The 144,179-nt window shown below is 41.0% G+C and overlaps 2 protein-coding genes across 2 annotated transcripts in view; both read left to right on the top strand.

The window, feature by feature from the left end:
- The window catches only part of LOC112436287 (inactive tyrosine-protein kinase transmembrane receptor ROR1-like), a 10,754-nt gene extending 8,125 nt beyond the window's left edge, over positions 1-2,629 (top strand). The window contains exons 2-3 of the mRNA XM_076876112.1: positions 1-21; positions 219-2,629. The exon at positions 1-21 is cut by the window's left edge and continues 65 nt beyond it. Of these exons, the coding sequence (XP_076732227.1) occupies positions 1-21; positions 219-921 (724 nt within the window). The 3' untranslated portion in view covers positions 922-2,629. The remainder of the gene's footprint in view (positions 22-218) is intronic.
- Positions 2,630-27,443: 24,814 nt separating this feature from the next.
- Positions 27,444-141,857, top strand: cachd1 (cache domain containing 1). The gene is made up of 27 exons (XM_014412529.4): positions 27,444-28,030; positions 62,886-62,948; positions 72,274-72,422; positions 96,157-96,263; positions 107,418-107,544; positions 110,016-110,160; positions 110,254-110,467; positions 110,556-110,705; positions 113,439-113,708; positions 114,591-114,740; positions 117,747-117,870; positions 117,962-118,079; positions 120,027-120,195; positions 120,288-120,430; positions 121,203-121,384; positions 122,171-122,281; positions 123,258-123,380; positions 123,994-124,093; positions 124,200-124,316; positions 124,768-124,928; positions 125,214-125,300; positions 127,527-127,643; positions 130,823-130,974; positions 131,501-131,662; positions 132,343-132,420; positions 133,580-133,681; positions 138,519-141,857. Exons 1-27 carry the CDS (start codon positions 27,782-27,784, stop codon positions 138,767-138,769), a joined length of 3,921 nt encoding a protein of 1,306 aa, XP_014268015.3. The 5' UTR covers positions 27,444-27,781; the 3' UTR covers positions 138,770-141,857.
- Positions 141,858-144,179: the final 2,322 nt, after the last annotated feature.

The raw sequence follows: 144,179 nt of genomic DNA, 5'->3' as shown, positions 1-144,179 counted from the left end.
CCCCGAAGACTGCCCACCAAGGTATGTTGCAATTACCGGTGCAATATGAGAAGTATACAAGAAGATAGTGCATCCAGCTAATGGTGAAACCCAAGTGTGCAAGTGTCTTTATTGGACTCTGGTATTAGGGTTAGTTTAGTGTATTCAATTCAAATAGAGTTTTAGAAGCAGTCTGATTGTTGCTGTTGTGGTAATGAAATAACTCTGTTGGCTTTTAGGTTTTATGGTCTGATGACAGAGTGCTGGCAGGAAGGACCAGCACGTCGGCCGCGCTTCAAGGATATTCACGCCCGCCTGCGAGCTTGGGAGGGGTTGTCGTCCCACGCCAGCTCCAGCACGCCCTCTGGAGGAGGAGGCAACGCCACCACTCAGACCACCTCGCTCAGCGCCAGCCCCGTCAGCAACCTTAGCAACCCACGCTATGCTGCCGCTGCTGCCGCCGCCGCGGGGTACCTCTACCCAGCCCAGGCTATTCCCGCGCCGGGACAGATGGGTGCAGTTCCAGCATGGACGCCCATGGCCATGACCCAAACCCACCAGCGCTTTATCCCAGTCAACGGATACCCAATCTCGCCAGGATACGCAGCATTCCCAGCTCACTTTGCACCCCCAGCTCCGCCTACTAGGGTAATCCAGCACCACCTGCCCCCTCCCAAAAGCCGCTCCCCCAGCAGCGCTAGCGGCTCCACCAGCACGGGTCACGTCAGCGGTGTGCCCTCCACTACGGGCTCCAACCATGACGCCAACACGCCACTGCTGTCCCACTGCATCATGCCGGGGAGCGGCGGAGGGTCGGCTCAGGTGTACGGACAAATCTCCCAGAAGGGGATGGTGGACCACGTGTCTCAGACGTCAGCACTGCTTACCCCTGACTCTGATGTGCTGATGTACAACGACTCAGTCATCACTGCAGACCTGTAAATATTCAACCTCTTTGAGCTTAGATCCCAGATATGAGACGTTTATGTTTTTTCCGAAAGTTTTTACGGATTTCATTTTGGAGATGGGAAAAAAAAAGTTCAAATTTAATTTGGATACCTCGTCCTGGTCTGTTCCCTTCTTTGTATTTATACGTCTGTATTGTGCAAAAAGAAAAAAAAAAAAGCAAAAGAAGCAAAACATGGAAGAATAATAAAAGTAAAAGGGTTCAAATGCATAATGCTTATAGTAGTTAGGTGCTTATGAGATCTCAGCCATGTACATAGACAGAAGAATGTTGCATCTAAATAAGGATACTGCAAATTAGGTGTGCTGCGATATTATTGCAACTTGTTTTTAACACACCAAGTGGCGACTGTATTAACATGTACAGGATTCTGACAAGGAGCTCAGCACGTGCAGCTTTTAACAGAAAAAGTACAACCTGAAAAAAAAGTCTGACCGTTTTGTCTGTTTCCCAGTGAAGGATGACGAAGTGTGTGTTTGGTGAGTCTCAGTTTCGTAGCCGCACAAACTATGCCTCAGCCATCCACGATGGTTTATGAGAGGCCAAATATGAAGCTTCTTTCATTCCCTCAAAACAAAAGTCAGAAAACCAGCAGTAATGTGTCAAGTCAACAATCTATGGGTGCGAATGTTCCTGAGTGCATGTTTTAACTACAGCAATAACACATCCGGGTTGTTTTTACTGAGGACATGCAGAGAATAAAGTGCATTTCTGAGTTGTAAAGTAAGTGGACACATGTGAAATGTAGCAACAAGAAAAAAGTAGCTGCAAAAATGGCATCACAATCAAATTCAGTTGTCTTTATAAATCCTACTGCTCTTTAGTTTTCCTCAGCATTCAAGTGAGTAGAGGTCAGTAGTGAAGCTGGTTGGCTGTTATTAGCAGCATGAAGGGTGTGCTCTTGTTTCCATGCTATTTGAAATCATTTGAGAGTGTATTTTTCAAATGCCTTTCCTCTCTGTGTGTTTTTGTGATTCTATTTTTCTAAAGCAGAGTGAGCTACCTAAGCATCTTTACCCATGAGCTCCAGCAATGTAAATGATGTACGAATACTAACATAGACTGTATATATAAGCTGGACTTTGCTTCCAGATTTAAAAAAGCAAGGCCAACGCAGTCTGCACTGATGGCCAACAGGGGGCGACTCCCCCAGTCCAGTCCACTTCTCACTTGATTTTTGACATCAGTGAAGCCTTATTTAATACAGGACGTTTCTCATTTTGTTAAGGATGCTGTCACTGACAATTGCTAATAAGGCAGAGAATAGTATAAGGCATGGCTACCGTATGAGTGTACAGAGTCTAATAGAATAAAATAATAAAAGTGAAAATGCTCAAGTGAAGGTTTCAACCATTGGGTGCCGTCATTGTGGCTACAGTCATCTTTTTTTATGTAGTCTATGTACTAATATAGCAGTGCACAAACCACTTGTACACAAGACTGTGAATCTTAATCAAGTTTAGGTATTTTTGTATTTGGCAAAAATTCATTATAGTGCCTTTTTTTGTCTTTTATTGGTAAGAAGAAACAAAAGTATATGTATATTTCAATGCCAGTGTACCCATAACAGGTTTACATGCATATTGATCAAGAGAGGCCTTGGCTTTGTATTTTGTCTGAATATTTTTGCACAGATGTTTTGTATTGCAAAATCATTTATTAAATGTTTGGTAAATCCCGCTGCTTCTGTTGTATGATCGATCCGTTTTAAGAATACAGACTTGTAATAGCAATGTGAATCCACTGGGGGCCACCAAATCACCATTTCTGAGAACAGTTTTGAATATCTTTGCCTTGTAATTGCAGTGACCACTGTTGGCCAAGTGGTGGGGCCCTTTAGCTGTTTGATTACTGTAGTCACAACTGGAAACAGTTGGAAATAATAGTCAAAGATGAAAAAATGGCTCCTGTGTAGCCTTTCCGGGTGTGTGTTTGTCTGCTTCACTTCATTTCTTTCAGGCTCAAATTCAGATCTTTCACCTTGAATTGGGAAAAAAAAAAAAAAAGTGAACCAGAGTGACTGTCATCCAGCATATGAATGTCATAACAGATGTAATGTTCTACATATACAGACATACAGACTGTGTCTGCCAGTAAAGTCATACGAGCATGGAGGACATTCCAGGAGAAAGGAGGCTACTCTATGTCGACTGCACAAGATTGTTATTCCATCAGCAGGATGGTCTGTGGAGGCATATTCATGACCTCAACAGGCTCAACCTAGACAACAGGACTCTGAATGCCATTAGGTACCAGGATCAATTGATATCATTGACACTTCACACTTACCTAACCTAAATGTTCTAGAACACCTCTGGGACTTTATGTTTCGGTCCATTCAACGCTGCCAGGTTGAACCTCAGACTGTCCAGGAGCTCAGCTCTGATCTAGGTGTTTTGCTTCATTGCCTTTAAAGGCCTGAAAGGGTTAATGAACTCATGGACCAGAAAATGCTATCAGAATATTTAGTAATGTTTTTCTTCCCTTTTGCAGAGATAAGATATAATTACCAACAAACTAAATAAGTATTCTGTCATTTGAATGAACTAGTCATGCAAAAAAACAAACAAAACTGAAGCTCCATTTTGCAGTGCAGGTGTCCTTTCTTCCCCCTGTCAAGCATGAGCCTGCGAGTGTTCGCAGGAAAAGAGAAGACAGTCGGTCATTAGCAGCAATGCAGACTTTCAGACTGCTCAAAACATTTTCTGCTGCCGGTCTGGAACAGTTTGTTTTGTGATTGTGTTCTGTGAGCAGCGGTAGCACAGCAGTAAACCCTCACGACTCCTACATCAGACACTCCGCGCTCTGACACCATTTAATGTAATTTCTCCCAAGGCATCAACCAAAACCATTTGCTACGCATGCAAGTGCAACCAAAGAGAGGAGTGCACAGGAAACAGAAGAGAAGAAAGGAGGCATCTGTATTTGATAGAAACCAACATCTGCGCTGATGGGAGATGCCAGCATCGTGTCATCCAGAAAACCAATTTGTACATCCAGTACTGGTACACCATGTGCTTGCTGACTGAGCAACTGATGTTGCTATCAAATGCACCCTTTTTAATTCCTAGTCCTTTAATAAAGTCCTGTTTACTAGCTTCTGGGTGACTATATTATAGGTGCAAGCAATGGTTATTTTCCATCCATTAGTTTTTTGGGGAAGTTTGCAGCTAATTGTCAGGAAGTTCAATCAACATTTGCCGTAGGGCAGAGTACCATGTGGACATGTGACCGTTCTTGCTAACATTCATGGGTGATTTAGAATCATGGTTCAGAAACATAAAATATCAAAATGAAAATAATGTTCTATTGGGCAGACTTTTCCTACCTAATACTCAAATGTAATCTTCTTATGGAGTGTTGAATTTTATCTCACAAGCTGATTAGGAAAAAAAAAACCTAATCAGTCAACCTTCAATTTGAATCTTTTCACCGTCTTTTCTTTCCTTAAATTCTAAAAAGCTGTTTAATATTGTGTCTGAATGAACTTTATTTTGGCCATTTGTGGGAAGGGAAAACAATATCAAAATATGAGAAATCTGCAGCCAGATTTCTGGCCATCTGTTGAATTCAGTCTATTATTCACTATTTTTTAAGCTTCTTTGTGATTCTTGAGGAAAACATCTGGATATTTAGGTGCTAAATATTCCACATCTTCATTAGCTTTTCTAGAAAGAAGCTGCTGTTTGGTGAACGTAAGAAGCATTTTAATTGCAAACAGCAGCGTGCTTTGGCAAAAACACTGCTATAAGATGAACTGAGCCGCAGAGTCATATGAGAGATCTGACACTAGGGGGCGGACCTCTTGCATATTAACACATAGTAATAGCACATAATTAGTAAGATCAGTTATACTCTCCACCCAGCTGACAATCTCGGGACATGCTGTCTTATTTTAACCGTCTGGTCCCAGTGCAGGGCTCTAATCTATTGTATGAACTGGGACTGACACCTATTTGGTGCGAAACTGCTGTAATGGCACCGACTGTAGGGAAACTGCCATTTTTGGCCCTTCTGTACTGGCTTAAGTTTTCAGCTCTGGAGGTTCCTTTGGAATCTCTGGGAAGTGAGATTGGAGCCAGCCTCAAGTGGCTTTTCTAGGAACTATGGTTTCTGTTGAAGTGAAGACAATGGATGGAAAATATTTTGAATGGTTTAGGGAAATAGTTTTAAACTTTTATTTTATTTTATTTCAACATCTTTTTTTCCCATAGTTTAATGTAATCAGAATCTTAAAAGCGACAAGTAAATCCAGTATGGCGATAGATCTAAAAGACAATATAAAGAGTATAATATTTTTATCTGACATGTAGCAGAGTAGAAGTGCAACCTCAAAATTCAGTTAAAAAAAACAGTACTTATAGCTATTATCTGCCACAGCTATGCAGACAAGAACATGTCTAAATAAACACAAACAAGTCTAGCTGATGCGTGCGACTCGCCCTGATGCTTGAATCTCTTTGGTTCAAAGCCAGAGAAGCAGCTTCCTGCATAACTAAGGATGACCACTCCCTTCGTTACCAAAGAAAGGTGAGCCCTGAGGGTGTTTTCTGCTAAAGAAGCCTCATTTAGCCCCTTTATTTCAGAATGAAATGGGCTGCAATGGGCTTTGAAGATAAAGAAGAGCAGAGGTGTGTATAAGAAAAGCAAGATGAATAGAAGGGGTAGGGAAGCAAGGGATACAGGCAAAGTGCAGTGAATGGCTCTTGAGGTAATGTCTGGCTTAACAGCATTGCAGCAGAGAGATCAAGGTGTATCTGCTTTACCATAAGATTCCTATGGAGACAGCATGTAAACAGTGAGTCAAGAGGGCCTTTTATTTTTCTTTTGGTTTTCCAGGATGGAATCTAGCATCATCTCATCGCACTGGGAGGGTCAAGATGAGAGAGTAAAGGGATAGGTGTGTTCAAACTATTCATTTAACCACCACTGCAATTGTATGTCCATGAAGCTATCTACCTTGCTGTTAGTAACATCATCTGAAGCACTCACTGTTCAGGTTAAAATGATTCAGTCATTTTAAAAATAAACAGTCCTTATTGTGATACAGATACTCATATACAGTCCCGATCAAAAGTTTAAGACCACTTGAAAAATGGTAAAAAAAAAAAATAAAAATAAAAAAATCATATTTTGCATTGTTGGATCTTAACAAGGTTCCAAGTAGAGCTTCAACATGCCACAAGAAGAAATGGGAGTGAGACAAAACATTTTAAACTTTTGATCAGGACTGTATCTTGAGATTGAAGGTGCAGGCATTAATTAAAATTTGCCTCTGCTGCACATGAATGCCAAAGACTTTTTATATCCTCCGCCTTGGGCGTGCTATGTCTGTGTTTGATCTTTAGCCACATACATAAAGTGTGATTAGGCAGAATGGAGAAGTCCATCTTTGTCAGTTGGGACAAAGATGGGAGCAATGTGGGAGCTTACAGAAACCTCCCGCTATGTATTTTTATTGGTTTAACTCTAAGTTTATGAGAATATATAATTAATATTTTGTTATATAATATAATTACACACTAATCAATCTGTAGGATGAAGTATATCTGTAGGTACAACACCCTTTCATCTATCATATAATCTCAAGAAACAACTAACTGTATCTTGAGTTATAAACATAATAGTCTGGTCATTGATGCAGTCTGGGTGACTGGGCACTTAAATGAATCAGCCAGTCTCCAGATACTGTTTTCTGCTTTAAAGTGTGTTTTCCTTTTTTAAATGTTGGTTCCTCTTCTGATGATGCTTCTGGTGTTTCTGCTCTCCTCGTTATTCCCTGTCTTGAGTTCCTCTGTGCATAAGTAGATTTGTCAATCCATGTTCCCCTGTCCGGTTTAGTACTAGTCTTGGCGTACTAGTCCCGCTTTACTTTTTCCTCCTGTGCCTTGTTTTAGTTTCACTTCTGGTTTTTACCCCTCCTTTTTATTCAATCTTTGTTGTCTCGTCACCTTTGCCCTGCTCCAAGCTGTTTTTTTGTTTGTGCTCCCTGTGTGTTGTTCCTCATGCTTGGTTTCTGGATTCCTGTTTAAACTTTAAATTTTATTACCTCGCCTGCCTCAGCATTTTAGGGCTTGGGTCCTCCCCATCGTGTGCACTTATATCATTGATTGTTCACAGTCCAAATGTAATGTTATTTAGTTTTAATCACACAATCTTGCTATGTCCCTCCTTGCTAATCAAGACAATGATTGAGGCAGGACTTACGGCACAGGACTTTGAGAGCATGCAATTAGCTTTCCCAGGTTTTATTTATTTATTTATTTATTTATTTATTGTAGCAAAAATCATTTCATGCTGTTTTTTCACTTATTTGTTCTAGTAATGACATGATAATCATCTCTACACCTTTAGTTTACACTTAAAATGTTTTGAGTAAGTATGATTGTTTGGTCAAACCAAAAATAAAAAATAAAAATAAATAAATAATGAGATTTAAATGACTAAGGTAGACCAAGTGGATAATTAAACTAGGTGTGTATTAAATGCTACGCTTAGATTTAGTGAAGAAACATCTGTTAGAGGTTAAGAGATAGGTATCTTCACACACACAGCATGTAAAAGTAAAGAGAACGCCTATGTTTATGTGCAGAGACAGAGTGCATAAATAGCTCTGGGATTAAGGTCACAGCCTTTAGCGAGTGACTCACTTATAATGTATACAAATGCACACAAAGACAGATTTATGCATGCATGTTTCTGTGAAAGATCTTTTTTAAGCCACATGGCTGTAAGTCCTCAGTGATGAAAGTGATGGTAAAGACTTCAATCAACAAAGAATTTATAACTAAGAGATATTTTAGAAAGTTATGTTCATTTAAAAAAATTATTTGTGGCGTCTCAGTCTTGAATATCTCGTAGCTGGCCGTAGCTTTAATAAAAAGTTGGAAAAGGGTGATACAGATTCCAGATTGTAGGTGACACTGCAAGAAAGGCTGGAATAAAACTGATCCACTTTGGTGGGGAAAGACGCCTCACCTATAAAAATTCAGTATCAGTGGAAAAGCACTCCATCACCTGTGTTACATATGTGGACTTTGATTACTGAATAAATATCCTGGACAAATGTATATGTATATGTATATGTTGACTTGATCAAAGCATGTCTAAACTGAATCAGCACAAACCGTTTCTACTAAGATCCGGTCTCTATATGGTCTTCCTCCTTCCTCCTCATATGTGTTGGGTTTTTTTTAATTATCATGTACTGTTTACATGTCAGAGTTCTTCGACATTTTTACATGTGAATGCACGTCTCATCTCCTCTCAGTCTCTTGGCCTACACTCACACCCCTTTCCCTCCTTCTTCTCCTTCTCTCCTCTCCAACTCCACTCAGACTTTCTATCTAATAATCCATCCATCTTTGTGCTCGAATGGAGGGCTAATGCTTTCCATCTGTGTGTATCAGTTGTGGGGCTCCAAGGGCAAGGCCTGCCACTCTTTGCCTATTCACCCCGCCCACCCCTCCCATCTCCACTTCAACTCCTTTCTGACAAAACCCTGTCTGGTTCCACTCAGCCCTGAAGTCTAAGATCCCACTCCACGCTGGGGCCCCTCCGCCTGAGGCAGCAGGGGGAGGCTGGTCGGGCCCCTGGATCCTGCAGATTCTGAGTCACTGTGAAACGATTCATTTCTTTCCAAACATGCATAAACATACACGACTATTAATATGCTGATGAGAAGCAAAATAAGAGCTTTTTTAAAAAAAAAAAAAACTATCTGTAGAGCACAAGCTACATATTCAACTTAATGCTGCACCTTTTCTGCTTTTGCAGACTGAAAAAAAAAAACAAAATAACATTTACATATTTAAATATTTACATATTTACATATTTACATAAGGCAAAGGCATAGAGGTTAATTTGGTAAAGAGATTTTCCAACTTGTTTTAAATCACCCTAATAGGAAAAGAAAAAATGCATTTTGTTGGGCATAAAATTCTATATATAAAACGGATTTTATACATATATGTAAAATGTGTAAAACAGATGATCCAAAAACAGTACTGTCCACAGGTGCTGTATGTCTACAGGAAGAAATGACAGCGTTTTTTGTCTAAATCACACTTTTTCTGTCTTCTTCTGGGGCTTCGTGTCTCTGTGATTGTGAATGTGCCAGATGTTATTTTGACTGTGCTCTTATTGAGGGAACAGAATGTTGTGTTCTCAGAATATTTTTACAAACGTGCATGAACAAAATAATTAATCAGTTGTTGTACTGCCACCCACTGGACAGCCAGTGACTGATGTTAAACTATAACATCAGTGTGTGATAGTTTATATAGTCAGAGACTATTATATTGTCATATTTAAATATATATATATTTTTGTTATTTTATAGTTTTTACACTGCGTATATTATTTATTTGTGTGTCAAATTCATAAGTTAAAATGTCTGTTGTAACAAACTCTTTGAAAAGCACATGTTTAAAAAAATGAAGTTCAGAAATCTTTTTTTCATGCCTAAAGATGAGTAAGAATACTTGAGTATGAGTACGAGAAAATCTTGATTGAGGTTGTCATAATTCATGCATGAAAGGGTTTACTGTAAAAAGTACAAATTTTAAACAAACTCTATTTCCAGCACTTCAAAAGGTACTGATCTGCTGCCATTTTGTATCATAGTCATGAGTTTTCACTATAGGACCTCTGACATTTTGGTTAGACAATTTGAAGATGTCAGCATAGACTTTGAGAGATGTGATGAGATTTCTTTCTTCTATTATATGACGTTTTACTGATTAAATAGTCCCTCAGTTAGCCATAATGTTAGAATAAAAAAATGAATGATTTATAATACAATGAACAGCATCTGAAAACCCATTCCACCATTGTTTCCTCATCGACTCATCCCGCTGTCATTCAAAGAAAAAAAGCAGGTTAAGCCCTGCATGGGTGAGCCATCTATCACAGGGACCATCTGAAAACCACTTTTTAATGTTCATTTATATCTGGAATAAATTGACACATACCAGGGATGTAAAACCCGTTTGACATCGTAGGTCCAGACACCGCGCACTTTGATCTCTAGTGGGCTGGACCAGTGAAATTTCCAATTTTTGTCGGCACAAAGAAGTTTAACTACGCATGTTATCTCGGCGATAAAGGAGCACAATTTCTGCAGTACATTTCAGTTTGTCAACATGATAAAGAAATCCTACACAACACAAAGTTTTGATTATATTCACAGAAAATATACTACTTTGTAAAAAAACTAAACAAAACAGAAATTTCTATAGTATACAATTAATAGCCATGAACAGTTCTGTCGTTAATTGTGTATCTATTACTTTAATTACTTTGGTGTAGTAAAGATGGCTATAGAGGAGGTCTTTATCAGTAAGAAAAACTGTAAAACCTGTTTTGAAAATACAGTTAAATGTCCAAAATTCATGTCTTCCTTCCTATTTTCCAAAGCCAACCACTGAGCCGGATTAGAGTCTTTGCCAGGCTGATTCCGATTCTTATGTGTGATACCCCTGACATGTGCAATGAATCATTTGACCATGGGATAGACCACCCAGTATTTTTCTTAAAGTCTGATTGCACAGAAATCAACCCACTCTCTGTGGGGATAGTTAATGCTTCAGCAGCATGTAATCATGGTGGAGCAATGCAAGTGCCATAAAAGGGAACACTCACCATAATACTCAAAGCAGTTTTAGCTGTTCCTCAGATTTCTAGCTGTGTAGCAAAACTTCAGTCAGAGACTGTAAATGTGTTATTTGCAACACCATTGTCTGGGCTGCAACATTAGCCTTCATTTCAAAAGACAAACAGTGGGCAGCAGGTAGGGATGGGTATCGAAAACCGGTTCTTGTTGAGAACCGGTTCCCACTGTTTCAATTCCTTGGAATCATTTGCCACTTTTAAAAACGATTCCCTTATCGATTCCAGTCGCCCCGAATGACGTCATCACGTTGAGTAGCGTCTTTTACCCAGTAGGAAACACGGCGCCTGAGCGGCACAAACGCTCAAAAGTTTGGTTACACTTTATGAGAAAGGATGACAACAGGGCAACGTGCAATACTTGCAAAGTAGAGATTTCATCAAAGGGAGGAAACACTACGAATATGCAAAAGCATTTGCTCAAAAAACACGCGATTGCGTTCAACGAATGTCGTGTTTTTGATCCGCTCCGGACTAGCGAAGCTCAACCCAGCAGCAGCGGTAGCGTTTCCACGTCCTCTCCCGTTAATACTGCAGGTAACTAATCAATTAGCATTGCATATTATGTTAGCGCGATTTACCTTATTACAAAACCTGCTATTACTGTGCGTTGCATTTAGATAACCATGATGAGAGAGACAGAGTCTGGCTGGCTCAGATGCTGGCAGTTCTCGCTGCAGTCTACCGGTAGCGTCTCCTTTCAGGCCAGGATAGACTAATGTCACCGAGCAGTGTCTAAGTTTGTGGTCAAAGGCTTGCACCCATTTGCCGCAGCAGATGCCCCCGATTTCACTTTGGTAAGTGAATGTGTTTAATTGTAGGCAGGACATTACTGGATATTCTTGTGTAATTGCTACAGAATAATTTATGTTAAACTTTGTTATTGCTACAGGAGAATATTTATTTTATTATTTTACATATACATTTTTTTTCCTGGGGACCCTGTGACACCCCATTGAAGAGCCGTAGGCTGTGAATCTCTTAAGATCTCACTGTTGGGTTTGTAAGGCCATGTTACTCCTAAATTTCTATCTTGTTCAAAGAGAAGATATAAAACACAGTTCTAAGCTAATCGACTTTAGTGTTCTCCTTTTTAAAAAAAATAATCGATAAGAGAATCGATAAGGAATCGAATCGTTAAACAGAATCGAAAATGGAATCGGAATCGTTAAAATCTTATCAATACCCATCCCTAGCAGCAGGTGTTTTTATGTCAGGTGAAAATGTGTGGCAACAAAAAATATGCATGTTTGTATGGTTAGCATGTCTGGGTGTGATACAACTGTACAGCTCAGTGTTCTGGAAAACGCTCCTTTTTTTATCTGTTCTTGCATCAGTGACAAACGCATTACTGCAGTCCCAACAAAACCGCTTTTGTGGAAAAGCCTTGGTTTGGATTAAAAGCAACGAGTGCGTTTTGGGTACATGGACTTGAAAGGGACCTTGAGCCGAATGTGCAGGATCACCATGGAGATCAGATGTGTGATTATGATAGGTCTCCCTTTTCCTGGAGATAAAGGCTTGAATGGATGTCTGTCCTCTTTTTTTCTTGATTCTAAAAGAAACAGTTTGACATTTTGGGAAATTGTGTCTGCACAGTAGGGGCCTGTTAGCGATGAATAGGGGAATAGGCTCCCCCGCAACCCGAGTTATGTAAGTGATGGGATGGCTGTACCGCATACTGTATATAAATGATGGAAGTTTAAAGCCTCTAGTTTGGCATTTTGGTCAAAATGCTAAACAATTTTGGGGGGGATTTGTCTTTTAAACTGGATATGATCATATTTGGCAGCGACCATAAAGTCATAGTGTAATTCTGTAAGTAAATATATGCAGTTTACTTAGACCTACAGTTCATGAAGCCTGAAAAAGCTATGATAAACTTAACATTAAAAGGTCAAAATTAAAATCTAGCATAGGATAAGAGGCAGGTTTCATCCTGAATCACCAGTTAATCGAACATACAAGTGTTTGAATCCAGTGAGAGGCTGTGCAGACACAGGGAGAACATGCACGCTTCACACAGAGGGACCACAGGCGGCCACTAGATTCAAACCCAGGATTTTCTTGCTGTGGTGTGACAGTTCTAACCACTGCATCACAGTGAAATATATATTTATCATTAACATCGTTAATGCATTTTGTAAGCTGGCCACCAATCTGTAAATTTATCATGTAGATGCAGGCAGCAGTGAAAACAGCAATTGTTTCCATGTTTTTGTTTCATACAATGTCATTTAAAAAAGATTCCTGTCCCCTCAAAAAATAAAGAAATTATTTTGAGTAAAATGCAACTAATATATATAAAATCAAAGGCTGATTAATTCAAGTAATTCATTTTTACTTACAATGTGCTTGCTATGAACTGAATGTACAAAAGAAAAAACAAGTAAATGTGATTTGAGCAGACTTAATCTTGTATATGTACTTGTGTAACAAAATTACAAGGAAATTTTACATGTATTTTTTTTTATTAATTTTAATTAATTTTTGAATGTTTAAATAAATATATGAAAACCACAGAGCCTAACAAATTTAAAGACTTCTACCCAATCCCATCCATTCATGTTTAAATCATTTTTTCTTTAATAGTTAATCTACTAGTAGATAGATAGATAGATTTCTGTTATTCTGTTTGCTATTTTAAAAAAACACTAAAACTAAATAATAACACAAATTATTATTTTTCCATGAATATGCCAAATTAGCTATTTACATGCATTCATTAACAGATAAATTAATTTCATTGGTTGAATGATATTTTATTATCAATGGCATTTGATGTTATTTCAAATGTTAATTTGAATATTAATTTCTAACAGACAGGTCGAGTGTGCCAGCTCAAGTATAGGTATGAAAACAAGACTGCAGTTTATTTGCTGAATTTATTTGGGACTTGCTTTTTTGCGGGAGATACCCTGCACCCCAGCTGTTTGCCCAAATTTTATGTCCTTAAAATACTTTTTGCTTGTGCTAAATGTATTATTATGTATTCCCTCACAACATATTTTTGTAATTTTAAACAAGCTTTTGACATATTTCAAAAATATTTGTTTTCCTGTTCTTGTAACAGGTGGTCTAATAAGTTTGTTATACACTGTATAACTCTGCACTGATATCCACTGATGTCAGCGTTTATATTTAACAAAAATTCTTGTGTAATAATCTACATAAGAGCATGTTTTGAAAAAAAAAATGGAACAAAGTCTGTTAAATCAAAGCCATATGGGCTTTTTTTCTCACTGGCCACTCAAGCCTCAAAACCCACAAAAAGCTGTTTTTAGCATAAAACTGATCCAGGAGTGAATACTGACTTGCATGCATGGAGTTTGGTATAAGTAGAAAGTTATAATTAATATTTTATCCTTACCTATGTACGACACAGATCTGAAATAATGATGAGGCAACATGCCATGTTTTTACTGCCTCCTCCTGTCTTCCTCTTCCTGTCTCTCGCCTCTTCCTGTCCTCCTTTCATCTCTTCTCCTCTCCCTCTGCTCCCACCGTCTTCTTTCCATTCCCTGCTCTCTCTCTCCCCTCCTTTTCTTTTGATATCTTTTTTTTTAAAGGTCTGTGTCTGTACTCGCATGCAGCACGCACACTCACAGTCATGCATTCAGTGAAACAACATGTCTCATTATCGGTCCCGACCAGCTGGCAGCTTTGTAATTAAACTATTTGTTTTTGTTTGTTGTTCTGCACACATTCATACGTCTCTCTCTTCAGGATTTTCTCTCTTACACCAGCACACCGAGTCATGTTTGTCTTTCTTTTCTTTTTTTTCCTTTTCCTTTTTTTTGCCATCTTTCGCGCACTCACATGTCAAAAACTGCACTGCACAAAGCCACAGCCTCAGTCTTGAATAGAGCCAGAAATAGCATTGGGTTTGACTTGGAATCGGCTTAAGTCTTCAAAGAGAAAAAATTTTGATGCTGCAATAGGAGTGACGGTGGGAGAGGGGTGAGCGAGGGGATAGAAGCTGAGAGGAGAACAGAGCAGATCTGGTTGTTATATCCAGCTGTAAAAAAAAAAGAAAAAAAAAAGAAAAAAAGAGGGGGGGCAAAAACTTCAAAGACTCATGTTGCCATGGTAACAGCATGGTGCCTGCTTTAAAGCCCCACCCCACCCACCCAGCGCCCCCATCCTCAAACACATACACACATACATACACACAGAGAAATGTAATAAATGTATTCATAAAAATTGATGTCAGCCGAGGAGGAGTGGGTGCAGACTCACATCCTAATCATTCCTCTTTCTGCTCCATCCCTCACTTTTCTTCCGTGGACGCTGCTGCTGTCCGGCCGAGATCACATTGACGTGTTCAGTGACGGGCACCACTGCAGCTAATTAAAACCCGATAGGGTTAGCAGCCAACGCTTCAGTTTCCCTGTGTGATATGATTGGTTTAGTCTTATCTGATGGTAGTGGAGTTGGCCTCTTCATGTCTCTCTGGATTGATGTTTGGGGCTTGTTCCCTATAATTTGACGTGCCATCACTTCATAGCCGCTGGATCTTAAATTCCATTCGTAATCAGATCCATCTCCCAGTCGGGCTGTTTTCCTTTTTCGTGTTTGTCAGATGAAGTTTTGTGGTCTTGCTGGTTTTCCATCGACTGTCAGGCAGTTTTTAGGCACAGGCTACATCTTCATCCTTTCACGGATAAAGCGCTACGAGACCTTCCATTTTAATTTCTGTTTATGTGATCTGCTTTGATGATGTTATTTTCACATACTAGTGTTTTATAAATTTGTACTATCTGGATTTTTATTTGTTGCTCTGTGAAATAGTTGGTCCGACTTATTGATTCAGATAGCAATATTTGAACGGATTAAACTGCCATGAATTTTCTTGCAAAGCAGTCACAAGCACTTGATTTCTCCAGTAATTTAGCTTTTAATCAAATACACCTTTTATCAAAGCAACTGCAGTAATATACAACTAACCCCCCACCCAACTAATATACAGCTTTGCAACAGTAAGTAACATATTACAATAATGGTAATATTATTGCTATCTTGGGATTTCGTCATGATATTGTTGGTATGAAGTGAAAACTTGCTCACCTCTAAATGTCCCATTTAAATGGGTGTTTTTGTTGTCTTCCAACTTTTCCCTGCTTTTCTGACTCAAGCACAAAGAATATCTACATTTACTTTTTATTTTCACAAGTCACAGCAGGCTGTTTTCACCCGCACATACCTAATATTGTAGTTATTGTCCAGTATTTCCTTTATCAATAGTATTTGTGGTACCTAAAAACAAGTACTATGGCAACAACTTTTCATATCTTTGTGCAAATCTAACCATCTAACCACCTCTGGCCAGCTCTGGTGCAGTCGATCAAAGATGTAAGGCTCAAGGTAAAAGCAGACTTGGCCATCTGTCAGTTTGCTTCCACTTATCCAACTGAGGATCACATGGTGGCTGGAGCCCATCCCAGCTTTCATGGGGCGAGAGGCGGTCCACCAGTCTAACTCAGAGGGACAGGCAACCAGTCATGCTCACCTTCACACAAAAAAAGCCCCTGGAAGCCAGTGGATTCAAACCCACAACCTTCATTCAGGTCTTCAGTAGTTCCACTTTTGTTTTTAAATTTTGGAATGTTTAGAAATATTGATTGTTGATCACTTTAAACTGCAGTTTTATTGCAGTTTAATCAAAGTTATGACCCTAGATTGTGCAAACCAAAACTTGTTTGAATCCATCTGTCAAGAGCTATAAACTACAATCAAATAAAGATTTCCTGAGCTAGACATTTACATTGGGTCTTTTTTTTGAGGAAAAAAAAAAGGTGCGCCAGGCATTGTTCATATGAGCTTTTAATCATGTTTCACTTGCTGTTTATATTCTCAGTTCAATATGAAAATTATCCAACAGTAGCGATTTCTGTCACGGACCCAGCTCTGGAGGACTCGGGGTCCGTGAGCAGTTTTGACTCACCTCCCGTTGATATTGTTGTTATTATTATTTTGGTGATGTGTGTGTTTTTCTGCACTGTGCTGTGTTAGTCTGTGTCCCACTCATATGTATAGGTAGGGTATGGGTGTGTATGTCTGCGGGTGTGGCTGGAGGATGGAGCTCAGCCACCTGCAGGCCTGAGGGGTGTGGCCCTGCGGAAGGACTGGCCACACCTGAAGTTCATGCCACACCTGTTGGTGATCAGGGCTCGTCGGGGGAGCTACTTAGGAGAGAGTTGGAGCTCCCACCGGCGCGGGATCATTAAGCTAAGACTCCAAGTCAGTGTGTAGCATTAGGAAGTGCGGATCGTGTGTGTGTGTGTGTGTGTGTGTGTGTGTGTGTGTGTGTGCGTGTGCGCGCGCGGGTTCAGTGTTTAACGGCTGCTTCTGTATTGTCCTGCAGGTGAAACGAGGGACCAGAAGTGCAGCACGCACAGGGTGTGCAGTAACACAACAGCGGGGAGCACGAGCACGAGCACAGACGTCGGAGGGAAGCACGCACATGGGGTTCGAGGGAGCAACGGGGAGTTATTGTGTTTACAGCTTTCCACTGTAAATAAAGAGCACTGTTTGCATCACAGAGTCTGCGTTTTGGGTCCTCCTTTCCCCACATCCCCACGGTCTGCCCTCCAGACCGTGACAATTTCTCTTTTTTTCTTTTCTTTTTTTGTTCTGTGGTTCTTGTTGTCTTGTCAGAGGGTTTTTCTAAATAGATATCTTAAAGGTGAGGGGGGGATCAGCGTTTCTATCATAAAGGTCGATGGTTATAATACACCCAGGTTTCGAGGTCATACAAACATAATGTCTTTCTGAGACCCCCCAGAACAATGTGATCCTTTCTGCTTGTTTGACTCGTTTCTCTCTGCTCCGGCCTCCTTTCGTGGCCTCGCGAAGTGCAGGGGTCTGTCATGCATTAAAAAAGAACTGGGTCCAGCTAGTTTGTCCCTGGAGCGTTTCCTGTCTGCTGATGGATGGCTGCCCAGAGACTCCGAGGCTCAAGCTCAGAAGCTGCCAATGAGTTCATGTCAGCTGGAACTCAGAGGTTATTTATGTCTAAAATTCCTTCTGTTTTTACAATTGAGTAATCACCTCGGCGCCATGGTCATCGAGACAGAAAATCAGGTTAGTCGTGGAGGATCTCTCCTCTGCACTTCCATGTTATCAAATGTAATTGGTGCTTAGAGTTCTTGAGAAAGTGGTATCAAGTGTCACATTTTGTCTTACAATGGTCCTGTTGTGCTAATTACTGACTGTTTCCACAGTTAAATTATGAGCCTAAATATGAGCCACAGTGTGTCATAAGTTGAACTGGAAGTTAGCACCAACCCTGAAACATTGCTGCTCCCTTCATCTTTCTGATGAGACCTAAACATCAGATAAATGATGATTTCTTTTTTCCTTAACACGATGATGCTGTTGTCTGAGGCAAAGAGGAGTATGAGGAGCAGCTGTACCCAAAACATTCCCTCCAAGTGGTTTGAGGCGACCCAGGGCCAGCTGGGAAGAGTGCTGTGGTAAGGACACTCATGCAATGTAACACAACCACTGACATGCAGCCTCATACCTCCCATAAGTCACCTTACCATGACTAGTAAACTAAGGTTGATGCTGCATCAGTGTTAATTTACATATTTCATGATTACATTTTTTTTTATATCTTACAGCAGTGACTGATTGTTATTACAGCCAAATTACTGTCAAAATTAAATTAGACTTTCTTCATCAAAGAGATCTTTGTGGAGGCGTCTCCTGCTGCTCCATCCGGAGCAAAAATGGAAAATCGTGATGCAAATTCATTTTATTCAATTTATTACCTAATGACCTAATGTCTTCTGCGTTTCAGTCATCTGGTTAGTTTAATGGGACTCCGCCTTCAGATGAACAAAAACTGCAACTCTGGCAAAAATATTGGAGTATATTAGGAAATACATATTAGCTTTCCTATGGAGAATAAGATGAAAAGATTAACACCACTTAACCCACAGATAGAAGCGGGTTGGCTTTACTAAGCAGATGTACTGCAAGCAGAAGAGACATATTTGCCTCTTTTAAAGTAAAAATCTTCAAAAACAGGAACGCTAAAGTAGATTATACAAAAAAAACAAAGTACAAAATGCAGTTTGTGGATTTCTAGAGTTGTCTGTGATTTGCCAGGAAACTCACAGATTACAGGAGACCAGCATCGATGTGTAATCTTCTTGCCTGCTGATCCTTTTGCTTTGCCCTTGCACCAACTGACATGTCAGCCCAGCATCTGATATGTATCTCTGGTTGAGCTGTGTTTTCAAATGGGTTCAGATCTGGTGACTTTAAAGAGCATTTTATTCAGATCATTTTTTTAATACTCATCAAATCATCCAGCAACACCCTGCGTCCTGTATTTGGGGTCAGTCCCATCCTGAAAGAGAATACTCCGGCCAGGATTACAATGTTAGATAGAAAGGATAAAAGTTATCAACATTCCTACTCTCAACTATGGTCACGAGCTCTAGTTAGTGTCACGTCACAGATCCAAGCAGCTGAAATCAGTCTCCTTCGAAGGGTGAGGCGCTCGGTGTTGTTTTTCAGTGGGAAAAAGGAGCAACCTTAACTCTTTGCCATGCTGTCAAAGCTTTTCCCCTTTCATCTGTCACCCAGCAAACAAGTCCTTTCTACTTGTATCCACATCCTACACTTAAAGAATGAACTACAATCATTCTGCATCATACATGAGCAGATTTCCTTATAACCTTATGGAAGCCTGAGTATCGCTTGAGGAAGGATCTGTTTATATGTCCAGCTGTCGTCCTGTACTGGTGGACCACGACTCCAGTGTTATATGAAGCTTTTATTGTTTTCAGTCTTTCACTGTAAATATCTTTGTGTTACCAACACCCATGCTTAGTGATTGCAGTGTATGCTCCATTAACTGAATCTGGCTTTGGCTTTATTTACACAGCATGACAAAATCCATTTGTTGTATTTTCTAGTTCCCACGCACCGAGGCACCTACTCTACCAGAACACCATTCTGTATATATGTAGCTGTGTAAGCTCACAGAAGAAGGATTCAAAGATGGTTTTGGTTTAACCCTTCCACGGGTAATAGCCATGTTTCCTTCTGTTTATATGCCAACAGAAATTTCAGTCAAAGTCTTTGAAGCCAGATGTGGAACCCTACAGTCTTCCTGTTGTGATTAGGACTTTGCTGGATCTCACCCCAAATGTAATTTAATATATTCACAAATCCTGAATCCTGGTCTAATCAGCCTCAGTTTCTCCTCTTCGCCTCCTTTATCATCCCAAACCAGGTGGTTCTGTGGGCCTGTGCTGTAATTAAAAAAAATGCAAATGGGGTAATCCTGTAAAACAAATCCTTCTGTCTCTGTTAATGAAGACCCCCTAACTGCTTTTTTGTGTAATGAAATATTTGTCTGTGAGTAAACCAGCATTGCTCTCTCCAAAGAGACATGCCAGTCAGACAGCCAGTCGGGATTAGCAGTTTCACGGACAGACTGGGCCACTTTTGGCTGAGCTGCAGTCTGAAAACGATCCAAGAGATAAATGTTTAAAAAAGAAAAAGAAAAACAATGTAAGTATGTCAAGCTGGAGTTGTGGTTGCAATTTGTTGTAATAGCTCCAAAATGCTGCCATATTTAAAGGCAGAAAACTATCTGTAACATATATTAAATTTTACCTGTTGAAAAATCAAACACTGACCATCAGAGACACAAAAGATCCAAACCCCAGCGACCAGAATTGAGTGAAAACAAATATTTGTTAAGTGTCCCATCCCATCAAAATGGACACAGCTACAATTACATACAAACTTTCTTTCCTTGCTTTAATTGAAAAATGTTGTGGTTGGTGAAAGGGCTTGGGATAGGCTTGACAAAACCCAGATTAAATAGATTCAGAGTGATCCATCCCCTTAGGCTTCTTCTTTTGACAATGCATTGCCGATTCATTCCACACCTGTAACTACAGCTCGTGCAATCCAGTGCAACTGCTCCACAGTAGACACTGCATTTGTGGCCCTTTTGATATTTAGTCTTTATTGAACTCAAGCCAAGGAGAGCATTGGTGCCTCCTCTGGATTCAAAAAGAAGTTTGATTGTCTCGCAGGAAAATGACCATACTTCTCACTTGACCTACACTGTGACCTCAGTACATGCTTTTTTAATGAGTTCATGCTATCTCATTGGCAACATCATTATTGTTCATGTTGGCCATTAAACCAACATTAAAGGAAAGGATGCCTGAGTCAGAGTCAGGCCATGTCCACAATAATACAGTTTTGTTTGAAAACACATCGTTTTCTCTCCGTTTTGGCCTCCCGTCCACGCTGAGACGGTGTTTTCGGTCAAGGAAAACGCAGCGTTTTGAAAACGCTCTCCAAAGCGGATAGATTTGAAAACACAGTTTTTGTGTCACATTGTGGCCATCGAACCGGAGCCTTGAAAACGATGACACATTTTAGTCATGTGATGCAGTCATGTGACCAATTAAACTAAGGTAGCGGAGGGCATTAAACAGCAGTGGTTTTCTTTGCTCTCAAATTTTCGTGGTGGGGGGCGGCATCACGGGCCTCGCCAAAAATAAATAAATAAATAAAAATAGCTCGTATTCATGCTGCCCCGACGTCATGCCAGCGCATATTGGGAATGGCATAGGCACTGATTGGTTTTCTATCGCCCATTTGCTGGGAGTAAGGGCGCCCTCCATTTGCGAGGTGCGCCTGCCGCTTGCAGCACAGGGAGGAGAGGGCGGGGCGGCGGGGGATTCTCTGGCTGGCTGGAGCAGCATCCAATAACCAACTCACAAAATAAAAACAAACCAACAAACACGAAAACACCAGACATTATGATACAGACTTATAATTTGCACCGATGTTTTTCGAAATTCTGTACGCGAAAAGTGAGCGCGAGAGCCCTCGGTGCGCCTGCTCGCTGCTGAAGTCAAAGTAAAACTTTATTGTCAACTCCGCTACAGTACAGAATATAGAGACGAGACGACGAGGCTCCAGTTACAGCAGTGCAAGTAAACAAACAATATATATAAGAAGAGTAAGAAAATAAATATGCACTTTAGGACTCGGGATAAAGGGATCAATAACAATTTAAAATTTATATTTTACAGTTTGATGATTTAAAGTCTCACACACAGCCCGTCGAAAGGGGAGGGGCCCTGCTGCTTCCAAATAGAGCACATTTCATTCATAATGATGTAAATCCAAGCCCATTATGTATTCATGATCTGAATCCTGGGTTGTGTGAAATCCCAGAAATAAACCTTAGACAAAGTGAATCTGTGAACTAAGGTGTAGGTGTGCTAGGTTATGTTGTGATGATCCTCGATGTGGGGGATGGGTGTTCATACTGGAGTGCAAAATTAAAACCAATGGAAGATGGACAAGAAAAGTTCAAATCCATCAGGTGCTCAGTTTAGAAAAAATAGAAAAGAAGAGGAGGAGAAGATGCAGGTAAGCAAATGTGTCATTGGATAATGGCAGGTCATCCTGAAACAATCAGAATCAGAATACTTTATTAATGCCTAAAGAAATTATGTGGGTTACAGTTGCTCCAAGAAGAAATGGTAAAAATAGCAACAGTAACAGACTAAACTCCAAACAATACATTATGTTACAGATTTTAATATTAATTAGTCATTGTCAATTGTTGATTTGTTCTGTTCTCATTGTATGACGAATTATGATGGCTGTTTGGTAGCTATTTGCATACTATGCCTCTCTCTCTCTCTTCATATGTGTGTGTGTGTGTGTGTGTGTGTGTGTGTGTGTGTGTGTGTGTGTGTGTGTGTGTGTGTGTGTGTGAGTGTGTGGTGGTGGGTGCCAGAGGGTGTGTTCGCCCAGGGCGCCAAACAGGTTAGGACCGCCACTGCGTACAACTCTGTAAAAATGACTGAAAACAATAGTGTGGACGCAGAGCGTTTTCAGATGAAAACACCGTTTTCAAATTTATCCGGGCTAGTGTGGACGTAGCATCAGTCAGATCCACCTTTCACTGATCATGGCCAGCTTCAAAGCACCAAAATGATGATGGCCAAAATGGTCCACTTAAGGCTTCAAGATGGAACTTTGTTATCTGGCAGGTGACGAGATGTTCACTGTCTATGTTGTATTAAAGATTAACTACTAAAATGTGGTCATATTGCTCTTTCCTCCTATGAATGTTTGCTAAACTTGTCTGCTACTGAATCCTGTGCAGCAGACCAAAATTGTTTGATAATATAAAATATTGCTGTTTGAGTGACCTCTGCACACAGCTAGTGCATTACCACACTACCAAACTACAAACTGCAGCATTCTTCCTAGACAATGTGTACAATCTGTGACAGGACTGATCAGTACAACTGAATAACTGCTGGCTCAGACACCTGACATCACTTCCTTTTTTTTAAGAAAAAATAAAAGTCAAGTTGTCAAACAAACTTCATTTCTACATCACTGCAGTAAATGCGCCTGCCACAGCAGTGCACTTATGTACATACATGAAAACATGCGCGCACACGCACGCACACACATGCACACACATGGTATTCAAACACTTCTCTCACCACCGCTAGAGCTTTGATGAGGTTAGCCCTGCTGGTGGCTTTAAAAAAGAAGAAGAAGAAGAAGAAGCACAGAACTGACTGTCACGGCGGGGTGCGCCGGTGTGTTTTTGAAACAGGACCCAAAAGCAGATGTGGACGAGGTGTTGCAGGTTTAAACAGAAAACGATCCTTTATTTGGATGATTGCAGGAGTAAACCAGGAAACCAAAGTAAACTGACAAGACACTAAGAAACAAAATACTAAACGGTACTGAGACCAAAACCTAAACTATAACTGAGGTGGAAATAAACAGGCTAAGACTATGACTAACGTGGAAATAACAGACGAAAACTAGACCTATGACTGAGGTGAGGTAAACAGACGAACCGACAATGGCATGCAGAAAACAAAGGGCTTAAATACATACAAGAGGTGATCAGGGGAAGTAGAGACACATGAGGGGAACAGCTGACTAACATAAACCTAATGACAGGACCAGGAGAGGAAAGCTAAATACAATAAACAAAGAACACATGACACTGTCAGAATAAAACAGGAAACACTAAAACTAGACATGACAACACAAACTAACAGACCTAATACATAATGAATAAATACAAGAACCCAAAACATAGAAAACCAGAGGAACAATAAACAAAAGCTGCCCAAACTAAAGACAGAGAGGAAATGACACAAAACGAATCACATAACAAAATGAGACAAATACAAACATGAACTCAGAGCGCTGGGTCAGAGACCCAGCCTGTGACACTGACCAAATAATTTTAAATAGTTTGGGCATTTTTTTTATTTTACCCTGAGCCACTGAGTTCTGCTTCAAATTATGTTAATTTTGACATTCTTTCCAGTATTTGTGCAAGGATCTTTAAATATTTTCTCCCTAGCAAAGAACAACTAAAACTCTTGCCTGATGAAGGTGAAAAAACACAGAGCCTGGAACACTGGGATTTTCTGGGGAAGTGATAATGTATGCGATGCACACACTACAACCTCTCAACAAACTTCCTTGTGTTTGTAAGTATCCAAAAGCATCCGACAGCCACACAAACATCTGACGGAGTCCTCAGCCAAAGATACAGACAGACGACCTATTCAGGAGCACTGCAACCGAGTCCGGAGTCGAGGACCTTTCTAACGCAGACTACAGCCTGCAAAGCTGTGTGTTCAGCCAATGAATCAATCACACTTGCATCTGATGCAGTGCAACCCATTTGACTTAAGTCATCAAACAGAAGCATCATCAGTAACCACAGTGTCAACATTTTGCCTTTAACCCCCTAAATAATTTTACTTTTTCATTCGCTTCATTTGGTGTAAGAATGTGTCTTGATTTTGCTTCTTCAAATAAGCCCAAACTAAAAATACTTCTTAGCTTGACAGATGCGGACAGGCGCTGAAGTTATTTTGGCTTCCCTGTGAAATCATCTGGCAGCGCGTCTATTCTACACTGTGATCAAAACCATGACTAAACATGTTTGAGTGAGTGACTGAAACCTAAAATGCATGCACACACCTAAAGATGCCAGCTGTCTAGAAAGTGACGCATCTAAAAAAAACACTAAAGAAAGAACTAAACTCTCGCCAGTGATGAAAACAGGACCAGTATTGGCCACACCAATATCGATACTTTTAACCTATAAAAGCAAGCTTACATTGGGAAGAGCAGCTGAATCATCATTAATTTGCAAATTCTGAACACACTTTAAGGACTACTAAATCACTATGATTTTCTCTTTTTAAAATATTTAGTTAATACAGCAAAACAAGCCTTTCAGCTTCTAATATATTTTGAAACTGGGTTTTTTGGAGTGCTGGAATGTAAAAGTGTCCTTGTATACTAAACTTAGAAGATAGAAACAAAGTAACGATCCTATTGTGCTAGTATCAGTCCCATAGCAATCTGCACACCTCTATTCAATACTCTTGGGTAACAGAACTGATGTCATTGCTTATTCTTGTAACCCCTTTTTCTTGTTAGGTCATAACACACAGTAATGAAAAATGGAGTCTGTATAGGAAAAAAGGCAGAAGAGATGATTTTTTAAAAATCTTTTTGTGAATGAGTTATAAAGTGGTACACTGCCACTGAGGACCTTATTACGTGACCACGAGAGCTGGATGTAATGTTTTTATGCTGTCCGAGCTTACTCTGCACCCAATCTAAAAATTATGGACTGATTTGACAGAAAGTGCCTAATTGTTCCTGGAGGAAATATAAAAATGAACATGTTGTATCTACACACGCAATCTTCCTTCATCAAATAATCCCATCAAACACCAATGAACATCTCACCCACCCAAAACCTCAGTCAGTTGTCTAACTGAAAATGACACACAGCAATTGCTAATATTACAGGGCTAGTGATCACTTTGAAGTGATTCCTGGACTTTATTGTCTTACAGCAGGCCTGTTCAGTAAGAGGCTGCCAAGCCAGTGTTACCAGAGCGACATTACACTTAAACTGATGTAAAAAGCATGCATTTTCTTAACCGCTTATCCAATTTAGGGTTGCAGTGAGGCTTGAGCCTATCCCAGCTCTCATAGGGTGAGAGGCAGAGTACACCCTGGACATGTTGCATGAGCCAAGACAGAGAGGGGCATAGAGAAACCATACAGGCACAGGGAGAACATGCAAACACCTCACAGAAAGGCATGCTTAAGTGAAATGTCACACTGAGGCCATTTTTTTTAAAATATCACTAACACCCCTGAATTCAAATTTACATGGGAAAATATATAAACTGACCTTTGGAATAAGCCCATAAATGAGATTAAGGCAATGTAAGCCGAAGTTGTTTTTCATCAAAAAGACATGTAGCAGGCATTTTGTGCCTGAGTGCAATGCTGGTTAACCAGAAAATCTCTGAAAAGTTACAAGCAGCCATGAGATGGCTGGGAAAAGGCCAGTTGTGCAGCTGCAAATCAAATAGGCTCTGCAGTCCAAGGAAGCTGAGCGGCAGGCAGACAGACAGAGAAAGAGGGAGAGAGCAATGATTAGAGGTCAGCTGTTGAACGAGTCGGAGCGCTGTTATACTTCAAAAGCCTCAAATTATCAGACCCGACCACAACATTCTTTAACGAATGATCTATCTGTCACACTTTATTTTGCAGTCAGCAATCAAAATATGAATTGCCCAAATACACCAGGCTTCTGCTTTTTCTCAATTCAACTCAGCTCCAAGTACAGTTGAAGCTGTGCTGAAAACAGGAACTGGATTCTTGTAGGAGTGGAGGCTCCCGGGGTTATAGTACCCAGTTCATTCACAGAGATGTAAAAGCACAATCCATTATATGGAACCAATTTACTATGTTTGCTTGCTCAAGAGGTTAACACTCATTTGGAAGCAGGTCTCAGCCTCCCTATGATAGTATATATATTGCATTAATGGTACCTTTGTTTCAAAATTATCACAAGACCCTGTTTCACAAAGGAGCAAATCTGAGCAAGACAAACAGTCCATGAGTTTTATTAATTCATCCCAATTATCGTGTTTTAAATGCAAGATAATAAGAATATTAACCTTTTAAAAAAACTATTGTGGTGGATATTAGACTGAAGATAAAAGTAAATACATAATACCTACAATTTGAGGGATTATTGGTCAGACAGTATCTTATTAACTCAAACCTGCATTGCAGATTTTGACAGTTTAAACTCTCAATAACACACACACACACACACACACACACACACACACACACACACACACACACACACACACACACACACACACACACACACACGAGAGAGAGAGAGAGAGAGAGAGAGAAACGCACGTTATCCAAACTGCTTCATCCCTATGGATACAAGGTCGCTGTCTCACACTGCACTGCAGGGCCTTTCAACCTAAATCAGTGATTTGGGTTATTTCGATAAAATTCGCTTTTAGCTGAAATTAAACCATTAAAAGATTAATTATTTTTTCAAGTCTATAAATAAAATACAGAGTTAAAAATAATAAATCATTGTGAAACTCCCCAGAGGCGCTTCCCTTTTTGGTGACTGGTAAGAAATCTTTGAAGGCGTGATGGTGCTTTCGATGAACCTCGAATTAAAGAGATTTCTCTGTTTTTGAGCAGTAATTTATATGCACCACTCATATATGAATATAAACCTGTTTTGTCACACGTTGAAGAATTGGGACTGAGAAATAAAAACTCTTCCCATCGTATTTATCTATAAAACAGGGTTATTTCATATCGGCGGTGTTCTTTTTCACGGAGCTACTGAAGGCATCGCGAAAGCCTGATCCATTGATCGTCAGATCCAGGCGCCGGCAGGACTCCTCGGTGTTTCCACGCCTACTACTTTCACCCCCTTTGTGGTGACTCTCCGGCTCACACACACTTTGCCAGACTTCCAGGAGTTGGAGCCACTGATCGAAGAGGGAACACCGACAACGTAAGGGGGAAGAAAAGAAAGAATAAACATATTCCCTGCCCCGCATGGATTTGCTTTCTTCTCTGGAGGGATTTCAAGGAGGTGCAATGATTTGTGTCGCTGGGAATTCTGGAGAATTGTACCGGAGAGAAAGGGCACACGTACTCTACGCTGCAAAGTTGTAAAAGTAGTTTCCCTTGAAGTTCCCCCCCTCAAAACCACCCGTTCTGACTCCGTGCTTCTCCAGTTTGTAAACCCCCTCAACCATCATGGCGAGGCGGTCAGCGGAGAAACCTCTGTTTTTGAGACTGAACGCGCGCGCTGCTTTTCGGGATAAACACATTGGCTCGCGCGGAGGCTTCATGGCTTTTTCGCGGAGCTTCGTGTTAATCTGCTTGGCTCTTTCTAGTGGATATTGCGGAGCCGAGACGGAGTTTTCCATCCTGGAAGAAGCGCAAGTCTTGGCCGAACAGATGAAAAAGCTGTCCTCTCAGGAGCTGGGAGTCTTCACTATGCAGGTAATTAAATAAAACAAATAAAAGACACCAAGTTGTTTGAAGAACCGCTGAATGTGTTTGGGTGCAAAGCAGATAACCTCCGCTCGTGTCACGTCGAGCGAGTTGGAGCGGGTTTTAATGGGTTTTTTTCTGGCGCAAACAGGAGCTCTAAAACAGGCCTGCACAGCGCAAAACTAAAATAATAACAACAATACTCTCATAACCGCAGAAAAGATAGTTTGTCGACAGAGATGTTAAAAGTGTTGCGAAACAATAAGCTTCTATGTTGCAGTGTAACAACAGGCTCTTTGAAGTTGGGACGCGTTTATCTGGGACATGAACACGCCGGAGGTTTGAGGTTCTGAAAGGCTGGCGTTTTACCCTTTTATTCTTTTTTTAAGCTCTTAAGTAGTCCCAGTAATAATGAAATTTATTTAAATTCCAATACCTTCAATTATTACTACACTCTCTGTGTGTGTTTGTTTTTTGTGCGCGCTACCTGAAAATGCCAACAAAAAGCGGGACAAAGTGTCCTTCATAATGCACGTCATAATTTCTTAAAAATGAGTGCCCTCTGTCCCGCTGTGTGCTCCTGAGCACATGTCATTGTGCACATACTCGAGTTTATCTTTTACCTGGTTGATAAATAATCTTCCGCAAGTCAATCTGCTGCAGCATATGGGCTCATCCAGAAAATCATATTTCCCCCAGAAAGAGCTGGTGATGGTTTATGATTAAACGCAAACAGCCTGGATTTCACGTGGATAGAAACACACTCTCTCAGCATCAGTTCTAGCACAAATGATTGCACCTAAAGCTGCCACTGATACATGTTTTCTTCATGAGCAATGTTTTTAGCAATTTTAGAATTTGTTTTTGTAGATTTGTCTAATAATTTAATTAATAAAACTCCACAAAATTGAAATTTCTGTGGTCACATCTTCTTAGTCCTTCTGTCTATTTAAAAGCCCCAAAACACCAAAAATATTCAGGTCCAAAAGGAGGAAATCTGCAATTGTCACAATTTTGTGCTTCTAGCTGTGTGCTTCATTGCCTTCTAAAGACACCCCGCCGACTGCTTTCAAGATAAGGGATTAGTTTGGTCGTGATCAGTGTTTGTTGTCCGCCAAGCAAGCGTCACAGTCAAAATAAAGATGCAGATGTTTTGGAGTTTTGATCTCATGAGATACCAGCTGAAATGAACCCATTCAACAGCGAGTCGGTGGACATGAGAGACAGATCTTTCTTTGGAGAGTGGAAGTCATTTCATTCAAAAATTCCAAACTCAATCACTCCATCTTGCAAGCAGATTTGTGTTCATCTTGTGTGATACTGAAGTGAGCATTTTTGGGGACTCATTCTTAGTATTGTAGTGACCAAACAAAAAATGCTTCGACTCTAAAAAGAAGCCAGAGTCATCAGTGAGAATGACTGCATTGTTGCAGCCCCAGTAGACGAGTAAATGCACTATATGATAATCATCCATCCGTGCAGTGCTGCATTAAATCACCAAATGGCAGGAGGGTGCAGTGCCAGGGGTGTGAAGGAGGTGTTTAGCACTTCAGAGGCAGAGGAGCTCGCAGGCCCCGAACACAGAGGCGCAGCAGCGGGGGGGCCTCGGCCCCAAATGGTGTTTCATCTTCTCTGCTTCCACACTGAGCCGCCTTCATCCCAGCTTTGGGAGTCGGCTTTGAGGGCTTCCTCTGATCCCACCGGATCTGCTGTTGTCACCGCTCATCCCCTCCCTGAGCTCCAGTTTGTGCTCTCGCCGCCCCGTTTCTGGTTCTTTCCATCATTATCGCTCTCCCTTTCTCTGACTTTTTTCCCTCTCCCTGTGCAATTCTTGTTTTCAGCTCCTGTTGGTGTGAATACTTTGAATTAATAGCTGTTTTCCCCTCAAACGAGAGTAAAACGCCTCCATCAGTGACAAAGATGTAATTAATACGAAATGATCTCAGCTTATTGTCGGCCTCACTTAGATTCTCGTGACTAATTTCGCATTCATACAGCAGCGTACAAAATGAAGTGTTCAGCAGTCGGCATCCTTCCCCCGTGTCAGGGGAAAACTGTTTTGAGCTATGAAGATGTTGCAGAGCTCTGAAAATCCGACTTGGCGTGAAGCTTTTTTTTGTTTTTTTACTTACTTCAATTGAAGTGGCACATTTCACAGATTTGCCAGAGTGGTTTTCCAGTGAAAACACAACTGCAAGGGTCTGTTTCAGGCCACGAAAGGACATCGGCTGTGGTGCTCATATCGTGCCTGATTGAAATTCAGAGATGTGCCAGTTCAGCTAATTTTTTTTGTCCCTTTCTCTCTTTAAAAGAAAAACAATCTTTTCCACATATGTTTGTATCCAAACAGAATCACTGATTTTCATTAAAAGTCTTTAATTTCTTGAGTCACAGCTGGCCCTCATTATCTCTTAAAGGAGTTCTTCAGGTTTCTTTGTCCACTGAGCTATGTGCCGAGTTCACGCGCTGCCTTTTCAGATGAGATCTGAGGATTTTGCCATCAAGTGAGCATCCCAGCATGCCCATTTAAAATGTAATTGTACCCCTCTGCACCCCACCCCTCATTCTCTGGCAGATGTGTAATTTGAGGCTCGCCTCTCATCGGTGTTTCTGAGTCACTGGGTTAGCCTTGTTCACTCTGTCATTGACTTAGTCATCAGGGGACTTGAGGGCTTACAGCTGATGCTTTTACGCTGACAGGTCTGCTCTTAATATAAATATAAATATATATGTATTTGATTTAGTGGTGAAACCCTACTGTAGGTAGGGTCAGACTTTGCAGGTTTGCGACGTATCAATCAGAAACTTGATGACAGTTTTCCCTTTTGAGACGTTTCATATCTTCCTGAATAATTTATGATGAAGATTTCTACATTACGACTGCTTATTGTGAAAGGAGAAGGTCTTAGATACCCATAGAGCTTTTCATGTTCGATTTCCTGCAGGCTTAAGCAGAAGGCTGAAGATGGCAAGTTTAGTTTTGGATCTCGATAGGAAATTCAATCTCTTTTCTTACAAAACACACGACTGCAGCTACTTTTCAGAATCAGAATCAGAAAGGGGTTTATTGCCAAATGTTGAGCAGGTTTACAACATTAGGAAATTGCTGCGGTGCTTCAGTGCAAACATACTGTCATAAAAAAATATAAGAATAAGAATTAAAAGTGCTAAGTAGATAGATATATACATGATATATACATGAGTGCAGGTGGTGATCAGTGCCAAACATGGGGTGATGCAGTGAACACAGCGTAGGGTCATGTGTTAGTGGTGGGAACAGTCATACGGTTATTGTTCATGTGTCCAACAGCAGAGGGGAAGAAACTGACCAGTAAGTGGAGCAACAGGCTTGATCACTTGTAAACATGCAGTAAAGAGAGATGTTAAACGTACATAGCCTGATTGCTTTTAACGTTGAGAAGCATGTATGCACTATTGGCTGCTTATTTATAAAGAAAGTTTCACTGTGTTAGTTTCAAGGGCCTCAATCCTCATACAACAGTATGGTTTGAGGCTGAACCCCTGAGGCTGGCTCGTCCATTTATCCCTGGCCCCCTAATTGAATATTGATAGCGTAGTGAAGGTTTGTGTTGGGGTAGCTCTGACAATGTCTTCACTCTGCTATTTTCTGGTTTGGGATCAGTCCAATGGTAACAGAGCTGAGATTGACACTTTGTTGGTTTCTTTAACCTAGACTTGGCTTGATTTGATTTAACATGCACTCCTCTGTCTCTCTCGGTCTCCATCTACCTTTATTCTAATCTTCTTGCTCCCATTTCTCTTCTTTCTCTTTTATTGGCCTGTGTTCCCGTTCCCTCACTTTATATTGAATCAGTTGCAGAGACAGGGTGGGGGAGGAGGAAGGTTTGAGGATATACAGCAGGACATCAGAATTCCTGCTAGGCTCTCTGCAGTACAGCTTCAAAGCCTTCTTGCCTCTTACTGCGTTGCCTGCATGGCTCTGTGCTCAGTCAAGGTTACTATGAGCCTCACAGGCCCACCGCTTCATCTGGGACTGTTACTATTCCCCATCCACACTCTCTCTCTTTTGACTTTGAGCCTTCTCTAAGTGTGCATGTTGAAGCAGATCATTCAATTAACAACATGATTACGATTTATTTGTGAGCCACTGTGCAGCCTGTCTGCTCAGATTGGAACCTGGTAGTCTGAGAGCATTTTCAGCTGATTATAACCCAGATTATATGAAAGAAGAGGTGTCTTATAGAACTTTTTATTTTCAATAGTCCTCATCTAATGGGAATATGAGCTTTTCAGTGTCTTTTCAGCACGTCTCTGCTCTTGCCTTGTTCCAGCTATAATGGGGCTGTTTTTAGTTCCCTTTCTTCGGGGCACAGAGGTTATGTAATGCGACCAAGTTTTCTCTTTCAGTAAGTATACTTCTGCAAATGACAAAATATGAGACTGTTTCACTGATGGAAACAGTCTCATTCATTCCTCCATCTTTACTATGTTTATTATGCAAGTATTCAAACAGAAGCTCTGCATGATGTTGCAGTAAAATTTTATTCTGATGAACTCTTGAGCATTCTTGTTGTTCTTTCTATCTGGCATTTAAATGAGTGAGTCTGAGCAGGGTTAGATCGTAAAGTCGTCACAGCAAATGTGAACTAACCCAGTTGTCTCACTTAATTAAAATGCAGTTCACATATTTAAACCGATATTCTGTAATTAATATTTTATTTTGTGCCAGCAGAGGTGAACCAATGTATAAACGAATTAATTTTACTAGGAACAACTAGGAAAATCTTTCGTTGGCTCAGCTCTAACCTTGTATGTAGACTGGCTCGTGAGTTGGTACGTACATTCTTGGTTCCTAAACAGTGAATACTAATTTGGATTGAGTCTTGCCTTGTTGCTACCCTAGTAGGCCAAGGTCTAAATACGAATGACAGAATTTCAAGTAGTGGAAGCAGAGTAAATTTGAATGGTTGTCATTTTGTGTTAGCCTAGTGATGGGCTTTGCCTTTTGCCCCATGACAACTGGGATAAGTTGCAGTCCCCCTGTGGCCGTGGAACTGGAAAAGTGCTCAGAAGAATTGATGGACTGTCGCAGCCTAATCTTCAGATTGTTCTATATCCTTATTATCTAAAGACCACAACTTTAAGCTTTCCCACACTTTACAGAAAGAAAGTATCCACATTGAAACAACAAGCACAAGATCAAATGTTAAAAGCAAAGTAAAATTCTTGGGTGTTTGCGGCTCAACCATAGAATTTATGGGGGAATGGGTTAAAAGTCTTCCTGTCTGGTTTTTAACGATCTCTGTTAATGTGACATGTGGTTACTTTGTTTAACCTTGATTGGATTCTAACCTCATCCCATTAATGGTATGCACTGTTTGCCTTTCCCTCCGATCTCTTTTTATGTGTTTGGTTAATAGAACCAGGAGTGCTGTGAATTAGTCGACCTTGAATTGAATAGCAAGGCCAGAAGTTTTTCTTCTTTTTTCATTCTGACCATAAATTGTGATGCATCTCATTGGTATATGAGCCCCCTGAGGCTGTGCTAGACTGTCTGTTCTTTTTCCATTTTAACAGTGTCTTTTTTTCCCCCAAGCTTTTATTGCACAGAAAAGTTTCTGTTGCTTTAAAACTACCTGCTTTTAAAACATAGTTGTTAGATTCTTGCTCCCAAGTTGCTGAAGATGCATGAATACTTCATAACTTCAAGCTGCAATGTTTTGCAGTGTGTGCAGCTTTAATGTTTTCTTTTTTTGTTCTTTATTGTTTTTATCCTTGCTGAACTGCAAATGAGCATCGTGCACATTCGAGGCTATACGCTGTCTACATTTATTGGCAAGAGTTTTTTTTTTTCTTCTATAATTTGAAAGTTGCACTGTTCAGTCGAAACTGAGAATTTGTTTTCCTTTGTTCATTTTGCTGGAAAAAAACAGGGCTCTCTGCCAACAGCTGCAAGGTCCCACAGCAACGTCTGTAGTGTTTTAAACTTGGGATGACTTTCACATTGGTCTTCAAAATTCTTGGGCTGTCCAAAATCCTGGGAAGCAGCCCAGCTCTGTCGATTGTTACTTCTGTTACAATGCAGGAGAGAATAGAGTAAAGAGTTTTTATTAAATCAATGGCTGCTTGTGTGTTTGGGCCTAATTCCAGCCACTGAGGGGTTCAGGCACCCTTTATAACCAAACTGCCTTTGAGAACAGTGTGTCTGGCTTTTAAACCGAGCACACACCAAACGCTGCGAGGTCCCTAGAATTCTTGGATCAAACTAGGAGTTGGGTATTACTGTCAGATAGAAGCTGTCTGGATTTAAGGTCGTCATTTTTAATAATTTTGTCTCTTTTTTTTTTTTTTTTTTCTTATTGTTTCTTAGCTTGGGTAGGGCATCTATTGGTCTTATTAGAGTCTACTGTTTAATATGATTATGACCAAGGAGGCCATCTTCTTTTATTTTTATTTTTTGACGTGGCTCCGGAGGTGGGAATGTTGACTTTACTTTATTAGTTCAGACTTTTAAATTAATGCCTATTGTCTAGCTATTGTTGGGTGGACTGTTGTTACATTTGTGCAGATATGCATGGTGCTCAAATATGAAAGCCTGTGGTTTTGGATCAGTGCTAATTTGACTGTGTGGTAGTTTTAAGAAAATGTCTTCATAACAGCACCAGGCTGAAAGATCACTGATGAAACTTGAGATTCATACAAACTCCCATTCACACTTTTTTTTTTTCTCAAAAGAAAAAAAGGTGTCCACAGTCTGATTTGCACATTTCTTGGTTTCAAAAGTTTATCTTCTGTCTGTTCTCAGTGTGTATGCACTAAAGGCTTTAGTACATCACATTTCCACATCACACTTGCGTAAGTTGCATACTAGACAATGATGGGCTACCGGAGTACTTGGCGTATCAAAAAGTTGAGCATAGAAAACTTTCTTCCTTCAGCCGATAAAAGAGAAATTTTCCACATGTTTTAAGTGACATTTTCTAAGTTATCCATGTCAGGTTGTAAAATTTGACTTGTAAATACAAATTGTAGATTGTTTTGTGTTTGAGTCGTTTTGGACTGCAAGGCTGTTGGAAGAGCTTTATGGAAAGAAATATATTTTTTTCCAGAGCGTTTACATGATACAGCTTTCCATCATTTCGGTCAGATCCCTTTACATTTTCAGCCAGTTTAAGTACAGCCTGCTGCACTGCCTCTTGGCTCCCGTTGGACAGCGGTCAGGACAAAGCATGAAACTGATGTTCTTCTCCTTCTGCACCAGCTGTTGTGGTTTAAATCTGTCTGTACTGTCGTGGCCAGATCATTTAACTCACCGCTTTTTGATCCGTTTTCCACATTTCTTAGTTAAAGGAGGGCCTCTCAGTTTGGCTTTGACTGAAATTGGTTTTGCTGTGTTTTTTTTGTTTTGTTCTGTTTTTTCCCCCCACAGCCTCTTAAGCCTGTACATTTTTGTAACTGTTTTGGTTGCACAGTCTTTTTTTTTTTTTTTTTTTCCTTTTTCCTCCTGACCTGCTCCTAAAATGCCAAGCTCCTGTTAAGAATCTCGATGGAATGTTTCCTTGGCTGCTGTCGCAGTGCTTTGAAGTTAAGCAGTTAGATTAGGAAGCTGTAAACATACTGTCCTTATCGGTTTAACCTGATATAAAGCTAAGTGGGCCACTTGCAGGTAGAGCTAGCATCTGGCATTATTCACAGAACAATGAACTAAATGTTCTTAAATAAAGAAGTATAGCCCTGAAATATGAATGTCAACTAGTTTCACTATTTATCTATTAGCAATTGCCCAATAGTCACATTGGACACAATAGCCATCTGTTACCATTAATATAGCAGCTGAGCTCAGTGTAGATGGATAAAACATGAATAACAGGTGGAATATTGAGCTGTGACGGAGCAGATTATGGACATGGGGACAACTGGACATGTTACTGGCTGTGCAGAGCAGCGAAGGAACGTTGCTGAACCGAGAAGATGGTCCTGAGTTTTGAAAACTTGTCCGGAGCAGAGCAGCCAAATCAGATGGGGTTTTCACACCTAAAGAGCTGCAGACTGAGGCAGAGCAGTGTGACCAGTGGATGAGAGAGAGGCTGCCGGCAGATGTGGACAAGATGATGAACTTTAACTTTTCTACGTTTACAATAATTTCTTAAAATCTGTTTCTTCTTTTGCTGTGAGGTCTGTTTTAAAGTGCAGGGAGTGACCAGTTCAATCTTTCACAGTGATGTTAGGTATGGTCTTGTTTGTTGTACTCTGTTTATTAATAAGTTCTATCATTTGACCTACATTTGACCTTCATGATCTAAAGTGAATTTATCAAAAAAAATTATAGAAATGAATAAAACCTTTAAACTTGATCTTAAGTGCGTATTTTGTTAAATCTATCTTATAATTTGGGAAAATTTGTTAAAAATGAACAACTTGGCTTTTTCAAGAAACAACTTCTTTGCCGTTCCTTCTGTTGTTGGAGGATGGGTTCAAACTCTATCCCGTGGTATCAGATGGTATGGACTGCTTTACTGGGTATTAGCACGGAGTTTGCAATTCTAGTGTCATGACAACCCTAGGGTATACGTGAACTTAGTGCTACAATGTCACGTGGCAACAGTTAACACACTTTGTTGATTTGTGCAAACTACAAACAAAGAACTCTTTTCAAATCCATCGCACTCGCAATTTTTACCTCGTAGGTCTAAAGCTACAGACTTTTGTGTTTTTCAAATGTAAGTTGGGATCCTAGCTAACCCACTAAACATCTGAGGCACACAATAACACAAATGTACCACTCAGTCGAGGCAGCGGTAGACCAGAAACTCATGTGTTGTGCAAGATAAAACTACTATTTTCGTCAGCGAAGCTTTCTAGCGTACACAAGTTTGCAACGGCTTTGGGCCCATGTTAGAAAGAAGGATCTCTAAGCAGAGAACGCACTCAATCTGTATTTCTTTTGGTTGGCTAAGATTCAATTGTTGGAGCTGATCCTGTCTGTAGTGCTTGGCTTCTGTGCCAGTCAGCGCTTTTTTCTGTTAGGAGGGATTGCAGACTGACATCTACTGTAGGAAACGCATCGACTGGGCTTATATTTTTTTTAAAGCAACACTTAAAAAAGCTGAGCTTTCCCAAACTGAGTGAAAATAGTAACAATATTGCGTAACCTTTTATTCTGATTTAACCACAGTACGTGTGACAAAACACTGAGATATACATAAGATATTGAGACCACAATAATCCAGCAGTAACTTTTGGTCCAAATGTATATAATATTTGTATAGTTTCATCATCAACTTTCCTGACAACTGAAATTATCCACGCAGTTATCTCCTGTGTGTTGAGCTAAATCCTGTCGTTGCGCAGCGCTCCAGGTTTTTAGCAAAAGTAGCTAACTCGGCCCTCTGCTTATTAGTGATAAGAACTAATTAACAGGCTGTGCTTAATCGGCTCATTCTCACTTTTTCTTAATGATTCTCTCTTTCTCTGTTACCCCTCTCACTCTTCATGTCCCATTCGCCGTCACCCTCCCTCTGCCCTCTCTTTTCTACACACTAATTCTCTCACACACACATAAGCCACAATGAATGTGTGTGCATGTGTGAAAGAGAGAGAGGATCTTTATTGGTGATCCAAGCTTTGTGTTTTCTTTTTCTAGATTCCAGCCAGTGTTACTTAGTTAGCTCCAACAGGAGATGACCTGGCAGTGTGAGCCAGGGGACCCCAGGCCACCCTTTAGCAAGTCAGTCCCTTCATTCGCCACAATGGGCGAGACTCAAAATGAACTCCGCCTGAATAAGAGAGAGAGAGGGGAAAGGAAAGGGGCGGGGGTTGTGGTGAAGGCAAAGGGGGGCAGTGAACAAAATGCCCATTTGGGAGGGCAAAGAGAATACGGGGACCAGCTCCCACTCCCCCTGCCCCCCAGACAGCATGGTCCCCATCCCCCTCAAAATGCGCGCGCGCACACACACACACACACACACACACTCACGGATGCATGCGCACACTCCTGCAGAAGAGGCTTTACATTCTTGATGAGGAGAGTTGGAGCTCCAACTGTGGAGAAGCAGATCAGACTGTTTTGCATGCCTTTTTTCCCTCGTTTCTCTTTCTCTGCTTACGCCTCTTTCTCGGTGCTCTGAGTCGCATATATAATCGCCCAACTTTTACTTTTGTTAAGGAGCGCTTATTCCGAGGGTGTCTCAAATTTTCACCCATGTTTTTATGCCTAGTTGCAGTTTTTTGTTTTTGTTGGGGTTTTTTGTATATGGTAAGTGCATTTTCTTTGGGAGGGGGGGGTGGAGATCTGACTGCGCATAAGTAACAGCAGGCTTTGGGGCTTCCTCTTTAAGGCAGCGTGCAGTTCAGAGCATAGACAGAAAATGCTAAAGTAGGTGCTGGGGGTTGGAATGAAAACTAGAGTAGAAAAGATCGTGTGAATCGGTCGCAGCCAAGAAATGGCAGGCTTTCATATTGTGGAGTCTCACACACACTCACAAACACACAAAAGCACAGTGGCAGCAGTCTTCTCTCAGTTTCTGAGGATTTGTAAGACGCCTCCCAAACTCTAGGGTCGCAGGGTCATGGAGGTGGTCTAACTTCTTTATTCACATACTGCGAGACAGTAAAACATGGAAACCTTGTGTAAATTTACAGGCCCAAGGCCCATCAGTGCACCGATGTAAAGCTGTGGTAGCGTGTATAGTGTGTGCATGTGTGAATTCACAGGTAAGCAACCTTAAATTTGACTAAAACACAATATGAAGAAGGTGTACTGTAGCCGAGTAAACCTTTGATTTTATTTTGTGAAAAGCAGCAGTGATTACATCTTTGGGCAATTGGAGGCAACAAGCCTCCAGCTCCATTTAAAGATGTCCAGGTAGTAACCACACAGTTTTGTCCACTTAAGCCATTGCACTACAATGCCTCAACGTGAACTAAAATGTGGTACATATCTAGTAATATGTAGTACGATCATAGAACACAAATATTTGTCATTGGAGTCTGTCTGCAATCCATCCCCATACATCAAACACAGAGCAATATTAGCAACGTTGGGCCTCTGGCTCTGTTTTGGTCTCAACACCCTTTTGTTTCAATGACTGACCTTTAAACATGAAAACAATTGGTCTTTAAAGCAAAAATAATGAGCTAAAAGACAGTAAAGTCCATGGTTATAATGCTGTAAATGCTAGAGATACTTTGACATTTGGGTTTTTGTGGCACTGGTTTCAGCATTGCTGGAATACCTCAGGAAAAAAAAGAAAAGTATGATCTTTATGCTTTCAGGTTTCAGTGGATTAAAAATGCTTTCACTGTTTCTACTTTCTTCTTTGCCTATCTTCTCGAACATCTTCATCTTCTCTTGATTCATGGTGTAATTGTGTCTGTGGGTGGTGGCATGTGAAACCATGTCCTTTGCCTTTTGTACGCTGCTGGCTTGCTGGCTTTGAAGATGAATCAGGAAGTGACCTGGACTAATGAGTTGAACTCTGGACTCTCTGCCTCCGTCTGTCTCTGTAAGACAAGGCTGGTTGGAAGATGAAAAGAAATGCGTTGTTGTTTTTCTTGCACAGAAAATGGCAAAGGGGGGAAATGTGCTACAGCTCGCTAATTAGGAGGCAAGGAGGAGTGTCACAGCTTTGAGCATGAGATGAAATGCTGGTAGACTCCGAAACACCACTTTAACTGTTCCAAATGCGTGTGAATCCCTACTGTCGCGCTCTGGTGCTATCCATATCTTTATGTCTGCCTATACACACACATACACAAGTCTTATAAACATGGAGACTCATAAAAAGCTACATGCACAACTGTGTTTAGCTATCAGTGTCTCTGAGCTCAGATATGTGTCTACTAAACGAGTGGTTTATTTGGTTTAGGCTGACTCAAAAGTAATGGAACATGAGCATTAGGCCAAACAGGCCTCAGTGTTTGACACGGAGATGGCCAGCTTTACTCAAGATCGCCAAACAGTGCAGCTCTCTGAAATAAAGACTGCAAAATGATATTTGTTCCCTGGATAAACAATGAAAAATCCAGGCGTACTGTGTACACTTCGCATAGATTGCGCCAGTACAATATAATGGTTTTTTTTAGTCAAGTCGGGATTTGATGACCAATAATGTCTCACGTGAGGTCTGACTCATAAAGTCATATTGCTCTTGTTGCACGGGGACCATCTTAAGATGTTCTTGCAGCACATTTCACTTGTAGGCGTTGAGTTTAAGAAACTTACCAGTTATCCTATGCTTGTTTACACTGTCTTAAGTGCGTCTGTCCAGGTTCTCTATGTGATCTCCTCCTGTTTGACTTGGTTGTAACAAACAGTTGGCATGTCCTGCTTTCTGAGTGTGTCAACTTGTGGTCAGGCTCAACAAACCTGTTACTGTTGATGTGTATTGGTGTAGTATGAATAGACTGTTTTTAGGTTTCTGACATGTTTTTCTGTACAATTTACAGCCTGAATCTCTTCTGACTATACCGTCACTTATATGTACTCACCCAAAACCTGCAAGCCAGTCCTTAATGTCATGATCCTTTCTGTGACGTAACCTGTGGAGAATCCCTTTAAATGATTTTACTGCTTTTCAGTATAGATCGTGTCCCCCGTTACTTCCTGGATTTAGAAAATCTGTGGTTCACAAAGAAAACCTCTCTCATCCAACAGACAGACGGCGTGTTTTTGAAATCAGTCCTGGCATTCTAGCTGAGAGGTCTTAATGTTGAGTCAATAGCCTAGCAAGCTGGTCTGTCTCCTTTATTTCTTTCTTTTTAAAGTTTTTGTTTTTTTCTGGCAGAAGCCCAGTTATAACGCTTTCTACAAGAACACTACAGTCTCATTTTATCCGGTCTCATCCACTCCTCCTCATCCTCTCTTGACTTCCACACTTCTGTTTCCCAGATCTTTACTTTTCAGTAGACCAGGTTTGTTTTAGGCTTGGTTGGCTGGTGTCATGCCAATTATTCTCAAATACTCCAGCCCAGGCATCAGTACGTCAGCTGGCCAGGTTTTCTGCTGGTATCTTGCTGGCAAGCGAACAGGGTGACAATGTGCAGCTTTTCTTCACTTGTTATGGACTTAGTTTTTTTTTTTAAACAATTGTGATATAATAATGCATGTTTTCAGAAAATGTGCTCAGGCTGTGTAGCCTGGGAATTGGACAAAGCTGAGAGCTCATGTTTCATTTGCTCTGGCAGAATGTGTCTGAGGTTCATCCCTTTCAGATTTACAAATAGCCTTGCCCGTGCTACCCCAATCAAAAACGTGAGATTTTTCACAGGTTTTGCTGCTTTCGAATGCTTGCAAGTCTATGCAAATGTGCCCGCGTGCTCCCATTGATGATTTCAGTGAAGCTGAATTGAGAGCGTCATGACTAATTTGCATACAGGCGTCTGTCTTTGGCTTGCATTTTCACGGCTCTCTGCCAAATGCGAGTTCCTTTAGCCATTTTCCCACATGGAACTTCCTGTTTTAGAGTCAAAACATAGGCTGTATATAAAAGATGGAAATAGTCCGTTGCAAAGCTCGAGTTTAGCAAAATTGAAGAATAATTGTAACACTAACCACACACACAAATGCAAAATAAAGAAAGTCTTTGATGGTGTTTTGTCCTTGATCTGAAGCAAGTAGGAGTTTTAATCCTGCTCTGTTTTCATGGCTCCCAGTCACAGGAGTGCAGCCAACACCTCTTACCTTTCCCGGAAACGTTAGTCTGTCTGCGTTACCTGGTCTATGTGTGAAAGCACTGTTAGGCTGATACTGAGCTCTGTGGGAACAGGTATCTGTGTTCACTGGTGGTGTAGTCTGCGTCTGCGTGCGTTTGTGCCCACATTTGTAGTGGTGTGCTGATTTACACTCCTCTGCACTGGGTTAGTTTTAGTGATGTGACTGTATATTGTAAAGTATGAGATAATGAAGGAACAAATAAAATGATTAACTTACTCAGTGGATCTAATTTTGACTTAAAAAAAAAAAGTAAGGCACTCAAATAAAAAATGAGACCGACTTTTATAGTAAGTGTAAAATCATGGACTCATATAATCTACCTACCCATTCTTAGAATGTGAATATTATTTCGGTGTTTAATGAGGTGCCAAACCGAGCACGTTGACCGCCGCAGCAGGAATGCCAAATGGGTGAATCTTCTTCGAGAGGAGTCGTCATATGTCTCCTGCATACATCATCAAAGAAGCACGTCTCTCCCCCTCCTGGCTTTTACAGCAGCAAAGCCATTTTCCATTTACATACTAGAAACTTGTGAATGTCCTTGGGGAACTCTCTCCCTCTCTCTCCCTTTTGAAAGCACTCATGCTCAAGCTTCTGCACACACCAGCGATCGACTCATGAATCTGAATAGGAGAGGTTTTCGATGTTTAGACAGCTCAGGGAAAAAAACAAAACAAAAAAAACCCTGACACCCCCCCAACAGTTGACATGTTGATGAAAGTGTGTGTGTGTGTGTGTGTGTGTGTGTGTGTGTGTGTGCGCGCGCGCGCCTTGGATTTACTATATATCTATATCCTTTGCATATAGGAGAGTTCATATTGGTTTTTAACTCAAATTCTGTATTTGCACAAATTTCAGGTGAACTAGGTTGGACCCTTACTTAATAGTACTTTAAGTTGCTGCAGGCTTGTAGGTCCTGTGATGTTGAAACTGACATTGATGCATTGGTTTAATTCCTTTTCCTCAATTTAATGTGAGTAATCTGTATCTGCAGGTATTTAAAAAATACAAATAAACACCTTGGCAGTCATGTTTCTTTAAATTACCATACAGGAAATAGGCCTGTACTTGCTGGGGTGAGAACACTTTGCTTCACAGACTTGACAAAAGACAGGAGAATCTGCCAGAGGCTAAATTTTCTCTTTATTCAGCCAGTTCCAGATGATTCATTCATTCATTCATTTATGGCTAATAAGGGAGATGGCTTGCTTTGTTTTCCTTTTTTTTTTTTTTTTTTTTTTTTTTTGTATTAGCCCTTTCCGACATCTGTGCTCACTCATTCTGCCTATCCTCCGGGAATTTAGTTGTTTCAATTCTGAGCTAAAGAGAATCTCATATGTGTGTCTATTCAAAACAAAACACATAGTTGGCTGCTGGTAAGAAGTGCTATAGGGAGAAAAATAAATAGTACATATCACTGCCCTTTCTTCTCATGAAGCTGCATCTCAAATCTTATTACCTAGATAATCGGCCCTGTAAAGTCCCACATTTGAGCCCACACTAAAAAAACAAAAACAAAAAAACCTGACCTGGCAAAAACTAGTACCGACAATTTCTGAATAAAATATGTTGAGTATTTTTGTAGACAAAAAATTAAGAATGTTCTATTTTTATTCAGCTTGCATGTTGGATTGAAACAACATGACAAGTACAACAAAAACAAAAATATCAGTAGGTAATCTAATCCAAATTTCCAACCGAGAAAACAGTTTAGTTAAACAGATGCATATTTTTCATTTCAAAGATTTTCACCACCTAGCATTTTTGAGACCTACTGCCCTTAAGCAGTCTTTCAAACCATCCATCCATCCAGGTTTTCAGGCAAATAAGAGATTGTGAAATAGATTATGATTGTAGATGAAATGACTCATATAATAGTGTTTTTTCTACTGTAATTTATGGCTGTTATTCCCACCAGTGTGTACAGACTTATAGAGGCGGCGTTTGTAATGGAAATTTCATAAAGGAAAAAGTTCTTTCAGAACTTAAACATAAACCTGAATGTACTTTAATATTACTCAGCACATTTTAACGTAACCATGTAGCACTAGTTATCTTGTAAGCATAATTCCACTTGTGCTAGTTAAATAAATGTATGCTCAAATGCCAAATAATGCATTTATTCACCACAGATGAATAAGTGGAATGGACCGTCATCAGTTTCTTTTATTTATTTTATTAGTTAGCCTGCCATCTAGCTAAGCTACCTTTAGATTGAGCTACGTGACATAAATGGGAGCTGCATACACTCTAATCAGAAGAGTCAGACATGTTTGAGAGAGGATTGTTAAAGTCTGACTACTACTATTTGTTTTCACTAATAAATATATTTTATTGTGTTTTAGAAAAACAAAACGGTTTGGCTCTCATTTGTTCCCCTTGTCTGTTTTAATTCTGCCGTCAGCAGCTCCTCATGTTGCATTTGAAGCCTTTCTTCCACCTGCCTTGATTTAGCTAAGGTTGGTGCAAGTGTTCAGTTAAGGAGCTTGCATCTCAAAGGCGTGATTATGAAGGTAGAATCATTTCGACACAGTGACTCTACAAACATAACTTTGGTTAAAAGCAGACAAACTTGAAGAAACAAGGGTGAGTAACATTGCTAATTACTCATGAGTAATGGATGTGAAAACATATGACATACAAGTATTTGCAGCATGTTTGGGTTTGATTTGAAGCCAATGTGCCAACCACTTGATCACATCTTAAGTCCAAGGTCTATGTTAGGTCCAAGATAATCACTGGGCTCGCTGTAAGTCGTATTTCTTTCCCTAACCAAAGGTCTACATAAGAGTTTCTGGGCCTATCGACTGCACTCCACGCGTGCCAAAACCAACAGGTGCACATGTCTAATCTCTCTTTGTTTGCATTTCTTTTTCTGCCTCTGTCTTTTTCCTTCTCGGCCTTTGATCTCTTCAGACTCTCAACCTCAAACACCAGCTCTCCCTGCTTTTATCATGGGTCACTTTTGTGTCGTCATCTGCTTGATCACTGTTCATTTCTTCCTCTTCCTACTTTAATCCTCTCTTCCTTTCCATTTTTTTCTTTCTCTATGTCTCTCTTCCTCCTCTGCCTAGACCAGGGGTCAGCAACCTTTAGCACCCAAAGAGCCATTTGGAAGCAATTTCCACGCAAAAGAAAACACTGGGAGCCGCAAATACTTTTTGACATCTAAAATGAAGATAACACTGTATATATTGTTTTTTTTGGGTTTTTTTTACCTTTATGCTTTGTGTGAACAACTAAGGTGTGTTGCTTATGAAATTCATGAACTGCTATAGAGAAAATTAAATTTTCTCTATATTTCTCTATCATGACATAAATAAAATTTTATTTATGTAATTAACACATTTTGAACTCTTAAAGAAGAGGCGCTGCAGTGGAGGCGGACGCACCTGAGTGGCACCCGCAATCACGCCTCGCCGCTTTAACGTCTGTGCGGCTGTGAGCTGAAAAGCTACAGCCGGCTGTACAGCAACCGTGTGTGAAAAGTGGTCAATAAAGAGATGCTGAAAAGCCTGTTCATGCAAACATCGTCGGGTCTGCCGTGATAGGTTTACAATGGGACTTCTGCTCCTGAACCTCTGCGCACAGCGTCTGGAAATCGGGGCTGTACGAAGTCACTTTCATCTTTATGCAGGACTGTAAGCTGTCATCTGTGAGGCGTGAGCGGTGTTTGTTTTTAACATAGTTCACGGTGGAGAACAGCTGCCGACATAATGTGGATCCGAAGATCCATAATTGGCCTACCTGGGGTTGAAAGTCTCGATAAAGGCACGGCGTTTCGGCGGGTATACCGGCTTCCGCAAGTGCGACGCTTATTTTGAGCGATCAAAAAATAATAGAATATCATTTTATGTTTGTGTTTCAATATCACAATAATCTTCCAATTTAGAAGTACAAGTTAAAAAAAAGAATTAACATAAATAAAATACACTTCAGCTAATTACTTAAAAAAACAGACAAATTTATTTTCCCAAACCACACGGAGCCGCACTATAACGACTAAAGAGCCGCAGGTTGCCAACCCCTGGCCTAGACTAATCTTCACCGTTTTCTGTCAGGCAGGGTCGCTATCCTGTGAGATAGTTTTCCTACAAATTGAACAGGTAAAAGAGGAAATTTGTGTGTTTGTGCATTTTATGTGTGTACTTTGGCAGTGAGGTTTCCTGCCGCAAATGAGGGTCACAACTCAAAAACTGTCCTCCTTTTTATATAATCCGCTCATGTACAGACACAGAGCGTTTGCCAATTTAAACCGTTCAGGTGTCAAACAAGAATGAACAAACTTCTCAACGTGTGATGTCTCAAGCTGTGTTATTTGTTCCATCCTCATGTGTACGTCTATATGACTGTGCATAAATGTCCTTATATATTTCTGTAATTTGGCCAAGCATGGGTTCGCTGTTTTTCTTCCTCACCACAGCTCCCAGGTTACCTCCCTTGGCACGCAAAAGTAGCCAACACAAATCCTGCATCCAGTTAATCATCTCATGCCATAAAGACGAATGTTGTGTTACACTGCAGCACTCATTATTCAGGCTGTAATGACCTCCAGTCTTAATAACAGTGCATTTATGAAAAATCCATTCGCCGCGTTGTCATTTGTATGTCATGGTTGATACCTGTTGCTTTATCAGGAAAATGTGTTTTGTACATTTAGTTTAACATGCACTGAATCTTTAGGAAGGTGTGTGTGGTGATTTATTTTGTCCAAGTCTGCTTAACACAGACGACATTCAATTTAAGATCAATGCATTGACAGAACAGAGACCTCTTACATGTTATGAAGCTTTATGTAGGCAAAGATTGAAAACATTTTGTGGTTCAAAATGTGCGGAAAGTGGTAGCTAGTGGCGGCTTTCTGGATCTATATTTGAAATGACACATTTTTACTGTTCAGGCTCAGCTCCCTGCATGCACAGCTGGGGCCCGCATTGCAAATTGGGTGAGTCGTGATATGTTTAAATTTACAGTACAGTCATATTGTAACATTATGTTTACTTTTTTTAAAAACAAACAAACTTCTAGTTAGGGCTAGATCAGGTGACCCTGAAACCTCCCTTAGTTATGCTACTGTTTCGTCCTGTTTAAAGGGATTTCTTTTTTCCTCCCTTGCTCATAGTGGTTTGTGTGATTTCTCGGGTTTCTAATATTGTAGGAATTTTGCCATAGAATATAAAGCACCCTGATGCAATTGTCGTTGCGATTTGGTGTATTCTCTTTTAACATCAGGTATGACATAGATCCACTTTAAAACACTGCTGTTACCAGGAAAATCCATATTAACACAATATCAAGCTTTGCATCTACAATTTCATGAATACCTTTTGCAAAAAGTTGTGCATTTGACATCTTGTTTGCTTTTTGTCAAACGGGTTGGGGTTAATCAGTACTTTCAGTCATGCCAGCAAGTGTCAGCAGTAGGGCTGCCACAAACGATTATTTTGATAGTCGACTAGTCACCGATTATTTTTGCGATTAGTCGACTAATCAGATCATCATCCATTAGACATAAAACTACAGCTTATTGCACCAGCAGCATCTGCTCTTATATAACTATCATTAGCTTACAGCTTTAAGTGTTTAAGGTCTGTGCTAACTAAAAATAAAGACAAGATGATAGTTTATTGAATTTTAATGAAATTTGCAGATTGTTTCGGTGAAGTTTAATAAACTCCTTGCTATCTAAAATATAACAGGACACTGGAGTATATTCTGGAGCATCTCACACTTCTGATAATCAGCTGTCTGCTTGACGTTTATTCAGCTGTGTAAAAACTATAACTTTAATCTCAGACAAACTGATTTACTCAGGAACAAATAAAATACTAAAAAAAAAAGCCAAACAATAACATTTTAAGTTATCTAAGTGACTCATATATATTTAACCTGAGTAGCGAAAGACGGTGGTGGGTTTGAAAACGATTTGCGGGGAGTCTGGTGTTCTCATGGCGCTAGTGAGCCTAGCCCCCGGCTCGCTAACGAGCTAGTGGGTAACAGATGTCTCCGAAAACGTCGGAGCGCTTTTGAAAATATGTGGTGTCCTGATAAACTGAGCAGATATTTGAGGTTTACACAGCTACATTCTCGCCTGAAAATATGTTAAACGTTTATTTTGTGACCCAGAAAGAATAATAAGAGTAACATTAAAACTAACTAGCTGCCGCCATTGTTGGAAACTGCGCTGGGCCGCGCTATGAATTCTGGGACACAGCTGCTTCTTCTTCTTCTTCTTCTTCTTCTTCTTCTTCGGGGTTTAACGGTAGCTGACATCCTTGTACATGCAATGCTGCCATCTTCTGTTTCAGTCCGTTATTACACTCTTAAATCCTGCCACTTATTCCTGCGTCTTTTGTGATCTTACAAAGCTTCAAACGACGCGTCGACTATTAAATCAGTCGTCGACGATTTTGATAGTCGACGTAATCGTGACTAGTCGACAAATCGTGGCAGCCCTAGTCAGCAGCAGTGAGCTGTGCTAGTTTTGCTTTGCAAAGTCAAATCCAGTGTCGTGTTGTTTAACCTTCCCTTTAGAGCGATCCTCGCTTTGGTTAATCAGTCCATGTAACTGCCTTTAGAGTACATGATTTAGAACAAAGCCCCATGACCCTCTAACAGTGTCCAGACATGATCTCACATCAGGCTCAGAAACCTGAGAAGGAGACCACCCCAGGAGAAGGAGTCGTCCCTTATTATTCTTTATCTCTTTACCATCTCTCCTACCCACTCACATTTACCTGCCTACGGTACGCATGATGATCTAGAAATGTATCTTTATTCGTATGAATCTCTGTATCACTCTCATAAGTGAGGGCTGTTGCATAATTTGATTTCCTCTCTATAGTTTATTCATGTTTTTTTTTTAGTTTTTTTTTTTTATATTGTACAGTGACTAGGGAGTCAGTTAGCACTGGTTCAAATGATGTTGACAATTTCAGTCGACGTTTGTGGCTCGTTTGTGCCTTAATAATGCATTCATCAATGCCTGAAAAACTGCAAGTGAAAGCGCCTGCAGATGAGTGAACAGCATAGGAATGTGAAGATGATCCAAGATAGTTTGTGCAGACAGCGCAGGCGCCCCATCTGATTGTCCCTTCACTTTTTTGTAAGGGAGGTGGATGGGGGGGATGGTTCTTAGTGGGAAACCCAAGTTTTAAATTTTATTAGTGCTGCGTGATGAGGCCTTTGAGCCATGCGGGTCAGCGGCTTACATTTTGTCAATCTCAGCATTTTCACACACTCTTTTGAGATCTCCAAGTTCAGCTCAAGAGTCGGTATGAAGTTTTCGCCCTGCCAGGGTTACCACTAGGGTGTGACTGGGACTTGTGGTGCCAGACTGGCAAGCTGAGGTGGTTGAAGCCCGGTCCACAGGTGAAGTGTTTTGGAGACGCTGCTTGGTTTCTGTGCCGCCTCTTGGCTCCAGGTGGGTCATTTGTCATTTCGCTGGGAGCTGTAGTTTCTGAAAGGGATAATCTACAAGACCTTATTTTTGACTTATGATGAACTTCTTAAAAAAAAAAAAAAAAAAAATACTTGACATGTAGTACAATGTAAGTGTGGCTGATGCTTAACAGGAAAGGACTCGCCCTTTCCCTCACTTTTCAGCTCCGTTACTTAGGGCTGCTCGATTATGGCAAAAATGATGATCACGATTATTTGACGATATTTATTTAACCCTTTAAGACCTACCATAGAACCAAGTCCACCAGAGCTTATATTATTTTTTTACATGCTGTAGTGCCATTTGTGGGAGCATTTCAAGTTGCTATACATCAATACAACTGTTATAGCCCATATTTTAATAATATATATGCATTAAGTCCATAGTAATTACATAAATTGCAAAAAAGTGCAATAAACTACAAAAAAAATTGAAAATCGCTTTTGTTTTGTTTACATATATTTCTACTTGGAGAAATTTAAGAGGTTTATCCCTCAAAACTTTAAATACAATAAAGTTGCAAAAAATAGTTTACAACAACAGGAAATTTATTTTGAGTGTCTTCATAGTTTTATTTTGGAGATACAGCAATTTTTATATACTGCAGGAAAAACAAAAAACAATCCTATGATGCAAATTTGCAAAGAAAACAGCATGTGCATCATTTCACTGTGGGAAGTGTTACGAACAGCTGATAGGAACGGCAAAGCGTGTTTCTGGAATATTATGTTTTTGTTCCTGCAAGCGCTTTTTATGCAATTTTTGCAATTTTTGCAAAGCTTTATGTGGAAGGAAACTGTGACCGAGGACAAGCTGATGGCATAAGATGTAAGTACAACTCCTCCGGTTTCATATGCAAAACAAATTATTGCGCTAGCTTACACGGTTCAGGTTCTACAGGGATTTAACAATAGTTACGCAAAACGGAGCTTACTGCTCTGACCGGCTTTAAAGGGTTAACAATGACTTTAAAAAAATAATATAAAATAGTGTGCAACACCACTGAAGTTTTTTTTACCTCTCTTTTCAACCAACGGCAGTCACTCTCCAAATAACTTCTGCTTAGCTTTCCGAGCTTCCCTCGGGTCCTCTTAATCAGCGGTCTCCAACCTTTTTTGCGCCACGGACCGGTTTATGCCCGACAATATTTTCACGGACCGGCCTTTAAGGTGTCGCGGATAAATGAGGGAGGGGCTAATAATCGGCTCAGTCATTTTTAATGATCGTTGAAAGCCCAGATCGTAATCGTGATTAAAATTCGATTAATTGAGCAGCCCTACCGTTACTATTATTTGAAGGTATTGATCAGATAACCCTTTAATAACCTGATTAATACAGTAACTGACAAGTGTTTTTGTCATGAAGTATACTTCTTAACGTGGTGCCTGTTCATTCAAACAAACAAACAAGCACTGTGCAGCCCTGCAGTGGTGTTTTAACAAAAAACAAAAGTCATTTCTGAATGTCTTGATATAAAGAAAAAAAATCAAAGCACTTCTAAAAACAGTATTTTCTCATTATCACGTGTTCCTTTGTTCAAACTAATTTGACCACAGTGTGTGTGTGGTTTTGTCTTCGCCCTCTTTTAGTCCATAGATTTTATCAGCTTAATGGGGGTGCTCAGGTATGCAGCTCTGATCAGCCTTTGGAACATTTTCACATTGGCTCCATTTTAGCAGCAAGATGTTATTCCCATAACCCGCTGCAGGCCCGATGCCACTGCAGACACGTAATATATTTATATAAAATAAAATATAGTTTGTGTGGGGGGTGCAAAATGTACAATCTCTAAGATTGTACATTTTGCACCATCCTTAAAACTATGTAATCTTTTATTAACAGTTAGCAACGTCCTTATTAAGAATTAGTTTTTCACAAGGTTTCAGTATATCCAATTAGTCAGCTGTTAGTGTGTGGTTGCTGTGGCCTGAGGCCTTGTTTTAATGACTCGATTGCCTTGACTTCAAAGACCTCGTGTGGTGAAAACCATAAGGTAATGACTTGTGACCAAAGCCTCATACCACATGTACTTTGACAGGCACACCCCACAGTTTGTGCTACGAGGAAGAAGCCGGATAATGGGACAAAACTGCAACCTTTGAGTGATGTGTGCTAGGATGTAGTTGCATCAGTTTCTTAAACTGTTTCTTTCTTTTTTTTAAAAAAAAAAGTATTATTATTATTTATTTTTGTATCTGAGACCTTCTCATTTCTGCCAGCGGTTAGTGCACAATACACTTGACAACTGAGTCCTAATTTTTTAACACTGTTTGCCAGACCTAAGATAAGTGTTTCCAATATCCCTGTGTTGGTGTTGTTTCTGGGCAATCATAATTAATGTTGGTCCCAGATATTCAAAGCTGAAAGTGACCAATCACATTGTTATATGTGACTGGTTATTGTGATATTGTCATAATGTTGGAAAATTTGTAGGGGGGAAAAAAACCTGCCAGTGTCCACCAACATTAATGATCCTGGAATACCACAAACATGGATACAGCCGATCTTGCCTTTAAGATAATGTAGATTATAATTGTCTTTGTCCTGTCTTCTTTCCCTCACCCTCAACCGGTCGGGGCAGATGGCTGCCCCTCCCTGAGCCTGGATCTGCTGGAGGTTTCTTCCTGTTAAAAGGGAATTTTTCCTTCCCACTGTTGCCAAAGCGCTTGCTCAAAGGGGGTCATATGATTGTTGGGGTTTTCTCTCTATTATTGTAGGTTCTCACCTTACAATATAAAGAGTCTTGAGGCGACTGCTGTTGTGATTTGGCGCTGTATAAATAAAAATGAGTCACATTGAATTGAATGTAGCTAGGTTATGTCAGTGTTCTTGAGTGTGGACTAGTGCTAGGCCACATTTCCACCTTTTACCGTGCCATGTTTTGTCTACTGTACTTACAAGCATTTTGTGAAATAGCAAAGACAATGTCCACCACATGGCTGCACCGCAGTTGTGTTTTCTGTTTATTTAACTCTCCCAGTTTGTTCTGTTGAAATAGCAACCTCTAGATTTTGTGGGGAAGCACAACATTAAGTTGATGAAAGAGAGGATAAAATAATGAAACTGAAATGCAGCTTAGCTATTGTTTTTAAATGAGGGCAAAACTATTTCGTTCCACAAACAAGTCCTCATGCCAGTCTTCTGTTACTCATTACTGCCACTTCATTATTATCTGCCAAAGTTAAAGGAAACAAAGTTGATCAAATGTTAATATCTGACAGCTTTTTTTTTTTTTTGCGACCTTAGTTTTATTTAAATGTCCTCTAGCTTTCGAAGCTTATTTCAATCTGCATTTCTTTCCCTTCTATCTTTCTCCTCTCTTTACTGCTCTAGTCTGACCCAGCCCCACTTTTTCCTAGCTTTTCTTGTTCCCCCTCCTCTACTCCTCCGCCCTCCGTTCCCTCCCTTGTTTTCTCTCACATGTGGAAAGCATTATATCCTGTCTGGTGGAGAGAGGGAGAGAGCGCAAACTTCCCAGTCTGAGACTGAGAGCTTCTTGGGGAGGCCCAGGGGTGGTGGGTAGTGTTAGGGTTTATACGGTGGTGACTCTCGCTCTCTTTCTCTCAGGCCTCATGCTGTTTGGATAAAAAAAAAGGGGGGTTTGTTTTTTCAATGCACCACAGCACCCTATAGCTGACAGGCTTCACCCTCCCAGTGCATTAGACTGGAGGACACACTGGAGAAAGTCCAGTCAGAATTTATCAGTACAGGCACCGGCTCCCCTCACACACCCCAGCATATGTCAGGTGAATTATATGTAAAGATTCAAGCTGAAAATATGTCTCCTTTGTTTCCTTTCTTGGAATAGATCAGAGCAGATTTATTACACTTTTGTTTCCCAAGTAGTTTTTATTTTCATTTTTGTGGATTTGCTCATTTCGTCTTAGATTTTATAGATGGAAAATGTTTAGTTTTGCCTTTTTTATGAGTTGAGTGTCAGTTTCAGTTTTTCTTTGAATGTTATCAATAACGGGGCAAAAGCGGGTGACTCACATGTCAGATGCTTAGCATTAAAATTGTCATGTAGACACTCCAAGTCTAAATAAACACTGAAAATGAGAAAATGATCTTATTTCTTATTTTTGTGAGTGCATAATGTTTTTATTTATTTTTTTATTTTATTTTAGACAAATTTGTTTTTTTATATACCTCTGGTTTTACTTTTTGGTTTCAGTTTTCACTAATGCAAAAAAGTGGCATTTTTCTCAGTTTCTCAGAAATCCTACATATAATTTACCAAAATATCAACAATAATTACCCCCCCCCCCCCCCCCCCCCCCCCCCAAAAAAAAAAAATAAAAATAAAATAAATTAAAAGTTAAAAATTTGGCCATTTCCAAAGAACTTTCATCAGTACAGAACTAGATCACAGTTAATCTCTACTGCAATCCAGATTTATGGATTTCTGCAGGTAAAGCCACATTAACTTTGTTTCTGCACTCTCCTTTGCTCTTCGTCATAGTTTTGTTTCGTTTTAGTTTTTGTAGAACAGGAACAGTGGGCTAATAAGGATAACTTAACTTCTGAAGCTTTGGTCTTGAGATAAACCTTCAGTGCTTGGGCCTGGAGAGCTGCCGGGCTGAATAAATGTGAAGAATTTAGAATGGACATCAGGACTGTTCCAAGTGCATCCTGGGAATGAAAGCTTTCCTTAAAAAAAGCTGTTTTATGGAGATATAAAATCTAGGTGTATGCAGTCCTCCCAGCACACACACACACTTTTCTAACATAAACATTCAGAGGACATAACTACATGTTGAGAAAATTGAAAATGCTACCCCAGTCAATCGGAAAATGCTGAACTGCAAAGAAGCCTTTGAAAAGCAGCTAAAGTGCACGCTTGCACTCCCCACACTAACACAGTGTGTGGGCTTGGGCTTTGGGGCTATCGCCTCAGGTTGTCTGTTAGTTAGATTCACACAAATTAATTTGGCCCTAACCCCACCCCAATGCAGCAACAAGCAGTTGGCAGACACTGACGGACGGTCATTTAATTAACCGACCTGCTCCACTGGGTTGAAATGGAGACGCACTTAATTAGTGAGGGTTTGGTTTCTCTATGGCCATTATACTGGCATTTAGAGATCCATCTTTGACATGCCTTTTCTTACTGTACTCCCTCCCTCTTCTCCTCCTCTTTCATGGTTGAAGGCATTTTTTTTTTTTTTACATTGATGCATAGAAATGAATCAAAAAAGTAAGACTGGATCTTTGACAGGCTTAACATACTTTTAAACAAAAAACAAACAAACAAAAAAAAACCCCAAGCCTTGTAAACAGCTTGTAAAAGTTTAACCTGAGAAGATTGGATAGCCATAGCTGTGACATTATCAGTCAGGAGCTACTTATAGGACTTGGATTGGTCTGATCTGGCTGTGAATTAACAGACCGGTGTGGTGAGATGGTGATTGTGTAAATGGTGTGAATTCCTTGCAGCATGGTTCGATCATTTTTGGTGTAATTTTATTTTTAATTCCCATCTAATCACATTTATTTTACTGATTTGAATAAAAATAAAAGTGCTTTTATTTCGTTAATATGCGGCATTTGGCTCTGACTAGAGAAGTGCTTTTAATATTTGGCTTCTCACTGAGCTGCAGATAGTTAGAATTAAAAGGAGCTTCGTCATATTTTGTAAAACATTGCTGTTAGTGCACCAGGTTTACCCCCAAAGGAAATGCATACGTCCTTAGGCTTTCTACTTCTCTTCTTCTGACCTGTGTGTTGTGGAGCTGCAAACTGCAGGTATAATTATTTCAGCCCTTTTTGGCTGCCTTGGGAAAATACAAAAATTGGGCTCCTGCTCCCTCTTCCTTGCCTTTCCTCCTCCAGTTGCCTGTTTCCTGACTTTGTAGCATTCAGAAAAAAAAAAGAATATGGGAGGCGAGGATGGGGATAAACACATGGCAAGGGTCTGGGGGAAAACAAACACACGTGCACACACATCAGAGGAGGAACTCTAATGCTGCATCCTCGGCCCCCAGCCCTCTGTAGTGCCATGAGCTGGGAGTTGGCTGGGAAGCAGGGAGGAAGCAAGGGAGAGGGTAAAAAAAGGAGAGAAGCTGTGTACCAGCAGCATGGAGGAAGAAGCCGTTACTGTCCCTTGGGCTTTAATATTAAGCCTTTATCTGTCAGCTATATGGAAACCAGTCTCTCTGGCCCTACAGCTCCAACACATCTACACAGGCTGGATTTAAATTGTCTGTGGATGAATGTGACCTTCACCTTCATGGAGATTTCTTACAGTAGATTGAGCAACACACATGTACAAAGGCACTCTGCAGTTTCTATTTTTTATAGCAGTCATACCTATTTGATTCAGCTGGCACATGGTGAATATGAATTTGTGTCTCAGTGAGGCTCCCAGTTTGCCCTGTAGTGTGTTCACCGATGAACCACGGACCGCTAAAGACAGCCCTGAAGACAGGATTAGAGAGAGAGAGAGTGTGTGTGTGTGCGCGCGCGCGCATCTTTGTATACAGGCTTGCTTGTGCAATTCCAGCCCCACTCTTTGAAGATCGATGAATTGCTAATATGTTCATTCCCAATCTGACGACTTCTGCTTCTTATCTTCCTTATTTTTTGCCTTTCTGTAATTTTTATTCTCCGCAGTCTTTTTCTTTACTACTAGTTTTTCCTTTTTGAAAAAAAAAAAACCTACACGAATGACTCTCTAAGTCTCCATCATGTGGTTGGTGTCATCAGTCTTCTGTCTGGATTTTCTTCCCTACATCCCTGGGAACAGAAGACTCACTTTAAGTAAGAAGAGCCTCTTATGGTAGTTTGACATCCCCAAGAGGGCCTGACTGAGGAGATGAAGTGGTAGAGCTAATTAAATGGATACATATGGTTCCAGTGTTGATATGAGATGGGTGCAAAGAGGATGCAAAAGTTAAGGAGAAACCTAAGGGAGTCTGCTTTAGAACTGCAAAAGGCTGTGACGTGTTAATCATTTTCTCTTCCTGCAACTGAGAAAATAAATAAAGCAGTGAAAAAGTTTAAAGGAGTCAGATATTCTCATAAGTGAGGGCAGTATTTCCCTGTATGTCTCAGCCTACATGAATTATCCACAGTAAATGTACCATAGCTCTGAAAAGCTACCAAGTCCCTATATTTAGTTAGTGGAAGCTTACAGTTTGAGCTTCCACTAAGGTTTGGGCATTCCTGGGAACCACTCATCTGTGTCTAGGATTAACCCCATGGTGAATGGCTTTAAAATCTGGCCTAATGAGTCGAAGGCTGGAGCTCTGCAATCAATGCACAAGTCATCTGAATGCAATGCTTCCCATGTAGAGCCAGGGTTAGCCTTTTTGATGTGTCGTTAGAGACATGCGTTTTGGACCTTGCAGCAGTGCAATAAAATCTAAATGTTATGTATGGATGACATTTTGTCACTAAAGGCAAATGTTATTTAAAAAAACTCTTTTATCACAAATTTTAAACGTAAGACAATTTGGTATGTTAGTGGCAAGGGAAAACATTTACTGTTGTGTGAACTTTAACCAAGGGATAATTCAAAAAAGTGTTTTGAATTAGAATTATTTTGTGAAAACAAAACGCCAAAAAGGACCAGGAGAAGTATATTAGCCCCCTGCAAAACTGACTGTTATTGAGCTATAGCACAGACCATTGCTGTGCAATGATGTGCTTTAATTTTGTAGTGCTCACAGCTTGTGAAATGAAGCTGAAACTGAGGCGTATGTTATTTACACACAGACAAACTTCAGCAAAGCAAGATAAATCAGTTAAGGCTTGCTCACAAAACATGAGATTGATATACAAAGTTATCACAGCATATCCAAGTGTCACAAACTGGAGTGAGAAATATCAAGAAGTATCAAAGAGAGCCACACAGCGCGGAACAAGCCTGACAGAGGAAGAAAGTAGAAGTAGTGAGAGATGTGTCTAAAGACCTCAGAACAACTGCCAAGACACTACTGAATGACTTGCCATGTCAGGAATTGTAGTCTCAATGATGAAAATCATTAGACCCCTATGCAGGAATGGACCGTGAGGTTGCAGACCAAGAAAAGCTCCACTCCTACAAAAGATGCCCCTTTAAGTTAGACTGAGGAATGTTAAAGACAGCCTGGTGAGAGATTATACTTAATGGAAGCACATCCTTTGGTCCAATGTGACAAAATTAGAGCTCTTTGACCTAAGAGATGATATAGCGAAAGAATGGAGGAGTGTACAGCCCAAAAAACAGTGAAACACAAGGGTGGGAGCATTATGCTGTGGGAAAGCCTTAGTGTGTGTAGAACTATCAATCTCCTCAAGGTGAAAGGAAGCATAGAGATAGAATTTGTCAGGATATGTGAATGAAACTTAAAACAACTTATCAAGCAAAAAAGATACCCAACTGAAAATTGGCATCAGGGGAGCTAATAATTTTGAAGCAAATTTAAAAAAAGAGTGTAAGCATTCAAAATAAAACGAGGATGTTTGGAAAAGGTGGTCCTCCCTGAGCCTGGTTCTGTCAGAGGTTTCTTCCTGTTAAATGGGAGTTTTTCCTTCCCACTGTTGCCAAGTGCCTGCTCATAGGGGTCATCTTTTCATTGGTCTTTTCTCTCTATTATGATAGTGTCTTCACCTTACAATTTAAAACACAGGGATCTGTTTTTGTGATTTAACACTCTATAAATAAAACTCAATTGAATGAAAGTATTAAAATAAAAAACACACACACACGGTTAAACATTAACACAGTTCCAAAGTTTCCACTAGAATGCTCTTTGTTTGAAAAAGGTCTTGTTTAACCTTCCCCTTGTGCATCAGACATCTAAAATGAACATTTGTGTCATTTTCTGGTATTTGTAATTTGTCTTCTTTCATGATGCTGAGGTTTACCCAACAGAGTAAGCTACAAGGTGTGTAGGGAAGTCTGAGTGTCCCCTGGTACTCCAGTTTTGTGCATGTGTGATTGTGGGTCACAGGAGGCCACAGGACCGTGGTGGCCCGAGCAGCCTCAGGCGTCTCAGGTTTCAGAGCTGAGCATTCCTCTCCAGCTGCTCCATAGCTGTGAAAACCGCAAAGCAGCTCTAACAACAAACACTCTAGGCACTGGGGGGAAAGCCGGCTAACCTGTGGCTAATCAGCAACAACCGCTCTGCTCTCTTCAGGATTTGTTCGCAATTTCTCAAGATTGCTTGCTAAATGGAAAAACACGTAGTTCCCCTTCACAGTGCCTACTCCTCCCCCTTTCTCCTTCTCTTTTGTTATTGCAGTCTTTAAGTTTTAAAAGTGATTGCTGCTAAGTGGCGGAAGCTCTGTTTGAGTGTACTTTGGTCGTGTTTATTTGACAGTTCCATGTATTGGACCTTCGTCCCCCACCCACCCAAGAAGGGCGTGGAACTGTAGACTGTCTGGGCTTGGTGTTGCACTTTGCAAATAACTCAGTAGTGAAATGTGCTCGTGTGTTTGTAATAACACAATTAAAGTGTTTTGTGTGTTAGTGACTTGCTCTGTAAAATAAATGAATATGCACAAAAGCAATCACTAGTAACGAGGACCACTGACTCCCATTTACACACTCAAAACTCAAAATTGTGTGTTTATTCCAGCCAGTGTTTATAAGCCATATTGGAAATAATTGAATTGTCAGAAATGTCATTTCATACTTAATCTACCAGTATAAGCTGAAAAGACTCATTATGAATCAGAAGAGAGCATTGTGCAGAGGTTTCAGCGAACAGTTGTATCTGTTTGTGTGTCTCTATCACTGGCTGACAATATTTGTCCTTTTTATTAGATTACATTATTTCCTAGTTAGAGTGGCAAATATTTGCTGATTTTTGTTTTGGGATGGGGGGATTAAAGTAACAGAAAGCAGAGTCTCTTGGTCTTCTTCTGTCCAACACCCTTTATTAGTACATAAGCATTGGAGCCCTCCCCCCATCCTGTAATCATCCTTTGTTGTGTTTCTAACTTGAAACTTCCAGCACAGTTCCAATTACAATGGGAAGAAAGGGAGGAAAGCATGCATAGATTATATAGGCAAAAGTGTTTGGCCGTACCGCGTAATCATTTTCTTTCTGGACTTTGGCCTGGGCCTTGTAGTTGCAGTGAAAAGAAATCTTTGTGCCTCCCAAGACATTTTTGGATGATTTTCTGCTTCCAATGTTGTGGGAACAGTTCTGTCTCAGCATGATTTTGCCCCAATGCATAAAACATGGTCCATGAAGGCACGGTTGGATGAGTTTGGTGTGGAAGAACTTAACTGACCCCCACAAAGCCCCGACCTCAACCCCGTCAAACACCTTTTGGATGAACTAGAATGGAGAATGGGAGTATTCAATGTCACAATGCCAAAATTTTTTCCATAGACACGCTCTCTAAAATCTTATGGAAAGCCTTAGCAGAAGAACAAATGCTGTTATAGGTACAAAAGGGTGGGTGAATTTTAGAAAAAGCTAATGCGGGTGTTGTGTGTAGGTGGCCCAATACTTTTCTTGTTGTACTGTATGTTCCAAGTGTTAAAGGAAAGGTTCCTCTGATGCTGAGGCACAATATCTCCAATAATAAAATGTCTTAAAGCGTAAACTGCTTGACAACTGAGCTCACTTTGTCACCAGATATACCCTGAAACAGAGACATGTCTAACTATGGCATAAGTCCATAGTAACACAAATCCAGGTTTAGTTTATTTAAGTTGCAATCTGGGTAATTGGTGTCCTCTGGAATGTGTCTGACAAAAGGTGTGGACAGGCATCAGGAAATGGTTGGAGTGTAGAAACCAGACAATTTAAGGCTTTGTGTACGGTGGGGCAGCTTACCGTGAAACACCTGCCCGCCTGCTGCCTCAACACAAACATTAGTTGTACTCTGTTTGTAGCTGACACATGGCACCGGTGCCTGTGTTTAACAAGTGTGTATGTGTAAATAAGTAGGAGAAAAAGAGAGAGAGAGCAAATATACAAGACTCGAGAGACCATCTGAATAAATGTCTGCATGTTTCTGTGTGTCAGAGCAGGTCCGTATTTAGGCGGCTCATATAATGTTTTTCTGGGGCTCTCTGAGTGCTGAGGTCACAGCCGGACTCATTTTCTCCATGCCTTAATGCACCACTCCACATCCTCTCTGCTCAACAATATAAATCAGGAACTGTTAAAAATGTTTCAGCCTAGAAGGCGAAGGGAGGGAAATTTAACATCATCTTGCAATTCGAGCTCATAAAAACCTTCATTTTTATGCTACGGCTGACTTCTAGACTCGGGCAGGCGTTTCCCCTCCCAACTGAGAAACTGATGCAGTTGACAGGACTATGTTTTGGCAGGTAGTCAGGTTTATCATTCTCTCTGGGCCGCTAATAAAATGGATCCAGACGCACTCGTCTCAACAGAGTAATGCAACAGCACTACAGCCGGTGTTTACCTTGTCTTTTTTTTTTTTCTCTTTCCTCCTCATCTCTTGATTGATGAAGATAGCTGGATGCTATTAATTCAGTGTAGTCTCACAGCATCATCATGCAACAACGGGAACCCCCCCATATAACTTCTTCTTCATCCAACTTGTAGGTGTTTCAAAACTCAGAGAAGTAACATTAATGATGCTTTCACTATATTCACACGAGCCAAGGAGCCAAAATATGCAACAGGCTGCCTGAGCCCTGCAACTAAACGCTGGATGGAATGTAACTATTCTTAGCTGACACTGTTTGACAAATCCAAATATCTGGTCTTAGAAAAATCTTCTCACGTGGCTTTTTTTTGTTTTGTAATTGTGCTAGCATATTCTGCTCTAGAGTGTACTTTCTTGATTTCAGTTTTAAACACAAACAGCCAATCAAGGAGCACTAAATACAGGCGGCAAGAAAATGCAGACTAACATTCACCTCACTGTAATTTAAAGTATTATAAAAAATAAAGGGAATGAGGTTCCGATTGAAGAATTGGCCTCAAATTCTTTTGAGACTTTTTCCAGTTCTGGCTGCAGCGGACACATTTACAGGGAGTGCAGAATTATTAGGCAAATGAGTATTTTGTCCACATCATCCTCTTCATGCATGTTGTCTTACTCCAAGCTGTATAGGCTCGAAAGCCTACTACCAATTAAGCATATTAGGTGATGTGCATCTCTGTAATGAGAAGGGGTGTGGTCTAATAACATCAACACCCTATATCAGGTGTGCATAATTATTAGGCAACTTCCTTTCCTTTGGCAAAATGGGTCAAAAGAAGGACTTGACAGGCTCAGAAAAGTCAAAAATAGTGAGATATCTTGCAGAGGGATGCAGCAGTCTCAAAATTGCAAAGCTTCTGAAGCGTGATCATCGAACAATCAAGTGTTTCATTCAAAATAGTCAACAGGGTCGCAAGAAGCGTGTGGAAAAACCAAGGCGCCAAATAACTGCCCATGAACTGAGAAAAGTCACGCGTGCAGCTGCCAAGATGCCACTTGCCACCAGTTTGGCCATATTTCAGAGCTGCAACATCACTGGAGTGCCCAAAAGCACAAGGTGTGCAATACTCAGAGACATGGCCAAGGTAAGAAAGGCTGAAAGACGACCACCACTGAACAAGACACACAAGCTGAAACGTCAAGACTGGGCCAAGAAATATCTCAGGACTGGTTTTTCCAAGGTTTTATGGACTGATGAAATGAGAGTGAGTCTTGATGGGCCAGATGGATGGGCCCGTGGCTGGATTGGTAAAGGGCAGAGAGCTCCAGTCCGACTCAGACGCCAGCAAGGTGGAGGTGGAGTACTGGTTTGGGCTGGTATCATCAAAGATGAGCTTGTGGGGCCTTTTCGGGTTGAGGATGGAGTCAAGCTCAACTCCCAGTCCTACTGCCAGTTTCTGGAAGACACCTTCTTCAAGCAGTGGTACAGGAAGAAGTCTGCATCCTTCAAGAAAAACATGATTTTCATGCAGGACAATGCTCCATCACACGCGTCCAAGTACTCCACAGCGTGGCTGGCAAGAAAGGGTATAAAAGAAGAAAAACTAATGACATGGCCTCCTTGTTCACCTGATCTGAACCCCATTGAGAACCTGTGGTCCATCATCAAATGTGAGATTTACAAGGAGGGAAAACAGTACACCTCTCTGAACAGTGTCTGGGAGGCTGTGGTTGCTGCTGCACGCAATGTTGATGGTGAACAGATCAAAACACTGACAGAATCCATGGATGGCAGGCTTTTGAGTGTCCTTGCAAAGAAAGGTGGCTATATTGGTCGCTGATTTGTTTTTGTTTTGTTTTTGAATGTCAGAAATGTATATTTGTGAATGTGGAGATGTTATATTGGTTTCACTGGTAAAAATAAATAATTGAAATGGGTATATATTTGCTTTTTGTTAAGTTGCCTAATAATTATGCACAGTAATAGTCACCTGCACACACAGATATCCCCCTAAAATAGCTAAAACTAAAAACAAACTAAAAACTACTTCCAAAAACATTCAGCTTTGATATTAATGAGTTTTTTGGGTTCATTGAGAACATGGTTGCTGTTCAATAATAAAATTATTCCTCAAAAATACAACTTGCCTAATAATTCTGCACTCCCTGTAGTTCTTCACCCAGCCGCGGTGATGGCTTTATTAGAGCTAGAGAACTTAATTAGCTTTAATGCCATGTACGCAGGAACAGGTCCTGGTTTGACTGAGTTTTACAGTTTGTTAATGAAAAAGGTTTCCTTTAAAGTGATGGATTTGAGTTATTGGATCTCGATCAGCGTTCCTCGTGATCTAACGTCACTCTCTCTGCTTGGTTCCCTCTCTTTACAGAGGATTTTCAGCTCGTTCGTTTACACCGAGAAGACATCAAACGGAGAGACAGAAGTTCAGCAGGTGAGTAACAAAAGCTTCCTCTGTCGTGCGTGCGTGCGTGCGTGTGTGTGCGTGCGTGCCTTCCTGGCCATGCGTGGCGTGCCTGTGCGCGCCATGGACGGTGCCTGTCATGTGCAGAGTTGAGCCCAGCAGCGCTGAACACATGCACCAGCCATCAGAGGAAAAAGGGGGTGTATTAAAATTCTGTGGCTGCTGTCTCATTGGCTTTGAAGTTCTCTGCCTGTTTTTCCACTTGTCTGTGCTCCCTCTCTCATTCCCCCCCCCCCCCCCTCTCTGTCTTCCCATCTCCCTCTGCTCACAATGTGAGCACATAGCTTTCAGTCAGACAGAATAATAAAAAAAGAAAACGAATGATTTGTTTAAAAAAAAAAAAAAAAAAAAGAACCCACCATCCCCCAATCCAAGAGCTTTTTTTGGTCGTGAATTAAAAAAAACAGTATGCACAGAATCCCTGGCATCCTATGTCACATCAGGCACGATTTGATTTTGTGTGTGTGTGCGTATTTTACTACTGCACGAGGGATCTTGGAAGAGTGACAGTAAACACCAGACTGGTAAACAGCCACCAGCAAGAACAGACAGGTTGATGTTTGTTTGCATTTCTCCCGCGACTATTTCTGTCTGTGCTCCAGTGTGTCATCTCATGCATGTGTTTGCGAAATATATACTATCTCACCTTGCAGGTATTTACGATTCCACAGGCAGCTAAAACTGGCTTTAAAGCGCTCTTCGTCCTTCGTCTCCATAGAAAAGCCGCCTTTCTGAACAGCTTGCAAGCCAACGGCAGTCTCTCATCTTTGAGTGCCTCTTGCTAAGGATAGTCACGATTATGATCTTTAACACATGTCTCGCTAATTTCAGTTGAACAATTCCAACCTCTGTGTTTCCAGAAAGTCCAACAAAAAACAATAAATCTTAGCTTTCCAACTTGCGTTGCGTGTGGTGTGCTATAACAAGAAGCGATCGCAGAACAAAAGGTCCTCAATGTGGGCTCATTTGTAGCTGCTGTATGTCTGTGTCTGGCTAAGAGAGTGGGCAAAAATTCTCACTGAAACCCTTTTGAGTCGGGCCCCAGCTAATCCAGATGACAGCTCTGGCATAGCTGTGTGTGTCCGTGTCCCCGAGCCAAGCTAGGGCTCAATTAGGATGGTATCTACAGAGGAAGAGAGCAAGAAGAAAGACAGAAGGCAAGGAGCTGCAAAGGGGTCCCCTCTAACAGCTTCGAGTTTCTCCTCTGGAAATGTATTATTTAGACAGGCACACAGATGTCTGTCCCTTTCTGATGACACAGGTTCTCCCTCTTCCTGTCTGGCTTTCTTTCAGTCTTTCCTGTGAGTGTGTTCTCCATGTTGAACACATGCTGTCAGTGGTTGTCAATAATTAAAAATGCTGGCAACCATTAATGTTTTATCCTATGCCAGATGTGGCAGATGCTGCCTAAAAAGGAGGCTAAATTTTTTTTTTTTTTTTCTTAACAAAAGAAATGACACATTTTTCTAGTTGCCCTAAAAAGTTGATTTTGGTCTTATTCACAGTGGGTCACAGCAGTGGGTTGTACTGCGTGTTTGATTTGGCAGATTTTTATGTATGCTGGATGCCCTTCCTCACACAACCCCAAAGCGATTTTTCTCCTCCAGAGAGCTCTCATTCTTACTTTTTAATATACAGCAGGGCAACCTGAGTAAAACAAAGAGGTCCCTTGTTTGTTTTATATGAATACATGTTTATTCTCTGTTTGTTTGCTTATTTATGTGCTTATTTTATGTGTTTCTTTAAACAACAAAAAAAGAAAAACAGAAAAAATGCCCATCACACACAAAAAGTTGTTAATATAAAACGTGGTATAAAAATTATGTTGTCTGAAATTTGCTATAAAATGTAACATTGTCTAATGCTGGCTCTAAAATTAAAAAAATGTCTATAAATATGTTATACTATAGAATAAGAACGCATTGATGAGGTAGCAGATTAACCACTACCATCGAGTTCATATTATATTATATTTAGCTCATTGTCTGTGCTTGTAAATTTCACTGAGGGAAGCTGTTTATGCTGTAGGGCTCATTCGTGAGATTCCCTAAGGAAAAAAAATCTCATTCATATTTGCTTTTCCCTCCCTTGATGACGTCACAGCAGTGAGTGGTGAGGTCAGGGCCGAAACATTGTGGTATACTAATAAGTACAGCACACACAATACAAACTACAAAATACACAGTGAATAACACTTATTATCTCTGCATCATGGCACGTGGTCGTGGGGGGGGACATATTGGGGAGCAAGTGCAAATTTAGTCCTCAAAGCAGGAAAAATGGGCATGCGTAAGAATTTGAGCGAGTTTGACAGCGACTGAATTGTGATGGCTACACAACTGTGTCCAAGCATCTCCAAACCTGCATCTTTTGTGGGGTGTTCCTGGTCAACAGTGCTCAGTAATAATAATGGATTGCATTTATTAGCACTTTTCAAGGCACCCAAAGTGCTTTACAATGCCACTATTCATTCACTCTCACATTCACACACTGGTGGAGGCAGCTACGGTTGTAGCCACAGCTGCCCTGGGGCAGACTGACAGAAGCGAGGCTGCCATATTGTGCCATCGGCCCCTCTGGCCATCACCAGTAGGCGGTAGGGTAAAGTGTCTTGCCCAAGGACACAACAACCAGGACAGAGAACCCGGGGATCGAACCGGCGACCTTCCGGTTACAGATGAGCTTCCCAACCCCCTGAACCACTATCAAAAGAGATCCGAGAAAGGAACAGTAGTGTACCAGCGACAGGGTCGTGAGCTGCCCATCAGCCCATGCTGATCCTTGTCCACTGCATAAAGTGCCAACAACGTGCATATGAGCATCAGGTGGCCTGCAATAATGGGTCACTTTTTCTTTTAAACATAATGTGGATGGCTGTGATGTGTGTCTTGCTTACCTGGGGAACACCTGGCGAGCATCTGTTGGATGTGCTGGGTAGACAATTCAGATCCAGGGAGGTCCCGCCCTATAACTTGCAGGTCTTAACCCTTGTAATATCCTCGGGATTCCCATACACTTGTTTGCCATACACCTACGGGTCATTTTTGACCCGAGGACAACACAAGGGAGGAGCTGTTGCTAGATACCATAGTACACCTTCAGACGTGTAGTGGAGTCCATGCCTCGACAGGTCAGGGCTTTTTGGCAGTCAAAAGGGGACCAGCAGAAGTTTGAGGTGGGGTGTCTCATAGCCTTTTCTGTTTTCCTCAATTTCTTTAATCAGTTTTTTTGTGATCATGATTCAGATTGTAGCTGTTGGCTTAAGTAAGTAAAGGCTCAAAAGTCTGTTGGATTTTCTGAAAATGAGAAAAATAAAATTGTACCAGATCCCTTAAAGTATGTGATCAGTACTTTATCCTATATTCATGACCTTAAATCTGCATATCTGAACTCAAATGGGTAGTGTGTGTGCACACTACATTTTCCAATGTTATTGCCGTTCAGTGAGCCACTCTGGCTTCGGGAACGCATTGGAGCTGTCACTCAGCCCAGGCGGAGCCCTTTTCGCGATGTGACATTTAAGAAATGAAAGTAAAAGGACAGCTAAAAATGGTTCTGTTCAAGTCGAGAAATTAGGTTTGGATTATTCCCTCATTTCAGGTGCGAACTGCTAACATTTTATTGGCTTGCCACTATAGTCCTACACTGAGAAGAAAAGTTAGATTGGGTTTCTGTTGGCATATAAGGATAAATGTAAACAACTTTAGCTTGACATCAGATGGTATTTATAGTACATAGTTATAGTCTGCAATACTGTTGTGAACCCGTTCCTAATGTGCAACCCTATTGGTTAATTTCACGCTAACTGTGTTGGTGATTGTTCTTTAAAAGTCATCAGGGCAAGTTTACTATGACTGTAATGCACATCTTCAATATCTTTAGTTGTGCCCAGCTTACTAAAAGATGATTGTTTTGGAGAATGCCTTAAATGTCAATAAGATTTTTTTTAAAATGTAAATCTTCCCTTTCAGTTTCTGTTTCACTGTCTCACTATGCCTAACCTAATCTGGCAGAAGCCTCAAAGCTTCTTTTTAGTCTGATGAATCAGCAGCAAAACCCATCCATGACCTTTTTCAATGTAATTTATCCCAGACAAGATCGGTCAGGTTCTAACAACCCTAACATTGTGTACTTCTCTAAGACAGGTGATCTGTCACACGGCATCTCAGTCTATGCTAAAGTCCAGATTATGGCAGGGCTATTGCAGTGCATATTAGTACATATTATTGCACATGTTGTGTGTGGCTGGTTTTAGTGTTATGGAAATGTATGAGTGAAGCTGAGCGGAACATTAGCATAAAACTGAACCACACCCACGCCGCCACGTTAACAGATTTGAGCCGTCAAATGTTTTGTACTTCATCTCTGAAACGTGCTGCGACTTTAACGTTTTTACAATCGACCTGTTAACCACACATTAAAATGTACTTTCTCCAGTCATGCTGAATACCTACATCATTATGTCCAGAAGGAACGAGTCAGCACTCTAATAGCCTTGGAAAACTTCTCACCCTCATTATAAGCAACAAGTCCTTTATGAGAGGTTCGTTTATCCAAGCAGAGGCGACCCATGCACTGTTAACTTTCTATATAATGGCTGAGGTTTGCAGAATAGACCTGCATCCCGCTTTTACCAAGTCCTTTACCCCAACATTCCGAAGTAAGTTTTGGTTTGCCACAAATGCCGCTGCCAGCGACTGTGGTTGAAGGCTGACTGGCAAACCTCATTAGGTCCAACACGAGACTTCAACGAACATCCGTTCCACTCAGTCTGCTTTTGTGGCGCAACCAGCCCCACTGGGTGCTGCAAACCCTCCATATGCTGGTTGGATGGGTCAGAGATGGGAGAGAGGAGTTGTATGTTTTGGGGAGAGTGGTTAATCTGCAGAGCACAGGTTGGTTTTGGCTGCACCGGGCAGACTGTAACATGAGCTTGAACTTGCACAGCTAGAAGGTTCTGGTTTCTTTTAAGTCGCTCTGTTAAAACTCGAGCTTTGGTTTCTGTGTGACTTTCCCTCCTCCAGCTATGGAAACACTTCTTAGCGGAACACTGGCCTATTTTTCCTTTTCTTGCAAAGTTCACTTCAACTGATTTTCACTGTGAGTGTGTCCATGTGTGCATTTAAATTCTTGCCCCTGTATGAGTGGTCACGCTGGTGTTCGTGTTCCTTGCGGTGGAAGGTCAATAATTGCGGGCTGTGCCTCAGGCCCCTCCTAAAACCCTTGGAATAGCGGCCAGCTGATTAGGCATACAAGCGGTCAGTGGGTCGTGGTGTATTTCCCTTTTCCTGGATTCAATCTCAGCCATTTTTCAGGCAGCTGTAATTACGGGAACAAAGGGATCCACGTACTGTGGGGAATAAGCCCTTTTCTGTTTTTAACAAGGCTGAGGTGACTCAAAGTGACTTTGGAAAGTATTTACTGATTTGTTTTTCATTCTTAAAATTTACATATAATAGAAAACTATACATTATCTGAAGATTTTGTTACTTTATTTTATCTTTATTTTCTCTAAAATAATTAGATGCCACTTGTGGATTAGTTCGATCTATAAGGTTTTGGACAGTTAGACTTTTTTCTTTTTGATATCAATTTTGCACCAGTATATCACCATAATTTAAAATGTTAAGCTTTTAAGATTTAAAAAGCTCATATTTTGAAGGAAATCTTTTGACAAGCCAAAAGATTTGAAAGTAATTGTAAAATTATTTTTATTTATAACTTTGCATGGCATTCTCCAAAACTGTTAAAAATGATCCTTATTTATCCCATGCTCGGCCTTTGTGCAGCAAGCCATTGATGAAAGAATTCGATTAAGTAGATCCCTCTCTGCCGTCCTTTAATGCTTCCGTAACACTTGGAGCAAACAGTGGTTGGAGACTTCGGTACAATCAGAAATATTATGGCGTATACAATCAACTTGTTGCATGTGAAGACTCTGACCAGCCCTGCAACTGCTCTCAGAAGTGACTTTGGAAGTCAGTCTGCTATACGTTTGCAACTTAATGGGGTGAAGTGCTTTGTGATAATAGGGTGGTTTACTGTGACAAATAGGGAAAAGCGTAAATCTGTTGCCAAATACTGACATAGTTGCTACAAGACAGTGACTGCAATATGAGTGCTTAACAACCTTACTGTAACATATATAAAACAATAGTATAGAAAAATATAACCACAAGGAGTTGAGGACCCATTGAGTCGAGTCACCTATTGTAGAGAGAAGTGTTGCAATTGAATTTGTGCAGACCTACTGCAGAGTGTTGGAAATCTCTCTCTTCTTGTAAATTTGAGTAGACGGCAATTATTTGTAAACCTTAACCAAACACAAATGTTTGGAGACGGGTTGCCAACCGCCAGCCAAACTGTTTGTGAACAAAAGTGCTCACTGAGAGGTTGAGGTTGTTGCCTGGTAAACCTTTGGGTGACTAGTTGGTTGTTACAGCTATTTGCAATTGATCACCGAATTTAATTTTTCTCTCCTAGTCACAAGGGGATTGCCATCCTACTTTTACTTTACTGTGACTGAGCCACAAGACAGCTTTCTTCTGATTGGCTGCTCCTGATTAACGAAAGGTTTGAATGTCAGGTTTGTGCTCTCTTAGCCAAGGCTCTGTGTCTTAGATGACACATTCAGGATATCCCCTTCCTTCAGCATCATATGGACCCAAGAAACTGAAAATGAGGAATTAGATTGGTCTTAAACCTGAGCTTTTGGCTCACAGAAATTGCTTGCACATACTCTGACATTATTTTTTGGAAAGTTTCACCAGGTTCAACATCCACACCTACCAGTGCACTAGAAATGCTGTAAAAACAATAACAAAGCACAATAGTTCCTCTTTAATAACATGATTCCAAATTATCCTATGCCAAATTATGACCACCAGCATCATAAGACTATCAGTTCACCTTGGCCTGGGACTAAAAGCCGCAGTTACTGTTTATAAATGTACAATCATTCAAATTCAGCCAATCAGAATAGGGAAAAAGGTTTATGGACGATCTGAAGGGGGAGTGAGGAAAAGAAAAAGGCTTGTTAACAGGGCAATTTATAACAGATTACATACATGTCTTGCCTCACATTAGTTAGATGGAAGTTCCAAACAATTCCCCATCTTTTCAAGGTTTTTTTTTTTTGGGGGGGGGCAAACAAAAGCAAGAATAGGAGTGACTGGTGAAGAGCTGCTGGTGTGCTGGTTATTAATGTCCCCCAGGAGGCTGCTACAGAGCTGGTTATTAGTTTCCCCAAAGAGCTGGATCCCTGTTTTGAAAGAGCACTGTGATTTGTGTGCTCAACCAGAGCCTAGTCCTTCAAAGAAAAAGTATAATGTATGCTTGTTCAGGGGGGCAGCATGAAGGGCTCCAGTAAACACAGCTGAATTAGCTGTTGTTGCTGCCTTTGTCTGGAAACCCCATGTTTCTCCTCTGCTTCTCAGTTTCTGTGCATTGGTTTAAAAGTAAATTATACCCTAAAACAGAATTCCAACTGACTGGAAATTTGTGGGGATCTTTATATGCATATTTCAAAAACATTTAATATGGTAAAACATTTGATTTTGATTGTGCAAAGTTGTCAGCATAAGGAGATGAGAGAGAGAAAAAAAACGTGCTACGTAAAATGTGTTGCAATAAAATGCATGCATGTTGCAGTTGTTCTTTACCACAAATACTTGCATGCAGCTGCCACAAGCTCCTACGTTTCACTCTAGTTGCACACCTGTTGTATTTTTAGGTGGATTTTCTTAAATTATGCAAGATGTGATTAGTGGAAGTGGAGTGCGTTTGAGTTCTTAAATCCCCATCATTCTGCTATGGTTTAAGCAGGTCCAGATCTGTGCTGCTTTGATATCACTCAGCTTCCTTTTATGAATATTAAGTTGTGTACGTCTGCGCGCATGTGTATTTAGGGGCTCACTTTATGTCAGGATTCTTGGAGGTGTCATTCCCTGTTTACACGTTTATACAACAGCGTACAGCCACACCCCCAACCGACATATTTGGAGTTTCGTAAAAATAGGGCTGAATGAAGCAAATGAGCTGTGTCAAGCTGAGGACATGGGTGACATTGTTTGTAGTACTTTTCTTGTGCCTTAGAACAGTCCTTTTTCTGATGTTTCTTTTATTTTTATATATATAAATTGTAGGAGCGCCAAACATAGACGTTATCCATTTATATTAAAAGAAGGCTGAGAGGAAAGCTGAGGTGATTGTCAAACAAACTTCTTTAAGGACAAAGCAGCAAAAAGACAAAGAGAGAGAAAAGATAACAAGATTCAGTGAGAAAGAAGCCACAAAAACTCATGGCTCCTTTTGATTAGCAGCATTTACTTGCATATGCCACTGCAGGGGGAAAAGGAAATAGTCAATCAGTCATGGAAGTAAACACACATGGAAGTAAACTGTTTGGACCTCCCACAAACTGTTAAACACGGATAAACTATTTAAAATATTAAAAGGCATTGCGTGTATGCTTGTATTTGTGTCTTTGTAAAAGCTCCGCAATCTGTGTTATTGACTGCAAAGTTCTGTTTGACTGTTTCACTTGAGAATGTGAACAATTTCAGGTAAACGTTCACAGGTGTACAAACTGTTTGAAGTACACTTTTGCATTGCAGTATGAAACCACACATTTGCTGCAATGGTGAATTGTTGTTATCAGGCTGATGAATAGCTTTTCTGACCAATCAATTTTCACTCTGTTGTTGCAAAGTGAAGTGGTTATAAGAAACAAATGTGTGCGATCCGAGAACTAGCACCATTAATCATGTTTCGTACTATCAACAAAAATGTAGTGGTTTACACAAGCCAAAGATCCCCTTTGGGGATCAGGAAGGGCGCCTGGTGTAAAAAGTCTCCCTAATCAAACATGTGGTTCTACCTTGTGGAGCAGCTCTTTTTAAATAAGGAATTCTTTCAACTATCAGCAAAAAGAGTGCTATCAAAACTTATGTCATTGTCTCACATCTGTGGGTTGTAATCCCAGGGGGAGGAAATGTGTGACTGAATTTTTAGCAAATGGGATCCCACCATACTCCTGAACTACATTCCCGTCTTTGGTGCCATATTTGGCCCCTGATTTAGATCTAAGTGGGAAACTTCAGCCACACAAACGTGCTGTTAATATGAATTCGCCTCTCCTTGCACTGCCACTTGGAATCACGCAGACCAAGTAGCTGGTAGTTTTAAATGCAAAGTTGTCTGTTGGATTAGGCATGTGGGAATGGGGCGGGGGTTATTTATGTGTCACCATTAGTTTTTGTCTTATTGACACAGTTTTCATTTTTCCTTTGTGCAGCTGGCCAAGAAGATTCGGGAGAAGTTTAACAGATACCTGGATGTGGTGAACAGGAACAAGCAGGTGGTGGAAGCCTCGTACACCGCCCACCTCACCTCTCCGCTTACTGCCATACAGGACTGCTGCGCCATACCAGCATCAATGATGGAGTGAGTAGCTTTCTCTTTACAATCACTTTACCACTTTTCCTCGTTTCCTTTGTGTGTCTCTCGTAACACGCACACCAAAGTCTCTGCAGGAGGGTTCACTCTGTGCCTGTAAACTCACCTCCCACTGTTAGCACCTGCACTCAAGCTCTCTATGCATTGTTTTATGGGCCAGCTACACACAAATCCCCATTTCTCCCTTGTTTTGATCATCCTTGGATTAGTTATAGCCGTATTTAAATCGCATCATTTGCTGCCTTGAGCTAGCGTCATGCTCTGATTACATGGGAGCTTTTTAAAACTCTAACCATAAGATGGAACAAATTAAAAGGTTGGTTTTACCTCTTCTGCACTGCACCCCAACTACAAGTTTTATGGGACCTGGAGCCAAGGACGGCATGGAGTTATCTATAGAAAAAAACGTGGAGGTTGAATGGCAATTTCAATTTTTGCTTGTTTTTTAGGGCCCGAGCACTGAGAGTGCGAAGGCCCTATTGTATCTGCTCCGTTTCTTATTATTATTATTATTATTATTATTATTATTATTATTATTAGGGCCCGAGCACTGAGAGTGCGAAGGCCCTATTGTATCTGCTCCGTTTCTTATTAGGGCCCGAGCACTGACAGTGCGAAGGCCCTATTGTAATTGCTCTGTTTATTATTATTATTATTATTATTATTATTATTCCGGCAAATGAATCGGCCTTTTGAGGGCCTAAACATGCTCGAAAACTCATGAAATTTTGCACACGCGTCAGGTCTGGTGAAAATTTACGTATTTTAATGTTCTCAGACATGGCCAGGGAAAATTAGCTCAGTAGCGCCACCTAGAAAAATGAAAAACGCGAGCCCCCGATATGGGTATGACCTACATGTTTGAAAGTCGGTACACCTATAAAATGTTCAGAGTCGAACAAAAAAGTCTATTATGGCAATGTCCTAAACCCAACAGGAAGTCCGCCATTTTGGATTGAAGGTGACATTTTGGCTCTGATTTTACCGTTTCCATGCCTCGAACTTTAACGAACTCCTCCTTGGGGTTTGATTTCATAACCTTCAAATTTGGACAGTGTCAACTACACCCTTGTGCCATGTTAAATTGCGGAGCTTTTGAGTTTTCACAATAGTATGAGGCCGTGGCGCCATGGCGAATTTTGATGACTCGCCATGAAAATCTTATTGCCTCTCATTCTGTCATACATGTTCCGATCTGGACCAAAGAGCACACATATGATAAGGCTCCACCCCTGAACATATTTCAACTGCCATATTTGACATCAAGGACAGCGCCACCTAGTGGGAACAGGAAATGTCATGTTTTACACTTTGGGGTACAGTATAGTGATGGGTGACATCTGCAGCCTCAAATTTCTCCAGGAAAGCCTTAAGGAGTTGGTCTTGGGTTACAGTGAAAACTGTGACTTTTCGCGAAAGGGTGTGACCCCAGCAGCATGGCGAACTTTGATGTCACGCCATGAAGAAACAAATTAGTATAACTCAATGAAATCCAGTCTGATCAGTACCAGACTTTACAGGCATGATGTCAGACGCGCCCTGAACAGATTGATGTGCCCATTGTCGGAAATACGGACAGCGCCACCTAGTGGCAACAGGAAATGTCATGGCTTTAATTTTGTTGTACTGATTTTCACAGGTTCATCGTGGCCACCTCAAAAGCGGTGAATATCCCCATTAGTCCCTCGTGATGCTTCAGTGCAAAAATTGTGACTTTAAACTGAACGGCGCACCCTGGTGGCAACGCTGTTCAACATGAAAGATGAAGTGGCTTTTGAGGGGCTTGGAAAGAATATAGAGGCTTTAAATTTAGCACACACCTCCAAATGGATGAAGGCTTTGTTGTCATGTGATCATTTTCATTAAATAGTGCGAAGTGGCTCCACAGCGCCCCCTACAATCTTTCAAAACCACAGCCCCTGCTCTGTGTTTTATGTATGAGTCTGAAACCTGGTAAGCTTATAGGAGATATCAAGATGTACAAAAAAGTCTCTTGGAGCAATATCCCAAATCCAACAGGAAGTCAGCCATTTTAAAATGAATGTGCAATTTTGGCAACATTTTGCCCTCTTTCCAGGCACCCTTCTTTGACGAACTCCTCCAAGGGATTTCATCAGATTGAACCAATCTCCAGTGTGAGGAATCTAAAGACCTTTGTGATGTTAAATTGCGAAGGTTTTTACGTTCAGGGAAACGGGGTTGTCATGGCGGCACGTGGAGTTTCAATCACTCGCCAAAAAGCAGTAATCTGCTGTCACTCAAAGACACAATGTCCAATATGTTCCAAAGGTCGCAGGCGTGATGAGACTCGAGCTGGGAAATGTTTGTTATGCCATTTGTCAGTAATGGTTAGAGCGCCACCTAGTGGGACGACTATAATCATGATTGAATGAGATGAAATGTTAGCTGGTGGTTGAATGCATGAATTTCACCAATGTGACATCAGATCGGACGTGCTGGTTGTAGGTGTTGGGCGTAGCTCGACGCGATGGGGTGCGAGGGCCCTCATAACGCTGCTTGCAGCTTTAATTATTATTATTATTCAGGCAAAACAAGGGCCTTTTTGAGGGCCTAAACATGCTCAAAAACTCATGAAATTTTGCACACATGCCAGGTCTGGTGAAAAATTTTGTATTTTAATGGTTTTACATATGAGCACTGGGAAATGGCTCTACAGCGCCACCTATGCCTTGTTAAATGCAGCCCTACGACCACATCGTTTGAGCTACATGTATGAAATTTGGCACACATGTGTATCATGCCAAGACGAACAAAAAAGTCTGTGGGCCCATTGACGCAAACCCAACAGGAAGTCCGCCATTTGGAAGAGAAGGTGACATTTTGGCTCTAATTTTGCCATTTCCATGCCTCGAACTTTTGCGAACTCCTCCTTGGGGTTTCATTTCATAACCTTCAAATTTGGACAGTGTCAACTACACCCTTGTGCCATGTTAAATTGCGGAGCTTTTGAGTTTTCACAATACTATGAGGCCGTGGCGCCATGGCGAATTTCGATGACTCGCCATGAAAATCTTATTGCCTCTCATTTTGTCATACATTTTCTGACCTTGACCAAAGTGAACACATATGATAAGGCTCCACCCCTGAACATATTTCAACTGCCATATTTGACATCAAGGACAGCGCCACCTAGTGGGAACAGGAAATGTCATGTTTTACACTTTGGGGTACAGTATAGTGATGGGTGACATCTGCAGCCTCAAATTTCTCCAGGAAAGCCTTAAGGAGTTGGTCTTGGGTTACAGTGAAAACTGTGAGTTTTCGCGAAAGGGTGTGACCCCAGCAGCATGGCGAACTTTGATGTCACGCCATGAAGAAACAAATTAGTATAACTCAATGAAATCCAGTCTGATCAGTACCAGACTTTACAGGCACAATGTCAGACCCGCCCTGAACAGATTGATGTGCCCATTGTCGGAAATACGGACAGCGCCACCTAGTGGCAACAGGAAATGTCATGGCTTTAACTTTGTTGTACTGATTTTCACAGGTTGATCGTGGCCACCTCAAAAGCGGTGAATATCACCATCAGTCCCTCGTGATGCTTCAGTGCAAAAATTGTGACTTTAAACTGAACGGCGCACCCTGGTGGCAACGCGGTTCATCATGAAAGATGAAGTGGCTTTTGAGGGGCTTGGAAAGTTTATAGAGGCTTGAAATTTGGCACACACCTCCAAATGCATGAAGGCATTGTTGTTATGTAACCATTTTCCTTGAATAGCGCAAAATGGCTCCACAGCGCCCCCTACAATATTTCAAAACATCAGCCCCTGCTCTGTGTTTCATCTATGAGTCTGACACTTGGTAAGCTTGTGTAAGATATCAAGATGTACAAAAAAGTCTCTTGGAGCAATATCCCAAATCCAACAGGAAGTCAGCCATTTTAAAATTAATGTGTAATTTTGATGACATTTTCCCCCCTTTTCAGGCCTCATACTTTGACGAACTCCTCCAAGGGATTTCATCATATTGAAGCATACTTCAGTGTGTAGAATCTAAAGACCTTTGTGATGTTAAATTGCGAAGCTTTTTCCGTTCAGGGAAACGGGGTGGTCATGGCGGCACGTAGAGTTTCAATCACTCGCAAAAAGCAGTAATCTGCTGTCACTAAAAAACACAATGTCCAATCTCTACCAAAGGTCGCAGGTGTGATGAGACTCGAGCTTGGAAATGTTTGTTATGCTATTTGTCAATAATGGTTAGAGCGCCACCTAGTGGCATGACTATAATCCTGGTTGAATAAGATGAAATGTTAGCTGGTGATTAAAAGCATGAAATCCATCAATGTGACATCACATTGGACGTGCCGGTTTGAGGTGTTGGCAGTGGCTCGACGTGCCGGGGGTGCGAGGGCCCTCATAACGCTGCTTGCAGCTTTAATTAGGGCCCGAGCACCGAGAGTGCGAAGGCCCTATTGTATCTGCTCCGTTTCTTATTAGGGCCCGAGCACCGAGAGTGCGAAGGCCCTATTGTATCTGCTCCGTTTCTTATTATTATTATTAGGGCCCGAGCACTGAGAGTGCGAAGGCCCTATTGTATCTGCTCCGTTTCTTATTATTATTATTATTATTATTATTATTATTATTATTATTATTATTATTATTATTCACCCCAAACAAGGGCCTTTTTGAGGGCCTAAACATGCTCAAAAACTCATGAAATTTTGCACACATGCCAGGTCTGGTGAAAAATTTTGTATTTTAATGGTTTTACATATGAGCACTGGGAAATGGCTCTAGAGCGCCACCTATGCCTTGTTAAATGCAGCCCTACGACCACATGGTTTGAGCTACATGTATGAAATTTGGCACACATGTGTATCATGCCAAGACGAACAAAAAAGTCTGTGGGCCCATTGACGCAAACCCAACAGGAAGTCCGCCATTTGGAAGAGAAGGTGACATTTTGGCTCTAATTTTGCCATTTCCATGCCTCGAACTTTAACGAACTCCTCCTTGGGATTTGGTCCTATAAACTTCAAATTTGGACAGTGTCAACTACACCCTTGTGCCATGTTAAATTGCGGAGCTTTTGAGTTTTCACAATACCATGAGGCCGTGGCGCCATGGCGAATTTCGATGACTCGCCAAGAAAATCTTATTGCCTCTCATTTTGTCATACATTTTCTGACCTTGACCAAAGAGCACACATATGATAAGGCTCCACCCCTGAACATATTTCAACTGCCATATTTGACATAAGGGCCAGCGCCACCTAGTGGGAACAGGAAATGTCATGTTTTACACTTTGGGGTACAGTATTGTGATGGGTGACATCTGCAGCCTCATATTTCTCCAGGAAAGCCTTAAGGAGTTGGTCTTGGGGTACAGTGAAAACTGTGAGTTTTCGCGAAAGGGTGTGACCCCAGCAGCATGGCGAACTTTGATGTCTCGCCATGAAGAAACAAATTAGTATAACTCAATGAAATCCAGTCTGATCAGTACCAGACTTTACAGGCGTGATGTCAGACCCGCCCTGAACAGATTGATGTGCCCATTGTCAGGAATATGAAGAGCGCCACCTAGTGGGAACAGGAAATGTCATGTCTTACACTTTGTTGTACTGATTTTCACAGGTTCATCGTGGCCACCTCAAAAGCGGTGAATATCAACATCAGTCCCTCGTGATGCTTCAGTGCAAAAATTGTGACTTTAAATTGAACGGCGCACCCTGGTGGCAACGCGGTCCACCATGAAAGATGAAGTGGCTTTTGAGGGGCTTGGAAAGTATATAGAGGCCTTAAATTTAGCACACACCTCCAAACGGATGAAGGCTTTGTTGTCATGTGATCATTTTCATTGAATAGCGCGAAATGGCTCCACAGCGCCCCCTACAAACTTTCAAAACCACAGCCCCTGCTCTGTGTTTTATGTATGAGTCTGAAACCTGGTAAGCTTATAGGAGATATCAAGATGTACAAAAAAGTCTCTTGGAGCAATATCCCAAATCCAACAGGAAGTCAGCCATTTTAAAATTCATGTGTAATTTTGATGACATTTTCCCCCCTTTTCAGGCCTCATACTTTGACGAACTCCTCCAAGGGATTTCATCATATTGAACCATTCTCCAGTGTGTGGAATCAAAAGACCTTTGTGATGTTAAATTGCGAAGCTTTTTCCGTTCAGGGAAACGGGGTGGTCATGGCGGCACGTAGAGTTTCAATCACTCGCAAAAAGCAGTAATCTGCTGTCACTCAAAGACACAATGTCCAATCTCTCCAAAAGCTCATAGGAGTGATGAGACTCGAGCTCAGAAATGTTTATTATGTCATTTGTACATAATGGTTAGACCGCCACCTAGTGGAACGACTAACTAATTATGAATGAATGAGTTGAAATGTTAGCTGGTGGTTAAATGCATGAATTCCATCAATGTGACATCAGATCCGAGGTGATGGTTGTAGGTGTTGGGCGTAGCTCGACGCGATGGGGTGCGAGGGCCCTCAAAACGCTGCTTGCAGCTTTAATTATTATTATTATTATTCAGGCAAAACAAGGGCCTTTTTGAGGGCCTAAACATGCTCAAAAACTCATGAAATTTTGCACACATGCCAGGTTTGGTGAAAAATTTTGTATTTTAATGGTTTTACATATGAGCACTGGGAAATGGCTCTAGAGCGCCACCTATGCCTTGTTAAATGCAGCCCTACGACCACATCGTTTGAGCTACATGTATGAAATTTGGCACACATGTGTATCATGCCAAGACGAACAAAAAAGTCTGGGGGCCCATTGACGCAAACCCAACAGGAAGTCCGCCATTTGGAAGAGAAGGTGACATTTTGGCTCTAATTTTGCCATTTCCATGCCTCGAACTTTAACGAACTCCTCCTTGGGATTTGGTCCTAAAAGCTTCAAATTTGGACAGTGTCAACTACACCCTTGTGCCATGTTAAATTGCGGAGCTTTTGAGTTTTCACAATAGTATGAGGCCGTGGCGCCATGGCGAATTTTGATGACTCGCCATGAAAATCTTATTGCCTCTCATTCTGTCATACATGTTCCGATCTGGACCAAAGAGCACACATATGATAAGGCTCCACCCCTGAACATATTTCAACTGCCATATTTGACATCAAGGACAGCGCCACCTAGTGGGAACAGGAAATGTCATGTTTTACACTTTGGGGTACAGTATTGTGATGGGTGACATCTGCAGCCTCAAATTTTTTCAGGAAAGCCTTAAGGAGTTGGTCTTGGGTTACAGTGAAAACTGTGACTTTTTGCAAAAGGGTGTGACCCCAGCAGCATGGCGAACTTTGATGTCACGCCATGAAGAAACAAATTAGTATAACTCAATGAAATCCAGTCTGATCAGTACCAGACTTTACAGGCATGATGTCAGACCCGCCCTGAACAGATTGATATGCCCATTGTCGGAAATACGGACAGCGCCACCTAGTGGCAACAGGAAATGTCATGGCTTTAACTTTGTTGTACTGATTTTCACAGGTTGATCGTGGCCACCTCAAAAGCGGTGAATATCACCATCAGTCCCTCGTGATGCTTCAGTGCAAAAATTGTGACTTTAAACTGAACGGCGCACCCTGGTGGCAACGTGGTTCATCATGAAAGATGAAGTGGCTTTTGAGGGGCTTGGAAAGTTTATAGAGGCTTGAAATTTGGCACACACCTCCAAATGGATGAAGGCATTGTTGTTATGTAACCATTTTCCTTGAATAGCTCAAAATGGCTCCACAGCGCCCCCTACAATATTTCAAAACATCAGCCCCTGCTCTGTGTTTCATCTATGAGTCTGACACTTGGTAAGCTTGTGTAAGATATCAAGGTGTACAAAAAAGTCTCTTGGAGCAATATCCCAAATCCAACAGGAAGTCAGCCATTTTAAAATTAATGTGTAATTTTGATGACATTTTCCCCCCTTTTCAGGCCTCATACTTTGACGAACTCCTCCAAGGGATTTCATCATATTGAAGCATTCTTCAGTGTGTAGAATCTAAAGACCTTTGTGATGTTAAATTGCGAAGCTTTTTCCGTTCAGGGAAACGGGGTGGTCATGGCGGCACGTAGAGTTTCAATCACTCGCAAAAAGCAGTAATCTGCTGTCACTAAAAAACACAATGTCCCATCTCTCCCAAAGGTCGCAGGTGTGATGAGACTCGAGCTTGGAAATGTTTGTTATGCTATTTGTCAATAATGGTTAGAGTGCCACCTAGTGGCATGACTATAATCCTGGTTGAATAAGATGAAATGTTAGCTGGTGATTAAAAGCATGAAATCCATCAATGTGACATCACATCGGACGTGCCGGTTTGAGGTGTTGGCAGTGGCTCGACGTGCCGGGGGTGCGAGGGCCCTCATAACGCTGCTTGCAGCTTTAATTATTAGGGCCCGAGCACTGAGAGTGCGAAGGCCCTATTGTATCTGCTCCGTTTCTTATTATTATTATTATTATTATTATTATTATTATTATTAGGGCCCGAGCACCGAGAGTGCGAAGGCCCTATTGTATCTGCTCCGTTTCTTATTATTATTATTATTATTATTATTATTATTATTATTATTATTATTATTATTATTATTATTATTATTCACCCCAAACAAGGGCCTTTTTGAGGGCCTAAACATGCTCAAAAACTCATGAAATTTTGCACACATGCCAGGTCTGGTGAAAAATTTTGTATTTTAATGGTTTTACATATGAGCACTGGGAAATGGCTCTACAGCGCCACCTATGCCTTGTTAAATGCAGCCCTACGACCACATCGTTTGAGCTACATGTATGAAATTTGGCACACATGTGTATCATGCCAAGACGAACAAAAAAGTCTGTGGGCCCATTGACGCAAACCCAACAGGAAGTCCGCCATTTGGAAGAGAAGGTGACATTTTGGCTCTAATTTTGCCATTTCCATGCCTCGAACTTTTGCGAACTCCTCCTTGGGGTTTCATTTCATAACCTTCAAATTTGGACAGTGTCAACTACACCCTTGTGCCATGTTAAATTGCGGAGCTTTTGAGTTTTCACAATACTATGAGGCCGTGGCGCCATGGCGAATTTCGATGACTCGCCATGAAAATCTTATTGCCTCTCATTTTGTCATACATTTTCTGACCTTGACCAAAGTGAACACATATGATAAGGCTCCACCCCTAAACATATTTCAACTGCCATATTTGACCTCAAGGACAGCGCCACCTAGTGGGAACAGGAAATGTCATGTTTTACACTTTGGGGTACAGTATAGTGATGGGTGACATCTGCAGCCTCAAATTTCTCCAGAAAACCCTTAAGGAGTTGGTCTTGGGTTACAGTGAAAACTGTGACTTTTCGCAAAAGGGTGTGACCCCAGCAGCATGGCGAACTTTGATGTCACGCCATGAAGAAACAAATTAGTATAACTCCATGAAATCCAGTCTGATCAGTACCAGACTTTACAGGCATGAAGTCAGACCCGCCCTGAACAGATTGATGTGCCCATTGTCGGGAATACGGACAGCGCCACCTAGTGGGAACAGGAAATGTCATGGCTTTAATTTTGTTGTACTGATTTTCACAGGTTCATCGTGGCCACCTCAAAAGCGGTGAATATCACCATCAGTCCCTTGTGATGCTTCAGTGCAAAAATTGTGACTTTAAACTGAACGCCGCACCCTGGTGGCAACGCAGTTCACCATGAAAGATGAAGTGGCTTTTGAGGGGCTTGGAAAGTTTAAAAAGTCTTGAAATTTGGCGCACACCTCCAATGTGGTTAAGGCTTTGTTGTTATGTGATCATTTTCATTGAATATCCCAAAATGGCTCCACAGCGCCCCCTACAAAATTTCAAAATCACAGCCCCTGCTCTGTGTTTTATGTATGAGTCTGAAACCTGGTAAGCTTATAGGAGATATCAAGATGTACAAAAAAGTCTCTTGGAGCAATATCCCAAATCCAACAGGAAGTCAGCCATTTTAAAATTAATGTGCAATTTTGGCAACATTTTCCCCTCTTTTCAGGCATCGTTCTTTGACGAACTCCTCCAAGGGATTTCATCATATTGCACTATTCTTCAGTGTGTGGAATCCAAAGACCTTTGTGTTGTTAAATTGCGAAGCTTTTTACGTTCAGGGAAACGGGGTGGTTATGGCGGCACGTAGACTCTCAATCACTCGCCAAAACGCAGTAATGTGCTGTTACTCAAAAACACAATGTCCAATCTCACCCAAAGGTCGCAGGCATAATGAGACTCGAGTTCGGAAATGTTTGTTATGCCATTTGTACATAATGGTTAGAGTGCCACCTAGTGGAACGACTAGCTAATCATGAATGAATGAGTTGAAATGTTAGCTGGTGGTTAAATGCATGAATTCCATCAATGTGACATCGATCGGACGTGCTGGTTTTAGGTGTTGGGCGTGGCTCGACGCGCCGGGGGTGCGAGGGCCCTCATAACGCTGCTTGCAGCTTTAATTATTATTATTATTATTATTCACCCCAAACAAGGGCCTTTTTGAGGGCCTAAACATGCTCAAAAACTCATGAAATTTTGCACACATGCCAGGTCTGGTGAAAAATTTTGTATTTTAATGGTTTTACATATGAGCACTGGGAAATGGCTCTACAGCGCCACCTATGCCTTGTTAAATGCAGCCCTACGACCACATCGTTTGAGCTACATGTATGAAATTTGGCACACATGTGTATCATGCCAAGACGAACAAAAAAGTCTGTGGGCCCATTGACGCAAACCCAACAGGAAGTCCGCCATTTGGAAGAGAAGGTGACATTTTGGCTCTAATTTTGCCATTTCCATGCCTCGAACTTTTGCGAACTCCTCCTTGGGGTTTGATTTCATAACCTTCAAATTTGGACAGTGTCAACTACACCCTTGTGCCATGTTAAATTGCGGAGCTTTTGAGTTTTCACAATACTATGAGGCCGTGGCGCCATGGCGAATTTCGATGACTCGCCATGAAAATCTTATTGCCTCTCATTTTGTCATACATTTTCTGACCTTGACCAAAGTGAACACATATGATAAGGCTCCACCCCTGAACATATTTCAACTGCCATATTTGACCTCAAGGACAGCGCCACCTAGTGGGAACAGGAAATGTCATGTTTTACACTTTGGGGTACAGTATAGTAATGGGTGACATCTGCAGCCTCAAATTTCTCCAGGAAAGCCTTAAGGAGTTGGTCTTGGGTTACAGTGAAAACTGTGAGTTTTCGCGAAAGGGTGTGACCCCAGCAGCATGGCGAACTTTGATGTCACGCCATGAAGAAACAAATTAGTATAACTCAATGAAATCCAGTCTGATCAGTACCAGACTTTACAGGCATGATGTCAGACCCGCCCTGAACAGATTGATGTGCCCATTGTCAGAAATACGGACAGCGCCACCTAGTGGCAACAGGAAATGTCATGGCTTTAATTTTGTTGTACTGATTTTCACAGGTTCATCGTGGCCACCTCAAAAGCGGTGAATATCACCATCAGTCCCTCGTGATGCTTCAGTGCAAAAATTGTGACTTTAAACTGAACGCCGCACCCTGGTGGCAACGCTGTTCACCATGAAAGATGAAGTGGCTTTTGAGGGGCTTGGAAAGTTTAAAAAGTCTTGAAATTTGGCGCACACCTCCAATGTGGTTAAGGCTTTGTTGTTATGTGATCATTTTCATTGAATATCCCAAAATGGCTCCACAGCGCCCCCTACAATATTTCAAAACATCAGCCCCTGCTCTGTGTTTCATCTATGAGTCTGACACTTGGTAAGCTTGTGTAAGATATCAAGATGTACAAAAAAGTCTCTTGGAGCAATATCCCAAATCCAACAGGAAGTCAGCCATTTTAAAATTAATGTGTAATTTTGATGACATTTTCCCCCCTTTTCAGGCCTCATACTTTGACGAACTCCTCCAAGGGATTTCATCATATTGAAGTATTCTTCAGTGTGTAGAATCTAAAGACCTTTGTGATGTTAAATTGCGAAGCTTTTTACGTTCAGGGAAACGGGGTGGTCATGGCGGCACGTAGAGTTTCAATCACTCGCAAAAAGCAGTAATCTGCTGTCACTAAAAAACACAATGTCCAATCTCTCCCAAAGGTCGCAGGTGTGATGAGACTCGAGCTTGGAAATGTTTGTTATGCTTTTTGTCAATAATGGTTAGAGCGCCACCTAGTGGCATGAATATAATCCTGGTTGAATAAGATGAAATGTTAGCTGGTGATTAAAAGCATGAAATCCATCAATGTGACATCACATCGGACGTGCCGGTTTGAGGTGTTGGCAGTGGCTCGACGTGCCGGGGGTGCGAGGGCCCTCATAACGCTGCTTGCAGCTTTAATTATTATTATTATTCACCCCAAACAAGGGCCTTTTTGAGGGCCTAAACATGCTCAAAAACTCATGAAATTTTGCACACATGCCAGGTCTGGTGAAAAATTTTGTATTTTAATGGTTTTACATATGAGCACTGGGAAATGGCTCTACAGCGCCACCTATGCCTTGTTAAATGCAGCCCTACGACCACATCGTTTGAGCTACATGTATGAAATTTGGCACACATGTGTATCATGCCAAGACGAACAAAAAAGTCTGTGGGCCCATTGACGCAAACCCAACAGGAAGTCCGCCATTTTGGATTGAAGGTGACATTTTGGCTCTGATTTTACCGTTTCCATGCCTCGAACTTTAACGAACTCCTCCTTGGCATTTGGTCCTATAAGCTTCAAATTTGGACAGTGTCAACTACACCCTTGTGCCATGTTAAATTGCGGAGCTTTTGAGTTTTCACAATACTATGAGGCCGTGGCGCCATGGCGAATTTCGATGACTCGCCATGAAAATCTTATTGCCTCTCATTTTGTCATACATTTTCTGACCTTGACCAAAGTGAACACATATGATAAGGCTCCACCCCTGAACATATTTCAACTGCCATATTTGACATCAAGGACAGCGCCACCTAGTGGGAACAGGAAATGTCATGTTTTACACTTTGGGGTACAGCATAGTGATGGGTGACATCTGCAGCCTCAAATTTCTCCAGGAAAGCCTTAAGGAGTTGGTCTTGGGTTACAGTGAAAACTGTGACTTTTCGCGAAAGGGTGTGACCCCAGCGGCATGGCGAACTTTGATGTCACGCCATGAAGAAACAAATTAGTATAACTCAATGAAATCCAGTCTGTTCAGTACCAGACTTTACAGGCATGATGTCAGACCCGCCCTGAACAGATTGATGTGCCCATTGTCGGAAATACGGACAGCGCCACCTAGTGGCAACAGGAAATGTCATGTCTTACACTTTGTTGTACTGATTTTCACAGGTTCATTGTGGCCACCTCAAAAGCGGTGAATATCACCATCAGTCCTTCATGATGCTTCAGTGCAAAAATTGTGACTTTAAACTGAACGGCGCACCCTGGTGGCAACGCGGTTCATCATGAAAGATGAAGTGGCTTTTGAAGGGATTGGAAAGTTTATAGAGGCTTGAAATTTGGCACACACCTCCAAATGGATGAATGCATTGTGGTTATGTAACCATTTTCCTTCAATAGCGCAAACTGGCTCCACAGCGCCCCCTACAATATTTCAAAACATCAGCCCCTGCTCTGTGTTTCATCTATGAGTCTGAAACCTGGTAAGCGTATGTAAGATATCAAGATGTACAAAAAAGTCTCTTGGAGCAATATCCCAAATCCAACAGGAAGTCAGCCATTTTAAAATTAATGTGTAATTTTGACGACATTTTCCCCCCTTTTCAGGTCTCATACTTTGACGAACTCCTCCAAGGGATTTCATCATATTGAAGCATTCTTCAGTGTGTAGAATCTAAAGACCTTTGTGATGTTAAATTGCGAAGCTTTTTACGTTCAGGGAAACGGGGTGGTCATGGCGGCACGTAGAGTTTCAATCACTCGCAAAAAGCAGTAATCTGCTGTCACTAAAAAAAACAATGTCCAATCTCTTCCAAAGCTCATAGGCGTGATGAGACTCCAGCTCGGAAGTGTTTGTTATGCCATTTGTACATAATGGTTAGAGCGCCACCTAGTGGAATGACTAACTAATCATGAATGAATGAGTTGAAATGTTAGCTGGTGGTTAAATGCATGAATTCCATCAATGTGACATCAGATCGGACGTGCTGGTTTTAGGTGTTGGGCGTGGCTCGACGCGCCGGGGTGCGAGGGCCCTCATAACGCTGCTTGCAGCTTTAATTTTTTTTTTTAAATCGCTTTGATGATAACAGCAGTAATGACCAAAAAAATCCAGTCGGGCTCTACTGGGTTAATATAATATATATAGCACAAATAAGAGAAGTTTTTGGGGGAAAATGCCTACATATATATTTAAAGCTGAGCTTTGGATTAAATCTGTCAGAGTTAAGTCCTATACTGAGACGGGTTCAAATTGGCCCAGCGTACAGTAGAATCAGATTTTTGGCCAATCATCGGCTCGAGCAGGGGGAAAACACTGTTCAAAGCCGAGCTCGGAGAAAAAGGGAGAAAGTGCCGCTTTCAGTTCTAATCTACAGAGCAGCAGCTGTCTCTTCCCGTCCGCCCTCCTTTCTCCATTTTTGTCCGCCTCCCTCCCCTTTATCAGCCGACGCTACAGGTTACTGCTCTCTGAAGTCTTTGCACCGCAGACTCCACAGACTGCAAGGTCACCTGTCTGTCCACCTGTGATGCAGAGGGAGGGGAGGCGGGTTGTACCTGGCTCAGGGCCATTTGCCACCTGTAGCTGAATTCAGGATGAAACATGTGTGTAACATGTTGTACTTACATGTAACCGTCGTTCACGCAAATGTGCTGCATTATCAGCCCATTATGCGTGCTTAAAATGCAGCTCTAAAACTGTGGACACAGGAAAGAAAAAATGCTGAGGAAAAATTATTATGCAAGACCTGGACGAGAATAATAGAATGATGCAGCGGGAGTTCGCAAGGGGGGGTTGTGGTGTTGGTTGTGGACATACCAAACTGAAGCCGAATCTGATGGATCCCTAACTTCAAAGCCTCTTCCTCGGGGGAGGGGGGGGGAAGCAGAGAGCTGTTTTGCTTTCATATATTTGAGCGCTCGCAGTTTAATAAAATATCTAAAACGGCTTATGCCTTATCTTCTAAAAGATAGCGGGTGCTCTGTTTGTTGAATGCGGGGAAAATAATTATTCGCTGATGAAAGTTTTCTTTAAAAACTTCTAGAAAGAATTAAGAGGTTTGGGGAAATCTGGTTTCTCTGCTTGGTTGCGAGGAAAAGCGTCTTGGCTTATGACCTCCAGCGAAACTGCGGCTCGTCTACAATTCCCTTTGTGTACTTGCTCAACAAACAGCGTATGTGTACTTTAATAGGCTTCAGTCATACCAGTAGCAGATAGCTGCTTATGTCTGTTTACAGACTTTATGCTTATCTAACCTAACTGGGTGCTCGCTCGTGGATCTAACAATCTTCTCACTGAAGTCTCTGCGATACAATGTTGTGCATTTCCTGATATATTGAGCGTTACGGCAAAAGCCTGCAGGCAAATAGCTCAACGCTGGAAATGGCCACGGCCTAGACTGGCTCTTTTTATGCAGCATAACATGTCGTATCTGATACAAGCGCAAACTGGGAGGAAAAAGCAACACTGTGCAGTTTCACTTCAAAGTTTTTGGTGTAACCGTTTCTTGACAAAAACATCTACTTCCTCTAAACCTGGGTATTTCAGCCGCCTACAGTGCAGTTTTATATCCTTTCCCAGGCACGTCAAACCCCTGTCACAACTTGCCTAGGGTGACCTGAGTTGATAACATGATAATGACCCACACCTTTTTTCACACCTTGGCTCATGTGATGACACACATGACCTACAAGTGGGTCAACGACCACCTCCAAAGGGAACGATACCGAATAGGGGTTAAATACCTGGAGCTCTCCAGCTTTTGTTTTTAGAACTGATGAAGCCTCTTGGATGAGCAGAGTGAAGCCGTTTTTACTCCTTAAAGGTACCCTTCGTGTGATTCCTTTATGTTGAGAAATCCAGGCTAGGAGTTTCCTGTTATTCCTGACCGTCCTGTTTGCGTTACGTTGCCACAGATAAATGTACTTCCCAAACTCTCAAACTTGTTTATCTTGAATGTAAAAGAACAAACAAAACAAAACACACAAAAAACACGTATTGCTGCCAAAAATACATTGTGGAATATGTGCGGAGAGGAGTTAGCCCAGAATTGGTCCAGTTCAGTGTGTCCTTCACTAGTCTTGGGCATCAGCTGCTTCTCGGGGTTCCAGTCAGGTCAGCCAGTTTAGTAGTGGGGGATCAGGTGGTTCACAGGGTGTCTGCTAGTCATCAGGCTGGCAGGCTATCGTTTTGCGGAGGGAGGCCACCAAGGGCAGCGCTTAGCAGCCAGTGGTATGCTTTAATCACCGCTGGGTCTCAGCGACGAGCCCGGCCTGAAAATAGCAAATGTATGTTGCTTGTTTGGAATGGTGCGCATGAGCCCCTGTATGTTTGTATTTTTAACATCCAATCTCCAGGTGCTCATTTCAACAGTTTCACTGCTATGCAGATGTAAAAGTGAGAAGTGTGCACGGGAGCATCTCATGCATGGCACTTAATGGTGTCATTTCACCAGTAGTCCTTGAAAAGATGAGCTGCAAGTGAGCCGTTCAAAGAAAATGCCACGGATGTGATCCTCAAACGTACTTTTATGAGGTAAAACAATGAAAAATAAATAAATAAAAAATTGGCAGTGTGTCCCTAAAGACTGCTGCTGCCTTCAGGCATGCCCACATCACAGCAGTGTGTCAAACATCAGTGAGCAGAGCTTAAGCAGCGCCTGTAGTATAACAACACAAAGCTGGCACTTTTTGGTATACACCAAAGTATTCGGAGAAGTAAAACTCTGAGGTGATGATGACACTTGATGGAAACAAAGATTGTAACAAATTTAATTTCTAGAGGAGACAGTTTTCTCCGTAACCCTCATGGTGCTGTTTTATGAAGGCTATTGTTACCTTCAACGCTGAGGGTGCTCCATTTTCATTAATGATGACTTAATATTTAATTCTACTGGCATATGCAACTGATTGTGTCTAAATTGGAGGGCAGAATCACTACTATTTAATATTTATTTATTATTTATTTTTCTTGTGTTGCAGAATTGCTGAAAACGATGCCAAAAGTCTTTCTTAAGGCCACTCCGCAGGATAGCTTTACACTGTGTAGTCGTATCATGTGGGGCTGGGTGGGGATCCTGCAGAATTTCTAATACCTGCACTCATAAATTAAACATACGGATCAATGGTAGCATGGTGTTAATACCGAGCTCCTCTTTCTGAAGGAGAATTCTCACTATCCGAGCTGTCGGCAGATTTACAGTTCAGTTCAAGAGGATACATTGCGCCGGTGATCAGCTACTGGGACATGACATCAAGCTTATCTTGTAGTCTCGTGGTTTCACTGAGATCATAATATCTCTTTGCACGTTAGAGAAGGAGAGGGCTAAACACCAGGCAGGTTAGGAGGAGGGGGTTGTTTAAGTGACCCTAACAGGTGTAAATGCTGGGCCGCTGTCATAACTTTCTTCTATCTCCACCACCCCACCCCGTTAATGGGGGGGTTTCATATCTTTGTGGGGGGTTTACTATATTTGTGGGGACCAAAATCCCGGTCCCCACGAGTTTGAAGACATTTTTGAGACTCAAAATGTATTTTTAGTGTCAGGGTTACAATTGGTTATGGTTAGGCTTATGCTAAGGGTTAAGGTTAGGCATACATTTTTGATGGTTAGGGTAAGTGGCTAGGGAAAGCATGTCAATTAGATGTCCCCATAAGATATGAAAACCTGACGCGTGTGTGTGTGTTTTGTGTCTTTATTGATAATAAAAACTGTAAAACCCATGAAACTACAGTTAAAATTTAAAATCTATGTACTCCTTCACATTTTCCAAAGATGTCCAGTGGCCCATATTTGAGTCTTTGCCTGGCTGATTTCTGTCCCCTGGACCCCATGTTTGACAAACCTGATTTAAACCATTAAAAGGTGTTATGGACAAACTACTTAGATGCAATCATTTTCTTCTTTTTCTCCAAGATCTCACATTTCTCGTCAAGTCTCCCAACCAAAAGAATAATCCAAGAACTAGAATAGAACCCCCCAATTTGTGTGTGTTGTGTGTGTGCATATTTTCATCATTAAAGTACTTTTTCCATTAGATCCCTAATATGAATGTGTTTTTAGTCAGTGTTGCTATTCCCGAGCACTTGAAAAGTAGTGCAGTGAAATCTCCTAAACGTTGGTGCTTATTAAAGACCACATGTGACATCATTTTTGGAGTAGTGCGCCAAGCTGTAGCCAGCAGCTCATTTACAATAGCAAATCAAACAGCCTAGTAAAGCTTTCCATGTCCACCTTGAAGCCAATTAGCGTGCAAGTTGACTGAAAATTGGCAACTAATATGACTAAAAGACACAACCCTGTTTCCCTTGTTATCACTGCATATAATAACTAGAGGCGTGGTGGTTAGATTTTTTTCTCTTCACCAAACAAACAAAAAACAGTTACTATGCGTGTAGGTGCACAGCTATGCAGTCAGCCTAAAAAACACTCCCGTTAAATGTTGAATAGAGCGTTTGGGCTTTGAGGATTTTACTAGAAGCACTTGTGAAGTGTAAGGAAAAGTCTTTGACAACAAATTCAGTTATCCAACTCTGTGTGTCTAAATCAACACCCCAGTATCCCAGTTATTCGGCCCATCCCTATTTTGATCGTATGTATTCTGTGGGACACACCCCTGTATACATGATAAATATTAGTACATCTAAGTCTGGCAGTTGTCCTGACTTGTTCCGCAGTACACGCTGGAAAATAAGCTTGTAAGCTGGTGAGTGTATTTAACTTATTCATGAGCAAAATGAAACTTTATTTTATTTATTTTTTTACCCCTGCCACTCTTTGGTTCTTCCTGTATGTGATGTGACTCACTTGGTGGCTGCAAACTGTAAACATGTGAATTCTGATGTAGCTCTGATTGACAATAACCCTGCGCTTACATTTCTCAGCAGTTGCTCTTGTGAGCAGCGTAGCAGAGGAGCATGACAATCATTACAAACTGGCAACGGATTCATCGAGTCATACCCTATTACTTACTGAACAGGCCACATTTGGACACAGAATTTCCCTGGACTGAAAAAGTGATCTCTGCTTTTTATAAGCCTACACTTAGTAGCAACCTGCTATTTTGGCATTATTGCAAGCAACATTTCTCCCACATTCATAGTTTTTTGTACCGAATTATGAATTGATCATATACAGCTGTATAGACTAATACAGTTCAGTGTAGTACCCTACAGTAAATCAAAGTTTTTGTAGTAAAAGATTCATGTTTTTCTTGTCATTGCTTTAGGGATTTTTTTATTTTTGAAGTTCTTGGTAAAGGCACGTGTGTTTTGAGGTGTTGGTAATACTTGTCCACACTCATTTTCATACACGGGGGACACCAGAGACACATCTTGCTTTAGTGCAGTCTATGCAATGCAAATGCATAGCATCAAAAATTCACTTCAGGCTGTGTCCCCTGTTGTAGAGTAGTTTCTATACACCACACTTTCCTCCAAAATCAATTCTGTCTATTGATATTTCATTTGAATCCGTTTCGGTAGAGCTGCCATTGAGAGCCAGATACACGAACGTGTCTTCAAGCGCTCTCAATTCTCCTGCTAGCATGTTGCCAGCTTTACCGCTGCTACCGCCGAGGGACTGCAAACACATTAGGAGTGGTATTACTCTTGACGTTGGGGCTCGCGCAACAGCAAGCCCCTTCAAGGTAATTATTCTCACTGGGCGTTTTGAATGGCTTGGGACTGCCTGCTTTGCGGATATACGTGGCTCTTGCAGCAGGGGGCAACTTAATATAATAGGTTTTAAAAATGGCTGGAAAACGGCAGGTGCTGCCTTATTTAGAAGAGTCTGCCCATTTTAGTCTGTGAAGGAGGGAAATGGGAGGGTTGGTTTTGGTACAAACTCGGCCCCAGTAAGAAAAAAGGTGATTGTTACTGATGATTTTGTAACTGTAGAACACACCTCTGCATTTGTTAATAAGCTTATTAAATGTAAGAATAATGTAAAGGATTGTGCAGAGGCCTTGTAACAATATTGGGTGATAGTTTGATAGATTATCACTGTCGGTTTTTGTGTGTGTATATGTATACATGCATATTAAAATATATATGAAATATAAAAAATGTGTGTGCGTGTCCGACCTTTTTGGAAAACGGATTTCTCTGCCCTCATTAAGATGTCTGATCAGACTCGGAGCTCTCCTCCCAGCTCTCCCTCTCTCTCTTTCGCATGTTTTTTGATGTGGAATTCAAAGCAGCTGCAAATGTATTTTTTATCTGGCACACATTTCGCCGAGCGTCTCTGCCCACCCCTTCTATGCAGAGTGCGTTGAAGGAGAATAGTAATGACTTTGGCCTTGTGGGACTCTAAATGAGCGGAGTTCAAATGCAGCCTGTACATCACAGGACCCGTCAATCAGCAACGGCCAGTGCCAGGTCTGCAAGCAGAGGGAGCCAAAAAGTGTGCACAGTGTGTGTTTACATGTGTGCACACGTGTGGTTGTATGTTGCTAACCCAGATGAGGGTGGGGGGGTTGGCAAGGTCCACTTGGAGGCATGGATCAAAGCACCAAAGCTTGGTGCGGTGCAGAACAGCCTGCTACTCTGCATACCCCCCACCCCCCGTTTTGTGGGTATGGCAGAAACCAGCATTTAGAGTGAACAGTACATGTAGCTCATTTTAGGCTGTCGCTGGGCGCTGAAACAGGTGAGAAAGAACTGATAGGTCATGTGCGACGTTTCATTTTTTGACATCTTTAATACTTTTGGGCTTTTGTGCGCTCAAGGACAGTGCCGTCGTAGAGCCGCATCACACCAGGTTCCAGTGGGGACTTGTTAAAGAGCTAGGCCTAATGAGGAAGAAAAAGCAAGCAGCTGTGTAGGAAATGATGAATTCCAAGAGTTTTTATTTTTAATTGGCTTTTTAAAAGCTCATTGTGATTTGAGATAAAAGAATGCTGCTTATCCTTTTTTGGACTGATGACATCAGTCTTATCCCTGATTGCTAACAGTCAAGAATCTGCATTTTGGGAACACTAGTGCACTCTTATCACAATTTTGCCAAAATTTCCCCTTTTCCCACTCATTTTTCCACTGTGTTAGATCAGTCAGACCCCGAAGCCTTGCTCCGTTTTCACCACCACCATCTAGAGCGCTTTCTTTTTTTTAAGGCCCTCAAAAAAGATAAGGAGCAGACACTATAAATACTGAAGATGGTCTGGCCCACATATCTGCTTACATTTCCTGGTTAATTGCATCCTTCTTTATCGGCTACTTGGTCTGGTTTGGGCGGAGAAAGTTCAAATCTGTGGCCTCATTAAATGTTGACATGTATCACAAAGTGTCACAAGGGCTTGAGAACAATACGGTGACCAAACATTTCTGCGGTTCTGTTTGTTTGGAAGTTTGCTTTGTTGATGTAAATGATGGAGGCGGTTATTGTCAGCATTTCTTCTCTGAGCCCACCCACCATTCTTTTCCACTTTAATCTCTTCACATGTTGAGCATAACCTTAAGCTGAACTCGGAATGTCAGACACTGGTATTAATTGGCTCGACTGTCGTTACTGTTTTGTTAGCGTGCACCCATTGTAATTGTATATATATGTTTAAAGCCTATTTACATTTGAATTTTCACATTTGTGTCATATTTGTGTTTTTGTTAAACTGCACTGATGCATAGCGATAACTAACTCTGCCAAAAAAAAGAAAAGAAGTGATTCCTGTTCATTTCTCAATTTCTGCATAGTGTTACTTCATCTTAGGTAGTATTTGACTTAAACAAACATGTTGCTTGAGCAGTCAACGTTGTACCCTGTCAGGCTGTAAAAACTCTACTTTGCCCCAACCTTATCATTGTACATGCACATTAATTTACCAACTGTGCTCCCATAGACATTTTATTAGATACCCCTGGCTAGTACTGTTAGACCCCCCCCCCCCAATTCACAAATTTTTTGCTTTCAGAACTGCCTTCCTTTCTTCTTCACACAGATGCCACACGATGCTGGAAACATTCCTCATGGATTTTGATCCATATTGAGTCGATAGAATCACACAGTCGCTGCGGAGTTGTTGGCTGCACATCCATATTGTGAATCTCCCTTTATGCCACATCCCAACGGCGCTCATGTGTTCAAGAAACCAGACTGAGATGCTTTGAGCTCTGTGACTTGGCATGTTTAAGTGCAGTAACCATCAGATGATGGGTACACTGTGCTCATAAGGGGTTTGACGGTCAGGAACAATATGTACCGGTAGGTAGAATGTGGTGTTTAAATGATGCTCAGTTGGTGCTCAGTGCTTCAAAGTGTGCCAAGAAAATATCCCCCACACAATTACACGACCACTATCATTAGCCTGGCAGCATAGATTCGTGTTTTTGTGTGGTTTATGTCAAATTCTGACCCTGCCATCTGAATGTCACAGTAGAAAGCGAGACTCATCCGAACAGGCAATGTTTTCACACTTTTCTGTCCAATTTTTGTGAGCTTATGCAAGCTGCAGCGTCAGTTTCCTGTTCTTAGCTGACAGGAGTAGCAATCTGTGTGGTCTTCTGCAGCCGTAGCTCATCTGCTTCAAGGTTCAGCGTGCAGCTTAAGTTGTAGCTTGCTTTTGGCTTCCTATCAGCTCAAAGTAGTCTGACCATTCTACTCTGATGTCACCATGGCATTTTCGCTCAGCAAACTGGCACACTCTGGATTTTTTTCTCTTATTCAGATTATTCTCTGTAAACCGTAGGGTGGCAGTGTGGGGAAAATCCCAGTGGATCAGCAGTTTCTAAAATACCCAGGACAGTGGGTCTGGCACCAACAACCATGTCTTTTTTTGTAGTTACTTAAATCACCTTTCTTCTCCATTCTGATGGTTGATTTGGACTTCATTAAGTCGCCTTGACCATGTCTACTTGCCTAAACATGTTGAGTTGCTGCTGTGTGATTGGCTAATTAGATGTTTGCAGTAACAAGCAGTTGAACAGGTGTAACTAACAAAGTGGCTGGTAAGTGTGTATTCCACAACCACAGAAAAGCTGCATTTTCACTGTGGTCACTGTAGTGTTTTGTTCAAAATGACACTGGGGGGGGAATGAGGGGAAAAATGAAACGTCTGACATGGAGACAAACAGCAGACGTTGGGGCGCTTTAACAGATGCTTTGAATCATCCAATTAGGCCGACGGCCCTTCTTAGAATCACATTCTAAGGGAACTGGGCATTAGCTTTGTTAGAGGAAAAAGCGGGAATCAAGCAGTTTTCCATGGAAAGTATTGTTCACTAGCTGAAACTTCAGCTTTAGAGGTCTGAGCAACAAATGATTCAGTTAGTGATGTAGTGTAGCTCAAATATAAGAAAGCATAATCTATTAGTTTCAGCTGACGTTTCATGTTCATTGATCTTATGTCTCCACATGCCATATATCTTTTATTAATTGTGCAATTTATGTAGATCTTGGTAAATATCAATATTTAGCAGGCCGACAAGCAATTCTCTAAAGTCTGATGAGGTCTGTGTGCACATCTGCAGGTTTTCGTTTTATAGGAAGTAAAGTGGTGGAGCAGTTGTAAATCTGTGCTGAGAGAAAAGCCAGAGCAGCTCCAACAACAAATGAGTTGGACACACGCTCTATAAATTCTCAAATGTTGCCTGTTTGTGTGCATTTAGGTTTGATGGAAACTTCAATATCAATGTCTCCAAGACCATCTGCTGTGACAGACTTTCCCCCACCGTCAACAACCGAGCTTTCAACCCCGGACGGGACCTCAACTCAGGTCTGTTGACACACACACACACACACACACACACACACACACACACACACACACACACACACACACACACACACACACACACACACACACACACACACACACACACACACACACGGTACATACAGATCCAATGAGGGAACTATCATTTGGTAGTCCATGAGCTGGCCTGCTTTAACAAATTACTAGAGATGGACCGATCCGATATTACGTATCGGTATCGGTCCGATACTGACCTAAATTACTGGATCGGATATCGGAGAAAAATAAAAAATGTAATCCGATCCATTAAATATCACGAAAGCACCTCACAAAACTTGCAACACGCCGTAACTCACCTCAGAACGTTAGCACGTCGGAGCCGTATGCATCACGTGATAGAGCGGCTGTGGCATGCGGGACCTGTCGGTGGTCTGGATAGCATGTGGAGCTTCGATGGCAACCCGGCATTTCATCTCCGACAAAGTTATCCCGAGAGAAGTAAAGCAAGTGTGTAAGTCCATCTCTGAATGTTTGTAAAGCATTCCTGCGGTAAGCTTACCAAACGATATATGGAGCGACTGCCTCTTCTGGCTGCTACTTCAATCATGAAACTGCTTAATGATCAGCTGATCGGCTTTTCTGTCGCGAGTCCGTGTCTCTGGTTTGTTTTTGGCCCACTTTGCACCAGAAAGAGGAAACCAGCGGCTGAACAACAGCAGCACGTTTAAGCTTGATAAGCTGTTGTTAGAATTTATTTATTATTACTTTCTACTCGAGGATCTTTTTCTACGTAGCTGACGGCTGGTAACTGTGCAAGGGCGGATCTAGCAAAGTTTAGCCAGGGGGGCTGATAGGGCATTAACAGGGAAAAGGGGGCACAAAGACATACTTTTCTTTCTTATTCTCATTTAAAATGTCGAGCTTTTAATAAATAATTATCCGAATCTTACACCCAAAGTTTTAATTTGATGTAAAATGAATAGAAGTCAATTACTGTATATAGTAACTATTAAGTCTAATATATATACCCTAGTAAGCTATAGTACTTTTTCCTTTGGGAAGGTGCCATCTGTGCAGTCTGCAATTTTGTTGAAGAAAGATGTTGAATCTATTTAATATTTCTTGAAAAATAATTGATTTCTGTGCATTTTTTTTTTCACACTGCATCAAATTAAGGTTGATTACGTCGATTAAGCATCATGAGGTGGAGCGTGAGGGGTGGTTCCCTATTTTTTATTTATTTATTTTTGTTGTTGCTGGGAGTTGGAACCCTATTAGTTAGGTTGCTTAATATTTACGCTAAGTACTCTTTAAAATACCAGAATAGGGAGGATGGTGTAGGTTTAAGTTTATTAGATTGATCAGTATTGCTGAACTATGAAATATTTTTTTTGTATACAGGTATAACAGAATAGCTTTAGTGTAGTTGTTGTTTTAAACTTGAGTATGAACTTATACAAAATGCAGCAAGATATTTAAAAAAAAAAAAAAAAACAGTTTTGTTGATTAAAAAACACTATATCGGATTCATATCGGTATCGGCAGATATCCAAATTTATGATATCGGTATCGGTATCGGACATAAAAAAGTGGTATCGTGCCATCTCTACAAATTACACACAGACACACACAACTTTTAAAGCATTCAAACTTTTAAAAGCCATTTTTTGACTTTATTTGAAGCAGGCAATCATTTGCCAGCAGTTGCCATGGCACCCAGTTTTTAAATTAAGAATGTGTGTTCTTTGCCTCTGCAGTGTTTTTAAAAAATATATAATTGATGTCAGATTAAAATAATAAGCTGTCTGTGTCCAAAGTACTCTGTTCGACTTTGATCTCTCATCTGCAGTTGTACTCGCACTTTATGTGTTATCATCCTGTTGAAAAAAGGCTTCTCAGTTTTGTTTTCATCAGCTCACATAAATCAGGTGCAATCGTATGCAATTGCACACATGCTGTACGCAACCTCGAAACTCCCCTTGTAGCTATTAGAAGTGATGGAAAGTAGTTTTATGGCGTTCTCCCTGCCTTGTTCCAAATTGCATAAGCACATTGCAGAATACTACCACATAAAACTCCCATATGTGTCTGCACTGCATGTCTTTCTGTATTTGATTAAGAATAAAATGGACAAAATTGACTAAAGGCAGGCAAAGGCAACTTTCCTCCTGCTGCTTTGTTTTCCCCAGTTCTGCTCCCTAGCATGCGCTCTCTATTTCCAGAAAAGAAGTATATGCACAGACTCCAGAATATTGAACCTGTTTCCTGATGTCTATTAACTTTACAGTTTTACTCAGTCACTTGTTAAAATCACTTCCAGCTATTCAGTGAGCTGCACTTTCATTTTTTGCTGGCCTTAGAGGTAAATCTCACTGATCAGTGAGAGACATTTTTACAAGTATTTTAAAAATATTGCCATCCAACGTTGTGTTGACCAGTTGTAATGATCAATTTAACTTCCAATTTAAAAAAAAAAAAAAACAATTAAAAATGCATTCATTTATTATGTCCACATAATGCCCCTTAGTCACGGGTTGCCCTAGTAGCTAGTCCTTCCTGACACAACCCCAAAAGGCTTTGGGTCTCCTCCCCTAACTGAAGCAGAGATCTTTTATTTGTTAGGCGACTGTGTTAGCAACAACTCTGTGGAGCCAGTATCGTGCGGAATTGAGAGTAATAATTATTACTACTCAAAGCTTCCTAGATTTGGCTCTACAAATTGATATTTTCTAATCTAATGTTTGCTGCAAAATCCCAAAAATTTTCTGAGGACTTCTTAACTTACTTAGCCACATATCTGAGTCAAACCATGGATATAACCCATCTCCGTCATCTCATTGCTGCCTTCACCCAATTGCTTTTTCCCTCCCCAAATATCCCACCCTGGTACTTTTTCTGTAAACCATTCATAATGACTGCCATTCATAACACGTCACCATCGTCAGGGTTTTATTTTCCTTACGAGTCAGTCACGACAAGTTCATGTTACCCCTCCCCCCCACCACCACCACATTCAGCCCTCATTGACCCCCACACTCTCAGTGTATTCATTCCCTTCCATTTGTCTCGGCCCAGTCTAAACAAGCAGCCACAGAGGGGAGGGAGGGCCCGTGTGGGTGAGAGCAAGGGATAATTGAGAGGGAGAGAATGATAAATGAAGTTAGAGGAAGGAGGAGTGAGGGCTGATTGGAGAGTTTATTGTATTTTGTCCATTCTCTCTCCTCCTACCTTCCATTTTCTGTTGAATTGAAGGGAAAGATGGTGGATGGATTTGGAGATATCAGTACCAACAAGTTGGAGTAATCCATTTTCGGCCCTTTGTCTGAATTGTTTTTTTGTAGGCTGTCTTTTAAGAAGTTATAGCCACTGTCTAGGTTAAAGATGCTATGTGACAACAATTCATCCATCAATCTGAAGTATATGCACATTTGTACATACCGATATTCTTTCAGCACCTTTAACTCTCTTTAAACTTAAGTGCCACTGTATATACTGACTCATATTTAGCATGCCAGAGGCAATCTGCCATCTTTGACAAGCTGGCAAATAACAGTTTTCTTCTACTTACACAGCATTCATATGACTTTAGCTAAACTAATTATGACACTAATTACGGCATGTAGTATGATACTCAAGTAAAAGTGAAAAGTCGCCATCTAAAGCTGATTGGATCGGAAAAGACTACTCAAGTACTGAGTAACTGGTTGTAATGTCTGTTTTTTTTTAGTTTGTTTAAAGAAATGCACAAATTTTTAGTATTTTCAAATAGAATATATGTAAAACCATTAACAAAATAAGGCACAACAATTCTAATTTCCAGATTAGTTTTTAACAACAAAGCTTTTTTAACCAGTACCTACAGAAAACATTAGAACGAGGCAACTTCAACATATGTGTGTAGACACTAAAGCTAAAGAATGTCAGACTAGGGGTGGTTCTTTTAAATACAAAGAGGGAGCAAGCGAATCAGAAACACAGAGCACAGAGATGCGACAGGTATAATCAGGAAAAGTTTATTCCCCAATGTGGACAGCAGGAATAAAACAATAATTCTAAAAACAAGAAACAAAACAAACATCTGCAGTAAAATTCACCAGGAATAGATAAACGCAATTCTAACAAAACTATAAAATGTTCTTTGTATACTAAAATACCTCAATATACACAGTGGATTAACACAATGTCATATAACAACACTAAAAACATGCAATACAAACAGAATAAAATGATGCAAATAAAAACTACACTAAAATCAGATTAAAACCAATTATAAAAGACAAATACAAACTTCCACGATGTGACGTACATACAAGAGGGCTCACTTTCCCATAAATAGTTTCTTCACTCAGTGAAATGATGGTTAAGCTTCAGCAGCAGTTGGCTCTCAAGGTTCTTGCTGTGAAGCTGTGACTGTTTGGCAGTGAACAGGAGTCCTGCCTGACTAAAAAGTCTCTCACAGGCTGCAGATGCAGGAAGAGCTGTATTGACTTTGATTGACAGCTTCTTGATGTGAGGAAAGCTCTGCAATAGATCCACTCCAGTGAATGGACATGAAAGGTACCTCTCCAGCTCCCCTGCTTCTGGCTTTCCTGACCCCATGGATCCAAAGAAGACATCTTCGTCAGATAGGCTGCTGTTTGTGCTGGCCTCATCCAGCTCTGTGTCTAGTTGATTTCTGATAAAGTTCAGACCTGTGGAAAGATGTATGGTTAGGTCTGTGCATTACTGTGCTGTATAGACTGCCGAGCTACTGGTGAAAGATTTTTATCACACCGGAGATGTTTGTTTCTAACTAACACTATAATCCCAAGTTACAGTAACAAGGAAAGTCATAAGTCAATATCTAGTGGCTCACAATTTAATGGATAAATATACCAGCTTTTAAGATGCTTCCCTCTGTGGACCAGGATGTTCTGAATCTTGGTAGAAGTATTGCAGCTGCAGTCATCTCAGGGTCTTTCATTATTTCTCCAAAACGTTTCTGGATCCCGTCCCGCAGCGCATCAACAAGAGGTCTACACATTTTGCAAGATGACTCCAGCCTCCTCAGCTTCTTCTGAGACAGCCTCTTGTATGTATTATTGGTAGCTTCTGCAGCAGTGGCATCAACTGTTGATATAAGATTGAGTAGATGACACGCACACTTTTGGTGCCTTGGAAGCTGGTACTCCAGACCTGTGTTGTCATTCAAAACAGCAAAGACATCTTGACACTCCACCTCTAACTCACTGTCTTCTGCATCATCAAGGATAGACCCACCATCCTCCTGCCATTTGGTTGTTTCTTCCTCTTTCTCCTCACCATATAATTGAAAGGCCTTCAAGAAATTTGAACCACTGTCGTCCTGGTCACTTTTTCTCTGATGTGATACTCTGAATGGATTTCTTCTAATGCTGCAGCAAGAACATCAAATGTATGCAAACCTTTAAGAGGTCTACAAGCTAGTGCAGCAGAATGCCTTTCAAAAGAGATGTCATCTATCCAGTGACAAGTCACTCCCAAGTAGCTATGCTGTCTGGCAGACCAGCAGTCTGTTGCGGTAGCAACATAGTTCACAGTGCTCAGTTTTTTGATGATTATGCTTTTCATGTTCTTCGCAGCTTCTTGTATTTTTGAGCACAATGTTTTCCTTGTCATTACTGTACACTGAGTTTGCAAGGTTTCCATCATAGTCTTGAAGGACGATGTCTCAACTATAGAAAATGGTTGGTTGGCTTCACATACAAACGTAAGCAGAAGCTTGTCAAACGTTGCTTGTGTTACCCGCCTAGAGCCAGTGAAAGAATCTGTAAGTTTTGCATTCTTCATAGGTGGCTCGGTGGAAGAGGACGACTTTCGTTTTCTGTGGTGGTCCATTAATTCTGTATACATCTTCATTTTGGTGGCGTGAACCCTCTGTTGGCAGAAAAAATAGACCATGAAACTACATGTGACTAAGCAATTTCTATACACTTTTTAAAAAACAATGTTCCCATATTTTTAACCCTCCTGTCGTGTTCACCTCCCCACCGCCATTGACTGAACGGCCCACTGAATGACCAAATGAAAGACACACTGAACGACCTACTGAATGGCCCACTAACGACCCACTGAACTGAATTTGGTGGTGAAAAATGTTTGTTATGCTAATTTAAGAGCTGTTAAAACAGACCACTCAATTTTGTCTGGGAGTGCTACAGTAAGGGGTGGGGGATTAATGAAACTGGAGAGTTCAACTAGCATAAAAACCATTTTTCACCACCAAATTCAGTTCAGTGGGTGGATTCCCATTCATTTTCTATGTTGGTCACTTTTGAACGGGAACACTACGTGTGCTAATAGAAGTCCTAACAGATGTTCATTAAAACACTCAAAATTCAAAGAGGTGATCATCACTTTTATATGTTCAAGTGCATAGTGTGGAAGGTATCATGAGGCAATCAGATGTAAAACACAATATTTGTGTGTTTTAAGTTGTAAATCAGTCAGATTTGATCCAAACACGACAGAAAGGGAAGAGAAACCAAAGTCGTGCCTACATTAAGTGAGTTTACACACACACACACACACACACACACACACACACACACACACACACACACACACACACACACACACACACACAAATAATTCCAGTTTAAGTTAAAAATAAGAACATATGCAAGGCTAAGCAGTGCAAGTCAATAGATTCTGCTTCAAAAAATGTTTAGAACCTTTATAATCTTTATAAACTTCTACACCTTAATAACTGTAGTTCTTTGAAGAAAGAGTCAAGACAAAAGTCACTTGTGGAGAAAAGAAAAATATTAAACCAGCTTAATTACTATTCTAATGTTTTTCTAGGAGAGAAAGGGAGTGATTCTGGATATGCACAATTTTTAAAATTTAATTTTTAATGTGGACAAGGCCTAAGACTGTGATCCTATAACCCATGGGTGCAAAGCTCCAGTCCTCGGGGACCAGTGTCCTCACCGCAACACACCAGAATGAAATTATTAGGTCATTAAATTTAGCCATTTAATTCATGTGTTAACCACTTAAGCATAGCTAAAAAGACATTTAGACCAAACTTACCGCGACATGTTTCCTCAGGTTAGATGTTGAGTTTTTGTACGCTGAAATGTCTGTTTGTTTTGGCTCACACAGAAGACATCGCATTATATAGCTGTTCTTTTGTACTCCTTTAAAGCGAAACATGCTTTGTATATGTGGCCAAGGGTGTTTATCCTCTTCAGTTTTGGTGCAGACAGTTGCCTCTGCCATTTCTTGATGTGTTTCTTCAGTCTGTGTCCACTAGTTTGAAAGGCTTGGGCTGCTCGGCCTGCCTTTTATATCTGGTCATGAGACTGCATGGCTACGTCTGATTGGTGAAAGAGTTACAGGTAGCCTCCAGGCGGCATGATCCATTATTAGTAGTATTATCCAATGTGTGAAATTAATTATTTTTAAAAAGTAGTAAGTTAAATATTGTCAAATATAACTTAGTAAAAGTAGTGTTTGTTCTTCACAAATGTACTCAAGTAAAAGTAAAAAGTATGGTGCAATGAAGGTAAAACAATATGTTCTTCTAAAACATAAGTAAATGTAACTCGTTACTACCCACCTCTGCTTGCAGCAGTTGTATGTCATTGTTCCCACCTTTAGGAAATACTTTAATTCTCACACAAAACACATAGTACATATAATATTTACTAAACAGGAGAAATCTAAACATTTTCCATAGTTTGCATGGTTTGCATTCTAGTATATACAATAATGAGAAAGTGTCTGTGTGGTTAAGGGGAGTGTGCTGCCTGAGAAAAGCACAGGAAGCTGAGCAGGAGCAGTCACTAGTTGTGAAATCACTTGACTTCTGGATTAGCTGGAGCTGATTTTGCACTCAGACCTCATTGACTCAAACTGGCAGGCTACAGACCATTTAATGTGTGCTATAGGCAAACATTTGCATTCTTACATACAAAAGTTATTTGGTAGAAAAGTAAGTAAAGAAAACAGAAATTCACAGGAAATAAATGCTGCTGTGAAAGCATTTTAAAAAGTTCTCCTACAATCTCCTCAAAAAGAAATATATTAAAGTGGGGCTAGAATGAGGATACACTTTGGAGAGTGCCACTGGAAGTGTAATATCTGGATCATAGTAAGTGAGGTCATTTGCTGATAGTCAAGAGTAGTAAGATTGGAGGAAATGGCTTTCATTTAGTTCCAGTTTCTTAGCTTGTCTCAATAGGAAGATCTAAACATTTGTGGCAGAATGGAGTACTGTAGCCTGACAGATGTATACAGAACCCTTCTTCCACTGTCAACACAACTGAGTGGTTCCTGTTTATGTGAAGCCCGGAGAGACGGATGGAGTGGCTGGGCAGGGATGATGTATGATTGGCAAACCTGCTATGTCTCCAAAAAGACGTTCCTCGCAAAGTAAATGTAGCCTTGCGTTGAAGTTTATAATGTTTGACCCTTGGACAGTTTCACAGCAGCTCTCTGATTTATCTGTTTTCTGTAACTTGTTTAAGCGTTAGTTGAACATTTGGCTTGGGGTTTTTTTTCCGTCCCACCCTTAGAGGAGGGAAAACAACTGTGGTTTGTAATGTATCTGGAAGGTTGGAGAAGGTCAAAACAGGTTCTCTTTAGCAGGTGATTAATTTAATGTGATCACAAGCCAAGAACCACATTTTGGGGATCATAGAAACCCAGCTGACATGCAATGGCTGGTAGTTAGCATGTCTGGGAAAGACTGTAGCTATAATTAACAAGTAATTTTAAATCCAATTTGAGGTAATGGAAAAAATCTTACAAATAACAAGAATTAGTCAGCGAAATGGCAAAATGGCTGGTGAGAAAGTAGAGCTGCTAACAAAACCACAATCATTTTTTTTTATTTCTTGCTAAAAAAGTAAACACTCCAGTAAGACTAAAGTCTTTACAAAGAAAAAAAGGATTGTAGTATTGCGTGGCTAATAAAACCAAAGTAGTTGTTCAAAATGGCCATTTGTGTTACTTACTTCCTTCAGTCTGCTGCCAAATGTAGATGTACACTAGGAGGACTGTTCATTTATAATAGTATTGTTAGTTCCTTTGGCACACTGAGGCTGATTGGATTCACCACGGCTGGTCTGCATTCCTGTATTTTAATCAATCAAAGGCTGTTTTAACAGCTGCATTGTATTATTTTAATGAAGCCTACTTTGATGGTTACGGTCTATTTCTTCTCTCTCTGTTTTTTGCCTTGCGAAGGACCCAAAGTTTCTATTTGTGTCTCACTAGCTTCATCCCACCCCCCACCCCACGCCTCATTGTGAAAGGCCGTTTTGTGTTGCAGTCAGTGGAAAGGAAGTTGTTGGCTTTGTGATGGGGTCTCTGTGAAGATACTGTTGACTTTGTGACCCAGTTTAAAAAAAATCACTCTGTTAGTTTTAAGCAAATAGGCTTCAGGCCTCTGCAGAGGTTGTATTTGGCTGTTATTTCTAGAGTCTGTCCAATACTGGAGTTCTCAGGGTTGGTTGGAAGTAAAATATTTTGCTAACAATATATCCGCTAACGTATAATAACAGCTAATATTATTTATATGCTCACATAAAATATATAAAATATAAAATAGTATGTGTATCTTTTTACTTCCCCCACCCCCACCCCCAAAACCTTATAATTATTGTGGGTTAGTAATGATGCAAATAGCCAATTTTAGCATGTTCTTAAAAAAAAAAAAGTATTTTGTATTAATTTCTTCTGATTAAAAATATAATCACAGTTCACACAGTGTTATCACAGTAGGCTGGTGAATAGGTCAGTAGTGCCTCTGAAGCCTTAGCTATGCTTTACAGGCCTGTGAGGCTCCGCTTGGGTCAGGGTGGCATAAATGTTTGCTGTTCGACAGTGAGTGCGATTGGAATTGTAGGCGTCCACATGTCTGCCTGACAACGCGGGCTCGTCCTTTGAGAATTTACATTACAATGAATCGAGTACACATGTGCCCAAGAAGTATAAAAGAAGCATAACAGGATTGACTCCTTGAACATTATGACTCCAGCTGTCCCTGTAAGTATAATTGAGTATAATCGTGACTAAAGGGGGCAAATTTAGCTGTTTTTCTATTCAATTCAAATCAGTTTTATTTATACAGCGCCAAATCACAACAACCGTCGCCTCAAGGCGCTTTACATTGTAAGGTACACCCTACAATAATACATACAGAGAAAAACCCGACAATCATATGACCCCCTATGAGCAAGCACTTTGGCGACAGTGACAAGGAAAAACTCCCTTTTAACAGGAAGAAACCTCCGGCAGAACCAGGCTCAGGGAGGGGCGGAGCCATCTGACGTGACCGGTCCCAGGATACTTGGTTATGTTTAGCAGACTGTATCACATAAGTAGAGTTCTAATTTCAGACAAAAGCCAGAGTTCAAATACAAGAAATTTAACCAGTAGTTTAACAATTTGAAATTGTTCTTCATTAATTTATGCTGGCACAGTTGTGTATGGTATAGCCAGGCCTAAACAGATGTATTTGTCCTTGTCATATGTTAAGATGTAAGCAAGCCTGCCTATTGATCTGTTATGAATTTCTCTGTCTGTTATGTATATATCTAATGAGGCCTGTAATAGAGAGAGAGAGAGAGAGGTAGTGGCGTGCAACAGCGGTTTAGATTATCCAGGGTTGTTCTCTGGAGAGTATTTCCTGTCTACTCTCCCTCCTGTACAGCGCTGGCATTGTTAGATATGTTGTCCTGTGTTGTAGCAGCTGCACATGTCTGTCTCATTGTGTTAAACATGCGAGATACTATAGGTCAAATCAGGTCAGATGTATTTTTAATGCTCAGTTTTTAATGTAGTGCCTGGAAGAGCTATACAGTCTTATGAACTATGGACAGGACAATATGACCAGCAACACTTTATGATCATCGCCATCAGGCGTTGAGGTGTTATTGAAATGTAAAACATCACTGCAATGATGCATGAACATATCATGTAGCATATTTCTTTAGGGCTGATCTCTCATGTAGATGCTTTGTCACTCACTTGCAGTCTCACTCCTGAAATATGTAGTGTTTCTCACAACTTGCACGCCAAATCCAAACAAGAAAAGCTTCCAAGTATGCTGAACTTTCTGACTACATATTTTCCCATTTGCCCCATTCAGCTTTAGTAATGTATTTTTCTTTTTCCTTGTTCTCACTCGCTCTCTCCCTATTGCAGTGTTGGCAGACAACCTGAAGTCCAACCCGGGTATAAAGTGGCAGTACTTCAGCTCGGAGGAGGGCATTTTCACAGTCTTCCCCGCCCACAAGTTCCACTGTAAAGGAAACTACGAGCACCGCAGCAGGTATAGAACAGCCACTGTCGCTTATAACACGTGTTGTTGTACTTCAGCTGTTTTCAATGTAAATAAATAAGATTATAGGTACAACTTGCACTTTGTCAGCAAATGTCACACATAATAATGGAAAAGATTGTTCAAGTGTGATGCTTCGGCAGCTCATTCCTGCCTTCATCTTCCTCACCCTCTTCTACCCCCCTCCCCGCCTTCCGTCCCTCCTCCTCTGCCAGTTGCTGTGGGGTGGCCTAGAGGGCATGTTGATGGCATCCTGCCCTCATACACCCCGACCACACATGCCATTGGTAGGAATGTGGCTCTTTACCACTAAAGCCTACTGGAATTTCACACCTCCAATGTTATGGGGTTTTTTTCTCCTTCTCCCCGCCCCCCACCCCACCCCATTGCTGAAAGCCATCTCTCTCATGCTCCCTTGTGCATTTCGCATTGGCCTCTGTTTTCTTTTTAATATTCCTTTTGAGTTGTTGTTGTTTATTTCTCCCATTGCTGTTCAAGTCAGTGAGTTTGGCGTGCAGCCATGGGAGAAATGACGTTGCTTGGCTTGCTTCAAGTATGAATGAGGCTTTGTGAGTACATCACTCGTGTTAGTGTCGCTTTGTCCAGCAGACCACACACAAAGAGCCACTGACCCCCTACAGTCTGCACCGTTCTGCAGCTCCACCTGCTTATAATACAAGCATAACACATACAGTGATACCTCAAATGACAAGTCTCACCAAATCAATGAGCGGTATGCAGCCGAATCTTCAACATTTGATATACTGTGTTTGTACTATTTTTAATTAAACATTTAGTTCTTTTTTTCTTTCTTTTTCTTTTCTTTTCTTTACTTGACACAGTATCCCAACTTTTTAGGAAACTTAGCTGCAGTAAGCAGTATTTTAAGACCAAACCAATGCTTTCACGCTATGTTGCTTGAGTTGCTTCTGAAAGAAACATGTCATTACTCGACAACAGCCACACACGGTGGTAGTTGTTCTTTAGAGGTGCAATTTTCCATAGCAAATGCTGCAGGTCGTCAGACAACTGTAGCCTCACTTTTCCAAAACAAATTCAGTTGGTGTGTGGAGAGGGGGGGAAGTAAGATGTAAACAATAAATCCTGTTTTGTTTTGTTGAGACTTAGACTCTTAGTCCTTATTCACTGAGTTTAAAAACATGAAGTGTTTTTGTTTTGAGAAGGTTGATGACAGGTCATATTGCTAGATTTCAAAATATTGTCATATTTCTTCAAACCCCAACCACAATCAAGCATTATTAACCAAACATCCTTACTTTTGGATGATTCTTTTTTTATATAGCTGCAGGTTGGGTAACACTGTGTAATCCCCTCATCTCCAACCGCTCGCAGAGGATGGCCGCCCCTCCCTGAGCCTGGTTCAGCTGGAGGTTTCTTCCTGTTAAAAGGGAGTTTTTCTTTCCCACTGTTGCCAAAGGGCTTGCTCATAGGGGGTCATGATTGTTGGGCTTTTCTCTGTTTGCTTTGTATTATCGAAGGGTCTTTCCCTTACAATATAGAGTGCTTTGAGGCAACTGTTGTTGTGATTTGGTGCTATATAAATAACAAAATTGAAAATTGAATAATATGGTCCACAACTAACAGTGTGAGTCACCTATATTTAAATAGACTTTCGATGCATTTTATTTTAAATTGCAAATTAATTATATTTACTTACAAATACTTAAAAATATGTACACTAGAGTAAGAGGGTAACGAATCAGGTGTGTGCAAGAAACAAAAAATAATTATACTATAATTAGTTTTCATAATTTGTATGTAATGTATAAGTAATTTCATATAGTACATGAGTAATATAGAATGTTGCCTAAGTTTAGGTATTTTACAGGCAAGGACACAGAAATGATACAAGTACTGTGCAATTTCATCCTAATTTTGAAGGAAAATAAATATTATCCCATTTCACATGTTAATACAATGTGCATTTTGGCTTGCAGGCTGTATTATGGCATTAATTTTTTTAACATCTTCATAAACTATTCATTCTGTGATGTGTATGATGGATGTCTTATTGCATTTCTGCAAAATTACCCAAAAGTAACGTAGTACTTAAAATTACTTGCAGTATCTTTTCCTGTAAAGCACCCAGAGGTTATGCACTATGTAAAATTACTTACACATTACTTACAATTAATTATGTACTGCCTAAATTTACTTACAGTATTATTATTTCTGTGTATCTACCTTTAACTATTTGTAGGTGAATATCGTTAAATTGTAATTTTGAATAAAATTCATTGAAATTTCATTTAATTACAGGGGAGTTATGTCACAGTTGCAGACTGTATTATAAAGTGTTACCAACTCTGTAATGACAGCATAGAGTGAAGAAGGTGCCAGACTTCCTCTAAAACTATGAAACTGCTAGGCAACAGAGTATGTTTATAATTTAAAACATATGTCCATATCCCGTTTGTGTATCTGTGTGTGTACCTGCGCAGGCCTGTGTACGTTTCTGCAGTGCGTCCACAGTCTAAACACATTGTGGTTATGATCGACCACGGAGCCTCCATAACTGACACCCAGCTTCAGATCGCCAAGGACTCAGCGCTTGTTATCCTGAATGCCATAGATGAGCATGACAAGGTTTGTGAAAGGGGACGCTTTTCTTCATTATCAGGCATCTGTATTTACATCTCTTATCATTCTTGGTTTGATGGCCCTTTTGCTCCTTCCCAGATCTCCGTACTTTCGGTGGCAGAGACCGTTCGCTCCTGCTCTCTAGACCAGTGTTACAAAAGTCTGCTGTCTCCAGCCACCAGCGAGACGAAAAGGAAGATGAGCACCTTTGTGTCGAACGTCAAGGCGTCTGATGGAGCCACGCAGCATGCAGCTGGCTTCGAGAAGGCCTTCCAGCTGCTTCGAAACACCACCAGTCACAACAAACAGAGCAGTAAGTCTCAGATAAGAAGACACTAATGTAGATTTAGCATGTTTTCATCACTGAGTTTGATAGTAGCAAACGTGCGTTTGTGTATCAGCCACAGACATGGTGATCATTTACCTGTCATCTGGCGTCACGTCTCGAGAATCATCGGAGCTGGTGAAGAGAGCCACGCTCAGTGTGGTCCGGCAGGAGAACCGGCACCTCAACAACTCTGTCATGATCCTCACGTACGCTCTCATGAATGGTGGGTGAAAACTTTATTATTTTTCACCTGAATGTTTACATTTAATTTAGTCAGGTTTTCTGTTATAAGGAACTATTCGACACAGTTAATGAAATTCAGTTTTTCTATTTACCGTACCTCTGGACGTGTATTTTTTTTCTCTACACTTCTTGATCTGGTGCTTCATTCCTTTTGGCTCTGCTGGGACTGAAGGTTAGAGAGGTGCTTTTAAAACCTCAAAGGCTTTTTGTTTTCTGTGTTTGTGCCTGCCTGTGCAGTAAGTACGCTTCCTTTTCCTCTAAATTTGTCCTTGTCCTTCCATCTGCCTCCTAATTCCCGTCTCCCTCTGCATCACACGTACACCCGTGTCTGCTGCGCTTGCTTTAGTCCACCATTAATACAAATTATTTTTGCATCGAGAAATGGAAATGAGGTACATCTAAGAGCAGAGAGAGTGAGACTTCAAAGAGCGTGCTGCTCACTCTCTGTGTGACTGACAGAGGACCTTGGCTCTTTAAAGGGAGATGATGAAAAGGATGCAGAAATCTGTCCTCCTCTGAGTTTATTAGCATTGCATATTCAGAAAAAACATTTGTATTGTTGCTGATGCTGCTGCACACAGCTGAAAGGCCTGCTGTGGGAGTCTGATTCCCTGCATCCCCTGCCAAATGTGAAGTGCTGATTGTTCAAGGAGATCAGCAGTCTCCTGTGTTTGTCTCTGTTGTCCACCTCTGTTACCAAAACAATGTCTGATACTCTGACCAAAACACTGTCTTGTCAGCTAGAATATGGTTTCGAATCTCCACTGGACATGTTGATGCTATCTAACAGTTGCACTATTTAAAAATAAACCACTCGCCATATTTTCTGATCGGGGGGAGGGGAAGTAAACCTTAGTCATGCAAAACAGAGAATACACTTCTTTTTCTTCTTTACTAACCAACTAATACACTGATATATGAGATATTTTTAGCCATTACCTGATTTTAGACCCACAAGTGAGTTCACAGTACAGTACCATGCAAGTCTTGAGTCACCCCTCATTTGTTTGTTTTGCTGTGAAAACCAGTTCATTGACACGTGCAAACATACATGAAAATACATCATATAATCATTTATTATTGTTCTATTCCTGAGAAGTACTCTTCAGGAGAAGTTCTCCAGGCTTTTTGAAGGACATTTATTGCTCTTTGGAGTCTGGAGAGGCCAACCCATGACTGATTACTGATATTACTATTACTGGTTCCATTCTTTTTTTTTTTCTATCCCAGTATGCTTTTATTGCTGTTATGGATCATTGTCATACTAAAAAAATGAAGCCATTCCCATTCAGATGCTTTCCATATGATATGACAGTTCTTGAGTTGTAGTCAGGAGTCACTTTGCTCTTCAAAAGTATTATTTTATGCTTGTCAAAATGTGGTATCTTTGGCATTTAAAAAAAACAAAACAAGGGAATCTGGCCTGGAAACCTACTGGAACTATTGGTCAAGATAACTTTCAAAGGATTATTACAAGAAACCAAGCTATAAAGAAATGGGAACTGAGGGGGACATTACTGTTGCACATTAGTGTTGATTTCACAGAATTATCTTGCAGTAAACTCAATTTCTTCTAATATTAGGCTGTTTAAAGGTACTCTTGGTAGTGGTAGAAACATAAAGGAGCATTGATTTTGCAAGTTGGTATATGGTGCACATCTACCATTTAATTTTTTTTTTCTCGTGCAGGCCTGTGTCAGATTGAATGAAAAAGCTTGTTAATGTCAGGTCATAGCAGTCACACCAAACAAAGGAGGTGAAAAGAATGATGGATTGCAAACATTTTTCCCTCACAGGTTAAAGTGAACAGATACAAGTGGATAAAAAATCCACTCTGGTTGAAACTGCCACCCGTGGCTGCATTGGCTCCCTTGTCAGGCCCAGTGTAATGATCACAGGAGCAGAGCCCTGGCATTAAAAAGGAATTCTGCTGTAATCCATTCAGCGATTGGATACTTGCTCTATCCTTCCCAATAGGTTGTCAGATGCCAAATGTTCCATGTCACAGCTGTCAGGGCCAGCCACAGTTATTCGTCCTCGTCTAAATGACCTTATGAGGCTTGGAAAGATGGTCTGAAGTGTGCATTAAGGTCTCAATTGTATATTTTCTTTAAAGCGATGAGGGATTCGTTTATGTCACAATCTCTGAGCTTGACAGATGACAGCTGGGCTTGGCAGATGCATGGGACTGTACAGGTAAAAGCTTATAGAGATCATGATGCAGGATCACAAGTTGGGGCTCGCTGGTGATGGCAAATCAGTTTGAAATTTTGATGGCAGTGTTAGTTATGATCCAGATGACGCAAGCTCATTGCTGATGACCAGAAGATTCATTGCGCTAAAAATTGAACTTGAAATTGTTTTGAATTAACTGACCGTTTGGTGGAAAGGATGTGACTTCTTCTCCTACTCCTTCAAGGAATTGTCTTGTTACTCGTAGGGACATGAAGAAGAGTGGGTTGCCTTTTTATTATAGGAATTTGAGTCATGCACTCTTTAGTGAAGAACTATTTACTCTTTTTAGCTCCGCTTCAACCACTCCCTGCTCTTTTGATTTGCACAATTACCCTGTCCAACAGTCCTGTAGCCAAACCATCTGCTATGGATTTGTTCCTAATATCCCTGCTTGATTAAATCAAACAAATTCCGTCATCGAGTCTACTCTTTTTTTTTTTTTTACGCTCATATTCTACACCGCTCCCTCCTCTTGCAGAGGGAATTACAGGCCTGAAGGAGCTGGCCTTCCTGAGGGACCTCGCCGAGCAGAACTCATTGAAGTACGGCGTTGACCGAACATCTGACCGAGACCGCTCGTCTGGGTCAGCAGGAGCTTCAGTAATGCCGGTGGTGAAGGGCAGCATGATGGTGCTGAACCAACTGAGCAACCTGGAAACGACAGTGGGGCGTTTTTACATCAATCTGCCCAATCGCATGATTGACCTGGCTCGCTTCAGCCTACCCTACACCGACCCGATGGGAGATGGTGAGTAATGTGGCCCGAACTGCACCAAAGGAAACTTCATACTGAACTGATGCTGAACCACAACTGGCAGCCATTGCTTTGTCAACCCTCATGGTAGTGGTAAATAAGTAAATAAGGCAAAAAAAGGAACACGTCATTATATGGGCACACACTATTGCAACAAAATTAATATGACAGTGCAGTGAGTAAATATAATTAAAAGATAAATGCATTGTGCGGATTATTACAAAATCCCTGCATTGTGATACCATACTTATCACGAGGAAGTAATATCATGTTGAGTTACTCTAATTCCTGATTAGCTTTGAAATCCTCACATTTAGGTCAGTTGAGACCTTTTTGACGGCATCAACACCACATTTAATCTTTTATTAGCCTCAACTTCTCAAAATGTAAAACAGTCCAGCCACCACTTTAATCACACTCTAGATTTTGTTCTGTCATATGGCATATTTAAATGTGCAATAATGGATTAAAAAGCAGTGGGTAAAAAATGCAAATGCAGTAGATGTCTTTCTGTAAGTGCTATAACTAAGTTTAAGTTGTTATCCAATTCAGTGCCGTGTGCCAATACAGTGCCGAGCAGCTAGCTAAACTCTACAGACGTTGATCATCTTGTATTATTGTACGCTCTGTATTATTTAATGTTATTTACTATATAAAGTACAATATAAAGCGCCTTGAGGCAGCTGTGATTTGACACACTATATAAATGATAAGTGGACTGGTTCTTATACAGAGCTTTTCTGCTCTCCTGGAGGACTTTATAGGTGCTTTATACAACACGCCTCATTCACCTATTTACACCCATTCATAAAAGCGCTTAGTGTGGCAAGCTTAAACCTGAAGTGAACCTTACATAGTTGCCTGTACTTTCCACAGGGTTTATTATGACTGTGAGCCGGCCGTGTTATTTTGGTAACCAGCTCCTGGGAGTGGTTGGGGTGGATGTGAACTTGGCGTACATCTTGGAGGATGTTACATACTATCAAGACTCGCTCGCGTCATACACCTTCCTTATTGACAACAAAGGTGAGTCACACAGAGGTGGTAATCAGCTTAGTGCAAACCTTTTCATCAGAAACCAGTCTCTTTCTGTCACTCTCTCTCTCTCACTCACTCACTCACTCACTCACTCACTCACTCACTCACTCACACACACACACACACACACACACACACACACACACACACACACACACACACACACACACACACACACACGTGTCTTTTCATGATCGCAGAAGAATCGGCAGGATTACCTACAGCCAGACTTTTTTGTTGTGGTCCGCCTCAAATCTCTTCTCGACTCGTTTTCTCTTCGTGTGCAGTAATAACAGTTTTCCCAGGTAGTGCTAAACGCAGCGGAGCAAATCCAAGTGTCACATTGCCACTTTTGCTTGGCCTCGCCTGCACAGCAAATATCAATCAGGAAACTAGTCAGTTTTTTAAATAAGCACACTTTGTTGTTTATTTGCTTCTAAATGGAATTACACTTCATTTTGTGTCTCAGCTTCCTCCACAGGCATTACGCTTTATTAGGCTAGCTGGCGTCTTGTAGGTAGCACTGGCATTCCTTTGGCATTTCACTTTGTCGAACCATGCCTCAGTGGATTGCCACGCCACATTACAAATAGCGCTCATGTCCGGTCTTGGTTTGTCTTGGCCTCGGCTGAGGGGGTTCTGACTCAATTACTGGTGCTGTGAAATGGCTAGGTTGTGCTCTGTGGGCCTGGACAGAAATGACATTTAACAGTCACCGTTTTGCTAGATGGCAAAATGGCATTAGAAGTGATACCTTTTACTTACACCAAGGAATATTTGATGAAGAGTTTGTCTTCCTGACAAGCTGAAAACATGAAGAATAAAAATCAGGCTTTAGAAAAATTTGTTTTTAATATGTTTTAAATATGTTGGTGGCAATAAATAAATAACATGAATATGCCCAAGTACAACTGAATTTAACCTAAACTCTTAACCTATAGAAGTGGGTGTGGAGGCACTTTTATTAGAAATAAAAATAGCTTAAGTGTTGTTTTTTGTGTGGTTTTTTTGTTTGTTTTTTTGCTTCAGGAGCTTAAAAAGAGTGAGTCGTAGGCAGAGTAATAATTCAAGAGAGCTGAGGGAAAGCATGTGAACATGTTCAGCATATTTCTTACTATTACTATTAATTAGCTAGCAATAATTAGCTTTTTGCCAGTTCTGGGAATTGAGTGCTTTTCAGTGAGTCTCTTTTTTGCCCCCCTCATCTAAAATGTCTGTTATTGTAATAAATATGCCATCAAATTACAAGTTATTACTGTGCCGTGGTTATTAGTGCTCCAACTCTGTAAACGCTGACAAATGAGTCCCATTAAAGTTATTAGCTGGCATTCAAATCATCTGCTGCCAATTAGAGTTTAGGTAAATACGTTTAAAGTAAACATGCAGCTGACAAAAAGCTCCAGGAGTACAGAGCTGAAAACAGATTAGTACATTTAAAATATTGCTACACGTTCTCATATGGGAGAATGTGTTTACCAGTATACAAGTCTGCTTCTAAAATGGATTTAATAGAAGTGCGTATATACTGTATGCACTGTAGTTGTCGCAGTGCACAATTGTGAATCTTAAAATTACGCACTGCACTCTCTTTCAGTAAATATACAATACTCACAAACACAAAACTCCAAGATTTTGTTTTTTTTTAGGCCTTTCGCACCAGCACATATAAAACGGCTTATTGTCTCTCCCAGAATGATTACAGCTTCTTAAGAGCCGTTTATCACAGTACCACAAAGTACTGTTTGCCACTAGGGCAATTTTCAAGGCTAGATGCTGTAATTTTGCACAAGGGAAATTTAAGATGTTGGTAAAGGCTGTGCTTCAAGTTTTAAAGTGTGACAAGTAACTAAAGACGTCTCCTTCTCCTAACCAGCAGAAATGATCCTTTCCTAACTTTAAAGTCTTGGATTGTTCCTCTATTAAGCCTCGGAGGAGGTGGCCTTACTATAGTTTACTTGATATCATAATTTATTTATTCAGAGTGTATTTACTTTATAAATGGAAACAAGTTTCCAGATTCACCTGGAATCCCAAACTGTAGCATTTTTACTGGTTTATAAATATCAGGGGCACAGGCGAGGACTTCAGTCTTCCTGGCATTTAATAGCCTTTTATAAATCATGTTTCCCTCATGCATTGACAGCTAAATACCAGTGTTAATGTTGACAGCAAACTTTTGACTAAAATGTCATTTAGTTTAGTCATAATTTAGACATCAAAATTCTTTTAATTCTAGTTGAGGTTTGACGTGTTTTTACCTGTGAAAGTTGTACCACACGGTTTGCAAAGCATCTTATTTTCCTTGACATCAAATGCAAAATGTGTCCATATGTGGACTTTTCTCTTTCTCTCAAGCGTTCACATTTTGTCACATTTTCATGAGAAACTGGGAGCATGGGAGTGTCCCCTTCACCCAGTCCGTTTGTCAGCATCTGATTAAATTATGTGCGTCTGACCTTGCTGCAGAAAGAGATAACTTCTGATTGGATCGCATCCAAACCTGTCCTGCCTCTTTACACAGCTTAATTAATTCTGATTGGATCTCGTCGCTCCAGAACATTTTCATCTAGATTTTATTCCTTGAAGACCGTGTCAGTCCATTGCGTCATCGTTTTTGTGCTCGTGCATGAGTTTTTATTTAGCTGTCGTCTTGTTTTCATCAGGAGAAAATTGGTTGTTGACGACATCTGTGATAAAAATTATTAGTCAAGGAAATTAACATAGCTACTTCCAGGAAGGCCGCATCTTTAGAATCAACCCTGGTTTGATCCCTGCTGTAAAGTCTAAGCATCCATTGTTTTGTGAAATGGAAAGAAAATCTAGGCTATGATTTGCACATTAATTTGGCAAAAAGTATGACTTAACGCTGAGTAATAACAGTATCGTTACTAACGCTGCAGTATTTATTTCTAATTATATATTCAGATCCTGCTTTACTGTGTTGGTCTGTGCTTTTGTGTAATGTAACTGCAAACTGGTTGTTTAATTTCTCAGGCTACACCCTCATGCACCCCTCTCTGACACGGCCCTACCTGATGACAGAGCCTCCTCTGCACACAGATATTATCCATTATGAGAACATCCCAGGGTTCCCTGCCGTCCGGCAGAACATCCTCAGGTAAGAAAGGACAATTGCATGAATTTAAAAACAAAACAAAGCCATGGGTGGATAGATATGCACTATACTATGTGGCTTTTTGTTTTTGCAGTCTCCCTTTGGGCAGTCAGATCATTGAAGTGCCCCTTAACTCCTCTCTGTCCTGGCACACCAACCGTCTCAGGGATAACAGCAAGGATGCGTACAATGTCAGCTATGCCTGGAAACTGGTAGGTTCCCCAAAGGATAAGGTAAAAAAACGCTAAACAAATGCCCCCTGGTCACTGGTGACATTTAGTTTCCACAATAAACTTCAGCTCACTCTTTTACATCTGCAACCACACACCCAAAAAAAGACGTGTTTATGTTTAAATGCTATTTCATCCAAATATAGAAGAAGTCTTGTTATTTTTCAGACCCTTTCATTTTACTCTCTGTGTATATTCGAACCTTGCCAGAGGGGAAAGAAATATGTAAATGCAACATTGAACAAGAGGATAGTACTTTCAGAGCAATGGCAGTAGGACAGAGTGAGTGTAGGCAAAATGATTGTGCCTCCCAAAAGGGAAGCTTACACAGTCAGTCAGTGCTCTGGGCCAATGAGCCATTATTATGGTTGGTGCACTGAAGATTTCATTTACTTTCTCCCCGTCTCTCCCGTTGCGGTCCAAAGCTCTTTATCATTCTCATTGTGTTAAAGCAGCATAGAAATTATGCTCCCAGCCTTTATGTCTTCACCAAACCTCCACCGGCCCCACCTTAAACGAGCTCGTCTGAATGAAACCAAGAGCTCTCAGAAACTGTTTAGATTAGATTAGATTAGATTAGATTAGATAGAACTTTATTAATCCCTCGGGTGGGTTCCTCTGGGAAATTCGTTTGTCCCCTCGGATCCACGTTTCCCACAAGGCCCTTAAGTGTCATGTTAAAAGAACAGATGGGGAACTGCACAGCAATAATATCATGCCTCACACGAGTCTTTTTGCTTTTTGACATGTCAATTTGTTTATTATTATTTTTTTGGCAGGAGCAGAAATATCACACTTAATTTTAGACATTTCACTTTAGGCTTTTTAAAAAGGTTTTGACATTTATTTATTTTTCTTCAGGCATTAGAGCTCCAACACGTCATCTTTGCCATGAGTTTGGCAGCAGTCTCCATTTTTTTCTAAACGAGCTTTCCAGAGGCAGAAAAAAGGAAAACAGAAAATATTTTTTTTATATATTTATTTTTGTCTCTTCCCTCCAAACAATCTGTTTTTTGCTGTGCAAATAATATGTCCACGAGGGCCCCTTTTTGGATTGTATCATTATTCATGTTTGCTCTAATTTGAATCATAAATCTCCTGGGTGGTTCTGAAAACTGTCTACTGTACATTTGAGTGTGCTGCATCATTTATTTGGGAGGGAGGGGAGGGGATCATGAGAGCAGGCTTAGCCTTGTGTGGGATTCCTTTAGAGCCGGTTGCTAAAGCGGGCGCATTTGTTTGTGTGCTGCCCATAAATCTCTGGCAGTGGCAACTGATGGGAAACACAGAAAACAGAGCTGGTATATATGGGTGCTGTCAGAATCTCAACCACTGCTAGACTTCAGTCTATTAAAGATGTGACACCATATTCCCTTTGGTCAGCTCACGAGGCCGCAAAAGACGAGCGTCGGATATTATGTCCGATTCGAGAAAGTGCAGTGAGTACATCCTTCTCTCTGCAGTCTGTGGCATTGTTTGGAGCTTGGAGCATCAAATACTCCGGATTTTCCTTTCAGCCCCATGAAAAACAACAGTGAATGGATCATCTTAAGTGCAATCAGGCATTCATTTTTTTGCCCACTCTTACCAACACATTAGCGAGCACTTGTTGCACAGTTTAACAAAAATAAGCACTTCCAGTTAGTATTAATTTTAATTAAAGGCTGACAGTAGTAGCAGACACATTTCCTATTTACTCCTATTTATTTAGTACTTATTAAAACTGCATTGCTTTAAACTTCATATTTGGGAACAATGACAATTTAATTCTTGGGCGGGATGAAGAAGCTTAGGACTGAAAGCCAGAGAAAGCTTAGGGAAGTTTGAAAATATGATTTTAAAAGAATTATTTGGAATACTGTTGCCTTAATCTGTTTTTTTTTTTTAATTTAAAGTTAAGCTCCCTTCTCTCCTTGGCTTGTTCTCTAGGTTCAGGACACGTCGTTCATCCTGTGCATTGTGTACATTCAGCCCGAGATTCCAGTGAAGCAGCTGAAAAACCTGAACACAGCTCCCAGCTCCAAGCTGCTCTATCATCGTTTGGACCTGTTGGGTCAGCCCAGCTCCTGTCTGCACTTTAAACAGCTTGCCACCGTTGGTAGGAAGAGCACAGAGCTGGACTAATGTGATAATTCAAGTAAAAACACTGATTATCATCTCTGATTGTCCCTCTTTCTGTTTCTTTCTCAGAGTCCCCAACTGTGATGTTGGCAGCTGGTAGTTTTTCTTCACCCTATGAGCATCTCAGTCAGCCAGAAACAAAGCGTATGGTGGAGCACTACACTGCCTACCTGAGTGATAACACCAGGCTCATAGCCAACCCAGGCCTCAAGGTACCTGAGGACAAAAAGCCTGAGAACACACAGACAGTTCATACTGAAGGACGGACTGAATGTCATTTACCGCTGTGTCTGTGAAGGTTCTCAGTCGGTCATTTACTGTTACAAACAGCCAGCCTTGCAGTCGAGTGACACGCATTCACAAAGTGCCATACCTGCCAGTACGCACACTCTTAAACATATTGTCAGGCTTCTTACACTGGGACTATAACTAAAACATGTAAATCGATGTGCTGCATCTTCAAAACAGGGGACAAAACTCCCGCATGGATTTTGGCATTCTGTGTGCATTCCTGTCCTGGGGGGAGTTTGAGTTTGAACTCCCAGGCCCCAGTCCCAACGCTGATTCCCAGGCTAGTCTTAAAGACCCCCTCCAGTGACCTCATCACCCCTTTCAAACTTAGAAGCTTGTCTGAAAGTGGGATGTGATTTTTCAGGGCTTCAGGCCTAATCAAGTTGCATTAATCACTAAATGGTGGTTTTCTAAGCTTTGTTCTGGCCTTGTGACCACTATTCTAACACTCCTGAGCAGAGATGGGATGAATATTTTCAGGTTTAGGCACATCATAGGAGGGTGCCTTTAAAATTAGCTGTAGTTCTGTTTTCCTTATGGGCTGACTGAAATCCAAATTGCCAAGAGTTTTTATTCACTTTGCATTCAAGACGAACCCAAATGAAATTTTCACCAGTCCAGCACTTTTTCCTCCTCTCCTTGCCTGCCCCTCACTGTCCATCTCTCTCTTCCTTTATACTTTCCTCTCTATAGTCCTCTGTCAGGAACGAGGTTATGGCAACTAGTCATGTTACGGATGAGTGGATGACACTAATGGAAATGAGTAGCCTCAACTGCTACATTGTGCGCCGTTACATAGCAACGCCCAGTGGGGTGCTCCGGATTTACCCAGGATCTCTGATGGACAAAGCCTTCGACCCAACCCGCAGACAATGGTGAGGGTTACTTTGGAGGGTGTGAAGAGGAGGAGAAAAGAGCTGAAGGCATGTGTGTGCATGTGTTTTTAGGGAGCAGAAAGGAAGTATGAGATAGAAGTTTGTGTGTGTGTGTGTGTGTGTGTGTGTCAGATAATGTTTTCCAATATTAATAAGCCTAGTACGTTTACAAAATGTAGAATTTTAGGGTTTTTTTTTCATTATTGAAACATTAAAGTAAGATCTATGAAAAAAAAGGTCAAGTGTTTTCTTTTCCCCAAATCAGGCCATTTATGTATCAGACTGTACATAAAAGATGGACATTCCCTGTGTTGATGTCCTTGTTTTTTGTTTTTTTTGTTTGGATTTTCTTTTTGAAGTCTTGAGTATTGTCTTTTCGTGTCTTAACCTTTTTTGTTTTTTATTCAGTTAGTTTGGACATTGAAAGATTAGGTTTTGCTATTAGAAAGGTGCATTTCCTGTCAACAGTGATGTTAATTGGTTCTCCATTAGTGAAAAACAGGCCTAAAACAAAATGTACTTGCTTGCATCTGACTGAGAGACCAAAGAGACTGCAAATGTCTCTCCCAGCTCCCAGATGATGTAAGTTTAGGGATTCTGAAGCTATTTGAATCTCACAATCACTGCAGCAGATCTTGTGTTGATGACTTTTCCCCTTAGAACCCATAAGAACAGTGTTTCCTGTAGCATTTCCTTCAATGGCCACAGTTGAGTTGAGTTATCGTTGGGAACTGCAAAAGAATCACTTCATGTTGTATCCCAATGACTGTGTGCTGTTTTGCGTAGGTACCAGCATGCTGTGGCTAACCCTGGCCTCATCACCTTCACGGGGCCGTACCTGGATGTGGGCGGGGCCGGATACGTTGTCACAATCAGCCACACCATCCATGCCTCCAGGTGGGAGCACTGGTTATGTTTGGGGTTTTTTTGTTTGTTTGTTTGTTTTTTTTCAGGGGTGTGGGTGGGTGGGGGGTTAAACGCAGAATGTGTTATATTTTACTGCACCAGAGCAAAAGTCAAGTAAAAATTGCCAGCTCTTTTTATTAGATATTGGAGAGCAGACTCACTGTTGGTATGAGTCAGAACAATCATTGTGGGCAGCTAGGCTCTCGGCCCAGAAGTCAGCTTAGCCAGACTGCACTATCTCTGAAGGCAGGAAGTAATCTGAGGGAAACTTAAGGAGCCCATTGACCATTCTGTGCTATAGGGTTGTTTTCCAAGCGAGATGACATCCTGTAACCAAATGGTCTGGGCTTAGTCACAATTGTCTTCAAGTGTCTTTTCTTTCAGAGTGCCCTCAGCCAAGTCAGCATAGTGCAACCAACTTCCGGTGGTACAAAAAAAGGAAAAGCCAAATAATATATCGAGTGTTCCACCATTTCCTTTGGCCAGTTATCACAGAACTGACTGCAGAATATTTTGTAGAATCAGGCCTAGGCTTAGAGACTTCAAAGGGCTGCAGCGGTGGTTGAACTCAAAGTATTTGTTTCGAGTTCAGTGAGCTTCAAATGCAAATCACCGCGATAGCCACAGTGCCGCTTGCAGCAGTAAAAGAGCTGTTTACCACAGTCCGTGCATACACAAACATTCCTCGTCAGTGTGTGCGAGATAAGGCCGGATTAGTGCTGTTGTACTCTCGCCTCAGTAAGCATAATATACAGTCTACAGTAAACACTGATTTCAGGAGATCAAGCAGTGCGTTATGTTTTTTTCTTGTTTTGTGTGTTTAAAAGGTCTATAGAAAAGTAGGGATCCTTAGTAGGAAGCCAAGTATCCTGAAGACGGACTTTTTCCAGATTTTGTTTTCCCTTTCCACAGAATTTCAAACCCCACTAAATGCCTTTTTTCTCTGTGTATTTTTGTCTATTCGTAGCTCTCAAATGGCACCTGGCTACGCTGTTGCAGTGATGGGTATAGACTTCACCCTTCGCTACTTCTACAAGGTCCTCCTGGACCTGGTGCCCATCTGCAACCAGGACAAAGGCAATAAGATCAGGTAAAAAGAGGATGGATTGTGCGGCTCCCTTCTTTTCTCTTCTCTATGCAAGTTTTTCCTTTCTCTTTTCAGTGTCAGTTTCTGTGTGAGGGAGCTAAATTTCTGTTCGGCTGAGCAAGAATTAAACTCGCCGGCTGTGCGTGAAGAATAAAGAAAGCCAGAGGAAGACATAAGCTGATTATCACAACATTCCTGCTGGAGTTGTAGTGTTGCTCCTGCCTCTGTTCTACATACTTTCCCCAGCTTTTATGTCTGTTCTTTTCTTCATCTATCTTCTTCCACACCTGCCTCCCCCACCAACCCTCACTTCTTCGTTCTGTCTTTCTCCACTTTCTCTTGCTTCTTCTGTCATGCTCACTCTGTTGGTGTTTATGGGTCATAAAAAACAGGATCAGCCCCTGGAACCAAGAGGGCATGATTTGGAAAAACACACAAGGGACAGTGGGGAGAAGAACAGAGCTGTGTTATATAGACTAGGAATACAATATAGAAATAGCAATTAAATGTTCTGAATGAAAACCTCAGTAATGGCAATGTTCTGACGAAGTACTGACTAAATTGATGAATTCATTAAGTTGATCCTGACTGCCAGTTTTATTCATTTTTATTTTAGGTGCTTCATAATGGAGGACAGAGGGTACCTGGTTGCTCACCCGACTCTCATTGACCCCAAAGGTCATGCCCCAGCAGAGCAACAGCACATCACACACAAGGTAAATGCACAAACACAAGTTAACATGGAAATAGGAATGGATAGAAACCTTTAGGAGTATGATATTGTCATAATTCTAATGAAATCTATTTTCTTTCCTTTGGTAGGAGCCACTGGTGGCCAATGACATCCTAAACCACCCCAACTTTGTCAAGAAAAACCTCTGCAACAGCTTCAGTGACCGCACAGTCCAGCGCTTCTACAAATTCAACACCAGCATTGTGGTGAGTCGCATAAAAATGTAGCATAACTAGAGGTATGAATGTGTACTTTCATAGCATTCATACTGTAGTAGCAAAAACAGACACACTCCTCTGGGCCCCGCATAGCAATATGGAAAAATCTTGTAGTGTAACACTGCCATCTCGTGGTCATACGTGCTGTTGCAAACTTCTGTTTGCTATTTGTGACTCTGTTGAGTCTGTGTGTGGTTGGAAATGAAACAGTCTCTGTCTTCATCTTGCCCATCCTTACATGGGTAAAAAGCACTTTGAGGCTGGTGTTAGAAACTTCTGCAGCTCTTTCTGTTTCAAAGTTTCTGTTTAGTGTGTGCAGTTTTGAAGTTTCTCTCACCTTTTTTTTTTTTTAAAGAAGATTAAAAAGCATATTGATTTTCCATGGATTTGTGTAGCGATGTAGAGGTTAGAGTGACCTCTCCAACTCTTTCTCCTTTAGGGGGACCTCACCAACCTGGTCCATGGTAGCCATTGTTCTAAATACCGCCTTACCAGAATCCCCGGCACCAACGCCTTTGCCGGCATTGTGAACGAGACGTGCGACTCCTTGGCGTTCTGTGCCTGCAGCACGGTAGACCGGCTGTGTCTCAACTGCCACAGGTCAGTACCGAATTCTCTTTACCGTTTAGCTCTCTGACACATTAATGCTTTGTTAACATAAAGTAATGGTTGAAAAATAAGAATGGGTCTGATTTTGCACGAATCCAACACCCAGAGTTTGATAGTTTGATGCAGCAGTGATGCTGCAGCTTGCACAGGTTCAGGAGTCACACAGTGACTTTTTCAGTCAAGGAATTTGCTTAAAGATTAAGCAAACATTAAGTCTGAATCAAACTGTGAATACAAGTTTCTCACTGATCTGCTGTTTAACTGTTTGCTGTTCAGAATGGAGCAGAATGAGTGCGAGTGTCCCTGTGAGTGCCCTCTGGAGGTCAATGAGTGTACAGGCAACCTCACCAATGCTGAGAACAGGTGGGTACATTGTCTAAAGCACATACACTTTACCCCTTCTGCCTTCAGAACTGCTCATGCCACTACACAACAAGGTTCTGGAAATATTCTGGAAATCTGGAAATATTTTTCAGACATTTTGGTCCATTTGGACATGATGGTATCACATGGTTGATGCAGAATCGTGAATCCCTCGTGCGGCCATATCTGAAAGGGTTTGGAAAGATTGAAATCTTGTGACTGGGAAGCCATTTGTGTACAATAAACTCACTGTCATGTTCAACATGATTTGAGCTTTGTGACATGTTGTGTAGACCTGCTAGAAGTAGCCATTAGACGACTGGTACACTGTAGTCATGTCTGTGAAGCTTCTCAGTCATCCAGGTTATCGTAGTTTCCAAGTTTTCCAAGATCCTTAGACTGTAGTCATAAAGCGATTTGGTCAGCAACAATATTCAGATAGGGTGTGGAGGATGGATCAAGCATAAATGTCGCAGCAGAAATGGAGACTCCTCAGACCACCAAAGATTTTTCCAACCTTCTGTTGCCCAATCTTGGTGATCATGTGTGAATTGCATCCCCAGCTTCCTGTTCCTAGCTGACAGGAGCTGCACTCAGTGTGGTCTTTTGCTGCTGTAGCCCAACTCAGAGATGCTCTTCTGCATACCTCGGTTGTAACAAGTCCTTATTTGAGTAAACTGTTCCATTCCTACAAGCTTGAAGAAGTCTTCTGGCCATTCTCCTCTGACCTCAACAAGACTTTTTCTCCCAGAGAACTGCCACTCGCTGGATATTCTCTTTATTTCGGATCATCTCTGTAAACAGAGAGATGGTAGATTAGCCTGTCTGGGACCAACAACCATGTTGCATTCAAAGTCATTTAAACCACCTTTCTTCTCCATCCTGATGCTCAGTTTGACCATCATCGTGACCATGACTACATGGCTGAATCCACTGAATTGCTGTCACATGACTGGCAGATTAGATAGTTGTGTTATACTGCAGTTCAATGGATCTACGTAATGAAGCAGCCGGCGAGTTTGCATTACTGCAGGTATATCATACATCTGCGATAATACTGTCCCAAGTTATAATCACCGAAGATGAGCTACAAATGACAGCAGAAAGAAATTACAGCTGACCTCAGCGCTTACAGAATCTGAAAATAATGTCATAGAAAACAGTCAATGGTTTACACAAGATGCCTTTATATGACCGTATTAGGAAAACATGCTTGGCTTGCATACTGAACTACCCAGTGACTGCAGAGCAGTGAGATACCCACCAGAGAGCGCATTAGTCATTCTAGAGGGAGCTATGCCACACTATTTGCAAGGTAGTTGAGAAAATCCTCCCACATCTTATCAGGATTAAGTTCAGTCACTCTTGAGGCCGAACTTGTTTTTTTTTATTGGTTCTTAACTTTCAGATGATGCCTCTTTTGTTCTTCTTCTTGGTCAAATAGTGATGCAGCTTGGTGTAAGACATAGCCTTCAGTTCCCTTTATGCCAGAAGTGCTTCAAAACGGTCTTTAAAAGCCCAGATGAAAATCACACTGCTTTGATCTTAGATTTAAAGGAATGGGACAAAAGGGTTCTTGACTGTAAAATTCATTTCTCCAGCCTTCCTGCTTGCATGTGGTGTTTTAAAGGCAACCTGCTTTCTTCATTTCTAAGTTAAGAGTTCCTGTCATATTTCCCTCAACGTGTTTTGCAGACGTGCGCGCGTGACGCTTCAAACTTTTTGAAAGCTTCCCGTGCAAATGTTTGTGGGTGTTTCTCACTTTTATATCTCTTGCTTTCCTGCTGCATCACTCTGTCTGTTCCAGGTCTTTTCCTTTACTGTTTGAGCCATTCTGCATCCAATCCATCATTCACAGTGCCTCTCACATTTCTCTCCCTTATTACACTCACCTCCTTTCATCAGCCATCAGCAGTCTTTGACAGCATGTCAATGTTTAAAATGCCAATTTCTCCTTTATTTCAGGAAGACGTGCAATTAAATTTTTTTCACTGTCAGTTTTTTTCCCCTCTGTATTTGTCTGGCAGCATCGACGTGTCTCTTTAGAGCTGATTGACATGGTGAAGACATTTCTTTGTGTGCTCGTGCTTTGATTTTTATTTTTTTATGATCTTTTTTTCCCCAGTTTAATCATATTTAATGGTAGGATTCGGGTTGTCTAGTTAATGTAATTGATTTGTGTTTTGACCAAGAAAATTTGTCTTTTTTTTGGTGTATTTTTCTTAGGAATCCCAGCTGTGAGGTGCATCAAGAGCCTGTCAGTCTGAATGTGATTGATCCCAGCCTGCACGACACACTGCCCCAGTGTATCAACACCCGCTGTAGCCAGAGATACACCAGCAGGTACGTACACCAACTTTGCACATTTGGTACACTTTGACAGGTGTAACAGCACAGTGATAGAGAGCTGATGAATAAATAAAGAGCATTTTAAAATGACATGCTTTTATAATATCACTAATATGCTTATTAATTGTGGTCAAATGTTACTAAAATGAATAAACCAAACATAGACAACATAGAAAAACACACACAAGGGTGACCAAAGTGCTGAACAATAGAAATATAAGAGACACAATAAGAATAATAAATACGATAAAAATAATAAACATAGCAAAAACAATAAAATATAAGTAAATACAAGTCAGTTAACCACTGAATCCAAAGCCAGCGAATAAAAATGCATTTTCAATCTGGATTTAAAAACTGATAGGTTTGTAGTGTAAACCTATTCGCTGAAACGTTAAGGACAATTTGCTACACAGCAAAACAAGACACGAGTAGGCAAAGTTCTTCATGTTTCTCGTGCACGGGAGAGAACCGGACAAACGCCGTTCCTTCGCTTGACCCCAGTCGCTCTCGTCCGCTCCCCCATAACACTGCTCTTTTATTGAGGTTACATGAATATACATAGGTTCATTAACATATGACGTCTACATACAAACAAAGAGTACCTTGCCTGTGTGTGTGTGTGTGTGTGTGTGTGTGTGTGTGTGTGTGTGTGTGTGTGTGTGTGTGTGTGTGTGTGTGTGTGTGTGAGTGAGACTTCCCTAAACCTGCTGGTCTGGAAGTCCAGCAGTTCATCTAAAGAAAAGGCACTTAGACTAAAACAGATATAGATACGTTTATCCTACCATAAAACAATAAGAGAAGGTACGACCTCTCCCATGCTCCCAGAGTGTGGGTCTTAATGCCAGAGCACTGTGGAATGCACACAACGTCTCTGCAGACTATTAAGGATCACACATCCTATCACTACACAATCGATTATACACCTCTAAGCATATATGGTTAAATATTTCTAAGCATAAATGACAATAAACAATACAAAACCTGACAAAAACCAGCACTGATGTCGATTGCCTAATGTGAAGACCGGAGCTGACCGGAGTGAACGAGTGGGGACATAGGGCTTCAGCAAATCAGACAAATATGCAGGTGCCAGACCATTTAAGGATTTAAAAACCAATAAAAGAACTTTAAAATGAATCCTAAATTCAATTGGAAGCCAGTGCAGGGAGGCCAGGACCGGAGTAGTGTGCTCAAATTTCCTTCTACCAGATAAAAACCGTGCTGCAGCATTCTGTACTAGTTGCAGGCGTGTCAGAGTGCCCATTCCAACCCCTATTAAAAGGTAGTTGCAATAATCCAAGCGTGAGGTTATAAAAGCGTGGATAACAGTCTCCAAATCACGCCTTGAAAGAAACGGCTTAACCTTCGACAGACGCCTGAGTTGATCAAATGATGATTTCACCACCCCATTCACGTGGCCCTCAAAAATAAGTGCAGTCGATTTTTAACCCAAGATTGGTAATCGAGCTCTTCAGGTGAGGGGTCAGAGCAGCAAGGTCAACATCAGGGATATCAGAGGAACGATTCGGGCCAAACAGAATAGCTTCCATTTTACGTTCATTAAAATTGTAAAAGTTTAGAGCCATCCATGACTTAACATCGCTAAGGCAATCAAGCAGGAGTCTAATTGGGGAGCTATCAGAACAACTGAAAGGAAAATAAAAACCATGGTAATAGTGGACATTAGGTTGCAATTTATAGTGCTCAAAAAATTAAAGGAACACTTTTAATAAGAGTTCAGCGTAAAGTCAGTTAAACTTTTAAGTAGCAGAGGGGTTAATAAGTTCCAGTTGTTTTGGTGTTGATACAATAGACAAAAGATTCACTAGAGTGGCAACAAGAGACAACCCCCAAAAGAAGGAATGGTTTTACAGGTGGAAACCTCCTGACTTGGACAGGGAGTTACTCCAGGAGAGCTGGACAGGGAGGTGGAAGACCTTTAACCCTGTGGAAGGCCCTGTGCTCACTGCCCAGCACTGTGGAGCCAGATTGGTGTTTGTCATAGAAAACATGAATTGGCAGGTCCACCACTGGCAACTTGTGAAGAAGAAAAACTGCAGCGAACGTTGTGATGCTTGTAACATCGTTCAGCATGACTAGTTTGGTGGTGGGTCAGTGATGGTCTGAGGAGGCATATCCATGGAGGGACGCACAGACCTCTACAGGCTAGACAATGACACCCTGACTGCCATTAGGTATCAGAATGAAACCCTAGATTGTCAGACCCTGCACCGGTGTAATTGGTTACATTGTCAGGCATGAATACCAGCACATAAGGGTCAGGCGAACCACAGAGTATCATTTTGAGTTGCTGCGGTATCATTTTAGCAAAATGGCCCAGCTTGCTGCATAATTTTCTTCCCCCCAGTAAGATCTGATGTGGTTTTTTTTGTTTTGTTTTTAAGTGTTCCTTAAATTGTGAGCAGTTTATGTGTAATTATTTGTAATGACACTTTATGTCGTCATCTGTTTTGGAGCATTATGGAAAAACTGCAGTAGTAACGGGTATTGCACCTGGTTTTTACATGATTAAATGACTTTCCAGATAACAGATGAAATTAATAAATTGTAACTTTTGTTTTTATTTCACTTGGAAACAACCGGAAGAATGCTTTTGAGGGCTGTCATATAGTAATTGTTTATTTTGCCTTTCGAGAAATCTTATTTTGAAGGTAGTAACCAGTTTGATTCTTTTGTTTTTTTGCGTTGTATAATACGGTCTAATCAACCTACTATCAGGTTATTAGGTAATAATAGTTATATATATAAAATAAATACATTATTGCACCAAAATAACCTTATTACAACTGAAGCACTGAGTTTTACCATATCGATTACTCTACTATTGCTGAACAGTTTTGCTTCATTGCTACTGAAGTATCTTTCGTCAGTATTACTTTTTCTTTTTATCTCGCACTACACTATTGCAAAAAAATTTCAGCCTTATATTAGATTCATGAATCTGATTAATGCTTTTTATGAATCGCAGTCAGACAAGTACTGACTGTACTTTCAGCTGCTCCCTTATTCACAAGGGCTTGCAGAATCAGGTAGCCTAATGTGTATATTACTTTATTACCTCATTATTGTCAGTCCCTGTTATTTCCATGTTATTGCCAAACTGTAATATAATGTATCAACTGCTTGATATCTACGTTCTGCGTCCTCAGTGACTGTTTCGGTGTGCTGGACTGCGAGTGGTGCATGGTGGACAGTGATGGGAAGACTCACCTCGACAAGCCTTACTGTGCCCTGCAGAAGGAGTGTTTCGGCGGCATTGTTGGTGCCAAAAGTCCCTATGCAGATGGACTGGGGCTTATGGGTGAGTTCTTTACCCAAAGAAATTGAGATTTTTTTTCCAATTTATTATATATGTCCTCTTTGGACCCTTGGCTTCATCAACATATTTATTAAATGTTTTAGAGTTGTAGATTGAGCCCACCATTATGAACCATTATGAGGCCTTTTTATTGAATACTCTGTAGGGCACCTTCATAGTGATGAAAAAAGCAACAGCACAAGAAGTCAAAGTTAAATCATTTCTTTCAGGTCCTTAAGACAACAGTTTTATTTAGATTTATATTTTTCCCTGAAACTTTTCCGTTGCCTGGTAATTTTCTTTGGAAAGAGAATTGGCCGTCTTCCTGCAGTTGAAGGCTTTTTCAGTGGTACTTCACACTGACGAGAGAATAGAAGCGAGGGAGAAAATGTACCAGCATCTCAGCAGGAGTGAGGATCTGAGCCCGAGCTGTTTGATACTGGCTTGTTGTATTGTCTCTACTTGAGCCATCTGAAATCCTTTGTGACTTCTTTAAAAGAAAACCTTCTGTCTGTTCTCTCTTCTGCAGATGAGGAGGTAGCCTCTTTGAACATGATCAAGAGCGCCCCTGTGGGTCCAGTGGCTGGGGGCATTATGGGATGCATCATGGTGCTGGTGCTGGCTGTGTATGCATACAGACACCAGATTCACAGGCGCTCGCACCAGCACATGTCTCCGCTAGCTGCGCAGGGTAGGACTAATGCATAAATTCCCATATTTGTTTTGTCACACACCTTTTGTGAAGCTGTGGAGAATCTCAGAGCTGTGAAAGTGCATCTGGTTGGCCTGTATTTGTAACACTGGAAAAAAAGTTACAAGAACTACAATGTTTGTTATGTTTATTTTAGTTTAAATGATGTCATTTCTTTAAAAAAAAAAAAAAAGAACAGACAAAAACACAGCCTTAAAGGAATGTGATTAACAAGCGCTACAGCAACTGGCGAGTGCCGCTGGAGCTAAACAGCTGACATTAGCATCAGCACAGCAGCAGCTGCTGCTTCTGTATGATTTGTGTAATTACACAGAAATATTGACAAAAACATCAAACAAGATTACAACCTCATTAAAGCTCCTCAGTCCAAGTCACTTTCAGTCTGGAAGTTTGGTAAACAACCTGGAATAGTGGAGAGTGTGGCTACGTTATCACGGGGTATTAGTCTGAGCATTTGGCTCATAGATTCAGAGTTACTCAGCTTTGTGTACTTAGGTGTCAGTGCTTTCACCAAACCACATATACATGGCAATTTAAGCTGCAGCTTTTGGGGGTGCAGCCTAATGCCTACTGAATATCTACAGTTCCCACATGCACACACATTCATGTGTTTGTTTTCATCATTCTTACTCTTCTTCTTTTTCTCCACGTCGCTTCAGAAATGTCGGTGAGAATGTCCAACCTTGATAATGAAAGAGATGAGAGGGATGAAGACAGTCACGAGGACAGAGGAATCAGTGAGTGTTGTCTGATGTCGTACTGATCTACGCTATATTGCCAAAAGTATTCACTCATCCATCCAAATCATCTAATAGAGGTGTTCCAGTCACTTCCATGGCCACAGGTGTATAAAATTAAGCACCTAGGCACACAGACTGCTTCTACAAACATTAGTGAAAGAATGGGTTGCTCTCAGCAGTTCAGTGAATTCCAGTGTGCCACTGATAGGATGCCACATGTTTGATAAATCCAGTCCTCACTAGTAAATATTCCACAGTCAGCTGTTAGTGGTATTATAACACAGCGGAAGCAGCTGGGAACAACAGCCACAGTCAGCCACAAAATGGTGGAATCACAGAGCCTCAGATGCTAAGGTGCATAGTGCACAGAGGTCACCAACCTTCTGCAAAGTCTGGTACTACAGACCTCCAAACTTCATGTGATTAGCTCAAGGTTAGTTCATAGAGAGCTTCATTGAATGGACTTCCATGATGGAGCTGCATCCAAGCTTCACATCACCAAGCGTAATGCAAAGTGTCAGATGAAATGGTATAAAGCACGCCACCACAGGACTGCCAGAGGATTTGTTCTCTGGAGTGACAAATCACTCTTCTTCGTCTGGTGTGGGAAAGTGAAAAGAACTCTTAATGCTTCAACATGCCAACACATTTTGGATAATTTCATGCTCCCAACTCTGCTCCCAATATGGAGATGGCCCACATGACTGTGCACCAGTGCACAAAGCAAGGTCCATAAAGACATGGATGAGCGGGTTTGGTGTGGAAGAACTTGACTGGCCTGCACAGAGTCCTGATCTTAACCCAACAGAACACCTTTGGGTTGAATTTAAAGGGAGACTCTGAGCCAGGCCTTCTCGTCTGTCTTTCTGACCTCACAAATGGGCTTCTGGAAGAATAGTCAAAATTCTCAGAAAGATTCCTAAACCTTGTAAAAAGCCTTCCCAGAAGAGTTGAAGCTGTTAAGGGTGGGCCATCATCATATTAAACCCAATGAATTAGGGATGGGAGGTTCACATGCATGTGAAAGCAGATGAGCAAATACTTTTTGCTACATAGTGTATTGTATCATGAACATTTTGTACATTTATGTAGAACCTTACTTTTTGACAGCACAGGTGCACATCTTCTTGACCCATTTGCTCTCTTTTATTTTCAGTCAGCAATACTCGATTCATAGCTGCAGTGATCGAGAGACACACTCACACTCCCGAGCGGAGACGGAGGTACTGGGGGCGGTCCGGGACAGAGAGTGACCATGGTAAGAGAACCATTTGGGCACGCAGAAACCTGGATATTTACGATGAAGCTGTGTGCAGCTGTGACAGCGCTGTATGTCAGTGCTGATGGAAAGCGGAACTGAGTCAGTCATACCTGAAATGTCAGCAATGCTGTGTCAAAACAAAACCACTGATTTAACTATTTCGAGAGTTCCTGATTCTTATTGATAGTTGCAGTTTCAAGAAGGTTGGCGCAAAAAAGCCTAAATCGATCCCAGTCAAGTCATTATGGTGGCTGAGGAAGCCTGTAATGAGTGGGTGTTGATAATTTAAGTAATAGTTGCCTTAATTCTGTGTAAGTCTTGTATAACAACTCAGCCTAAATGAATGTTGTTTACGGAAAATGAATCATCCACTGGTTACAAAAGTGGACCATACTGTACTTTATAAAGTGTTACTCACATGAGTTTGCCTCCAGCAAAGATTATATTTATATTGCTATAGATGTACATTTTGAATATTGCTATAACATATAAATATTCATTTGCATGAATTGTCCAGGAAGTGAAGGGCAGACTGCATGCAAGCTCTGCTTCAGAGTAATCTGCCACTAAAGCTGCTTCTCCTTTGTGCTTAAAGGAGGAGGTTAGAGTTTAAGGGAACGATCAGGAGGTTTGCTGAACATAATCGTCTAGGAGAAAGACCCCCAGGGTCACAGAGGATCACAGTATCTCTGCTGACTTGGAAAAAGCTCAAGAGTTTGAAGATGTTGGATAAATATTGCCCATTAAAAGTCTGTCACAGTGGCCTGGGCTAAAAGCAGCGACGCAACATGAAATCAAGTTTGTACTTTATTGAATATAAAACCTTAAAATGATTCATTTAACTACATGGTGTCATAACAGATCTGCAGTTAGCTCTCAGTTCCTGCGCTTTGGAGCATCTCCTGTCTTGTTCTTTTTGTTATATCACAGTTCTGAACCGTGTTTTCTCTTATCTTTAGCTCTGGAAGAGCTGCTCATGTTCACTGTTAACGTTTGTAGAACTCGCAAGTCTGACGCTCAATGTGGATGGACAGTTTCACCCACATGGGCACTTACCACCTACATGTAGCATCACTCCACTTCCTGGCAGTGAGTGTCTCGGTTAGATGTTGCATAACTGATGATGCCAGAGAGAAGAGGGATGAATATGAAGAGAGGAGAGTGGGCTAAAATGTAACAGAACGAGCTTGTCTGCTGTGTGCTGCATACAGTATTGATTGTAGGAACAGTGGAATGTGGTTCTTTTTCTCTACTTCCACCTCTCTTTGGTGCAGTTTTTCAAGGATTAGATGTATTTATTTGATACAACATTTGATTATCATACTCTTGCCGTAAAGATTAGAGTGTAATGCAATGATGTAAACTGGCTAATACCACAAGCAGTCTTAATATTTTGTGCAGCTGAAGATGGGGAGGGTTTGTAAAATGAAACATGGAGAACAAGTGGGGAGATGGGGAGATGCAAAAATGATGAAATAAGTAAAAAGCAAGGGCAAGAGGACAGGAAGAGAGAGGAAGATGAGTAAGAAATAATGGAAAGAGTGGGTGTTAGTCCATTAGCGAATATAACTTTACACATACACAAGCATTATTAGCTTCAAAGTTGCTGCTTGTCTCTCATCAGTCAAAGGTTCCTTCCCACCATTATTCAGTCACTCAGACTTGCACACAAGCCTATATACAGATCACCAAAAACAGACCATTAAATCTGCTGAATGACGCACAAACTCTGTTTGCTGTGTGGTCCGCTTTAAGGATAAGCTTCCAGGCAACAGTTCAAACCAGCCATTAAGGAACGTGTGCTGCATATAGCCATATAATCTCCAAGTTTAATCCACACACCTGGCAATTTTCAGTCTGTTTGTACTTCAAACATTTGAATGCTATGTAACCCAACAAACCTTTAGAACTAGAATAGGAATGTTTAACCTTTAAGAAAAGACAGAATGGCAGTGGCCCCATCCTGTATTAGGTATCGCGTATATAATTGTCGGCTGTTTACATTGATATTTATGTATAATCTACCTATAAATTATAAGACAAAAAAGCTTAATTACTAATGAATTACGACTAAATATGATTTTGAACAGTGTTTAAAAGTACATGTTTACCTGGTCACTGAAAGAGGGAAGGGCATGAGTTTTAAAATGTTGGTACAGGTCAGACACTTCACTTAACATTACTATTAATAATAATAATAGAGCATTTTAAGTAAGGATTAAACTATTAAAAAGTATTGTTTTGTAATAGTTTGAAATTTTGAATTTGCTTTCTAGCTAAGATCTAAAATTTAACTTTTGATTATATAGCTAGCAGCTAGTAGCTTAGCTTAAGTTAGCTAATCACTGCATACAGAAGTCTGGCACCAAACTCCCCATAAGACAAATCTGATTTTATTTTTGCAACTAGCTTTATAAGAAGCAGTGACCAAAAAAGGACAGCCATAATGGATTTTTTATTTTTATTTTTTATAAACTTTGGACGACACGAAGGCTAGTTGCTTTACTCTATATTGACGCTAAGCTAATTGGTTATTAGAGCTTTATTCTTAACATCCATATGAGAGTGGTATCAATGTGTTTGTCTAATTCTCACCAAGAAAGCAAACAGGTTTGCCAAGTTTTTCACCTGTTTAAAGTTGTTAGAGGAAAAATTGCAGTTCTATCTTCAAGGCATAATAACATGGTAGTTTAGCTCGGCCTCCCTTCATCTCATGACATTAAGTAGGATTTGATATCCTCTACCTGGTGCAGCTGTAAATGGTCAGCAGTGCACAGTTGGTGGTAGATTTACCTGAAGCACTGGGTTATTGCTTTTGGGAAAACTGGGAAAAATTGTGACAAAGTTGGCACCTTCCATGTCTGGAACTTCTTTGTCTGTTGTCTTAGGCCAGCTAATCTTTGGAGGATCAGGAAAAGAACAGTATAAATAAACTTACATACAAGTCATTCCCTTACCTGAACCAGTTGTTGGTTATTGTTAAGAGGAAGATGAGAAACATCACCTTAATGCCACACTGGATTGATGCTGAAATTTGTTTTAAAGAAGATATAATAATTATAATAGTAATGATAACAGGTGTTATTTCAGGATATCTGGTTTTCATGAGCTATAATCCAAAATCATTAAACAAAAGACAGCTTGAAATATTTCACTTTATTTGTAATGATAATGATGTAATGATAAGAAGATATGAACGTTTACATTAAATTATGAAAAAAACTTTTTAAAACTGCATTAGTAGAGTTCTAACATGACTGGTTTATTGTTTTGAGTGAAGGGCTTTTTAGCATCAGTAGGTTACCATTACTGTTGTGAGCAGCAGTAATTGTAGGCTTGGACCTGGGCTTTGGTATAGCAAATATTAAGCTGGATTGCTGCTGGAAAATATGAACCCAGCAGCCCTGCAAAACTGATCGCTCTCTGATGGTTTAGATGTTCAAGTGTCAGATGTTTTTCAGATAGAAAATGGTTATTCTGACATAAATTTAACGCAGGGCCAGACCCGTAAACACACATACTTCTAACCCCACTGCCTGCAGCCCGCGTGCCACAGATGCGTTCGCGTGTTTCTGGAGGTTTAATGTTTCATCATCCAAAATGACAGTGATTTTTCTATAAATATAATCATAGAGGCTCTCAGGCTTACAGGGTTATTTACTCAAACAGTAATAACAGATTGGTGTTCCACAGAGCAGCACGGCTGGTGTCTTTTCAGAAGCTGAAAAAGATGGAGATAAAGGACTAAGGAATGTGGATTTATTTTCACATAGACTCTAAAAAAGCATTTTTAGTCACACACTGTGTTTTTAGATGCTTTTTTATGGGCTTCAGGGTGGTGAAATCCACTTAGTGCAGATCCCATTTATAATCTAACGTTTCCATTTAGGTGAAAAATCAGAAATAATTACTAAAGAGAATTTATTTTATAGAAATTGCCCAAAGTAGAAGCTTTGCTGGGCAGGATGCAAATAATTGCAGTCCACAATCTGTGAGAATCATTACACATTGACCTAACAACCAAAAGGTCCCCGGTTTGATCCCAGGGAGGAGACGCAAATCATCTTTGGGGCAACTGGTCTAAACAATCTGCCCAATCAAACATGAAGAGCTGCCTGCTGTGACGACCCTTTATGAATAAACCCAAAGCTACAGTATATGGTAGCTTAAAGCAGTCAACAAGTGACCTCTGGAGTCGGTGCATTTCGGCCTGTCATGTACTTCTCATATGGTTTCTCAGTGACTGCACTTCCCTGTTACTAAGTTCAGTTAGCATTGTGCACCAGGAGCCATGTCGGCCCATTTTTCTGCCTCCTCGGGCTAAACGTGTGTGCGAGATGTGTAAGAATGAGATCATAAATATGCATGTTTTTTTTTAAATTGTTATTATTTCAAACTGAGCTGAAAACATAAGGAGTAAAAAAAAAAAAAGCCCCTGGGGAATGTTTACTTGTTAATGTGCCATCAAATGCCACCAAATAGTGCCGTCAAAATAGCTTGTACTGCACTCAGAAACATTATGAGCTGCCGTGTGCTCACGGGAACGTTTCTGTGCTGAATATTCACGATCGGAGAGCGTCATTAGTTAGCTGAGTTGTTACATTTTATGGTGCCTTCCCATTTCTATTAAAGCGGAGCGCAGGCGTCATTACCGACAGGTCCACATGTGCAGGGACTGTTTAGTTTTGCTTTGCCACGCTGCCTTCTTCATTTAGTTTCAAACTTTGAAACATATATTTAAGAATTTTTTGCTTAAGATTTTAAAATTGCCCAGTAGTTTTGAGGGAAAGGATTGTGAAATAACTCCATCCTCTGCACTTCTTTTTGTGTCCAGGCTACAGCACCATGAGCCCGCAGGAGGACAGCGAGAATCCGCCTGGAAACAACGACCCGCTTTCGGCCGGCGTTGACGTTGGCAACCACGATGACGACCTGGACCTGGACACTCCCCCGCAGACGGCGGCATTGCTCAGCCACAAGTTCCACCCCTACCGGCACTCGCACGCGCACCACCACCCGCTGCACACCCATACGCATCACCTGCAAGCAGCGGTGACGGTGCACAGCGTGGACGCAGAGTGCTGATCCTCCTGAAAGGACCGGAACTGTTCTTTTGTTTTGTTTTTGTTTTTTATTAAACATAAAAAAAGACAGTGGTGTGTAAGTAGAGAGCACACACAGTTGGAGGGAGACGCCACAGGTAGACTTAGTGACGCTTCAAGATCTCATTGTGCCATCATCTCAGTCTTGAGCCCTCTTTCATTTAACCACATTTAAAAGCGGACACGTGTACGCGGCCGCACTTGGGCCAGTGGATGTAACCAAGTGGGACTTCCTGTTATTTTTCTGAAGGACTCGAGATTAAGAGCACGTAACAGCCTTCAGACGCAAACAGAAAAGCTGCATGAGCCCATTTTTTGGCTTTCACTGAGGACGGGACACAACTGGAAGCTAAAAGCCTTCTTGGGGGAGGTCAAAGATTGTTATTATTCTCCAGGACCAGTGGATTTTTACAGTACAAGCACTCATGTCGGACCCCTTTTTAAAACAGGGCTAAATCCCGAACTCCACACAGGTTGGAACATTTATGGAAACTGTGGGACATCTCTGAAGGGGAGTGAAAATACTGCATTTTTGAAAAGTGAACTGGATCTAGTGAGATTCTAAAACAGCCTCTATTTCAACTTTACTCTCCATGAAGAAGCTCTGGAGTTTGTTTTATTCTTTTTTTCTTTGTTTTCTCTGAAAAGCAGCTGCCTTTATCCAAAGCAGTGGCTGCTGGTCTGACACACAGCAGTGTGGCACGATATCTGGACTTTTCCATGAATGTTTGTGAACTTCAAAGTAGGAAGAAAAGGCTTCAATATTCACAGAAACGCAAGAAGAAACACTTTAAAGAGGAAAATATTATTTTTCTACTATTTATTAAAGGTAGATTTTCAAGAGAGGAAAGCAGCGCAAATATGACAGCAGTCGGGGTGCATCAGACACACCGGCCCACTTCCTGCAACCAGTGCATTAATTTTTGGGACTCATTATTTTTCTGTTTTTTTTTTGTTTTTTTTTTCCCTTTCTTAAAATATCTGTGAATTTATTTTTGAATTTTAAGAATATCAGTACTATAACAGGGATTATTCTCATTTCTTTTTTTACCAGACCGAGGGATTCCAGTGCAGCTCGTTTGCATTTTCTTTTAAATGTTCTGTTTACTTTCTTTCAGCAGGAGCATAATTGAATAATCTCCTTTGGATCCCCATTTCTAAGTGCACTCAGCGGTCAGTCCATGAGGTACACTGGTCCAGGCACAACAGTCCTGCTGTAAATTCGACTTTTATGACACTTCATTTCACTGTTCATTTGATTCTGTTTCTCCATGCTGAGGTCAAAGGTGACATTTCCCCCCTCATGTACACAAGTAGGAAAACACTTCTTACCCTAGAGCCTTACCTTTTATGATGAAAGTATTTTCTTTATGAAAGCATCACCAATATTTACAGCTTTTTAAAGATCAGTGTTAAAGCAGGGCTGTTGTGTTGAATTGCACCATCTTGTTCTGGCGTACCTTAAAGCGGCCTCCCAGTAGGGAGATCTGCTCCTGTTCAGACTTGCTGGAAAACATCCTCTTTGTGATCTCGTCATGTTTTCGAGAGGTAGAACTTCTGTATTCGCTGCCCTTTTTTTGAGCCTCCTGGGGACTGGGCGAGGACGACACCAGCGCATAAAAAAGAAACCATAACCAAAAGAAAAACAGAAGAATAGACAATCCCTGGCTTTCATCACTGCTGGGAATTTGGTGTGTGAGGATTAGCAGAGACCCTCACAGAGAATGAGTGCTGTCCACTCTGTCTGCCTGAATAAGAAAAACCAGTACAGAGTGCTTCTTGTTTTATCACAACCTTTCACTTTTGAGGCTAAGCTAATGCTCTGGGTGTGTGTCTGTTAGGGTTGTGCGGATTTTTATACAAAACGGAATTAAATTTCCACCCAAGATAACCAAGATGGAAGTCTCCTCGTCAAAGAGGGAAAAGGAGATGCTGCTGCTGTTTTACAGAGGTTACACCCCATCAGTTGGCTCCTCTGTGGTTAACCACTCAAAAATGTATTTTTTACAGTGTGTGTGTGTGTGTGTGTGTGTGTGTGTGTGTGTGTGTGTGTGTGTGATGAAAGGATGACTATCCACCAGGAGCATTTTCATTGAATGCATTATTTTTCAACATAGTATTAGAGAATTATAGGTGAAAATGATTGATCAAGAAATCCACTTATTTTTATTGAGATGAAGAGTCACATGACCCGATCTGTGCTTTTGTGGGTTTGTTCAGCTGATCGAATCACGTCAGTGCGGCATCCGTGTCTTGTTTTTTTCCCTTCCGCCTTTTCAGGTGCCGAAATGTTTATTGTTCTTCAGAGATTCACTATGAAGTGTAAATACGGAGTCACAAATAGCTATTAATAACCTGTACACTCCATCGTTTTATGTTGTTAAGACATGATGTATGCTTCAAATGATGCTCAGATATTTGGGTTGATATGTTCTGTTTATGGTGTCTCATTTTTATTTTTTTTGGATGCCTCGGATGTGTTTTGTTTGGGTTCTTTTGGGAGATTTATTTTTCTTTAGGTCCATATTGGATGGAAGTCAGTACTTGGTGATATTAATACACACTTTTTATGTTTAAAAGACTTCTAGTTTTTAAAAGTTTTATCGTGTTTTGTGTCTTGGAAATGCTAAAGAAAACTTCTCTCTCGTGCGCTCGTGTAGGTTCGTCACAGCAGTACTACACAGCTTGTCACTCACTAATGACCGATCCAGCTGCCTTGTAGTGGGTTAGAGTTTACGCCGCGCTACTTAAGACTTTCGCCCGTATTCATTTACAGTCGTTTTGGCGCATTTGACACTTGAGGAGAATATTTACATTTGCACATTCAGTGTGAGCCCATTACACTTTCATCTGCACAAGTGCTAAATAATTCGACGGCTCTGACAGAGTTGACACATTACCGTGTGCCCGTTTTGTCTCGGTGCGTGTTCGTGTTTAGGGTTCCCGCTCATGACCGGGATCACAGGAGACGTTTGCCAGCTCGTAATGACGCCGGATTTACCCACCTGCAAGGAATTCAGATCACAAACACTGACTGATATTCCAAATTGTCCTCCCCCCCCACCCCCCCACCCCCCAAAATAAATAAACCACTCTACGGTACGTTAATTCAGTTATTAGAACAAATGCAGTCTCAACAGTATTTTCTTTTAAACGGGGTTTTTTTTTTTTCCTGAAAAGTGAGTGCACCATTAAAAGCTTATTTTCCAGGAGAGTTTTAATCAGTATTTAGCAGCTGTTGTAAACAAGTATATATACAGAACACTCTAAAATGCAAATAATGTACTGAAGGAACATGTGTATGTCACCCCCCCCCCCCCCCCCCCCCCCCCCACCTCATGTATCATATAAAGTTATCAAATTGAGATTTATTGCAATGTGAATGTGATAAAGTCCATTTTACACCTACACTTTGTGGCATTCTGATTCCTGCTCAGTGTTTATGATGCTCTTCAATGGGTGAATAGAGTGAAACTGCATCTGCTGCTGCTGCACTGCTCGCTGGAGGTTCAAAAGAAAGGGGGAAAAGATGAGATTGATATTTCTCGTCAGAAAAAAGAGAATGGCGGCACATCTGTCGCACACAGATCCACATTCAGTCAAACTTGTGTCGTTTTATTAGATTTCATGCAGCTCTTTGTACAGCTACAAAAAAACTACTAGCATGCAGTGCTGTGAAAAACTAAGCATAATTCAATAGCTTGTACAGCAACATTTAGCAGCAGCAGCTTGAAAGTAAATCATTTTATGAGTCTCTCACATGGCCCAGTTTGAAATGAGTTTACACACAGCTCCTGCCATCGCCTTTATATCAGACTGAGGTCCAGGCTTTGACGGGGCCATTGCAACATCTTGATTCTTTTCTTTTCTAACCGTGTCGCTGTAGATTTGCTGCTGTGTTTGGTATCATTGTCCTGTTGCATGACCCAGTTTCAGACGAGCTTTAGATGTCAGGTTAGCTCACATTTCAGTCTAGAATTCTTTATATGAGTAAATAGTTTGCTTAAATGTCTCAAATTTGCACGTTCTGTGATTGCCAATGAGCCAAAATCAACACCACTACCGTGCTCAACAGTTGATAATAGATAAAACTGCAAACTTCTGCTCACACTTATGGTCAATTAATCAAGTGCATTTGATAACATGAGGTAGTGTACGATATAGTGGAGTGCTAATTAAGTTATCACCTATTTCTGGCAAGCCTGGTTAACAAAGTGCTGTACTGTATGTTGTAGATGTTGCACTGCTGCTGTAAAGCTGGGCATGGGAGGATGGAGTTTGTACTGTAGCCTTTAGCACTTTCACTCAGGAGCTCTCCACTCGGGACAGACTTTGATGAGTGGAAAATAAACTGATGGAGTTCCCTGGAAAAGGCACTCTGCCTGCACTTCATGCCTCAGTATCACAACACATATTTCCAATTAAAGACAAATTATTTACAATGCTCATTGACAGAGGAAACAAAGCAGAGTAAATAAGTCCAAACGTCAACTTTAAGAAATCTTCCCTACCCCTGGGAAAATATTATAGAAACGGTCATTGCTGTAGATCTCACATACAATAAACAAAGTACACAAAAAAACATTTCCTACATACACAAAAAAGGAGTCAGTGGGGCGCCAGTTTACCTCACTGCGAAACTCCCTGAGAAGGTGACCATATACATTAACAACCTGTGTTCCTTAGCGGCATGTCCTCGCCAAGTCTCTCTCCACTCCCTCCTATCCACCCTTCAATACTGCACTATCAAATAAAAGTTATTAGGAAACAACTGGCTGGCATTCACAGGAAGAAAGATGGTGGATTCACTTGGAGGTGCAGTTTCAATCAGCGCTCGGATACTTACTCCTTTTAACTTGCCTCATCATTGTTCTTGGGTTAGTGCTTTTTCTTTTTTCTTTTTTTTTGTTGCTAATGGTGAATGGGAGAACAGTGCAGTCTTTTGAAGTCCTGAAGGAAAGTGATTTAGCAGCTGCTTAAACACCTGCTGTGTCATCACTGTTTGGTGAAGTCATGAAGTGAAGCCAGAAAGCTGTGCAGAAGTGTTGTCTTAGCAGGTATTCTGACGTGTATGACACCATTAAAAAGCACGGGCTCTATTTGATTTCGGTGGCCTAGTTTTTGGGACAAATTGCTGACATCGTTTAGGAAACTGTAATGAAAGTGTCGTTATTGTCATTTCTAAGTAAACCTGTGCTTTTAGATTTTAAAGGGTCTGGTCATAAAACTAACCGTTTAGCCATTTTACCCTGACTCTAAACTGATGAAGCCATTCCTGCATGGCTAACATTGCATGTTGCCATGAGGAGAGGAAGCTAATTTCTCCCTGACTTACTGATTAGAGCTAGTCATGCTGAGCTGAAGTGTATGTGGTCATAGAGTAGAGGTGCTGG

Source organism: Maylandia zebra, linkage group LG17, assembly GCF_041146795.1.
Source record: "Maylandia zebra isolate NMK-2024a linkage group LG17, Mzebra_GT3a, whole genome shotgun sequence".
NCBI classification, from domain to species: Eukaryota; Metazoa; Chordata; class Actinopteri; order Cichliformes; family Cichlidae; genus Maylandia; species Maylandia zebra.
This window is presented reverse-complemented; position numbering and strand designations above follow the sequence as displayed.

Bases quoted from the DNA above. Each gene is read 5' to 3' on its own strand.
- cachd1 (XM_014412529.4), top strand. From the start codon at position 27,782: ATGGCGAGGCGGTCAGCGGAGAAACCTCTGTTTTTGAGACTGAACGCG. The intron at 110,706-113,438 runs GTGGGTGAAAAC...CTCCTCTTGCAG, and splicing joins CACGTACGCTCTCATGAATG to AGGGAATTACAGGCCTGAAG. The intron at 130,975-131,500 runs GTGAGTTCTTTA...TCTCTTCTGCAG, and splicing joins AGATGGACTGGGGCTTATGG to ATGAGGAGGTAGCCTCTTTG.